Below are 121,896 nucleotides of genomic sequence, written 5' to 3' on the forward strand. Positions count from 1 at the left end.
GTGACTAGTGTGTATTTTCAATAAAAGATTCCCCTTTTGTTTTAAAGAACAATGCTTCTTTAAAAGGTGATTCCAGAGTCTCTCACCAAAAATGTTTCTTATGAGCTGAATTAATTTTTGCTGACCTTAACAAATAGTCATCAGTCACCCAAAACATGTCCCCCAGAGAATCAAACAGCCAGCAAAACTTCACATAGCTCTAGAATTTATGTGTTTGAGGGATGCATTAAGTATTTCAAACAATTTCTGGGATGTTTTAGACCATAAAGTCTGCTTTCAACTGTCATAGATCATTGGCTCTGCTTTACAAGAAACATTGTTTAACAGGTTTATAACTTGCCTATAAAAATGTGCTCCAGGCTAAAGCTTAGTATAAAAAGGTCTCAGCTAAAGGGTAATTTTTTTCATTACAACATTTTCCTACTTTGTTTAGCTTTTAAGATTAGAGCTGCCTCCAAAACCTCCCCTTTCACTGTAGGATTATCACCAATACTGGGGGTTGATTTATGCTCTAAACTGCAGGGAAGGGAAAAGTAACCCAAATTTAGAAAAAACATCACAAAACCATCAGCAAATGAACACCCCCAAAATGCTGGAACTATGAGATTTTACATGGTCAAGGTTTTAGATTTTTAAGGTAATGTGCTTGGAATGGAACACATTTTTAAAAGAGCTGTGACTTAGCGTGCACTTCAGACCATGCAAAAGGACGTGAGGTAATTAATGTATTGCCATTTCAGACTGGGGCATCTGTGACAGAGTACTCCATCACTGCACCTCTGCACTGTTCAAAGTTTGGGGTTCCTCAAGACCTGGAAAAGAGGCAGCTAAAGCTGTTTGGCCTGTTCCTTTCAGCCAATGCAAAGTCTCAGGGTGATCCCAGTGAGTGTGGCTTGAGCAAGCTCAGGAGTAATTTAACATTCTCAGAAGCAGAAAACATTCAGCCAAATGAAAATCAGTGAAGTCAGGTCCAGGGCAAGCAAAGTTCAACAGCCTGAGCTCATTTTTATGTTCAATTATTTGGCTCATAAAAGCCAAAGAGGTGTTAATGCCTAGGGAAGGATAGGAATTATTGATATAAAGTTATATGAAACGACCATAAAGAGAGAGCACTGGGATTTGTTGGGTTTTCCCCTAACAAGGGCAGAAGGGGCATTGCTGGGAAAAGTGGCTTTATGCTTTTTCCCCAGTCTCCAACAGAGTGAGTGAAACTGCTGAGTTTTTGCTGAGTTTCTGGACAAGCTGAAGCAGAAATGGTGAGAACACTCCATGGAGAACTTTTGCATCAGAGACCCTGGGCAGCCCCAGCTCTGCTCTGGCTGTAACGCCCCCATCCATGTCCATTTCCTGGAGAGCCTTCGGGGCCCTCTGTTCTTTCACTGCCTCATTATTCTGGGCATACAGGGTGGAGTTACACTTCCTAGAAACAGCAGACTCATGGCTTCAGCTTTTAAGAGACCCAGAGAAACCTCTCCTATTTCCAATGGTTATGAAAATACTTCAAACCCTGATCAGCTTCCTGCCCTGAAAGCCTCACAAGGTGTTTCATGCTTCTTTCAGGATCGTGTGCTCACAGGTGCTACAGGCACAAGCTGCTTTTCATGTCCCCTACAGCAGGATTTGGATTTCCCTGATGGTCACTGCTGGCCCTGGGAGACTTGGCAGCCCATCCACAGCATGGCCAGGAGCTGGGGGTGTTCAGCCTGGACAAGAAAATGCTCCAGGGAAACCTTGTGCTGCCTTCAGGTACTCAGAGGGGCTACAAGGGAGCAGGAGAGGGACTTTTGGAAAGGGCAGGTGGCGGTAGAGCTGGGAGGGACGGCTTCAAACTGCAAGGGGGCAGGGTTGGGTGGGACATTAGGAAGAAATTCTTCCCTGTGTGGGTGGTGAGACACTGGCACAGGCTGTCCAGAGCAGTGGTGGACGCCCCATCCCTGTTCATGGCCAGTTTGGGTGGGGCAAGTGAACGGGGGCAATGCTGGAACTGGATGACCTTTAAGGTCCCTTCCAACCCCAACCATTCTGTGAAACAACTCTGAGATCCTTTAAGAATTAACTGAAAGTGCAGAACAGCAATATGTTTCATGCATCAGTGACAGAGTGCTCATGCCACCCCAGATCAGCAATGTTATGGGGACCATTGTGTGTGGCCATGATATTTTATGAAAAATTCTATTGCCAGGATCTTTTCTCCTGAGAAGCTGAGAAGCTTCAGCTTCTCCATATTTTGCTGCTTTGGAATGTGATCTGGAGAATTGTTTACCCAGCATGTGAATTGTTTTTACTTGATGACCAATGACAGCCACCGATGTTGAGGCTGTGAGCAGTCACAAGATTTTATTATTCATTCTTTTCTACTCCTTGCTAGCTTTGTGATTAAATCCTTTCTTCTATTCTTTTGTATAGTTTTAATATATCATTTTCTTTTAATATAATATATATAATAAAATAATAAATCAGCCTTCTGAAACATGGAGTCAAGATTCTCATCTCTTCCCTCGTCCTGGTCACCCTGAGAACACCACCACAATTGAGTACATCTTATTTTGCCCAGTAGGCTCCACAAATCCCACAATCAAATCAGAATAATACCACAAAATCCTGTGGGTGGTGTGCAAAGGAAAAAACTTAAAAGCTTTCTGTAGAACCAAGCTATACTAACCTGCAAAACAGCATTGGTGAGGCTCCTTTTACTTGTTATATAATCACCAAGCTTTAATTTGATAATTATTAAAATGAACATATCAACTAAAACAATGCATTTGTTATCCATGAGTTGCTAGCCACACACAAATGACAACAGTGATGCTTTCACAAGTGCTCTGCGCCACACCAGGCAGTTCCTCAGGATTTACATGAGGAGGACAACTTCGGCATCAGGTTTTGAAGAACTACAGAAATAATATTAGAAGTTGAAGGCTGCTGAAGTAGGGAAGAAGTTGGGATTTTCAGTGGCAACCCAACTTCATTGATAAGAGTGCAATTTACTGGTGGTTAAGAAATGACTCATAGGAGAGACTCAAGGAGCTGGGAGAGATTGTAATACTGTGTCTAATTTTGGAAACCCTTCATGATTTGTATCCTCTTTCAATGCCAATGGAAATAATGAATGGCAGTAGCAGGTGCACCAGGAGTCCTGGCAGTTGTGACCTTTAGGAGAGGGAACTGGGATTTACAGATGACAAAATTCACTGCAAGCACACCACACCGAGCTGCTGATTTTCAGGCTCACTAAGATTTACTGGAACACCCCAGCCCATACACCAATAGTCCAGCACCCACAGGAGGGGAAGTTTTACTAACAAATATCCCAGTCTGCAATTTTCACCAGGAATTCCTGAAACCTATCATGTTAACCAGTATGATGTTAACTTATAACATTTTTCCTCATGGGACTCATCAGCATTACACATTGCAAATCTAAGACCAAGGCTTTTTCCTTGCACACAGACATAGCAGAAATATGAACATGGTGCAGAAGTGGACCACCTGATACTGAAGTCCAGTGCAATTACAGGCTTCTGGAAAGCAAAATTAATTGAGGCACTAATGGAAGAAGTTGCTTTTTTGCTGCTTTCCTTTTGAAGGCATTTACCTAACTCACACGCCCACATGTCTTGTAATTCTCCTTTCCTCATAAAAGTAAAAAATAAACCCTGGAGGCATCCCATTTGTGAGTTGAGACATCAGCTTTCACCATGCACCTAAAGTATATTTGTGTACCTGCAGATGTACATAAAAAATAAAACTTTCATTTAGGAATTATTACCTGCACATAGACATACAGGATGCTGATTGATTTCTGCAAGCAACATGAACAATAAGTTAGGTCTGGCCTGGAAAAACAATGCAGCACATTGAGCCAGACTTCTCTGAGGCAGTTTGAGAACTTTATCTGTCCCCATTTCATTTTAAAACTGTTGTTCTACCTCTCCTGGCTTCATCTCTGGCCTTTCTGGGACCTGGAGATGGAGACATGCTTCAATTGCTGGTATTTTTTTTTTTCCCACAAAATGCTGTGTTTGTCTTGACATGTATGGACATGATGTGTGGTAGTATTAGTTGTGGGTTTTTCTGGGTCTGGACTGAAGGCACTTGAGTCAGTAATTCATGTTCAGACTCAGGTGTTTATTATTTCTTATCAGTAAAACAGTCTCACTACTGTGAGTTCAGCAGCTTTTCATTAGAAGGCACAAAATGGCCAACAATCTCTTGGTACAAGGCCTTTTCAGACTAAACTATCCAATGAAGAACTGACACCTGGATTATTTTCCCTTTTCACCCAATAACTGATCCCAGAGAGCTGCAATGGGGACTTTTCTGCCCAATTACAAAATGCCACCCAAACCCATGCAGAAGGAGGAAGAAGCAGCATGAAGAAGAAACCCAGGATGACACCCTGTGCCCTCCATCTTGCTGCCATCCACAACACACTAAAAATCCCAAACCCTCAATTTCTCACCCAGTGATACACCCACACTGCTCTCTATAATCTATTGCACACTTTGGTGGATTCCAGTCTGTCTTGGAGTCTGGGAAACTTTCTCCATGGATGAGGGTCAGAGTCAGTGCTGCCCTGGGGGTCAGGGCACCCCAGAGCAGACAGGGAAATATTCCCTGGGGTGCCCTGGGTTTGCACAAAGCTGGGAAGAAGATAGATCACCAAAGAGAGATGTCCCCTTTCTGCCTGCCCTCAAATCCCCTTTCTGGCTGCTCAATGCAGAGCAGTTGGGCACCTGAGCCAAGCCCTTGTGCTCTGCTCCTCTGTGTGTCCCAGGTGTGGGATGCAGGAAATGCTGGGCACTGGCTCTGGCACCCACAGAGGCTCCCTGAGAACTCTGCCTCGCTTGTGTGTACACAATGTTTCTCCAGCACCTGATAGCCCAGAGAATCCTTTATGGACTGCACTCTGTGATCCAATGGGAAGTTCTTCACACATTTCCTGAGTAGAGACAAAACCCATTTCAATAAAAAATATAAAAAAAGATTATTTAAGTTTCAGTAGTGCAGTGCCACAGCAAAAAGTTTTTCTGACCTCATAATATATCACTGTAATATTTCATTTACAGCAGAATTTGTTCCAGAGACCAGTGACTGAAATATGCTCTAGGCTAAGGTCATAAATTTTCAGATCTCATCCAATGAGTTTTAAGATGTTAAGTACATTAAATTTTTAATTGAAAAGTAACTCAACTGCAATGTCATAACTTGAAAAGTCCAGAAATCTTATGAAGTCCAAGCTTGCATTCACTTATACTAAAAACATAATATATATACTATTTTTATACTAAAAACAGAGCACTAGATATTTGTAAAAATGTCAGAATTTGCCTCCAGTTACCCTCAGACTTCTCTTTTCTTCCCATTAAGTAAATTCCCTCTCACTTTCAAACCTGAAAGAAGTCCCAGAAGAGCAGGCAGCCTCTGGGCCAGAGGCCTCCCTCTGCCTTTAGTACTTTTTGCATCAGATCCTGGAAGAGCCTTGTTGATAGATAACTTCATTTGTCACCAGAGTTGCCCATAGGCTTCTAGAACCAAAATTTTATTAACAAACATAAACCCTCCATTATTTAATTTTCACATTCATAAGGGATATATTTTTTCATATGTTAAGGCCTTTTCAAGATCATTTGTATATATTTTTTAAAATCCAATTTATATCACCTTGAATACTGAGTAAATATACATGTAACAATAACATATGCTGGCTTTTAATCAGCAAAATATTTAATAAGCATGGTCCTAACTTTGTCCAATAAGCCTGAAACTGTTTTAATGAATCAAATCTAGATTTAATCTGAGCCAAACTTTATTCAAGGATTTACAATAATAATAATCTTTGGGTATATAAGAAGCAGAAAAAGCTTTTGTTACCTTTAACTGATATTTGCCTGGTTTTGCTCTGTAAAAATATTCAGTATCATGGCCCCTCAGCTGTAGAATAGTAAGGAAACATTCCTGTAACAATGCTTCCAGAATGGAATGAATAATGCTCAGCATTTGATAATTCCCACTATTTAATAAACAATGGATAACTCTTAATCCTGATTTGAATGCATGACAGAAAAATCTCATGGGAGCCCCAGTCTGATGGCATTCATTAAGGAGCAGAATCTGCTCTCCTTGGAGATGGGTTTGTTCCTTGATGTGTCTCTCTGACTACAGGTGGCCAGGAGCAGCCTCTGCACTGACTGTGCTGTGCTGTTTGCACTCAGACACAAAAATAACACTGCTCAGTCCAAGCCAGCATGCAGCTCATTTATATTTTACCTCAAATCAGCCCCACAAAAACAAAAGAAAGCTGTTCTCCCAACCCATTGCACCTCCCCTTGCCTTGTTCCATGAGATAATTGCCAAGTAGGGGTTGCTACAAATACGGACCACAGCACAACCTTGTTTTCTTCCCTTCATGGTAATTCAAAAAACCAAAAAGCTATGGCCCACAAAGGCCTTATTAATTTCCTTTATTGATTGAAATGTAAGACACAAGGTGCCTCACAGCTCCTGAGTCACACAACAAAACAAGTAATGAAAAACACAGTAATGAAATAAAAGAAATTATGAAAAGTAAAGCTAGAGATCAATATGCTGCTTTTCTGAAAGACTATGCTCAGCTTTAAAAACAGAGTTGTTTGTGCTGAATGTTTGATTAGCTATAGATCACTAAAGAAGGATTCCAGACCATCTGGAGTCTATTCTGTAAGCTGATCTGGAAACCTCTAGCTCAAAAATAGTCCCTGTGTGTGAAGGCACAAACTTACATACCACAACCTCATCAGCAAGTCTCTGGAATATATTTCAGATAAAAATATGTCATCTTCATCTCCTGGGAAACCTGAGATGAAAAAGAAAAGAACCCAAATACCAAAGTACTGAAAACAATTGGAGAAGCAAGGCATTGTTTCTTGAAAGAGCAACAAGAGGAAGGGTAATACCAAAAAGCCTGATGAGCAGCTTTAGCTGCTAAACATTAAAAGATGCAATTATTCAACAATGTCAGATAATCACCCAGATGATAAATATACATCTGCTGAGCTTTAGCAAGGAGCTTAAAATAAAATTTGCAATGTAGCAGAGGAACAGAAGCCTCCATTGCACTGGGAGGATACAGAAATTGGAGCATCACACAAACACTGAACAAAAGCTGTCTTAAAATAGAACTTGGAATGATGCCATAGTTAATAGCTATAAATACAGAACATGCTGGTGTATCAAACATGGTTTTTAAATACAGCTTTAATCAGAACAGAAAAGAAAGGCAAGTCTTGACAAAGATTTTGGTCACCATCAGCAAGGTGAAGAAAACGGAAATAATTCTGGACAGTGACTAGTGAAATACTTTCATTTTTGTATTTAAATCAGGTTGGGTCAGACTAAAAGGCTTTCTCCCTGTTTCTATACCAAGAATAGAACAATTAGCAGGTGTGTCTTGGAAGGAGAAGCCAGTCTGTGTACAACACTTGAATTACAGTCAAGTGGTGCAGCATCTCCAAGGGCAAACAGCAAATAATATCCTGGAGGTGGGAGAAGAAAGAGGCCCTTACCAAGCAGTTGACAATCAGCCTGCATAAGAGATCTTTGCCCCCAAGAATCAGGGGAAACCTTTCCAGAGTGAATTTCCTGGAATCTAATAAAGATGGTATCCTGGGAATCTAAAGAATAGGACTGGAATCAGAATTTGGTTCACTTTTACATCCGGAAGGGTTTCCAGAAAGAAAATTAATTAAAAAGAAAAGCTATAAAATATGAACTGCCTGAGTATTTAAAAAAAACCAAGATGCAGTCTGGAAGTCATAAATGTGTCTCCAACCTGGCCATGAGAGAGCAAGACAATCAGGTAGGGTCTTGCCAGAGGGAGTTCCAGGCAAACTTCCCAGCCTCTCCTTCCCATCTAGCACAGCCTGTGCCCACAGCAGAGCATCCAGATGTGGGGATGCACCTTCCCATTCTGACAGGGACTCTGCACCTGGTGACAAAGAGTATGCCAAGCATGAAACACATTTCCCTATAAGCCAGGTATGTTGTGAAGTACAAATGTGGTATTTGGAGCTCTTCAAGAACTGGGACAACTGCTTCTAGTGAAATCTCAACAAAAATGTCAGGAAAACAAAAGGAAATCAATAGGAAAAAAGGGAGTCTTAAGTCATTGCCTTCTTGACTCAGTTTTGAATCTTGGGAGAAATGGTTTAATGAGTTTAGAATTTATGCATCTATTATCACCATTTTAGAAGCTAAATTGATATAATCATATGGTTTAAAGATAAAGTAACAATGGCAAAACCTGCTAAGAAAGCAAAATAGAAAATACCCGAACATTTATCTCAGAGTGATCCCAGACATTTTCTCCAGCCATATCTTTTTTTTCTATAGATATTTTTTATAGAGTTCCTGTGCTTACAATGGATCTGCATTTGAAAAACCTCAGCCTCTGCAAATATATATTCTACTCCAAAAGAAAGAAAAATGGAGACCACAGCCCATCACTCAAGTAACAGAAATGTGAAATGTAGATGTAAAAGTGTGTGAGATAAACAATATTTGTTTACCCTTGTCTCTCTAGTTTGTTTTCTCATTATACAAACCACAAACAAGCAAAGACACTGTGACAAAACCAGCAACTGGGAACTATTTCCAAACACTCCATGCTCAGGAACAGTCAATCATTTGACAGAGATCAGGCACAGGATATTTACTTTTTATTCCTAACAGATGAAACTGAGCTTCTGCCTAAAACTGTCTGTGCTTAGGAAGCTGGAGTGAAAAGATCCCTGCTTTAAAATGATGAATGAAATTTACTGCTACCACTTGTGCATTTAAATACTTTAAATCATCCATTAAGGCATATTTGAGCACACAAAAACGTCCTTCATTAGGTTCTATGAAATCTTATCTGTTTTTATCTGTTTGCACATGCATCTCTGTGGCTGCTGCAGCCCTGACATGCACTGGAAGGGGCAGCAACACTCCCATGGTCTGAGATAACACTCCCTTTCTCTGTGATAAAAATAATGGACAGGCAGCCAGAAAACGCAGATATTGTCCTCCCATAGCTTCCAGTGATGGAAACCACAATTACAAAGCTCTGGGAACATCCTCACAGCTCAGAGTGTCTTGGTGCTTGTGTGATTAACTCTGGAGCACATCAGCAGTGCTGAACTGCAAGGGGCTCCAGCCTCCTCTGCAGGACAGGCTGGTTGGAACTTCTTACACACAAAGGGAGAGCCTCAAATAAACCAGGTTGCTTGAGTCTGAGCATTAAAAAAGAACATAGAGCTTTTTCAGGAACATGGGCTTTGGAGGGGGAAGCTGCTCCTTTGGAGGGAGTGAGAAGCTGCTCACTTTGGCTGCAAACATCCTGCAAACTAAGGTGTTTTTATAAAAAATGGAATGGCAGCTGTTCTGTGCAATGAGGCCCACACACATCCTCAGCAGATGGTCAAGGCATCTGCACTGATTTAAACCTGCTTCCAGATTCCAACAGGTTCCCTTGATGGATGTGCATCCTTCCCTCTCCTTTGGCACACAGATTTGTCACTCCCAGCAAAGGTTTCTATTGTATTTGCTGGGAATGTCCTGACAAAGGCAGGAATGATCAATCTGACTCCATGTTCTCAGAAGGCTCATTTATTACTTTATGATACTATATTATATTAAAGAATACTATACTAAACTATATGAAAGAATACAGAAAGGATACTTACAGAAGGCTAAAAAGATAATAATGAAAAGTCCTGACTCTTTCCAGAGTCCCAACACAGCTTGGCCCTGATTGGCCAAAGAGTGAAAACAACTCCCAGCAGAATGCAATGGAACAATCACCTGTGGGTAAACAATCTCCAAACACATTCCAGATGAGTACAGCACAGGAGAAGCAAATGAGATAAGAATTGTTTTCCTTTTTCTCTGAGGCTTCTCAGCTTCCCAGGAGAAAAATCCTGGGAGAAGGGGTTTTTTCAGAGAATGTGAATGCCACAGGTTTCACTCAGCACTTACAGATGTGCCACAACTTGACAGCTATACAATTTACCCTCCCTAACAGAAGACAAAAAGCACTTATGTCCCATTATCCTCACCAAATCCTGGCCTGGCCTAAGCTTGTAGGAGCATTGAAATTTCTATTTTGCTGCAAAAAAGCAAACTCAAAACTGACTATTTTTTCCTTCTTTTTAAAAGGATCTTGGTGCTTGATTTAGGGCCCACTTCTCTTCTGTAAAAGAAAAAACAGTTCTTATCTCATTTGCTGCTCCTATTGTTGTGCTCATGTGGAATTGTTGGAAGATTGTTTGTCTGAAGGAGTTTGTCAATTGGATTCTGCTGAGGATTGTTTTGGTTCCTTGGCCAATTCAAAAAAGCTGTGTCCTGACTGTTGAGAGACAGTCACGAGTTTCCTTTAGTATCTTTTAGTATTCTTTGCAGTATAGTATAATAAAGTAATGAATTAGCCTTCTGATATCATGGAGTTCTGCTCATCATTCTTTCCATATGTCAGGGGCTCCTCACATTACAAGAGTTCTGTGTGACAAACAGCCAAAGTCCTGAGTGGGACCTTCACAACCAAACAGCAGCAGCAGAGAAAACCAGACCAAGTTCTTCAGAAAACCAGACCAAGTTCTCTACAGAACGAAGTGCTGTGGCTCCAGGTGCCAGTGGGGCAGCTCTCACTTCCATCAGCAGCAAATGCAATCCTGTGCTTTCAGCCAGAGCACAGGACTGTGTGTTCAATGGGCTAGGTAACTCCAACAGTACTTCTGGTTCATTCTGTACTGAAAAGGACATTCTGGCAGGAGACATCTTCCCAAATCCACTATTCACCTGGATCCCTGAGGCAAAGGTGAATTTCCAGTTACTGTATCACAGCAGGTAATGAATAATCTCCCTCTTCACTCATTAGGCTCACTGTATTTTGAAATAAATTAAAAGGAACTGTGATAATCTATCAGTCTTACAAACAGTTTTTTTCCTGTTTCAATGATAGGTAGATGAAAAGCGCATTTATCCTGGGAAAACTTTTAGTACTCTCATTTAATCTTAGCATTCTCTCAATACACCTTTTTTTCCTTAAGATAAGATCCAAACCCTACTATTCTTAATAGAAGAGGTTTTCATTGACCTCAGCAAGCTTTGAATCAGGCCTGTAAATTAAAGTCTGACCCCTTTCACAGAATTTATGATCTTTACAGCCTATCCCTGCAAAATTAGGACACTGTGGGCTCCATGCTTTACAATTCTTAAAATAACTGCTAACAGATAGTGCAAACTATGCTGTTCATTTCAGGATATCCTTGAACCCTGGTTATTTGTCTAATTTTACTCCAGCAGACCTCTTGACCCTGATCAAGATTCCTTCATCACAGTGGTTCTAGGCCACCTGTCTTGCTGTCAGGTTAGGAAGCTCAGGCATGAGAGAAAAGGAGGAACTACTTGGCCATCTAATCTTATATTCATAATTTAAAGTAGAGTTTCATTAAGTTTTTCTTATAGTATATGAAAGGAAGCATAAGACAAATGGTTAGCAGCCATCATCCTTGACTATTATAATGTGGAGCATGTAGTTAATATTTAGATAATATATACATTCATATGCAGAGAGAATAAACAGTTTGAAGCAGAACTGGTGTCCCCCAGGACAGGGGACACCCTGTGCCCTCAGATGATAGTGACAGCCCTTCAGGGGAAACAACAAAACCAAACCAAACCCCCTGTGAATCACCCGGCTCAGCCTTTTCCACTTTGCACCTTCCTCTGGCAATGAGCAAATTCCTCTTCAGCCTGCACCTCCCAGCCACAGTGCTCAGTGCCAAGAGAAAAGGTGTGTGCCTGAAGAAACATCACGTCCTGTTTACAGCCAGTCAGTGCCAGATGTCTGACCAGACCAGAAGAGAGAATGTTAAAGTCACAGGCAATTCTACTGTGGCTCATCCTCACTGAATCAAAGCATTACAGCCCACTGTCACACCTGTAAAGACACTCAGAAAGAGGTGTTCTGATTTAGCAGCATTTTAAACACTCTGTTTGGAGGCCTAAGTGAGTCCACACACAGGGAGGGAGGCAGTGAAAAGTCAAGAGTAGCAAACTCCTGTTTTTCTGCATTTCTGCAGTTACAGAGACTGGCAGAGCAGCAGGAAGCCTTTATGTCACCCATGTCATCTCCCCAGACAGCTTTGTAGCACTCTCATTCAACCAAACCTTTTACCATTAATGTCATGTAGGTCTTGGGGGAAAATGTAGACAGAGCCAAAAAACTTTTCTAAACTTCTCACAGAAAGAGACAAAGAATAGTTAACTGTTGTTGTTCTATTCCTAGAGTCCCATACTGTTGCTATCAGATTTCTAAAGTCCATACCTCTTTGGTGTGCTCTTATGGCTGCAGATCTTCACAGCACAGACTCCTTCTGCTGCATGCTGTTCTCTCTCAGCTAAGGACTCCTCCAAGGCTTTCCCTGACTGACCAACCCACCCCCTTTTATCCCAGTTATCTTCATTGGTCACAGCTGCAGCCCAATTAAGGACATGGCAGCTGCAGCCCATCAAGGACAATCAGGACCTCCCAGGGCAAAGCCTCTATACAGATATTCAAGTACCATACATTTCCTCTACTATATTTCCCCCTTTTCTTTTACTTACAGAACCAGGTTTTACATTTAATACTTCAAGTACAATATATACATTCCCCCATGACTCAAAGGCCATGTACAACCCACATAGCTCCTTGCTCAAAGGCCATACTCTTTCACAGCTCCTTGACCCAAAGGCTATGTTCTCTCACAGCTCTTGGCTGCCACATCTTCTACCAAATATCCCCACAGCTCTTGGCTGCCACAGCTCTTGGCTGTCTCATCTTCTACCAACTATCACATTGGGGTCACCAATTGTTGTTGTTCTATTTCTGGAGTCCCATACTGTTGTTATCAGATTTCTAACATCCATACCTCCTCAGCGTGTTCTTATGGCTGCAGATCTTCACTGACTCCTTCTGCTGCCTGTTGTTCTCTCTCGGGTCAGGGCTCCTCCAAGGCTCTCCCTCACTGGCCAACCCACCCCCCTTTTATCCCAGTCATCTTCATTGGTCACAGCTGCAGCCCAATTAAGGACATGGCAGCTGCAGCCCATCAAGGACAACCGGGACCTCTGGGGCAAAGCCTCTACACAGATATTCAAGTACAGATATTTAAGTACAATACATTTCCTCTCCTATAGTTAACTATTTGTTTTTTGAGAAGCTATTTGACTGGTATATTTAATCATTCTATAGGATCAATTTCTATCAGGAAAATAAAATGCTTCACTGGACCCCAGGTGACACAATAAGAGAATTCAGGTTTTATTTGTATCTGCTTGCAAGTTACTGACCAGTCAGGGTGACTTTGTTGTTCTTTCCTACTCTGCTTTGCCACAACTGCAGAGATTTTCATTGTTCTGAGCTTCGAAATTTCCAGAGGGTTGCAGTGAGTTTCTCTATTGGAGGCTCCCTCTTGGTGCCTCTAGGCTTTCCACAATGTTTCCTAACAAATAGATCTGATTTTAATTAAGGGAGGTAAGAAAGAGCCCAGATGCTCTGCAGTCACACAGGTCCCTGCTCAAATCTTGTGTCAGAGTAAACCCAGTGGCAGCAAAACATTGGCCTCATGTTGAGCAGCACACAACCAGAATTATTCACCCTAGAGGGAGGGAAACACCCGGGGTTCACTGGGGTTTGGGATGCAGTTTGCTTCCCTGGAAGCTCCTTCAGGTAAAAAAAACACATTTACTAAGAACTCCAGAGATATCCTGGATAGATCTTCTTTCCAAAATGATTTATTTTGCCTACTCTTTTGAAAGGCTCTAGTTAAGACAGTCAAAAGTGACCCAGAAGATGATGCCCCTGTTTAGCCCCTGAATAATTTGTGGTTAATTACAAATATATATGACTAACACAAGCACTGTGATAAACTGATGTACTGTTGGAATTCACACAAAAATCATTACTTACAGCTTTCCTAGAAGTAGAACAACAGCAGGAGAATAATCACATTGAAAATAAATGGAGTCAGGTTTTCTAGGCAGTCCTGACGGCTGTCTACTAGTGGGGATTTACTGCAATGAATGCATGGGATGAATCCAGAACTTAACATTTATGCTGGTTTACATCTGTTTACATGTCCTACTTCCTATTCAATTGAGTAGCACATCAGCCAGGAATATCATATTAACTGATAACAACCTCAATTTTGCAAATTACTTAAATCTAATGGGGCTATATTTCATTACCATACTGGCTGTAATTCCAAGTCAACATTCATTACTGACATAGTTCCATTTTAATGCATACAACTAGGCATTGCTGAGAAGTTATTTATAATATCCTAAATATTTGACTATGAAAGAAATGTGCCCTTTTGGCTAGGAAAAAAGGTAAGGAAAAACTCAACACCATTGTGTAAAGAAATGAAAAGCTGAATTCAGGACTTCCTTGCCTGCAATCATGTAGAACATGCAATTAAAGAGCCATTAAAGTGCCCAGACAAAGTTCTATACAGCAAGGAGGTATTCTTTCCCTTAAATATCAGCTTCCTCAGCATATCAAGAGCATACTTAGCCAAAACCTATTCTTTTCTTCCCACTTTCAAGTCCTAAAGAGGCAATTACTGCAGCAGGTTATTAACTCATTTCCAACCTGTGCCACACAAACATCTGAGTCAGAACTCATTTTTTCCACAGTACCAGGCAACAGGAGCCCAGCACATCCTTCCACAGAGCCTGTCACAAATTCAGTGCTTCTCCAAGTGACACAATACCCTGTGTGAGGAGCAGAAGGACATAGGAATTGTTCTGGCATCTGTAAGGACAGCAGCAGATCCACCCACAACAAACCCAAACTGAACAGCTCTGGGAAGTTCACCATTATTTGCAGCTCCGTTGCATTTGCAGACTAGATGTGCAGCCAGTCTGGACAGCTGCCTTCAGGACTAACTTCCTGAAGAAGTTATATTTCTTCCAGGGATTAAAGTTTGTGCAGAGTCTGAAATGTGTCCAGCTGTTTTCCAAATTGGATTTTTGTCTGTCAGCCTGATTCCAGTCCTAGAACAGATCAATGTTATAGTTCATTGCTTCCATTTTCTTCTCTCCCCTTGTATGGACAGCTCCTGTTTTCTACCTTTAATTGCATCTTTGTGGGTTAATGCTCTCTAGCTCAGACCCTGGTTCCCCTCTCCAGCAGCAAAAGATCAAACCTTATCTGGTTAGTCATTCCCACCTAAGAGAGTTATCTGATAGCAAGAAGGCAGCAAATATAAACACAATGTGCATGATCTCTTTCTAGCAGGCCCTTTCCCAACAATTCTTTTAGATAAGCACAGCAAGTGAAGTTGCAGAAGTTTCTCTTAGATGGGTCTGTGCCCATGAACTGTTAGGAAGCAACCCTGGCAATTTACTTTGAATGAGCCTTGGCAAACAGTCAGGAACACTCAAAAATCTCATGGAATGCCAGAGGCTCTTTTCCATTTCCTGTATTTGGTACATTTCACACCTTCCAGAGGATGCTTATTTAAGCATAAGACATCACCTCAAACTGCTTTATCAGGAGCCAACCATTCAGAGACTGAGACTTTAGTCCCAGAATTCTGCTACCAACAAAATACAAGCCAGGAATTCTGAACTCAGTAATTCACTCAGTAACAATTTTAACTTCAGCAAATGCTCAAATCCACCAGCATCCAGAGGGGAATTGTTTGCAACTCACCATGGTAACAGTGCACCAAGGCCAGCTATAAAAATTCACCCCTCTCCAATAAATGACTTTTGCTGCAGGAATAAACAGAGTATCAAAAACCCCTTCCCCAGCCCCCTTTTGCTTCTAGTACAGATGTCATTACCGTGCTTTGGAAATGGTGTGGAGGTAATTTGTGGTATTTTGTTGTTGGGTTTTTGTTTGGTTTTTTTAGGGTGGTGGATTTTTGTTTGGTTGGTTTTGGTTTTGTGGCTTTTGTTGTTTGTTGGTTTGGGGTTTTTTTAATTTTTTTTCTTTTTAATTTTTAAATTTTTATTTCTGTACCTAACCAAAACACTGAAGAGCTCTTTGTGCAGCCCCTGTACAAGCCAAGCCTGCTCCCATTAATGCCAACATAAGCCTCACAATTGACTTCCAGGGAGAAGAGCAGTTTGTTGTTAAGTACAGTAATATTTGTTTCACCTGCACCCATGCTAACCTCTCAAAAGGTTTATATTTATGGGCAACAGTGTCTGCTCCTCTCAGAGGGGTTTTGCAAATGCATAGCATTAACCTGTCATTTGATTTCCCACTTGATCCTGTGTACACACTGAGGCAAAGAGCAGCACTAAGGTGTGTTGGTAATGACTCCCCTGAATAAATCCATGCATATTTTACATTACAGGGTGACCCTTGCAGGTTAGGCTCCTTTTTTCCCACAAAAGGTGATTTGCATCAGGCTGGCTTCCTTCCAGATGGTGACCAGGAAGGGCACAGGGCGGCTCACACAGGACACCCTCAACATTCCAATGGCCTCAATGTGACTTTTTGAGTCCCATTATGTGAGACAAAGCCATCCTTCAGCAAGGACAGCTGCACAGCATTAGCACTTTGTTCTTATCTGATCCAGAGTATGATTTTTAGTCCATTTAGTTTGAAGTAGGAAGCAAGGAAAACATCTGAGTCCCATCACAGGAGGCACTACACACCTGCTTTGCATTTCTCTGAGTCTTCCTGCTCTGAATGCTCGGGTTATCTCCCAGCTTCACCTTATACTTCTGATGTAGTCATTTATTGCAAGAGCATTTCTAGGCCATCCCATTTCTTTCTAATGGAACACCTCAGACAAAAGCAATAGACAGGCTCAAGAATTGAATCCTTTCCTGCATCTCTACAGAGATTGCTGCAAGCTGCATGTTCAAAATGAATTGCAGTGATGCAGCTCAAGCATGTTTAAAGTAATGATCCATTCATTCTCAGGTATGGGGGTTTGGTAGGTAAGTCAAATAAAACAACTTCTCTGGTTTTCCAGAAAAATGGCTGAGAAATATTTGATTCTTTCCTGCCTATAATCCATGTCTTCTGATGGCACTGAAGGGAGCAACTTTTGTCTCCCTGTGCTCTCTCTCAGGTGGGCTGTGGTGCTGCTTTGCCCTTCCACCACTTGCACAGCAGGGATTCCACACTGATTTCTTCTGTCTGTGCTCTCTCACGCCTCTGTACTCCCACAGGATCCAAGAATTTGATCCAAAACTTCTGACAATGCAGGTTTTAGCTCATGCAACTGCTTCACATATGATGGGCTCTGCCCTTGTGGCTGCTCATCAGTTCCTGGGGTCATGGCTGCCCCTACTCCCTTTATTCCCTGCTGGTGCCCACCACTGGCTCTGACTCACCTAATGGATTGGTGATTTCATGGCTTTCTCTCCCAAATGCATTGCTGCTCTGAATACCCTGTGCACATTTATTTCACATGAGGATGGCCCCTGTGGGCCCTTTCCCTGCTCACCATGACTGCAGTTATCTCCTCACTCTGCCACCAGCCACAGTTTCAGCTCCCTCCCCACGTCTGGCAGCTCTTTAGAGAGGAGCTTGCTAATCCTCACATGCCAGGCACCCCTTCCAGCAGCAATTGCTCTGACTGGGGGTTTGGAACTGAGGCCCTTTTGCTGCTGCAGCACAGGTTCTGCTCAGGCCCCAGGGCTCACAGGGTGGCTGCAGAGGGCCAGAGCAGCGTTGGGATTTCATCTCCTGCATGAGCAAATCCAGCCTTGTGTCCTGTTCAGAGCTTCAGACACTGCTGGTGCCTCCTGTTCATGGTCTCAGCATGCTCCCCAAGCAGGCACAGCTGGACATTAGAAGTGTCTCAGACCATACAATTTGTGATTTTTATGAATGCAATGTATGCAATGAATGCAAAGTATGGAAACAGATATAGAACTGCTGAATGGAGAGCACAAAAAACCATTGCTTTCCCCCATCTCTGCCTAAATTACACTATGCTTGAAGGTAGCAACACTGGTAGAGCTGGTATTGCCCTATCAGTGTTCTGCAATCTCCTATCCAACACTCAAATACCACCTCACACCTCAAAAATTAACTCTGTACTGACACAGACTATTAACAAATTAATAGGACTAGAAGCCATTCATCAACACTCACACAAACTCTGCTTTAATTAATGAGCCATTCTTACCTGTTATGTAATGTTCACTGTCCTTAATGTTCAAACATCTCAATAGAAGCAGATTTCAGAAGTAATTAATATTCAAGTAGCTCAAAGACTTAAATTTGCATATTAATAGTTGCTTTCAAAGTCACATGGAAAGGTATTTGAAAGGCTGGGCTCTGATCCTGTTAAAATAAGTGTTAGAATTATTAGATTTTCAAAACTTTTTGGGCAATGGTTCTAAGATCACAGATCCTCGTTTTGTTTCTCCCATGACAACTCCAGGTCCTTCACTGAGAACTGGGACTTGAAACAGTTTGATTCTGCTCCTGGTGCAGTCCTAGGAACCAGACTGAGGGTGTACAGCCTGGAGTGCCACACAGCAGAGAAATGTCTGAAATGAGTTTGAATGTCTGAAGTTGAGTTTTCAAAGCAAGACTCTAAGCACATTCAGGGCTAAAGCACAATGTTGATTTTGCTGCTTGTGCGATTGTAGCAGAGACATTTCCTAGCAGAATAGGGGTGTAAATGATGGGAGGGGACTGCCTTGGTCACCCTGGAGTCCTAAACGTGTAGTATTTGTTAAATTAAAATAGAGAACAACACCCATTCTATCCATACGTACACACACAGCAGCTGAAATGCCCTCATAGCCTGTAATGTGTATCTTTAACACAAAAGATAAAAACCCCTTCAGACATCCCACAGAAATAAAGAACAAATACATTTAGCAGCACTGGAGGTCTCTCACAGCCAGGGAGCCACAGGGAAGCAGTTGAACTAAGTCCAGGAAGTGAACTTTACCCCATAAAACAGAAGAGCAGGGAAAAATAAAGATCCCAACAGTCTCTGCCAGGGTAAACAAGGATGAGAGGGTGGGAGAGAGGAGAAAATTCCTTACTCCCCTCAAATCTGCCAACTGCACAGCAGATGGCATTGCCAAGCATGGCTGGAAAACATAAACAGGATCATTAAGATTTCCCATAGGAATAACAGTATGGCATGTTCAGACTCCCATCTTTGTTCCTAGCAAAGAAACAAACAAACAAACCCAACAAATGTAATGATGAAAAAAAAAAATGTATAGTGGAAAGACAGGAAAAAAATATTGTTCAATCCTTCAGGAAATTAGTGACAATCATCAACTAAGATAATTGATTAAAACCAAAAGTTTAACAACTCTTCCTAATCCATTAAATATTCAAGAACCTCCTAGGGAATCATATAGCTCCTTCCTTGAATTCATCAAGATCTATTTTCAAATCCTGTGCTCTTTAGCCTTCTGCTCTACTTTAAAGTTAGTTTCGTAACTTCAGTAGTGCTGGTTACAAATTCATTTGCAGTGGTGAACTAGCCATGAAAACACTGGACAGAGCACAGAATCCCAGCTCTGCCATCCTTACTGATGGCTTTGTTTAAGAACATTCAATAGCAGAGAATAGTGGAAATCTATAAACTTGTTATCATCGTTTTTCAAATTAAAAGAGGCATTTCATTACCACCAGGATTTCACCCATGGCTTCAAACACAAGGTGACAGGACTAAAAATGTTATCTGGAAAAAGACTCCAAAAAGGCACCTCAGAAAGCACAGAATGTTACATAGGAAATATGTTAAGAGTTAAACAAAACTCCCCAATTCCTCTTCAAGAACCTCACTGGCTGCCTTTTTCAGATGTCAGTCCAACCCAAATAACCCCAAAGTTTCCCATCATATCTCCTCTACCAGGCCAGCCAGGCACAGCTCTCAGCCTGACTTCTTCCCCTGAAGTGGTCAGTGTTATCTTAGTTTTTCATCCTCATTGTTTTATACTAGCTTTACCTTCAGCTCCAGTGCTGCTTCTCATTTCCTGTTCCCTAAATGAAGAGAAAATTAGGTTCTCAGAGCACATCTCAAATCCTATCTTCTTTCTTTCCTGCCAAAAATAACTCGTTTCAGCGAGCTCTCTGGAATCATCACACTACTCAGATTTAGCAAGGCTGTTTTTATAGCCTGTTTAAACAATATATTTGATGGTGTCCCATCTGCAGCTGGTCTGAACCAAACCAGAAATACTCACACAATATTTGCTAAGCTACTGTCTCCACAGTTAGAAACATAAACTCTGTAGCACACATGACATTTCCTTCAAAACCCCTTCCCTGCTCATTTCAAATGCTTAGCAAATACTCAGCTAAAGTTAAACAACAAGATTTGCAAAAAGCAAGATTTGCTATGAAGGCAGAATGCCTTCAAAATCTTTGAAATAAATTTAAAAGAACTAAGTCAAGTTTTTGGTTCCACCACAGCATTTCTGGTTTCTTTGAAGCTGCATTTCACCTGCAGAGGAACAAATCAGAACACAATCCACTGCCATTGAACAGCACATTTCAGAGCTGAACTAACATGGGAAACACGTGGGATAGATCTTCAGGAGCAATGAATGGTTAAAAACCACCACTCTGTACTCCATACAAATATCAAGTGCCTGTTGTCAGGACCCTGCTAGTAAATCTTAGCTCAGTGTGTTGGCATTAAGACAGAACTTCAGGTTGTAATATTGCAAAAGGCGTTGGGGATTTCCTTGAGCAATCTCTGAGCTAATGCCATCCATACCTTTCACCAATGCATGTTACTCATTCAAGAGAAATCCTAAATGTGCTGCAGCCTTCTTGCACCCAGCCACTTTTTAGCCAGGGATTAGCATGTCACAGAGATTGCTGCAAGCCTGCATTGTGCCATGCACCTAAAGCTCTGCAGCATGAAGGCAATTTATGAGGGGTATCTGGGGGTATCTGCTTACCCCAGGCTGTTACACTGGAAGTTATTTCAGATACTGCATGGTTTGGTTTGGGGAGTTTTTAGTCTTTCAGAAAAACACAATTAAAGGCTTTAGGCTCGCAGCAGCTGTTAGTGCTTGTTTTTAAAACACAGTCAAGGTTTCTGTTTCTCAGTAGATTTTTCTCCCAGTCTTACCCCACATATTCTCCACAAAACCTGGTGCCTGCTAACTTTTGCTGCTGGCAGTGCCATCAATATACATCACTTGTCTCTCTTCCCCTCTGAGACTGGAATTACAAAACTCTTCCTGCATATGTAGCTCTGTGTCTTGCAGAGAAGTTCTCAGAGCCCACATCTCGTTTTGGTTTCAATAATTTTCAATACCATCTGACCTTGCTGAGCTTGCTGTTGGCAGTGGTGGAAATAACACAGCTTTCCATACTCAGCGCAGGACACAAACATCCTTTTCTCTTCTGGCTGCTCCTTCTGCTGCAAACACTTCTGCTTTTCAGCTTTTACTCTTGCACAGGGCTTTCACAAGAAAAGCAAGAAACAACTGCCTCCAGAACATTGAAATGCACATTCTTTTCTCAGCCTACTTACATGAAGTGTTAGGATACTGTCAGGTGTTTTATCTCCATTTTGTTACCTGTGAGAAAATTCCTTACAAGTGTGTTTCGCTGACAGGTATGTTTATAATGCTGGATTTCTGTAACAGCCCAGCCATAGCAATAAACCATTGCATTCAAATGTGCAGCTCCTGTTCCTGCTCCAAGCCTGCTGAGAACCCTCCTGCAGCTCCTCACTGCACAGCTTCCACAGAGGCCTGCAGGCAAATGGAACAAAATAATCTGCTCTTCCCCAGCACTGTGTGGAGTCCTAAACAACCTGGATGGATCAGGGGATCTTAACACTTCTCCCAGGTAAGCTCACATTTTAAAGACTGAAAGCTCCCTACATTTCCAGTCCCATATTCCCATACATTCTGTCCACTCTTTCCATTACTCAGGATTTCTGCAGAAGCTCCTGCCTTCACTCAGCCTTTCTCCTGGCTTCATTTTTATCTGCAAACTACGACTTTTAATTTACCTTTCTTTTTATTCTAAGAGCCTTCAGCTTCTTCTTCAACATCTCCAAACTTACTGCACTTCATAATAATTTCTTTATTTTTACTTTCCTACATCTCCTTCAACTATGCAGTGGAATGCATGCACCTACAATCTTTCACCTGCCAGGCATGATGAACTCTAAATAAATATTTAATATACAATTTTGTATCAAATATCTCACTTGTCACCTTAAAGGATGTCTGTTTTTACAGCTCTGATACAGCAAGGCATGTACCATACAGAAGTTGCTCTGTTAGCAAGGCTTGGAGCTGCTGTACCATGGAACAGCTCACATTTCCTGAAAAGGTCTTCCACAGCCCAAAAACATCTTTTTGCTTCATTTGTTACAAGTTATTCCTGAAGAAGCACCCCAAAGATCTGAGGACCTCCAAAGAGGATTACATATTCCTCTACATTAAGAGCTGAGCATTTTACCTTAATACCACTGCTTTTGGTCTTTATTTAACTCTCCCCCATCTCCCAATGGCAGAATAATACCAAATTTCTTCTTAGCAATATTGTGTAAAGCATAACATTTATGCTTTACACAGTATTGCACAATATGTGTATGCACATATTTATGCACAATAATTTATTGTGCTACTTTCCAGGCAAGCCAATATAATAGACAATGCTTGGGACTAAGCAATATGTATTGTAGTTAGCACACATATTACCCCTCAAAAATTCATATACAGCAAACAGAGCAGACAGTCATCTCAAACATGCCAGTATAACATCTTTGCAAACAATAGCTTGTGTTTTTCTGGTATTTTTTCAGCTTTAAGTTTATTCCACATCTGTTATAGCAGAATGAGAAACTGGAATGTGGCCCAAGGACTACTTCCAACAAATCCTTTCCTTTATTACTAGAAACAATGTTATTCACCATAGAGCATATGTTCCTATAATTATGTTTTTGAGCAAAAGTATTAATGACATTTTGGCCATATGTCTAGTTATTCTTCTCAGAGTAACTCTGGGGATTTTTGGTACATTTGCATTATATAATGGTCAGAAACTTTAATTAAAAGTTTGAGATTTCAGTATCTCTTATTTACAGTAAAATAGAAGCCAAATGCAGACCCATCCAATGATTTTGAGCAGTACTCAGCTACTCAAAATCATTTTTATGATTTTCCAACATTCCAGCATTATGTAGGCTTTTGAAGAATCTATTTTCCAATGGTGCACCTTTATCAGGATATGAACAAATGGAATTTTAAATGTTTACCTCTGTCTATCCTTGTAATTCCAACACAAATCCTTAAAGCATGAGGAAGTAAAATGGGATGAGAGTTTGAAACAGAACATTCCACTGGTTTTGAGGGAGAAGTAAATTTTGTAATCTGGTCATAGTCAACAGTGTCTTTGCAAATTCTTTCATGACTGAAGCAAGGTATTGAAAAAGGAAATACTCCTAATTATTTCTATGTTTCTTCTGAAAAGTCTAGACAATCAACATAGCTTTCAAGAGTCAAGTAACTACCAAGATATTCTATGAAAATTGCACACATGGATTATAATATAAACTTGGATTAGTATTATTCTAGCAATGAAAATAAATAGGCCATACTAAAATCAAGTATGAAGCAAAAAAGTAAATAGGCCACACTAAAATCAAGTATAAAGCAAAAATTCAGCATTTCCTTAAACCATCTGATATCCATATTGTCCTCTTTACCTCCTTTTGTACTGCATCCTCTGAATAACCAGAGAGAATAATGTTACCTGTACTTTCTTTTAGTGCTTTGTACTTAGCATGTGTGGAAAGTACTGACTTTCAAGTCCTTAAAAATGAAATCCATTTGTTTGTGGGTCAGGTAGACACAAATGCTTCTGGAATTAACACACGATAAAAGCTGCATCATGGAAGTTTTGCACTTGTCTTACAAGTGCCACTGTAAAGGTCAGAAACACCTCATTGCCCTGTGTCTTTCTCCAACTAGCCCTGAAAAACACAGTAAAAGCCAAACCCTTTTAAAATGCTTTCTGGAAGAATAAATTGACGTAGACAGGAGCGTTCACACTTCTAGGTTAACAGATAGTGACCCACAAACAGGATCGCTGCTGATTAAACTAGTGAGACCCACTGATAACCAGAATCCTCATCCACTAGGAAGAGGAGAAATTAATTTCATACAGCCTAGTAAAAAAAAAAAAATAGCTTCTGACTTTTACCAGTGTGGGTGGGATGTGAATGTGATCAATAGCGCATCTCACCAATAATGCCAATTATTTCATTTCCTTAAACAATCTCTCAATTTTCTGCTGCAGGCTAGCCCTTGAATTATTTTCCTCTTTAAAGCAGGATGCCTTTCAATTTTCTCTGAAAGCCAAACTTGTCCTGCTGCCAGGATGAGTGAGGGAGGAGGCTCCTGGAGAATATCACAGGCTTTGTGTGAGCAGCAGGTTAGATCCATGCTCTGTCTCTTTTTTAAGCAAGGAGAGGGGGAGTGATGGAGGTGTGCTGACCTGCAGCAGCCAAAACAGCCTCCAGGGTTTGAAGCTGCCTCTCTGAAGCTCTCCCACACTGCTGTCCCTGTGCTGCAGGTCAGTCCTTGCAACACCTCAGAATCTATGCCAGAGTGGAGACACCAGGCTCTACAAATGAAGACATCAGGTTAATTCCTTTTGTTTCCTTACAATCCATGCTGGGTAGGGAGGAGAGAGCAGAATTCAGCAATCATTATCACCCAAGGACCTGACTTTATTCTCCCAATATCATTTATATCCACAGCTTCCTTCCTTCAGCAATTTTAGAAAATGTGTTCAAAGCCACAAAAGTGAACAATGCTGATGGTAAGTTTGTTTTTGGGAGTGAATTGCTGAAGATGAGGAGAACTGCACCAATAAAAATCCCTAGGTACATTAAAGAACAAATTAAAGACTCAGGTCATGCATTCAGTTTGGTAAAGTTTAAACATATGAATTTTGATATCTCTGAACATTAAGTCCAACACCTGGAGCTGTTAGAAAGTTACACTTGCAGACTAAACCTGCCTTAATCCTAGAAGTGCAAAAAAAGTGACTGCCTGTCAGTAAAACCATATCTTAAGCATGGTGGATTTTTAGAAATGGAAAGAAAAGGTAAGAGTTTCCTTTTGTGCTCAGCATAAAAGCCTTCAAGTAAATGAAAATACAAGACTTTAAATATTTTCTTATTTAAGTATTATTGCACACCAGACAATATTTCCTTGAAATAATAACAGTTGCTATCCAGAATAGCAAAGCACATCTTCATTACTATAAAGGAGGCATTTCTCCAGGCCATCATGAGACAAGCTCTCCTGATTTAAAAATGAAAATGGTCTTGTTAGTGGAATATCTGAAGAAAGTTATAAAACAACCATATGAATTGAAAGTATTGTTCTTCAGCTCACAACTCATGCTGTAAAATCAAAATCAAAATGGTAATTAAAAAAAAGCAACAAAAAGTATCTAGAGTCTTGGGAAACTCAACTTCATTCAAAAAACACAGTGAGGATTCCTGTATTTCCAAGCTTTTTATTACTAATGGGTAAGGCCAGATTGGCAGACCTGGTTTTAGAATCAGGAACAAACTTGGTCTAATTCTTTTAGAAGTTGATCAATGCTGCCCTGAAATAAAATAAAGGTGTTGCCCAGAGTTAACTGAAGGTCGATGCTTCTAATGGCTCAAACAGCAGTTCTTCCATCATTCCTGATTATTTATATGGGAGGGAAAAAGTATTAAAAACCCCATTAAAACCCTAAATTTAATGGCCTTTCTTTTCTCCTGTTTTTATGTTCTTACCCTAAAATTCTGACTCAGCTATGGACTTCAGGGAGAGTAGGATCAAACCTTGAATAAATAAAAACACTCAGTGGACATGGAGGGAAATCTCCATGCCAATCTGAACCTAAATTTCTGTGAGATACTTCTGCTTAGTGCATTTGAAACAATCAAATGTTGCTGCTGAAATCTCAGGAATACAGCTACAGTATTAACTAGAGTCACAAAAATAATGACATAGTTTCAGCACAATTCAGCATTTTCATCGTGGACACAGCAGCAAATGAATAAAACCCATCCAGTCCCGTGCCTGATGCTGATCTACAAGTTCAGGTAACACAAATGAGCACAGCTATCAGAGTTTCTTTCACATACCGGATAAAATGGAAATGTTCAAATGTCCAGGGCCTCCTGACTGCTGCGGGTGATGTTATTCCCTGAAGTGATGCTGCCATCTTGTGAGGGAAAGGCTTAAATCCACTTTTATTTTCATTCCTGAGATGTATCCACAGTGACTGGAGACCTGGGACACACAGGTCAGGAACTGCCAGGGATGGGAGCTGGATATTTGCTCTCCCTCCCCAAAACCAGCTCTTTGGACACAGAGTGGAGAGGACAGGCAACCCTGGCCAGGAATTCAGAATTCTTCACAGCAAGTTCACCCTTGGTGGAGCAGAATACTCAATTTGTAGTGGGACATTCAAAGCAAAGAGAACTTACATTTCAGGTGGAAATGAAAGCAGAGGAACCACGGGCAGTTCATGCTAAAAGTTGGTGAACTCCACTTCCTTTCTTCTAAATTCCACTGTGCAGCTGGTACCTTGTGCTGCTAGATTGGGAAACCAAGCAAATTTTAAAAATGCCTTTTGCATGGCCAGATATTCCATCCATCCACCAGTCCTTGACATTAGGGATCAAAGGACAGAGTACAGCTAAAGTGAACAAAGTAATTTCTTGACTTTTTCACCAAATAACACATCATTGTTATTCTAATATAATATCTTACATTCTTCTGCATCTCTGTATTCTAATTCTCCATACTCTCATCCAAATGCACACACATAAGATTTCAAGACAAGAACTAGAAGCACCTACAGTTGGATTGAATTTCACAGCATGGGCTAAGGAAACTGACTGCTATTAAATCTAGAGTGAAGTTTTCCAACAATGCTTCTACAACTGAAAATGTCACTTCAAGTGTTGCATGCACTCAGCATGAATCTGTTTTGGAAAAGAAATAAAGTAGCTTCAGTATGATCAAAATATTCTGACTTCATATTTGTGAATGGAGTATTTAAATCTTCTATTTCCACATTTATAATATGTAATGCAGAAAATACAATTTTGCAACATTTCATTTCTTGAAAGCAACTAGAACATGTATGGTATTCTAGAGGCCATACACCACAGAGTCTATGTACATTCAGTTTTCACATGGGTGTACAGAGAAATGTCCCGAAAATTAATTTTATTAGCACACCTAAAGGTTTACTGTTGCTAGAAAAAAAAATCACCTGCTCCTCCTGGCTGCCAAATCCATGTCTTTCTGCAAGCCCCCCACACCAGAAGCAGCATCCTGCTGTTTGGGCTTAGAGTTGTAGCTACAAGCAGTGACCTCTCTGCTCTCCCAATATGCAAATTTGTTATGTTACAAGAAGTTATTTTAATAATCCCTCACGGGTGTTACTGAAATGAATCTGTTACTTTGCAGTTGGAGCAGCTGGTGAGGAGAGAGTGCCCACCACACTGTTAGATTTTATTCTTGCTTCCTGGAAAAACAAATTGACTTAAACACGAGCGTTAACACTTCTAGGTTAAAAGACAGTGACCCACAAACAGGATCACTGCTGATTAAACCAGTGACACCCACTTATAACCAGAATTCTCATTCACTAGGAAGAGGAGAAATTACAGCTGTTACAGCTCTGGGTCTTCATGTATTCCTTTGGAAAAAGAGTGGAAGCTACCATCGTGCCCTGTCTTTGAACAGCACAGCTATTCACACAGAAGTAAAATGTTTTGGAATCTCTGAAAGAAAGGACTACAGCCTCAATTATTAATCAGACATTTTGGCAGTTACCAGTTGCAAACTATTGTTGTGATGTTGTGAGGGTCCTCAGGACAAGGTGAGAGATGAGAATTTGACTCCAAGTTCTCAGAAGGCTGATTTGTTATTTTATTGTATTATAAGAGATTATATACTAAAACTACACTAAAGAAAGAGAAAGGAGACATGAGAAGGCTGGACAAGAATGAATAATAAAAACCTGTGATTGACCAGAGAGTCTGACACAGCTGGACTGGGATTGGCCATTAATTAAATCAATTCACATGGCACCAATCAAAGATGCACCTGTGGGTGAGCAACCTCCAGACCACATTGCAAGCAATCAGATAATTATTGTTTGCATTTCTCTTCTGAGGCTTCTCAGGAGAAAAATCCAGGTGAAGGGATTTTTCAGGAAATGTCATGGTGACAAACTGTGTGTAACGTATTCATTAGCTTGCAGCACACCCCAGCATGCATGGTGTGAGCCAAGAACACCTTTTTCTCTTTGCCTGCTTCAGGCTTTCCAAAGCACAGTTCTTCACTGGGAAACTGTAAACCAGACAATCTGGCCCTACATATTTATAAAATGTTTTTGTTTCTTGACTTAACAGCAAGATCTGCTCCTTGTAATTACTTGGAAGAGCACTGAATCAAGAGATACATTCTACTGCCTCCTCTGTAAAACACGTGGCCTTTTATTCATGACAACAATGGCCCTGAATTTTATTTTTAATTCAATATGCTTAGTGAGTCTGGAGTCTCTACACTCTATATTCAATTATCTAATCTGAAATCACAGCCTAAAATAAACTGTGTTAATCAGAGATTAGAATATGTTGTACTTCTCCTCCATCTGCAAAACTGTTGTGGACTTTGGGCAACAGCCTCTGAATCCTTTGATGCTCCACATGCCCACGTTAATTCCTGTAAATATGAATGTTTCTGGCCTGAGAGAGGAGCAGGTAAGGGGAAAGGATGATGTGACCCACATTCACAAGCAAAACCCTCTCATTGCATTTCCTGGTACTGACAAATGGAGCCTTTTAATTTGCTAGGGTCTGAGAACTCTTTGAGAAATGGGCTCAGGAGATGTATCTATTTCACTGGGAAAGCAACCTTTCACTGCCAGCATGCAGGTGTCCCTTCAAAGCTAAGGGGCTTTGGTTTTCATGTGATTTATCTCTGTATCTCACCTCAGAATGTTAGTCTGCCCTCAGGTATTTCACCTCTCCTACACACCTGAACTTACTTTGCTGGCTTGAACCTATTAAAATTTAAAAACAAAAAACAACAACAACAAAAACCAACAGATGCATTAGAACTATGGAATACAGAGGACATGTTTGCAAGGATGGTGTGTGGAGGAATAACAGTGTGTACTGTTATTCCTCCAAAACATGAAAAGCCATAAAACCCATCCAGCTGACCAAGCAAGGCCATCTCCAGAGCCAGCAAATGCCCCGGGGGGACTCAGTGACAGAGCCTGGGGGTCACTGTAGGCACTCACAGTCCCTCTGCAGCCCTGCCACCCAGCCAGCCACAGCCAGCAGCCTCCTGCAGGGGCCAGGAGCAGCCCTGGCCACCTGCACAACCCAAATTCTGCTCCAAACAATTCCAGGAGTTTGGGAACCAGAACAAGAACTAAGGGGTCTGAATCTCTGAGCTCCCCTGAGCTGATTTGAGCTCCCTACAAGAATTCTCATGTCAGAAAAACTTTTTCTTGGCCAGCAGTGAATACTCACAGCTCTATTTGAAGTGCAAAGGAGCTGAAAAGACTAAGGTACTTCCAGAGTTGCAAAATCCTACTTCCGTCTTCTTTTCAAAGCCTTTTTTTCCTTTCTTCTTTTGAAGGAGTGTCACTTGTGGCTACAAGTTCATGGGGAAGATCGACAAAAGTATCTCCAGCTGAGCTGAGCCAAGTATCCAACATACCTGCAGGGAGATGATCATTATCGGTACCTGCAACCACCATGAATATTCAGATTTTAACTGCCTGGGTCCCTTAGTCTAAATGGACTTCTTTACAAAAAAGTTCTGTCAGCAAAATGAAAGATCACTTTCTCACACTGGAGGAGTTCTTACCAAAAAAAAAAAAAAAGTTTAGAATGAGAATATTTAGAATGAGAATGTTTCTAAGCGTTTTTCAGTAATGCAATTCAGCAACTTAAAATATCCATATGAGTTAAGATATAGCTCCCTGCTCAGCCAAACCATGACTAAATAGGAGACATCTTGTTCCCTCTGACTCACAAAGTACATCCTGAGAATACTGTGGTGAAAACTTTCTATGCATTTATTATCTGATGAATTATATGTGATGAAACTCTTTTTAGCTGTTTATACAAGTATGGTAAGGGATGCAGAATTCTAAACACTTCCAGGACAGTTTCTGGAAAAAAGGTTATTTCCTGAATCAACAGCTAAGGATTCAGACCTATTCAGGGTACAGCTGGCCCTCCCTCAAAAAATTAAACCAAAATACTGAGTGCTTCACCTTGCAGGTATAATTTAATGTATTGCAAACATCAATTAAAGAATGACTACTTACCTCAACTGAGGCTTTAAGAGAGATATTTTCCTTCATAATGTCCACAATTGTCAATGCTACACACAACCAATATCGCTACTTAAAATATTATTGTCCAAAATGAGATCTAAGAAAAGCAGCAGACATTAAAGAAAACAAAACACAAAGAAAAGCTACCAAAGAAAGACGATTTTATTTTAATCACAAGGCTGCTCAAAATCATTAATTTCTAGAATAAATTACCTTCACCTGAACTATTCATCATACTTAAGCTTGTACTGGTTAAACGACTTTCTTTTTATTAATTTCTTCTTTGGTTATCATTCCTGGCTGCAGTAATTATTTCTGCACAGCAAATAAACACAACAATACACACAGTGAAATAATTACAGAGGAACTAAAAATTAATGAAACCTTTCACCACAGAAGTAAAGGAAAAAGGAGTCCCAAATTACTTGGAATTTTAGGAAATGCAGGGTATCACTTGCAGAACTTCTCTATAACAGCAGGAAGCCTTCAAAAAGTGTAACCCATCCAAAAGAAAGTCCAAAAACCAAAGCAGTGGTGCTGAGGTCCTCCTGTGTTTTCTAGAATATCTGAATAACAAGTTCTTAGATGAAAAGACAGGGCAAGATTAAGAGAAGGGCAGCCTGCCACTGTTCTGTTGGAGCTAGGCCTTAAATATTTAACAAGGTTCCATCTGAAGGTTTAAAAAAGAATGTATGAGTGGTGCAGATTGCTAGATGAAGGAGAAGGGTCATGTTCCCTGCATACAAATTCAATACTGATTTTTACATTAATACTTTCTAGAAAATATACAAGATGCACTAAAGAACTTTATTTAAATAAATGCATTATTTAAATCAAAACCGAGTAGGAATTCTTTTGATGAATAAGAAACTAATTTGCCATAAAAGATTGACAAGACAAGTAAAATATTTTCCTAATACTTATGCTATTTTTGGACTAGTATTTTTGTAAACAGCCAGAACACACAGCATTTCTTTGACATTCTATGAACTCCTTTCAATTTGATAGCTCCAAATCCAACATTCAGTTCAACCTTCTGCCTCTCTTTTTCTTGTTTCCCAACACAACCAACTGCACAGACAGAGATTTGCCAGGTGTTCCTTGCAAATAAACACATTCTTAAAACAGTCTAAATATGACCTACAGTGAGTTATTGCAGGACTTGACAGATACCCAGGATGAACACCTGTCATAGTACCAAGGACAATTCCTACGGTGTCAGAAAAGAACAGCACAAAGGTTGTTCTGTAATGCTGACCTTTCTTTCCAGTTACAGAACCTAACATTAACATTGAAACATACACGGTTGTTGAGCTTGAGTTATTCAGCTAGAACCTAATTAAACTATTCCCAGCTCAGAAATTAGAAAAAAGTATATTCTTCTAAGACACCCTAACTGGCTGATACTGTACAATGGAGCACAGAGGTCTCTGGATGTTATTGTACAGAAGGCTTGGGGAGAACACAGACCTCAATAAGATAAATCAAACATTCTTTATCTCTGCTAGAGGTGTAATAATTTCAATATAAGGGCACACTTCTTTACAATCCACTCACTATGTTCCACTATACTGAAATAAATCAGCCCTAGCAACTGCCACTGAATCCATGTAAATACATTCCTTGTAGTTTGCTCAGCAGTGGAACACAAAGATGTTTTAGTCTTATTAAATTCCTGGTGGGTTTGGGGTTTTTTCACCCTGTTTTCTGGCACTGGATTCATGTCTGGTGTTCTGGAAAACTCAGCATCTGAATCACCTTTAACTGTAAAGAAACAAGATTAATGTAGCAGCATCTGATCATAATATTAAATATTTATTACTTGGTGAAATCACGATTTTCCCTTCCCTGTGAAAATACTACACCTGCAGGAAGATGTTTAATTGGTCCCAATATTTACACATGCTTAGAAAATACGTGGAAATGTTACCAGCAGCTTCTAGTGGGGAAAGCACTCATTATCATCAGAATTATCTTCTGATTCTGCAAGGCAAAGGGAGGTCAGCTGGCTGAGTCAGCCTGCAGGTATTTCCCTACTTCGGGAGGAGGTGCCTGAGGCTGAAGGGCTGCGAATGGTCTCTGTTTGCACTGCTCACTCTCTTGCTGGGGAATTTCTCTTCCCCATCTCACGGTCAGCTTGCAGGGAGAAACCTGACTCTCTTCACCACACATCTCTCTGCTCAAAGAACCTTAAGAAAAAACTGTAAAATACCTCTACATCATCGGGGAAACGGAGGGGTAAAGGGCAGTGGGCAAGGCTTTCAACTTCTACGTGTGTCTATTAAAGTTAGCTTACTGAATAAATAAAAATACTGGCAGAAACAACTTCTGGGTTTAAAAAGCTCAGGTCTCTGCTCCAAAGCACCCCATTTATCCAGTTCCCAAGGGTCTGTGATGTTAGGAAAATGAATCCACAAACACCAGAGGTTTATGTCCAAAAAGGAGACAGAGGAGTCCTGTAACTTTATTCCAATAAAGGCAGAGGCCATGGGGCATTCCCCTGGGATCACTCAGATTTTTGGAGGACGCAGCCTCCTTTTTATCCCAATTTCCCAGCTGCATTTCCCTTCTCTCTTTCTCCACTGGCTGGGGTACTTGAGATGCACAGACTTCCCAAAACACCTGATACCAGAGATTCCCCTCTCATGTATAACCCTCCTTTTAATTTTTAATTCTTACAGAATTTAGGGGTTTTTCTTCCCCATTGCTTCTTTCAATGTCTAATTTCATTCATCAGCAATCCTAAAGTTTATTTGTAAAAGCAAATCTCTTTTTCCATTCAACAATCAGTGGAATCCTTCCCATTGTTTCTTTTATCTCCCAGTGCTAGTTTTACCTACCAGCAGCCCCACAGCCTGTTTGGAAAGACAAATCCGCTATTCCTCTCAGTGACAAGCTCCCTTACCCCCTAGGCTTCCCTGAATGCAGGCCCTGAGCTCCAAGTTTCCATTGCCAGTCCTGTCAGGCTGGGTGACAAAAGGGACACTGTGCTGTGCACAGATGTTTATTCCAGTGCCACTGGCTCCCAGTAAACAACCAACAGAGAGTCCTTATGCAATTTCCTGTTCTCCTCAAATCTCGCTCCAATTCCAGCGCCAAAACAGCTCCCAGCAGAGCCACAGAGCTCCTGGCTGAAGGTGTCCCACACCTACAGCTGCCTCCGTGTCCCATACATTAGGCTCAGCTTTTCAGCAACAAGACTATTGTGAAATAGAAAGGACACAAAGATTGATTTGTTTCACTTGATATTAAAGTTTTAGTGGTTTTATAATAGATTTTGTTAATCAAGCTTTCTCAAATATCACTGTCTAATGCAGTACCAGGAAGTAGCTTTTTTGCTTTTGCTTTCTGTCCTATAAAAGCACCAGGGCAAATGTTTTGGTTCTTCCCAGAATGTCTTTGGGTGCAAAAACAATACAAAAAAAAGCAGCTGACAGTGTCCTGCTTGTTCTTTTGAAGATGCTTATTCCTTCTATGATCACCACCATGGCTATCCATGCATTTTCCCAGGGACACAGATTTCATCTGTAGACATCACATTTCACTTCCTCTTTTCCTCACTTTGTCTCTCATTATTTTCCAAACCTTTTGGATTTGCCTTTCACCTTGCCATGTCCATTTCTGGGAGGTTCTTTATCATCACGTTAACCTTCAAATTTACATAACTTAAGCAAGTTTAGTTCCTTCTTCCAGGTTTAACTGGGAGAGCTTAGGAAAAGAGAGAAGTCTTGAAATTATTGTGAAAAAAAATCTAGTATATACAGCGACTTGCAAAATTTGAAGTGTCATAAGTGGCATCATGCATGGTAAAGACTAATGTTCACATTTGAAATTTCCATCTTCTTTTCACGTGCTCACTGAGCACAAGGAAACATAGCTAAATATGCTGTTAGAGCATACTATTACATTTAAAATGGTCTCCCTGCAGAGCCTAAGAAAGGTGAATCTGCTCACATCAAACCTCTTAGCATAGTGATAGAGGAAGGTCTAATTGTGCTCTCAAGAAAACCTTGCTGGTTGCTGGTTCCTTTAATGAAATCAAGGCACATTACAAATTCAAAGAAGAAAAAAACATCAAGCTGCAGTTAACATTTCACACAAGGATTCTAATATCTAACTTCTTCTAATGTACAGATACATCCAGTTTACAGCAGAAGAGACTGTCTGAGTTACTCTCAGTTTTGAAAACCAGAAATTTCCTCCTCTGGGTAGCAGCACTCATCACTAATCTAATTATCTCAGGATTTGTACACTTGATACAAAACTCTAAGCTCAACTATTCCAGCTGTGACAGTGTGGACTTAGATGTTTGCCAAAATAAATAGGCAAATAAATAATGCAAATAGTCAAAGGGACTTCCCTTGCAGAAATGCAAGAAAAAGCAAAATTGCTAAGGAAATCTAAGTGGATATTCCAAATCATAAACCTCAGCTATTTCCAAGATTCAAAGCTGCAGCAACACGGAACATCTCATGCACCTAAACAATAAATTACAGACTGCTGTGATGTACTGCAGCAAACAGTCAAGGGAACAACAGGACTAAACATAACCTGGTATTCAAAACCAAACTTCTCACCCTCAAGCCTCAAGGCTTTAGACAGAAGAGGTAGAAGAAAGTGCCTTGGGTTTGTATTTCATATCTCTCTCTCTAGTTGTGCCTGTGAATGTCCCCCAGCTGTTACAGTTTTAACCAGATTTCTCCACACTGCATATTAGTACCAGACTAACTCCAGTTGAAACACCACCTTACCTAACTACTGCTTTACAACACAACAGTGCCCAGAAAAAAGGCATTAAGCAATCCAAGTGAACTGAGTGGCACCATTCTCAGTCATATGACTGAATTAAAATAGCCAGAGCAGCACTAGTAACTACTCTGAAATCTCAGTAAATCATCACTTTGATTAAAGATTTTAAAAATTTGCATGTCCACTTTAATTCTTAGTGCTTTCAGTTTTCCCCCTTCCTCAATTAAAAAGAAAAAAACAGTTAAATATTTCATCCTGAGGTAGTGCCATGGTTTAAGCAGCCAAAGGACCAGAATCAGATTAGCAGTGAGGCTTTGAGAATCATTTCTTATGCCATAAATTTATCTCCAAAAATTAAATCACAAAAGCATCTTCAAAACACCTTTGTATGAACATTATTTTTGTTCATTTCAACACAGGAATTCTTGGTTCCATTACCTGTTCACAAAAAGCTGCCCTTCCAGTTTTCAAGAGGCACTACAAAAGTGCTGCTACAGCCAAGGACTGTACAAAAGGACTCCCCTAAAGACCCTGTTAAATCTACTTTGGCTGTACAGAAATGTGGCAATCAAAGAGGATGAAAGTCCTTGGATGTGACAGGAACCACCATCCCCAGGCTGCCAGGAATATGGATGTGACCACCGTGAGGCAGTCAGTTCAAGCTTCATTAACCTCTTCATGTCTGAAATGGGTACTGCATTAGTGCCATCCTGGGTAGATTCAAATACATGAAAGTGAATAGCATGGAGATACAAAAAGCAGATTAACAAAAGACAAACTACAGTTTCAGCCTGTCTCTGAAGGAAGAGGCTAAAGGAACAGAAAAAAGGAAGAACAGACTGAGGAATAATTGGGGTATTAGCAGAAAATCTGCAGTTAGAAAAGTATGTTATCACCATGCTTTCATTTTTCTTAGAATTCAGAGGTCAGAAGAGATAAAACCCCTAAAAGACAAATACATCTGCTTTGATTATCTTTGTTTATAACTTCTTGGGCAGTAGGGACAATAAGCCTCTGACAGTCTGAGGCTTGCATTTTCCCCATTTGAGAAACCCTCCTAGCCCTCAAAAGGACAAACCTGCCATACAGCCCAGGTCTGGGATGCAGAGCAGGATGGGAGCTTTTTTGTGTATGCAAGTTTTCTTGTAGGTAGAAACAAACCTAGAACATCAAACAGCTGATGGGTGACTCTAATCCTAGTAAAGATCACTCTCATCAGCAAGTCTGCAATTTGGTTTCCTCTAAGTATTTGCATTGCTGGTGGTGTCAAAAGCACAGCTTTAGTACCTGTAAGAATTTAAAATCGATCTGGGCTGCTTAACATAAATCTTTTGTCCCCATAAGGAACACAAAGGCAGCATCTATGCAAAGGCACACATTTCCAGCACAAGGAAGGACATAGATTAATTCCATATGTAAAGCACTGTGGTAAATACTGCAGTAGCCAGCCTATGATTATATCTCTGAGCCTGGCACTGAGACCCTGCTGATTCATGCACCCCTGCATTCCATGGATGCACACCACATTAGTAACCAGCCACCCCAAAAGCCCAAGGAGCCCTCTTCCTTTAACAACTGCATAGAAAAGAATGCTCTGCTGAAGACTTAAATCTCAGCAGAGGATTTGGATTCAGTCCAGATCACCTGGAACCTATGTGGTGCTTACATCCAACAGGCCCAATTAAGAAGTCTGGTTTAAATCACAGGTGAGAGGTAAATGCATCTAACTTAAAATAGCCAGCACAATTCACTGCAAAGAACTAACAATATTGAAAGAAATCTCTTTCCCATACTAACAGCCAACACAAGATTCCAATTCTGCAGCCAAGCCTTCTAATCCAAATGTTGAAGAAACAACTGCTCTCCAGACACATCTATTCACAAAGGCAATGATGACAAGCAAGAACAGTAGTTACAACTTTTTTTTATTTATCCCATGTTAATTCAGTTCAATCAACAGATAAATTACAAATTTGAAAGAAAAAGAATCCATTAAAAAGAATTAAAATTCAGATTTATGTGACAAAAATTACCGCTTTCAGAAACTACATTCTCTCAACACTCTTACCACCCATGCTTTGCCCTACTCTTCCAGACAGAAGAGAGACTCCCAGCACCACGGGATTACTTTATCAGTGCACACCCCACACTCTGACAACTACTGACAGCCAGGGCTGAGTACAAACCACAAGACCCAGGAGCATTTCCGCGTGTATGACCAAAGCAACAGCAGTGCCAGCCTGCTGGGAGATTTCAAAGGGCCTTTCACCAACGTCAGGATACTCTGTACACAAGTCCCTGCCCCGGCTGACTCATGCTGTGTCCACACTGGCATTCCCTGCATTGGTCCTGTGACAACATTCCCCCTGCCAGAGCTCCAGTGCTGGCAGCTGCTGTGCTCTGGCAGCTGACATTTTAAATGCTATATAAGACCTCTGGCAGCTCCCTTTGCTGCTGCCAAAGGTAAAGCTACATTAATTAATGCAAGAAAGAGCTCAGCAGGCCCCCCAGCAGAGTGGCCCTTAAAGCCCCAGAAGGCTGCAGATGTTCAGGACACAGCACATTGCAAAACAAGGACAAGGTTGAGCTTGGAGAGCCACGGAGCCAGCAGCCGGTGTCAGAGCAAGCCTCCCACCAGCTATGCAGAGACTGCCTAAAAGCTGCTTTAGAAAGGTCTCAGCACAGCCTGCTCCAAGCCCTGGCATGAGGAATGAGGGCAGACGAAAAGCACCTCCCCTCCCATCAGAGATCCTAAACCAGCTATGGAATAACCAGGTCCAGCCCAGTACTCCTCAAAGTACAAAGCTCCTCCCATCACCAGTAGATTAAAGCTATCTGAGAGCACAGAGCAAAGGAGAGAGTGGTGTCAAGCATGAGAGGAAGCAGCAATCAGGCAGAACTGGGGAGATGGTGACAGTCCCTACCTGCCTTCCAGCCCTGCCCTGTAAAGAGGCTGGCAGGCCTGCACTGCTGGGCACTGCCCAGGCCAAAGGCACATCACACCAAGATCCTGCTGCACCTGCTGTCCTGGTACTCCATGCCATGGCACTTGAGACATTCAAAAGATGCCTTTTCTTCCCTCTTCTCAGTGAGGGGATGGGCTGGAGCCCAGGCAGCTGTGAGCTATCTTTACACTGATTGTCATGACGCCTTACAAAGAAAAGGTGAAGAAAACACTTTTCATCCAGGGGAAGGCCACCTAGGAAGCTAACTCTGGGAGGATGGAATGTTGTCTATGTGCTAGGGCATGCTGAGGATGGGAAACCACTTCCTGCTTGCCCAAAGAGCTGCAAGCAGCATAATTAGCACTCTCTTGGAATATTACACGTCACCAGATGTAATCTGAAGGGTCACTGGGAGCCCCTGGTGCAAACCTGAACTATGAAATTCCCCAGGAGCCAAGGGCAGCTAAAAATACCTTGACTGTCCATACTGAGAGCTCCTGAGTACCGAGGGTACACTGAATCCAGGCTGCCCTGTTCCTTTTGCACATGACAGCCTCTTGTTTACTGCTGCCTTTGTGTCCCAGGCTGACTGTGCAACAGCAATCCTCACATGCAGGAAGTGGGAATTCAGTGCTTTTAAATACACTGGCTATGGCACAGCAAGCTCTTTTTGAACCTCTAAAGTAACTAAACCATGTTGAGGACTTAATTATTGTCATGGTATGAATTCAAGGCAGCTCTCCTTCCTTCTTGCTTTGCCATGGGCAAGCCTTTGCTGTGCTGTGCACAGAGGCTCCTCACCCTGCTGCCACCTCCCAGCCTTGGAGGACTGGATAACACGGGAGCCCACATCCCAGGATGGATTCATGCACTCACCAGGCTGCACATGTAAAAAGACAGCACATTTCCAGGCTGCTGCAGATGCCTTAGATGCAGCAGTGCCAGCCTGGCACCATGACCAAGCCAACTCCACGTGAGATGCCCCTGGAACTCACAAACCCTACCTGATAGCAGCCCACATCCCTTTCCAAACTGTCAGCACACAAAGTGGGAGCTGGCCTGCCACCGCACACATCTTACCCCAGTGACACCAGGAAGGTTTTGACAAGTGCATCGAGAGGTCAAGCACCCTGGAACTGTGTTTTGTTTAGGCACCTAATGCCAGAAACTGCTCTGGAGTCACAGGCACACGATGGTGAACATTTTAAGTCAAGCTGGTAAAAGAATTCAGTGTTAATAAAGCAATACACGGTCCTGCAAAACTCTCTGCAGTATTTCTACTTCTCTTTACAACTGAAATTTGAGTTCCAAACTCTTGTGGGAATTCACACATAAGATTAATGCTATCATAGAAAAGACAACTAACTTCCTGAGCCAGTATCTGAACATTTGGTGTCTTGAAACTAGAGTAATAAGATAATCTTTAACAAAAATGTTAGTGAATCTAGGCTGCTGATTTATAATTAATTAAAATAATCCCCTACTGGTTTTGATCAAAAAGATCTTGGCATGAAATACCATGCCAGAGGAGAGAAAAGCACTTGCCTGCTCATAAAGATTATGGCAGAAAACACTGCTTAAGAACTGCAGAACACAATGTTTAGCACTGAACAGAAACAATTTTTTCCTTAATCTCATGATGTTTCACTTCACAGGGCTGCTTATCTACCTATTACAACCACAAGACCTGCAAGATTGGTCCCTCTAAAGCAAAATAATACTTTTTCCATAGTATATCTCCCATTTAATGTTTTAATTTTCCCCACCATTCTCAACTCTTTCAAATTAATTCTTTACTTTCTAAAATTCTTCATCTTCAGACACAAAAGTCTATATGGAGGTTTTAAAATACATGTAATAGAAAGTAATTTTAAATTTTTTTATCTTTAAATTAGTGTCTTATTCAAGTACTTAACACATTCAAGAAAGAGTCTAAAATACTAACATATAAAAGCATTTTAACAGATACAGAATAATTAAAAATAATTAGTGTTCTTTTTTCAAAGACCTTAATTTGCTCTTTAGCCTTTTATTGATGTGTTTCATACTCAAGGAGCTAAAATCAAAGAGATTATCATCATCTCGTAAAAAGGCCATTTGAAGATGCTGAATTCTAGAACTTTCTCTTTTTTACTTCTACTAATTCTCTTTATTCTTCCTATTAGTTCTTCCCACCATCCACATAAGGGCTGAATTTACTGATTATGTTTTTAACTTTCCTTATTGAAAGGACTGGATGGTACAGGCAGATTTTCAGAGAAACACTCTAAATTTTGCTGTGCACTGGGGGAAAAGTTACTTGAGGCTCAAACAGCAAAGCAATCAGCAGTGCAGTGACCTGCTGGTCTGTGATATCCTGAACTTTCACACATCTCTTCTATCAGCAGATGTGGAATTGCCAAAGATTGAAAAGGGAAGAGGCCTTGAGCTGCATTTTCTGAGTGCTGACAGTGCAGATGAGCTCTGAGTGAACATTGCCACTGCTGGCAAACACACAAGGGCTGGGACATTTGGGGGAAATGGCAGCACCTTGCCAAGGACTGCAAACTTCAGCTTTAGGGGTTTTGAGGGTTTAGAGAGTTTTTGGGTTTTTTTAGTTGGTTGGTGGGAAGGTTTTTTTGTAGTTTTGTTTGGTTGGGTGTTTTTAACAGGACAACACAGAAAAAACCAAGCAAGTTGGCTCTACCTCTGAAACAGGACATGGATGTCCCACTGACAGCCTGTTTGAAAAATCAAAACCAGGACTTTCAGAGAAGACCTCCCAAATCCATGGCATTAATCTACACAGTCCTCTTTCCATAGGCTTTCCATTTCAAAGAGGTAGGCTAACATTGCTTTGGCAAAGACATCAGTTTACAGCATCTAACTGCACATTGGAAAGAGCTAGATGGCAGCACTCAATTTCATTCTTAGAACTTCCTTCAAAACTCTATTAATTATTTGTCAAATCTTGGGACAAGATTCAGTGACTGCTTACCAAGAAGGAGGAATGAGAAGTGCACAATCTTTGAAGAGGCATCCCATTCCTACAGACTAATTTACAAGCTCAGCATCCTTTAAAATAGAGGTTTGCTATTTACTTTAGCACACTGGCAGTGCATAACTGCATTTCCATTATTCCAGTGCATACATTAGACAAGCATTGTACTGACTGAAAACTGCAGCACTTGTGACTCTCATTAATGTGTCTCTGAGCAAGTTTGACAATCAACAGCCCAACAAATTCACCTGTACCTGCAAATCCAGAATCAACTGCAGTCTGAGACATCAGTTTTTCTCCTTCAACATTAATAACAAGTTAAACCTGTGCTGTATTAAATGAGCCTTTATGTAAGGCCAGGATTCGCTTCATGAAACTCAAATACTGAATATTCCTCTTTAAGAAGTCTCACATAAAGAGATTAAATATTGTAGCATCCACAAATTACAAAAGCTCCTGGAGATTTAATTATTAACTAGAGATTATTACTCCATTAAAGATGTTTTATGCACACATGCTACACTGGATGTTTGCACAGTTTGAAAGGTTGACAGGAGGATCTAACAAAGTATTTCTTAAAAAAACAACTCCTGATTCTTATCTAGCAGGCATATATTTGTGGTAGCTACCTCTTTATTCTAATAGAACAATATATTTCAAAAAGTCATTGAGTTGTGCAGCTTTTTCCCTTGTTATGCACAAACGGCAGCAAAAACAAACATGTAAGATCACCACATTTTAGAGGGCCAAAAGAACTTTCCAAAGTAACATCTCTGAAAGCCTCTTGTCCCTGAATTCTGGATTCCTTACACCCCAGAGGAAGAATCCTCCAGGTCTGAGAGGCTTTGTGGGGTGTGTGCCCAGAGTGGAGGGAGAGGGGAATTACAGCAGGCACTCGGACACACACGGTTTTGCTTCAGTGCTTGGATCCCTTGCGCTGGGAGCTTGGCTCAGGTCTGGCTCTTTCAACTCACCTGCTCACTGATCCCCTGGGTCTCTGGGCACCTCTGGACAACTGGAGATCACCAGGCAGCTGTGCTCCTTCAAGCAGCTACAGATTGTGACAGCACTTTCTCACTTCTGCACCTTTTCTCATACCTAGATGCTTACAAAAGTCCCCCTCAAATAAAACCCCAACTAAATCCCAAACCTTTTAATGCACAACACAGCTGATAAGCATGAGTAAAACACCCCTTTTCAGAATTACAGGAGTTCATTCATTTCACACTGCCTTTCCTATTAAAAGCCCTGCTATTTTAGATATTTTTCTTCCTCTTATAGAGGGGCAGCTCTACAAAACCCCGTGCTAACATGGAGTAACATTAACAGCAAGGGACTCGCAGGTTCCTGTCTCAGTACTTGATTTTATCATAATAGAGCTCAAAGGTCTAAGATGAGGGGCTTTCAGGTCCAACATATTTCAAACCCCTGGGGCAAGAACTCCTGTGCCAAAGAACCCTCTGACCTTCACAAGGTAAACAACTTGAACCCATTAAGTTATACAATGCAAAAGAGGTTAGAAACATATTTTAAAACTGCTTTAAGTTTTTCAATGAGAGGATTCCTGCGCTTAACTCAAGGAGCAAAAATTTAAGAAAAAACAAACAAACCACAACAAAGCCAGAAACATAGCATTTCCACGGCATACTTGAAAGATGAAAATATTGATGATATTTTCAGAATATATATATATATATATATCAGAATATATATCAGAAAACTGATGATATTTTCAGAAATTACCATTTTGAAGTCTTTTTTTGAAGCATTAATATACTTTATGAACAGAAACACTAACAACATATCCTAATTCTAAAAGCTGACACTTATCTCTGAGAAAGCAGAGGAACCTGACAAAGTTACACACTTTGAACATGAAAAGGGAGATGAGATCATTCAACTTTATCAAATCTTCAGTAGCCTCCAGTACAATGGGCTTCAAAAATTACCCCAAACTCCAACACTTCATGGACACAAATCAAAACCTATCCTCAGTACTGCATTTTTCCACAAGAGGACACCAAAATAATATGAAAAAACAGTTGTGCAGAAACGTACAGCTACCAAATAACATCGTTCATTAGCCAAGTAGAATGCTTTTCATTTACAAATTATTTTGCAGTGAAGTAGACATCAACTCCTTTCCCCCTAAGTGTGCGTTTTAGTCATTCTAGTATTTTGGCTTTTAGTGTGTTTCAGGTGGCACAAAAAACCAGATATAGTTCAGCTTGTTGTGGACAAAACCCAACAATTAAGCAACGCCACAGAAACAGCCTTGCGCTCCGTTTGAAAACGAGCTATCACCCTCGGATTTACGGCGAGCACATGCTGAACTCCATCGCATGACTTCAAGGAACAACTTCTGGGCACCAGTACGGGCTGGCATGCCAGCGGGAGCGGGCTGTGCCGACGCGTCCACTCCAGCTGGCACCAGCACGGTAACGGAGCGAGGGAATCACACGGAGACAGCCTCCGGTGGCCCTGCACCAAGGGGCTCCGGCAGGGGCGGCTGGGGCAGCGGCTGCTGTGAGGGCACTCGGGTGGCGGGGCCTGGCGCTCCGAGCGCGCCCATGGCCGGGTGCCAACGAGCTCCGAGACTGGCTCCGAGCCCCGCTCCCTGAGCACCCCCGGCCGGCCCGGCCCCGAGCCCCGCTCCCTGAGCACCCCCGGCCGGCCCGGCCCCGAGCCCCGCTCCCAGAGCACCCCCGGCCGGCCCGGCCCCGAGCCGCGCTCCCAGAGCACCCCCGGCCGGCCCGGCCCCGAGCCCCGCTCCCGGAGCACCCCCGGCCGGCCCGGCTCCGAGCACGGCCTCGGCCATGTGCCGACGAGCCCCGAGCCGCAGCTGGGGCAGTGGCCCCGGCGCGCTCTCTCCCCGCTCACCTCCCACTACTGAATTGGTCTCAATTAGCTTAGAAAACAGCTCTGAGGTCATCCAGGCCACCCCATGACCGAACACCACCGCGGCACATGCAATCTTTCCCTAAATACGTCCGCAAACAGCGCCCGTTCCATTTATTGCTTCCCTGCTCCCCCGCAGGCCCGGGCGCCTCATGTCGCTCCCCAGGGCAGGATAACGTGACGGGGCAGCCGCGGCGGCCCGGCGCCATGGATAACCCGTGCGCGGGGCAGCTCTGGCCCGGCCGCCCAGGGAGGTTCCGCGTTGCGGCTCCAACACCGCCGCTCGTGCTCGGTGAACACCGCGCGGCTCGGCCGGGCCAGGCAGCGGCAGCAGCACCGGGACCCGCCGCGGCCGGGCAGGGGGCGATGAGCGCGGCGGAACGCAGCGAGCCCGGGGTGGGGCGGCTCTCGCGAGACCCGCGCCGGCGGCCATTTTGCCATGGATTGGCGGCGGGGCGGGGCCGCGGCGCTGCCCGCGGGAGCGGAGGAGGTGGAAGCGGAGGAAGAGGAGGAGGAGGTGGAAGAGGAAGAAGAAGAAGAGGAGCAGGAGGAGGAGAAGAAGGGGGAGGATGAGCCGCGGGCGTCCCCCCGCCTCCCGCTGCTGCTGACGACGGCGCTTGGTTCAGCCTGCTGCGGGCTCCGCGCCGCGCCGCCGGCCATGGTGCCCAGCGAGGAGAACCAGCTCGTCCCCAAAGAGGTGAGGCGGGAGATGGAGGTGGCGGCCGCGGCGGCGGGCAGGAGGCCCGGGGTACCGGCGCCGCCCGAGGAGGGAGCGGAGGAGGCCCGGCCCGGCCTAGCTCGGCTCCGCTCCGCTCCCTCGGTGCGCGGCCCGGCGGGCGCGGGCCTGTCTTTGTGCGGGGCCGGGGGTGATGGTGGTGCGCGGGTAAAGGGGCTGGCCAGGGCAGGAGGAGGAGGAGGCTGGAGCTGAGCCCGCGCTGCGCAGGGCCCCGGGCGGCCCGGAGGCTGCACCTGTCCGTGCCGCGGCATACGGGGAGCCCGGCCTGCGCGGCGGGGCCGGGCCGGGCCGGGCCGCTCCGGTGTCACGGGGCTGGAGGCAGCGCGGCCGCTCCTGCCGGCCCGCGGGGCTGCGGCTGAGGGCCCGTCCCGAGGGGCAGAGCAGGGAGCCGGCCCCGGCAACCGGGCGGGCCTCGGCCTCGGGGCCGGCTCCAGGAGCGGGGCAGAGCGGGCGGCAGTGCCCGCGGTGTCTGCCGGAGGGAACGGGTCGAGCAGCGGCTTGTTTCCTCGGCTCTGGGCCCCTCATCTCTCCCCTGCTGTAGGGAGAAGGGGAAAGGCTTGGTTTTGGCCATAGGCTAGAGATAAGAGGCCGAGAGAAAGAGGAAGGCGAAGCCTCTGTCCTGCAGCGATAGGCGAATGACACGTGTCAAGTTGGAGCGATACTGTGCAGGGGAAGGAGTTCAAGCGATGGCATAAAATGTTTGGAAACAGCTACTGGTAGAGTAGTATCAGCAGAAACTTTGTTTCCTGAGCAGGTACGCATTTTGCCAACTTTTCTGACAGTTTTGCAGTTCTGATAAATTACTCAGACCCTTCCCGGAGTTTTCGTCAAACGTCAGTGTTTGTGACATTTACCTGTTCCGTCGTGTGTCCTCACGGGAAGGTTTGTCAGGCAAGGGCTCCGTTTTTGTGGAGCTTAGCAAAATGAGGTGCTGATCCTTCAATGGTAATCTTGAATAGAACTGGGAAGCAAAGAACAACACCGAATATTAGAAACAATTTTTTGTGCAGGCAGTTGTGCATGTAAACACAGGGTATATGTAGGAAAAAGGTAACTTTACCTCGTTTTCTTTCTTTAAATACTAAGGTTTAAAAGACTATATTTTGTCTTTTACAGGAAAGTGAAATCTCCAGAAACTTTAAAAAAGAGATGGAATGTAGTAGCTAATATGCTTGAATATTCAACTTTTAACAAAACTCTTCACAAATATAAAACCAGGCCAGAAGACAGGGTAGCTGATATACTTAAAGATTTCATTTTAAAACCAAAGAAACAGATAAGGGATAGTGGCAGGAGAAACATTGTGGCAGCAGCTGTAGTTAAGTGGAATAGACAAGATATTAATAAAAGCAGCTAGCCAAGGCTGTGTCTTTAGTTATATGTATTAATAGTATCCCCCTTGGCTTTAGAGTTGTATTCAGAATATACTTATGATTCAGATGTGTATTTTTAACTGACTCATTGGAGGAGGCTTTTGAATGTACTTTTATCTCTGGGGGGGAAGTCTGGGGAAAGGAAGATGAATATATGTGATTATAGATATGGGTATCTTAAACAAACAGTGAAATCTATAAACTTTGTACATTGATAATGCTAGCGGGAGGAGTTGTTTTTTCTCAGCAAGTTTTGTCAAGCTCTTTGTTGTGTCTCTTTGCATTTTTAAGATAAATGAAACTGAACAGAATATTAGTGAAATCAAATTGAGAAAGAAAAGAGATGAGCTGCTTTTGTTAAGTCCATCTGGTTATATCTATATATGTGTTGTAACAGAAGTTTATCTTCAACTTTTCCAGTGTTTTTCAGTATATCCTCATTTGTTTTTAGTGACAGGGAATTTTAACAAATGCTACACTGCAGCATTCCCATTAAGTCCTTCTGAGATTCATTAATAGTCCCATTGCAGAGAACACTGAGTTATGAGTAAACAGAATTCTCCAAGTCTCTGAGTTCTCAACAGCCTGCTCCTAAATATTCCTATTACGCCCCTAGGAGCAGTTGGAGGCCGAGCAGATCGTTTGGAGTTTCAGCTGTGCCCTGCAGGGATGGATAAAGGAGCACAGTTGATGGTTTTGTCCCTTCCTGGTGGGCTGGGTGGTGTCACTTGTGCAGCTCACTGTCTGTGCTGCTTCAGAGACTTCAGCTGGGCTCTGAACCAGCATCTGCTCATGATGAGCACACAACCAGATTTGCCTTGGCATTCCAGTGTGAAGGAACGAGAAGAGATGTAATGATGTTTGCTTTAGGCTGGTTTAGGGAATGACTAATCATCCAAAGCAGTGGATGGGAAAAGGATTTTGGTTCTTGTCTACAAGTTGGTGATGCCTTGGTAGATAAGTGGTAGGAGGTGTCTCTAACACTGCCAGTCTGCATGTGGTAGAGTGGAAGGATGGGTATTGATTATGAGTCTTCAATTTGTGTTTTTATCCATATTTTTGTATATTAACAGGAGCTCAGGCTACTGCTTGCAAAGTAGAATTGCTAGGATTTTTTCATTAGGTTTTGTAAGTAGTACTGTGTTTTCATGGATACAAAGTGGATACAAAGGTTCATCTTTTATTAGTCTCTTATGAAATGTTTTCTTTTGGATGTTGCATAGCTTCAGCTGCGTCTCTGAAGTCCAAGTAATCAGGGCCTTGTTATTTTCCCTTGCTCATAACTTTGAGACAAAGTTCTTTTTCCTTTGGAAGAGATGTATGAAAGCCGTTTCTAATAGATCAGTGTTGGGATTTCTTTTTGCATAAAGGTTTTTGGCTGGGCTCTGCAGGTACTTGGTGAGTTCATCCTTGCATCCCTGGTGCTGCCTGGTGCTTTCCCAGCTGTTCCTGCAGTAGTGTGAGCAGCAATTCCCTGTGGTGGGGACAGTGAGAATTCACTGCAGCTGGGGTTCAGTGTAAACTGGTCCCTGTTCCTTTGCCTTCCTTCCTTTCCCTCATCCTCAATTACTTTGCTTTCTTCATCTCAAAGATGAAAAGATTCAATTCAGTTTTCTTTTATATCCAATAAAAAGAAGTCACTGAGTAAAAAAAGTGTTCGTTGCTGCACCCTGGTAGCAAAATTTGAGCATATTCTATAAAAATTGCTCTGTTAATAGGTGTGGATTTTTACCCAGTAACCCTGGGAAGGGAGGGTGAATAGTATGAGTTAGATAAATATGAAAATAAGAAAATGATGCTATCAGATGGGAGAACATTTCTATGGCTCTCAGTGTTTCTTACAGGAAAAGTTGACTTGAAACTTATTTTGGGGAATCTACCTCAACTAGAAAATAATAAAATATTCTTGTCAACAGAGTTGGTGAGAAAGGTGCCTATGTGTGTTTACTGGTAGTATAAGTGAACTTTACAAAGATTTATCTTGAAAATCAAGATGTATGAGAACTTAGTGAGTATTGGTCATAATATGAGAAGTGTGTTCTGCTATGAGGTTTCTGAAGTGTTTGTGCTACTGATTAAATAAATGCTGTGCAAATACTTTTTCAACATGTTCTAGCATGACCTATCTAAAGTCCAGCTGTCAGAATGAATAAATATATATATATATATATAAAAATATATACTTGCTGCCATTGAATTGAGCAAGGTGGTGTGAGTTCTCTCAGCTCACTAATGGGAGTCTTTTCATCCCTACACTAATGAGTCCATTTTAATCATCTGCACTGAACAAATCAAATGTGTCTCTTGATGGGTATCATTCTGACTTCCTCATTAGAAGAGCAGGAATCTGATTAAGATATGTTGCAATTCTCTTTAGTAAAGGGATGCTGTTCTTTTCAATGCTGATGACATCCTTGTTTTTTCATTCCCATGTATCAAAAGCTTCTACAAGTGGTTACAGCTTGCATAATTTATTGGTTTTTCCTGCTTTCCTTCTTGTGTGCTCCATTAGAAAACATAAAGGAATGATTGTGACAACTAGAGAAACTGACTAATTCATTGACCGAGAAGGTATTTTGGAAATCAAATTTAGGAAACAAACAGAAAATCCACATGGAAGTTCACCAAATAATGTGTTCCTTGCAAACAGACACTTTGTGAATGGTGTTCATGTAGGTATGGAGTTTGATGAATAAAGCTTGGAGTAGAATTCAATTCCTGCTTTTCTCCAGCCACTGGGCTTCCCAGTTAGCGTCCACTTTCGCTGGCTATCATCTGGGTGTTTAATCTGGGCACGGAAAGATGATCAGGATAATGAAGTACCAGCACCTCTCCATCATCTCATGAAATGCTTTTGCCTAAGAGGTACCAGCTGCCTGATGGGCACCACTTGGTACTGGAGCCTCAGACTGGAAATGCTGCTGCCAGAAGTTGCTACTCAGGAGAATAATCTGACAACTAAATAACTGAATACTTCTCTTTTTTACTGCAGTGATACATTTTGAACGTCATCACAAACAATAAATGCCATTTTATGTCATTACTGTTTTGTGCATCACTGGTGACTAAAATTTCAGATTCAAAAGCATCAGTAGTGAAAATATTTTTTTGTGCCATTTTCTGTTCTTTTTAAAACCTGTGGCTATAATCAAGGCAGCCTTGCATTATAGTTTTAAAATGTTAGTTGTACAATCACATAGTGATTAAAGTTATTATTGTGCTGCCTCTTTTTCTGATAGAATGTAGTGATATCAATATAAGATTAAAACTTGTGGTGATTTACTGAAATAAACCAGTACCTTGAATTTGTGCCACCTTTGAATCACAAGTTTCAGTCTTGTCAGAATTGAATGGGAGTGGGGGAAGTGTTTTGTTCTAAACCTTCCCCACCAGTACATTACAACTGGTACTGTAATGCACTGTATTATGTACAAATGTTCATATATATTCATAAGTGTTCATATGTTCATAAATATTCACAGCTTCATTTTTTGTTGTGTTTGAAAATATGTTGAGTTTGATCTAAGAGAATAAAGGTGAAAGCTACTTTTGTAGAAAATGGAGTGATTGAGTTACATGTACATATTCAACTTTTTTATCCAGTTTGAAAAAGTTTTTTTTTATTCCTTTTTGAATATTTAAAGCTGCTCTTTTACACTTTGCCCTTTAAGATTTAATGTGGTATACCTTTGGGTGGCCTGCCATTTAGCATCTTGTTGTTTTTCTTGTCTTGACTGAAATATTCACAAAACAGTGCCACTAGTTACTAAAGAACTGATAATTGTGAATTCTAATAAGTCACAGAATTTTTTTTGTGGAGCTCTGATAAAATAACAATGAACTTGACCACAGTTTTAGGCACTGTGACATGCTGGGATTTTTATTTTCTTTGGTTTTTGCAATGCTTGGCATGTAGTCAGCTTGCACTGAGCAAATGCTCTTGCACAGCATTGGCAGATGAAATAATTTCTAAAAAGGATGTTGTGCATGTTCTAAAAATACTAAGGGGTGAAATTGGTACAGATCATTTGATTCAATATAATTGTTGAGATTGTGATCACAAGGGTGCTTTAGGTGCTTCTGAAAAATGGCAACAGATTATTTTTAGATTGGCATTTCTGTGAATAGCTTAGAGCTGGGTATCGTGCTGCAGTTCAGGTGTAGCTTCTCAATAAGCACATGTGATGAAAGCTGCCTCAGTAACACGAGCAAGTGTGCCTGAATTCCTGAGGATTGGTGAATGCTCTGGTTTTGGAGCTTCATGGGAAATATGTTTGATATAGTGTGAAAGTTTTCCCAGTAAAATAATGGCTGGACACGTAAATCGCATTTTCTGAAGAAGTTTGGCAGTGTACTACAGGAGCTAAAGGAGTGGAAGGCAGCCATGCTCACTGATTGCATTGAGATCAGCAACAGTGAAGGAAAAGAAAAAAATAGCAGATTCAGAAACTCTTATGTAGTACCTTTTGTTTTGTTCATCAGTTTATTATATGGAAAAATTGTCTAGGTCCTTTCTCACATGCACACTGTCATCCCTGTTCCTCCTGTGGGAACACTGCTCCAGAGTTGTGTGTTGTCCCTGCAGCCCTTGGTGGCCGTGGCAGCAGGCAGAGTTTGTGGCCAGGTGCTTCCATTCTGAGCTGAGTTCCCAGAGAGCTGCACAAAGAATGCCTCCTAACACACCTTGCTGTTCAGTTTCTATCTTTCCTTCCCCAACAGGAGCTGGACAGCTTAAAATTAGAGAGCTGTCAAAGAATTAAAAACTTTGCCTGTAGTCATGTTTTAATGTCTGAAGTGGATTTTAATTTTTTAGCACACATGTTTGTTGGTGATTTTGTAGGGAAGTAAACTTTCATTTCAAAATTCTCCATGAAGAGAAAGCTCTTCTGAGTACTGGTTTTGCTCAGACTCTTAATTTGTTTTTATGCTAATGTTGCATTTGTAATTCAATCCAGCAGAAAGTTCTTCAGAACAGGAGCAACAAAGGAAAATGTTTCCATAAAATTCATACTTGAAGAAATGAAGGGTGAGTTCATCCACTACTTCTGCAGCTCTCAGTAGGAGACAAATATTGGAAGTATTGAGAAATATATGAAAGTGTAGTAAGCGTCTTGGGCATTCTCATATGCCCATTTTTAGCTTTTATGGGTTTTGGTCTTTAAGGAAAACCAAGGAGCATGCTGATTAGGAAGGTGGAGAGAAGTTACAAGCAAAGGAAGCTGTATAAAAATGAGGCTGTTTCAGATCTGAGTGTAAAGGTTACACTGTAATAAATGTAAAGAGTCTGGCAGACAGATTGTGAATGTAGAGAACTTCATTGACATTTAATTCTCACAATTATTTCAGTGTGGTTACAAAACCCTTTGCCAGTTCAGCTTGGGTCAGAGGAAAGAAAATAGGATCAGCTGAAATTTAAACTTTTAAGAGTAAGAGAGTGAAATACAGTGTCTAGTGGTTAAGAGATAGCTATAGATATATAAACTATTCTTTGTTACCCCTGAAGAAAACTTTGTTTGTTCTTGTGTGATCTGCAGGTATGACCAGGAAATATTTGCACGCTTTTTTTTATTGACAGCGGCTTTGTTTCACCTTTTTTAGGGGAAGTAATTTATCTTGAATCACCTTAATTTACTATATTTAAAAGACCATAAGGAGATAAGTGTAAGAAGACTGGTTCTTCAGGATGTCCTTAGTGAGACATATTTAAAGTCTTACTTTAAATATGAAAAATACCTTCTGTAAAACTGAAAAGTGGATCTTTTGGTCTCTAGTTCAGCTCTCCCAAGACATGTGTCCCCTTACACTATATCTTTTTTCTATAGTCTTTGGAGCAACCTCCAGGCTTGCACTTACTTCTGGCCCCATCCCAACTTTTTTTGTCATTCCTGTTCTTTTGTTAGTGTTTTTTACAAATGACCCAGTAATACACAGCAGTGGGTGCAAACTCTGAAAGGGAAACACTAGCCTCATAACACACTATTTCTGAGGCATAGTGTTATTTTGGACCTGTTCAGAAAGTTGGAAAGAGTAGACTTTGAAGTGTATATGTATTATAAAAATAATTTGTCCCTGTGCATTTTCCAGGAGGGACAGTTGACAGCTGGCATGCAGCTGATTCAGTGAGGTGGCACTTCCAATTCTTTTTAGCTAAAATTTTGTTAATAAGGATGTGTTTCTGAGAAGGTGCCTTTGAAAACAATAATAATGTACACAAGACAGAGAAGAGACTAAAACACACACCCCATTTTGCAAAGGGAACAGGATCACAGAGGCTCTGTTACGGAACTGATGTTGTACCTCCTCCCTGAATCGGATCATGGCCCGTAGGGAGAGCATTTGTAGGGTTCCCTTAGCATGGGTGTCAGCGTGGCCCAGCTGCCCCTGGCACCTGCAGCAGTTACCCTGTACCCACAGCAGCTGGCAGACACTGAGCATGGCAGGCAGGTGAGAGCAATGGCATTGCCACAGCCGTGGCACTTTGTGCTCTTCTAGGCCTTTCCAAAGAGAAGGGGCAGTTACTGCTCTTGTCCTGTGGGCAGCACTGCTGTTTACAGGCTCACACCCTACCTAAGGATGGAGGGAGGGTCTCATTGCAGTCTCTTAGGATACCACAGAAAGTTGCAGTTATGTCCAGGTGGTGTTGGTATTAGTGATGTAAGCACTATTGCATGCATTTAAAATACTGCTACTACTCCTCTGCTGGTACTGTTGACTCCCCTGAAAGCCCCCAGCAAACCAGGAAGGGGGTAAAGGTCCAATTATTAGGAAAATGGTCACAGTCAGGATATAAATTCTTGAGTTTTGTTGTGTTTTAGGCTTGTCATGAAGCAATTTTTTTCCTTACTTGTAAAGAGACAGAAGACTCTGTTTAGTTTCACTAGCTTCAAAACATTGTCCTTGGATTTTGCCTGAAGTCTCCCCAGGTATAATGAAGAATTCAAAGGTGAGGATAAAGTATGTTGTTGAGGTACTCACAAACCTGATACTTCAAAATCAGTCAGATTCAAGATAAAATGATTGTGTCTAAAGGTTGTTCAGAATTTCTTTTTGCTTCAGGAAACATTCCAACACACAATACATCAAGTTAACAGCTCAAAATGACTCTGTTTAAGACCTCCTGGGATCTGTGTTTTAAGAAGTGTGTTCAATTTGCCACAAGTGTGCTGCTAAATACGTCTTTTAAAGTGTTTTGGTTCAGGCATTTGTAACAGGATTCTAAGTGCACCGTTCTCTCATGAAAGACTGGGCTGTGGCAAAGCACCTGTGTTGGGTAACAAACACCTCAGTGCTCTGACAGGATTAGTTTAGTAACCTGGATTTCAGAAAGAAGGTGCTTCTTCCCTCTGAAATAAGGCCTGATGTGAGTCTGAGACCACCTGCTCAATGCCTCCTTCATTCTGAGGACCTTTATCACCCTGTGTTCACCTCCCAGGGGAGAGACCCTTCTTACCTGGCTGTACCAGGGAAGTTGGCCTCTGACAAGAGCTTCCTTGGGCTTGGGAACAAACATGGAGCATGAGTAGCTCTGCTGGGGAAAATGGGGCTGATGGGTTGTAGGGACTCTCTGGAGCCCGTGGTTCAAAAGCACAGGGTAGAAAGAGGGGGAGTGGTACCCCAGTGCTCACTGACTGTTCTCCCCTTATTTGCTGTCTATGGGAAAGATCTTTGATCTTTGCATTTTCTGCAGGAAGCACTGCTATCAGCATGTATCCAGTGTGGCATTTAATGGATTGGACCTCTTGAAATAGGTGGGAAAATTCCTAAATTATGGTTGTGGGTTCGCAAGAAGCTGATTTGATGGTATTTGGTCATTGCTGAGAGAGAAAGGAACATTCAGATACTAGCAATGGTTCAGCTGAACAGAAGCTTGTTTCAACTGTGATTATACTTCAGAAGTAAAAAGTACAGATGCACACTACTTGTGTATCATGGAAGGTCCCAGATTTCACTTATCCTTGTAATTGCTGGCAATGTGCATCCAGTCGTGTACACGACTGAAATGTGCAGCCCAGAGTTTGCCCAGCAGTGATGTGACTGGCAGTAGTCACTTGTGTGCACTTCATATGGGAGTCTGAGGCTGCTGAAGCTACATTAGGTTTGAGAATTGCTGTCTTAGGCTTAATCATCCAAGTAATTCTCTGAACGTGAGCTTGATGTCTGCTGCTTCCTGCTGATCTCTTTGTCTTTCCTCTGTACTGCAGTGATTTGTGAGAATTATTTACGGGGTGTGGACGTGTAGAGTCTTCTCTAGTGGTGATCCTTTTAAGTCTCAATAGGCCACTAAATTTACTTGGCAGTAAAACTTTACACATCTATTGGTTCAACTCTTGACCTGGGATTTGGAAATATTGGGTAGAATCTGTATGAAGTTTAACCTTAGCTTTAGGACTTGCTTTCAATCTCTAAAAGTAATTTTATAAAAATGAAGCTGGAGTTAAAATATTGAAATGCTGCTCTAGAATTTTAATTAACTCAGTGATTCAAGGCTGAAAAATAGCAAGCCACATCTAAATGCAGTGTTAAAACCACTGCAGTTGTACATTTGAAAATTGTTGTGACAGATCTAGTAACACTCTATTTTTATTGTTCCTTTATTTTCAACAAATACAGAACCTATGTGGTCTAAGCAAATGTCTGTCTTGCAGATGGCACTAATAACAATGCTGCCTTTGTATATACAGAAATACAGCTTGAATTGCTTCAGTGCAACAACATGCTTTATGCTCTGCAACTTGCAGGTGCAGATCTTTCATGGAAGAAAGATGAAATATGTTTTAGAAAGGTACGTGGGCTGTGAATTCTTGTGTAGCATGGCCCTCTAGAATGTCCACCCAGGTCAGACCTGTGTGTTGATTGCATGTTCCTATTGTAAAGATTCTTTTTTAAGTCTGGTCTAATAGTCAGAAATCTTGTACCTGCAGGTTCATCATCATCACCTTTCTAGAAATGGAGCAGTGTAAAGGGCCATAGAATGGTGTGGGCTGGGAGGGACCTTTAATATCATAACTAATATCATCATAGCTCCACTCCCCTGCCATGGGCAGGAGCTCCTTCCCCTAGAGCTGGTCACTCAGGGCCCCATCTAGCCTGGCTGTGAACGCTTCCAGGGAGGGGGCATTCCACAGCTTCCCTGGGTAAACTGTGCCAGTGCCTCACCACCCTCATGTAAACGATTTCTTCCATATATCCCGTCTAAATTTGCCCTTTCAATGTGAGCCCATTATCCTTGTCTTACCACTCACTACAGTTCCTGATGAACAGTTGCTCTGGTTTCCATGTGTGCCCTTCAGATACTGCTGTTATGGGGTCTTTGTGCAACTTTCTCTTCTCCAGGCTGAACAGCCCCAGCTCTGTCAGCCTGTCTTTGTAGGGGAGGCACCTGAGTCCTCCTGTCATCTTCATGTCCTGCTCGGGACTTGCTTCAACAGCTCCATGTGCTCCTTATGCTGTGGGCACCAGCAATGTCCCCAGCCCTCAGGAGGGCAGAGTGGAGGAGGAGGATCCCCTCCCCTGACCCACTGGCCGCACTCCATTTGATGCAGCCCAGGATATTTTTGGCTTTCTGGCCTGCTAGCTTGCACTGCTGGCTCACAGTAAGTTTTTCATCAGCCATCACCCCCGAGTCCTTCTCCTCAGGGCTGCTCTCAGTCACTTTTCTGCACAGCCTCTAGGTGTATTTGGCATAGTCCCAACTCAGGTGTAGGACCTTGCACTTTGCTTTGTTGAAATTCATCAGGGTCACACAGCCCCCCTCTCAAGCTGTCAGTGTCTCTCAGGATGGCATCTTTTCCATCCAGCATGTTGACAGCACCACACAGCTTGTTGTCAACAGCAGACTTGCTGAGGATGCTCTCCATCCCACAGGATTCCCAGCCTCAGCAGGATGGAGTGACTTGGGATGAAAGTGTCACTGTTTCAATATTTTTTTTAAATCACAATTAACAGTTGAAATTACACTTTCAAATATTTGTTGACCAAAATATTAGCCTGAGAAGACTTCTGTGCTAAAATAGTAGTGGGATGGTTTTGTGAATTATAGCCTTAATTAACAGTCTGCATTTGCCCCCTTTAGGTCCTTATGCAGTTGAGGGTCTGCAACTTGTTTTCCTAAGCCACTGGTGTACTATGTCACACTTTGGCAAAGTAGCAGCATGGAACTTTGAGCATGGAGCTTTGAGCACTTCTCCCAAGTACTGGGTAGATGTGCTTGCTACCTGGGCAGTTGCTCTTACTTCTTAGGAGGAAAAGGCAGTAAGGTGTTTCTGCATTTGCCTGTGAATAGTGTGTATGTGAATTTGAAAGCCTTGAACTGTGTAGTTAATTGCCTGTTGATTTTGTGAGGTCTAATAAGTAACCTTTACCGGGGGTGCATTCCAGAATAACTTTTATCAGGGTAAAAAGTTCTATAGAAGACCTTTGATCTCTTAATTGTACCTTAAATTGTTTCCATGCTGAGAGGAGCTTTTTTGTAAAATGTAGAATCGCACTAGTGGTTATTATAAAGTTTATTTGGAGTGTGAGTGAACACTTTAATTGAAAAGCAGAGAATGCTGTATTTGAGAGATGGACACATCCTTGTGATTTCAGCAAGGCCAGGTGCTGTGTCCTGCACTTAGGTCACAACCCCGTGCTTTGCTACAGGCTTCGGGGAGACCGGCTGGAATGGGACCCAGTGGAAAAGGACCTGGGGGTGCTGATTGCCAGCAGCTGGAAGTGGCCAAGGAGGCCCATGCCACCCTGGCCTGTATCAGCAATAGTGTCCCCAGCAGGACAGGGCAGTGGCTGTCCCCCTGTGCTGGGCACTGCTGAGGCCACACCTCGAGCGCTGTGTCCAGGCCTGGCCCCTCAGCTCTGGAAGGGCACGGAGGGGCTGGAGTGGATCCAGAGAAGGGCAGTGGCGCTGGGAGGGCCTGGAGGGTAAAAGCCCTGTGAGAAGCAGTTGAGGGAGCTGGGGGTGCTCAGCCTGGAGCAAAGGAGGCTCAGGGGTGCCTTTATCACTCTCTAGAGCTGCCTGACAGGAGGGTGCAGCCAGGTGGGGATCGGCCTCTCCTCACAGGCAGCCGTGACAGGATGAGAGGACACGGCCTCCAGCTGCATCAGGGGAGGTTCAGGTGGGACATCAGCAGGAATTGCTGCACAGAAAGGATGATTAGACTGTGGAAGAGGCTGCCCAGGGAGGTGCTGGAGTCCCCATCCCTGGAGGTGGTCATGAAACAACTGGATGTGGTGCTTGGTGTCCTGGTCTAGTTGACATGGTAAGGGTCAGTTCAAGGTTGGACTCAGTGATCTTGGAAGTCTTTTCCAACCTAAATGGTTTTGTGATTCTGTGACTTGTGATTTGTCTTGTCAGAGAAGCTCTCAGTTACTTCTAATATTTCTGAACATCATATAAACAATATAATTTATAAATCTGATTTGTTTGATCTGTGACATGGAATTTGTTTAGTGAAGTAGCTCTTGAAAATCTTCCAGCTGACCTTAACTGCAAAACCAAGAGCTGATAACCCAGCACAGGAATGTTTTTATAAAATAAGCAACCTGTAGATGGTTCTGTGCAGGTGATAGCTGGAGCCTGTCCTCCCCTTGCACCCTCTACTGTGTGCACCAAGTCAAATAGCACACTATAGAATTACATGTGCCCCTGTGTGTACCAGACTTAGATTGCCTGTCTCTGGAGAGAATGAATTCAGGCTGAAGCCAGGAGTCTTTGGAGTCCCTGATTAGGAGGAAAATTTTTTGTCTTAATTAAGTCCTTGGCACAGGGCAATGCATTTGATAACAATGATAATATTACAAATCAGCAGTTTCAGATTGGTGGTTCTGGGACTCCATTAACCTTTGGGTCATTTTAACAAAATGTATATGGCTTTTGATTAAGAGCAGGTAAAACCAGTAGGCAGCAAAACATTTAAATTGTGTGAATTAAATGTGAAATCTCTCAAATCTGAAATTACAGACTGGTGTGTAAAGGAAACTGCTAGACACACTCTTGTCATATTAAGACTTCCAAACTGGACCTTCAGTTCAGTATGTGAAGAAAAAAAATTATGCTTTGTGTGTCATCCTGCTGGGAAATTAAATGCAGGGGTCTAATTTGGGCTATTTTATTTTTGTAGGTCAGTTGGTGGGGCAAACAGGGCATGTCAGTAAAGATCTTGTCAGGGCTTTTTGTTTTGGTAATCTTTACCGAGGGCACAGTTGAAGGAATTTGGAGAAGATCAGTGATGTTATGAGCATCTTCATTGTCACTTCCTGTTTTTCCTTTCTGGAGAAATATAAAGTGCACCACTTGAGATTCAGAAACTGGTTAATTTGATGTTTAGTCAGAAAACAATTTTGTGCAGTTAATGTTTGTTGTTGAATTTTTGATGATCCGTCAGAGATACCAGGGCAAGCTTTCTGTAAGAGTGGTAGGAATAAAATCAATAACTTCATCTCTTTGCTACCTTCAGCTGCATACTTAAAAATGGGCTCATAATAATAAACCTTCCCCACAGGAAATAATTTAGGCAGGAAAGAATAGTTTCATATGAAACTGGACAGCTTCATAATTTATAAATACATTAATAAACCGAACTACGGGGTTATATGCTAATCCTACCCTTGAATCATTTGAGGTAAAATATTTACCTATGTCTGTGGCATATTTTAAAGATAATCAAGGAAAGTGTTAATATGAATTTGTATCTTGAATTGTTATTTACATTTTCTTATCCATTCACTTCTTTCTTTAGGAGATGTAGTCTTTGTATTACAACTTAACTGACATTGTAACATTGCTCCTATAATAATTTAAATATTAAAATAGGCTATTCCTTCTTGAGTTACTCTGTGAATGGTGTTTCCAAACTCAGTAATGATTTTTTGATAGTATAAAATAAAAGTCAATTTACACCTTTCAGTTATTATGACTTGTTAATTTTGTTTTTATATACTGTAGGATATGTTTTGGAGTTGCAGACAGAGTATCTTTGCTGAAATGAAGAAGAAGTTTTCACAGGTAGACAGATGAAATCAGCTTTATGAAATGATAACCAAGAAATATAGCAGCAGCATGATGCTGTAGCTTCTATTTATTTTAACATGAGCATGAGTTACATGACACTAAACTCTGTGCATGTTCTTGAATCCAAAGATGATGTACATATGCAATTCAGTCTAAATGGAGCTTCAAACTGAGCATGTGTTGATATGCTTTTACACTGCTCTGTGAGGCTTTGGCTGTCTCTGTCTCTGTGTTTAAAAAAGGAATTGTTTTGCTCTCATAATGTATCAGATTATGTAATGGTTTAAAAGAATTTCTGTGTTCCTGTTGTGGATTTGGTTTGATAACAGCCTGTCAGAATAGCTGAGGGATCTATCACTGGCCAGTCTTGCTTTTCACACTATTTCTGTAGTAAAGTAGCCCCACACAAGGTGTTGCATTGTTGTCTCCTAGTTCAGCTGGTGTGTGAATGCTCTTGGTGAGTAGAGTTGGGCTGAGGTTATTTTTGCTTTATCTATTTACTACTAACAACTTGAAGTGGTGACAGTGTGAATGAATGACAGCTTAATAGCCTTTGCTATACTGACCCTGAGTTAAAGCAGTTCAGTCTGTCAGAATTACATCTGTGAAGAAGAAAGAGAGGATTTGTGTGACGTGCTACATCCAGCAAATCTTCTGTAATCGTTTGTAATTTGTTCCCCTAATGTTATTTCCATCCCTCAGATACTGTGTGCCTAATTATTTTCTGTAGCAGCTCTAATGCAAGTCACAGCTGATTCCCCACCCAGGGTAGCAGGGAAAGTGGGAGTGGGAGGAGTTCCCTTCCCAGGGAGCTCCTGCATGAGGAGGGGAGTCAGTGCTGGTTATGTAAAGGAAGCAGCACAAGGAACTGAGTCTCCAGTGGAGAACTGCTCATGACGTGATTATACACAGTTACATCAAGTTACAGCATCCATACAAAATCAGCATGGGGATAATTAAATCCAAATTAACTCAAGCTTTACCTTCTCTTCCTACCCCCACAGTGAATGAGAGAATTTGCTTTTTCAGCAAAAAAGAAAAAAAAAAAAACCACCAAAAAACCACCAACAAAATAAAAAAGATGCTGTGCTGGGAAATTTCAAGGAAAGAGCCCAGGAGAAGAAATCACTGGTGAAATTTAATTTTAGTCTACTTAAATACAGCCCTGTGTGTCTCTGTGGGTGCAGTAGATGAAAGTGAGGCTATACTATGTCAAAATTACTTTGACTTCCAAACTCCGTTTTCTTCTTAATGTGTGGTTAATGTTTCAGGAATAGTTTTCTGTGTCTTCTTGGAAAGTAGTTCATAAATGTAAAATTCTCCCATAAAGATGAAATGTATGAAGTGTTACAGATTTGGTGCAAATAACACTTTGAATCTTTTTCAACATGCAGTTAATGAAGGCTTCCACGCAGGATATTTCACTTAATAAACCTAAAGAAATGGGACTCCAAAGTCTTTAAAAAAAATCCCAATCAAAAGCAAACTAATGTCATACAGATTGGATCGAAGGTGGTTTTATTTGCCTTCCTCTATCAACTTTTTGTGATGCTGATAGGAATAGATGCTGCAGTCAGCTAAAATTTTATTCTGTCCCTGTGTGAACACTGCCAGCAGATCTTGCCATGCCCTGGAATGAAGGCATCAGCTCGAATGTCCGTGTTCCTTTTCCAAGGGTTTTGTCATGTAGGAGCTCTCACAAGGGGCTGTACCACTTTGGTGGTGCTCATCTGTGTTGAGAGGCTGGTTGTGTAGAAATACAGGGGGTTCTGAAGATGTTCAAATCTGCCTTGTAGTTCTCTATTCTCTAGAAGCTGCTTGTGATGTTTGGCTGAGAGTTTGGGCATGAATGGAATTACTGCCATTTGTTATTCTTATCCACTGAGAATCGCGATAGTACCGCACGTGGTTTTTTGCCTTTTTGGATGCTGTGGCCTTTAGCCATGATCTGAGATTTGGGCACTTTGACAATGCATTACTAATGCTTCTGTGTGTTACAGCTTGAAAAGGCTGAATCCCTGAAGGACTAATTCCTTTTACTTACCTGATCCTTTCCTATGAGATGTGTATTTAAATATCAGTTATTCTCGTTCTACAGTTTTGGATAATTAAGATAATTAATTGATTGTGCTTAGATTTATGACTTCCTTGGTTGGAAAAATGCTGTTTTTCTTGACTTACTGGGTCCAGAAACTTTTATTATTATTCCATTACCACTTTCATCCAAGATTATTATTGTTCTGATTTCAGATACATTGAAGTTTCTATTTAAACTCTCTTTACTTTGTTCAATTATTCCATTACCACTTTCATTCAAGATCATGATTGCTCTGATTTCAGATACATTGAAGTTTCTATTTAAACTCTCTTTACTTTGTTCAGTAGCCATTTGTCAGTGCCAATTTTCTTACTTTGTTCAGGCAGAATATCTCCTGCAACTCAGACAGCTGTGGAGTTAGTAGGAAGTTGGTGGCTCGATTATGAAACTTTTTGTTTAGTGGTCAGCTTCCAAGGTTGCTTGGAAGCTTGTAAATTTTCAGGGTTGCATTCCTGAAAGTCACAAAAGGTATATTCTGCCTCAGCAGGATTTATGATTGTGTCAAAGCTGGAAGTGATGACTTGGAAGTCTGTTCCTGATTTTGAAGGAGTCTCCTATCCGCTCACTAGCTGGAATTCTGTGTGGAACCTGAGCGGTTTCTCTGTCCCCACACCAGAACAAATTCCTTCTTGTTCTATAAAAATGAAGTTTGTTTTTATAGATTTTTCAAAACTGGAAGGTTCTTCATTTTCTCATGCTCACAATAAAGACAGTTTTAGGAACCTGAGTTTTTAAAAGTACACTACATTTTATCGGTGAAGTCCTGTTTGGATTTTCCAGTTAAGCTCCTAGCCGTTCCTGCCTTTGCTCCTGACCTGTTGTGTGCTGTCATTGCAGGCAGAGTGTGCTGCCGAGGAGCCCAGGGTGCTGTGTATAATCCAGGACACCACGAACTGCAGGACGGTGAGCGAGCGCGTCACCCTGAACCTGCCCGCCTCCACCCCGCTGCGGCGGCTCTTCGCGGACGTGGCTGCCAAAGTGGGCTACGTGAACGGCTCCTTTGACTTGGTGTGGGGCAACGGAGACTCTGCCACGGACACGGTACGGGGCTGAGCTTGCTGCTCCCTCTGCGCAGCACGCGCTTCCCAGCACAGAAAAGCTCCTGCTCTGCTGCTATTGAATTCCTGTAACGTTTTGTGCTGGGGGCTCCACGGCACGCTGATGCTGCTGGGTTGATTTGGCTGAGTTGTAGTCTCAAAGTGTGCTCTTTAAGGATATAGCTGTTTAATCATTAAACAAAAACTAATATGATCCTTCAGATGCAATATTAGTTTTTGTTATCAGTATGTATTTTTAATAATAATGCCATGATAAATAGTCTCAATTTCCTGTAGTCTTGTTTGAGAAATGTTTTTTTCTCAGCAGCAGCATATTGTGTAGTGAGTCCTGATGTTTCTTAGACCTATTCGAATATATTACATTAAAAAAAATTATTTATATCACCCCTATGCTTTATTGTAAGTCAGTGTTGATTTTAGTTAATATTATTTCTATAGATGCACCTAGAAAACTTTCTAAGGTTTGTTAAGAAATAGACAAAAGTTTATTTCAGGTCACATTTATGCCTGCTGAAAGTAATTATTTTTTTTTCTTTTAAAGAAAAGAAAGTGTCTGCATGCTTATGGAGGACACTGGATAATGTGATGTTCACAAGAAACTTACAGACTGGCTCCTGAATAGATTAACCAGCTGTTAAGATTAACTAACTGCATTAGACTGTAATGTTTCTTAAGCTGTTCCCAAGTTATTTCAGTGCTGATGATGTGTGTTTTGTTTACTGGATAATTATTTATTTTCATGTGGTCTTACTGTGTCAGCAACCACATCAAGCAATGTACTTGGATGGAATCTGTTAATTGCATATAGATCTGTTTCTAAAAAGTGTTGTTTCTGTTTACTCTTTTTTAGCAGACTCCAATAGATCAGAACAGTGACAAAACCATTCTTGATGCTGGTTTTGAGCCAGGGAAGAAGAACTTTTTGCATTTGACAGACAAGGATGGTGAGCAGCCTCACGTAATGCAGGTAAAATCTTCACTCAGCTACATAAGCCAGTGTTGTGGGAGAGGTGTGTATTCTTTGTAGTGCTTGTGTAAGATCAGAACATGAAATAAAACTGGGCTGAATATTTCATCCTAAGCTTCTTTGGGAGCCTTCTCAACAACTTTGACTATATTTACATCTAGGTTCACATTTCTCCTGAGTGGGACCAATTCCATTAGTAATGATTTGCTGTCATTCTGTTCATGCTTGTCAATATTTATGTGATGTTTGCTGCAAGCAATTTTCTAAGGTTATATAATTAATTAATCTTTGACACATTCAGAGATAAGTCTTAACAATACATATTTAATCATATATCCAGTCCCTTTCCTCTGGGTATTTGAAAGCAATGTTTGGCCTTTCCAGCAGAATTCTCAGAAATGGCAACCCTGCATTGACAGCAGTGAGCTGCTTCCACATTTATCTTTAGGAAAGATGAATAAATAAATAATTATAAAAGAAGAGTTGGCAGTGTTGCTAGAAGCCACTGTTTGCCATAACAAATACTTTGAAATTTTCTGTTTCTCAAATACATGATGCACATAGCTGCAATATCCTCAAATCAAGGATTGGATAGACTAGTCATATATTAAGATTTATTACTTAGCTCTTGTATCAGCAAAATGCTGGCTTACTTAGCCTTTTTTGTGGAGTTTGATAACCTGAAAAAGGGGAAAAAAACCCATGTGTAAATAATTGTGCTCAAGGTCAGAATTTAAGAATGGTTCTGGAAAAGTAATGGAGTGAAATTTGTATGTCTGGAAAAAAAATCTTATTCTGTATTGCAGTGCAGAAAGCTTGAGGCACAGGAGATGCTAAATTGCCAGCTTGCTTGTTGTGTACATTGTAATAGTATAGCTGGCTGTGCAGTGTTCCAAAGGGCCTGTCTTTCTGCCAGTGCTAAAGAACAATGTGTCAAGGGCTTGAGAATTTGGAAGGCAGAACTAAAGTTACGCTGTGTATCTGCAATGTTGAAAAAATTGTGTGATGTGCCTAAGCAAAAGTGGTTTCTCAGCCACGAGAGAAAAGCAGATCTCATAGGTACTGCAGTAAAAATGTTTTGTCTGACTTGTGCATGCCATGGGTGTGTTTGTGTTTCAGGAGGAGTCAGGTACAACAGAGGATGGTGCACAGGAGAGATTTATAGGCCCCCTTCCCAGAGAAGGCTCCATTGGATGTACCCATGACTATGTCAGTCAAAGCTATTCTTACTCTTCAGTCCTGAGCAAATCAGAGACAGGTATTTTGTTCTCTCTTGTAAAGGCAATGCTAGTTTGTCATTATTTTAGCACATTTTCAAATAGCAGCACTTCAAGTTTTTGTTTTTTTTTAAATAAATTGCAATTTATTTTAAAAATACCGACATCACTGCTACATTTTTTATTCATGTTTTTTATGATATTCTCCCATCCCTTTAGAAATGGAAGAAGTGTGTTCCATCCTTTCCTTACCTGGGACAGGGTGATTCAGACTCTGTCAGGGTGCTCCTTTGCAGTGCGGGTGTGCTGCTCGTCCCTAGTTCATAGTCAGGGTTGGCTCAGCAGTGCCCAGCTCCAGCTGTGCTCACTCTCAGCTGAAGGAGGACTGGGTACCCCGTTCCTGGAGGGGCTCCTGCCCCGTCTCTGCTTGGCCTGCAGGTTTCTCTGCCTCCAGGGAGAGGAGGCTTCCTCTCTTGGAGAGGCTCCTCCTGCATCCCCCAGCCAGCAGGCCCTCCTGGGCTTCTGGGAGGCTGCTCAGCAGGGCAGGAGGAGACAGCCAGTTACAGCTGGGGGGAAAGGTGCTCAGCAGCCACTAAGCTGACACTCTGGTGCACTACTTCTTACCTCTTCAAGGCTTTTTGGCAAATAACAACGTTTATCTGCCTTTTTTTTCATTTAATAAAACTGAAAAGATGATTTATGTAGTGTAGAGTAATAAATAAAGTACAAACGTTCTGATTCAGTTTCTTCACAGAAAATGCCCGTGTGTGAAATAGCTGCCTTTTCATTACTAGTATGGTACTGAGATTATTTTTTTTCAAGAATTTTCAGAGTATAAATAAGCATTTTTAATTCCTTTATTATATGATGCTTCAGTATATGCTCCTTGCTTATCAGTTGTTGCTGATATTGCATATTTTGGAGAAAATCTTAACATTACAGCTTAGATTAATATAAATAAATAATATCATTTTCAGCTAGTAAAACTGACAGTGTTTTAGTAGTTCAGTTAGTTTTTTTAACTAGTTATTTAAGGGAGAAGGGTTTAGAATAGTAGTGTTGTGTGGGCACTTGAGATTTATTTTTTTTTATTTCTGATTTGGAAACAATAATAAAACCAGTGCAGATACAAATTATAATAACATTATTACTAGGATACTTTTAGCAGACATAAAGCAAGCTGATACACAATTGATTCTTAGAAAATTCTAGTTTATTCTGTAAAATATTTAAATCTGCTATTATTTATAGTTACCTACATCCCCATTAGTGTAGGATTCAGCATTAAATATTGCTTTTTAATGTGATCAAAAAACAGCTTCATGTCATTCAGGAGAACTATTATTTTCTGTTGCTTTCAGAAGTTATAACATTCCCTTCATTTATAGTGTAAATAACAGTAAATAACAACAGATGAATGCAGTTCTTAAACACTATCACTGACAGAATTGTTTTCTTACCAAGTGTTTTAAGTCTTGAATTGATGTGCCATCTTTTTTCATTATTTCCATCTCATTATTCTCATATTTTTAGGTTATGTGGGGCTGGTAAATCAAGCAATGACTTGCTACTTGAACAGCCTTCTGCAAACACTTTTCATGACTCCTGAATTTAGAAATGCATTGTATAAGTGAGTATATAGAATCAACAACTTCTTAAATTTGTGCTGGTTCATATTGGTTGGAGACCCTTTGGAATTTCACCTGTCAAAATTTCCTTGTTTGGATACTGGAAATCATAATGAAAGTCAAGCTGAATAGATTTATAAATTATATCTGCTTAAAAGCTTCAGCTTTTAAGTGAAATATAAGTTACTTTTTGTGGCATGGACGCTTTTTAAAGAATCCTGAAAACATTAAACTGAAAGTTAAATTTGATGCTAAGTGCAGTTCATGTCTGTACAGTGAATGTCTTCAAAATGTTTGGTTTTATGTTTATACATTTGAAGAGTATCATTGCCACTTACTGCAGAAATGGAAAGAACTGCATTTGCCTTCTCCCAAGAAAGAGAGCTGCAGTTAACCTGTGACATGGCAGACCTGAAATGTAGTAAATGTTGATTTAATGCTTTTTTGAGCAATGTTTTCAAAGCAGTTTTATTTGTCAAATATCTTGTTTTCCAAATAGGTGGGAATTTGAGGAATCTGAAGAGGATCCTGAGAGGAGTATCCCCTACCAGCTACAAAGACTGTTTGTTTTACTGCAGACCAGCAAAAAACGGGCAATTGAAACAACAGATGTTACACGGAGTTTTGGATGGGACAGTAGTGAAGGTAATGTGCAGCTGTTAATCTGCTGTGGTTTGCTTCAGCTGCTGCCTGCTAGGGGCTGAACTGCTGTTCATGGGGGAAAATTTCAGAATAATTAAGAGTAATTAATAGAATTGACTTTTTCAGTGGAGACAAAATAGCCTACATGGATACTTGGTTGTGCAGTGTGTTTGATTGTTAAAGAAATGGCATCTGTGAGTTTTAGGCTGTTAAAGTAAAAAGCATTATTTTTTTGTAATTAAACTGTCATTACACATGTAAATGGTTTCTAAAAAAGTAATTCTTTATAGGAAACTTGCTTCTGTTTTGAATCACAGATGTTAGATGCCCATGTTGCATTTATGGAGTTACCCATTTTATGGTCTACTTAAATCAAGCACTGTGTGTGTCTTTTTTACACTTGTGTGGAGTAATTCTGCCCCATCACCTGTTGATTTTTCCATTAGCACATGATGATGAGAAGTGGGAAGCTGGGTTTTGGAGAATCGGTGCAAAGTGGGACAGAAATCAGAAGCAGTTTGTTTTATACCAGAGTGCATTAGCAGTTCTGTATTTTTCACATATTCTTGCTTGTGTACACAGTTCTTGTTTATGTATAAACATAGTGAGCAAGCTGGTTGCTTATTTTTCTGGCTTACATTGAGAGGCAGCTGCCTGTGGGATTGAACACTGGCCCAGTAGTGAATAGGTAGTGGTGTAGGTACACACTTGAACTTATGAGTAGCTTTTTAGGAAGCATTCTTAGGCTACACTCAATACTGGGACCAACAACATCTCCTGTTTTAACTAATAATAACTTCCATTTTTAACAGCGTGGCAGCAGCATGATGTGCAGGAGCTTTGTAGAGTCATGTTTGATGCTTTGGAGCAGAAATGGAAGCAAACGGAGCAGGTAAGCTTGGAAAAACTATCTTCATTCAGTGGTATAGTATTGTGGGCATTTGTTGGGTTTTCTAATGATTGTAAAAATCATTTACTAAATTTTAAATACCAGCTTATTGAAAATCTGTGGTAGTTTCCAGTTTTCTGGTTTCTTACGATAAGCTACTGTGATGTATGACTTTCAAGAGTGTGTTGCATCTGTTTTCCTCCCCCAGTTAAAAGTGGAATATTCTGCATTCTGGAATATTATACTCAGTCTTTATTTGAAGCACAGAAAGGGACTGTGTAACTCCTACAATTACTTCCTTGCTGTCAGTATTTATTAGGCTTTGTTGTGGCCTCTAGAAGCTCAAGCTCTCCCTTCTTAATGCAGGAGAAAGTTAGGAATACATTCCTGGCACAGGATACATTCTGATAAATGGCCACCTTCTTGCAGGCCAGCTTTGGTAAATAGGAGTAATTGGTAAATTGTCTCTGGAAACACAGGAAAGGACTGCAGGGTCAGTATGTTAACAATGTCTGCAAGATCAGGCTCTTTTTAAAATTCAGTTTGGTGCTTTTGTAGTCACTTAAGGCATGACTATTAAGGACACTGGAACTTATGTAACATCATTTGAGAAGCTTGTTTGATACATGTTTTGGGCAGGGCAAAGTCAGAATTTAGGAGATGGATGTCCTGCTGGGGAATAGTGTTTTAAGTGTGTAGCCATGCAATTAAGACTGAATTGACAAGAAGGTATTTTCTTGTAAAACCAAAGAAATAGGGTATTGGTCATTTTTTTAAGTCCCTGTTGCTGCATCTGTTTGTTTCAGGCTGATCTTATAAATCAACTGTACCAGGGCAAACTGAAGGACTATGTGAGGTGCCTAGAGTGTGGCTATGAAGGCTGGAGAATCGACACGTACCTGGATATCCCTCTGGTCATCCGGCCCTATGGCTCCAGCCAGGCGTTTGCTAGCGTGGTGTGTACTATTATGGTCCTAATAGTGCATCCATACACACATAGAATACATAATGCCCCAGTGGTAGAATTGGTTCCCTGGTAAGTATCATCCTAGATACTCCATCTTGGGGTGTTCGTCTTTGTGCAGTGAACCAGCTAGCAAGTTCTAGAAGATTTTTCTTTTTTTTTTGGCTTTTTGGTTTATTTTTTGTTTTGGTTTTTTTTTCTTTTGCCCTTCGATGAGTCCTACTGGTGCATGTATAAGGGGAGGGGAAATGCAACTTTATTGCCTTAAGGCTGCAGTAATCAGTTATTTTCTTCCTGATAAAATCTTCAGCATTTACTTGAGAGATTTTTATGAGATCACAAAGTTTTATTTGGGTTGGTTTTTTTACTGGCACATCTGCTAAATTTTCATAGCTTTATTGAAAGTGTTAGTGAAAGAACAGAACATTGACATAAAATTTTTACTTTAATTGCCATGTTGTTGCTGTGCTTTTTAAAGGTCACTTCTTAGATACCATATCCTTTAATAAGCAATTTGATGATGATTCAAAACTCTTGTTCTGCATCAATGTTTGTAGTCTCTTTTGCTCCAGCTTTACTGATGCTGGCAAGCATAACTATTGCTTAGTAAGTCTGCGGAAGTTCTTTTGTTTGAGTTTTTCCACCCTGAAAAAAAAGTATTACAAACTGTGAAATTCCACAGTGTAGTATGGATGGAGTTGTGAGAAAGAATAAGAATAAATAAAACAAGTCTTTCAGTAAAGGTTGTTTTAAACAAACACTTGTGTAATTGGCTTGTTTATTAAACATAAAGTATTTTGCCTTCTGTATTTAGTGTGCTGGCAATATTTTTAAAGCACTAATAGTCCATAATTCTTAACGGTAATTCTGTTAAGAATTGTTAGAATTAATTTAAACTATAGTATAGCTTCAAAGTACTTCATACTTTGAAACTTTAAATATCAATCTTGAGAAGTAGTAAAGGTGAGGGATATTGATCTTGTGAAAAGAATTCAAGTAAGTAACGTCCTTCGAATTTTTCTTAAGATCAAAATTTTCTGGAACTGTCCAGCTAATGGAAGCTGTCTTAATACAGATTGATATTTTATACAGATGGCTTCCCTTTTCATCTTTTAACCCTAATTTCTAGCAGTATTCCCTGAACTAAATTTGATTTGTTGTAATTTTTATTCAGTAATTAGATTTTTATGATCTATTAAAAATAATGAAAACTATTCATTTCATATAGTTTAATTCTGCATTTAACAATGCATTGTTTGTATGTCTTAAATGGAAAGGTTTTTTTCTTCAATGGACAAGTCTGTAATGCAATGCTAAAAAAAGACTTTGTCTATTTGTAAAAACAAAACTTGAATGAAAAAGTACTTAAAGTTCAGATTAGTTTTAATAGTACATGATATTTTTCCTTTCAGTCAGCATTTACTGGGTTTACTACATTGAGGAACGTAGTTTTAAGATTTTTGTTACACAAACTACATGGTTGCAACTTGTATTGATGCTTCAATTTTTGAGCTTTTTCAATTCCTATTCTGATTACATTCAGTTGATTCTCCTCCCTGCATATGTATGAACAATAGCAGATGTAATTTTTAGTTCTGTAGTCTTCAGCAGTGGGGAGATATGGAGGATACTTGCTTTTGGAGAAGGGAAAAATCGCCTGTTTCTAAATGGAATTCTCTGAAGGTAGTATCCTCCATTGATCCATAGATGATGTGATTCAGTAGGTGTAGGTAAAAGGGTCTGAGAGATCAAAAACTTCACACATGCGCTAATAGGGCTTATGGAAGGGAATGTAAAACTTTTTAGACCTTGCTAGTCAGCTCCTGAGGGAACTTGCAGCAGGCGACACAACCCAAGATAGGGGATCTAAGGAGGATACTACCTTCAAAGAACTCTAGTTAGAGGTAAGTGATTTTCCATTACTTTCCAATAAGAGAGAATGGATGGATGAGCCTTGAATAAGGTTAATCCGTAGAATGCCATTTAAAGAGCATTATCCCACTGTTTGACATTGTGTATTACCAAAGAAATGCAGATACTTGAAATGTTGCATTCATTTATATGTATATTACTTCTCAATGCATGGGAACACTGAAGAACTGGGAAGGATAATGTCATGCTTTCTTTATTTCCTACTGTGAACTAATTCTGAAATTCTTCAGTGTGGTCTTAAGGTTTGCATTTAGAATTGTTCTGATTTCCCACTCTATCCCACAACTCCATGTAGCATAGCTGCAAACTCACTAGGGCAGCTCTGGGGCATTGAGATGTTGGCAGTGTGTGACTCAAGATGGGTTCTGAACAAACACTTACGTAATCTGCAATTGTTCAAGGGTATGGTGTCCAAAAACCCCTGAATCAGGCTTTTCTCGAGGTCAGTAGAAATCCAGACATAAAAACATTTGGCTTATTTCAGGGAGGTAAACAGGAGCAACAATTCGCCTTCTGATTTCGTAGGTACTAGTGTCTTTTTGAATTTAACAACACTAGGCATAAGCTGAAATGTTTTGCAGTAAAAAAAAAATATTTTGCAGGATGAACAGTGGAGAGAAAGACGCAACTGGGAGCTAGCAGTGATGCTGAAATTATGATACTAAAACAGTGAGAGTTGATTTGCAATACCAGAAAACTAGTAATGATCCAAGTAATTCTGGATGTGTGGATGTGTAGCCAATGCAGTTGTGTTTTGTTAAGTATTGTTAGTTTTCAAGATCTTTTGTACCATAGCTTTTCTTTTGAGAATGTAAGTATGTGTACAAGTAGTCCTTCTTAGGGCAGAAATTACTTTGAACTTGATGTGAACTTACTTTGTGGTGTCTTTGCCAAGCTGTTGAAGGCAGAGTATGGATGATGTGATAATTCCTTTTTTGTTTTTAAGGCTAGATCAGTAACAAGGAGGTCTTGTATTTTTCATTGAACATACTCTTTGAGCACAGGAAAACTGATGAACTCTGAAAACCTGAGATGGCAGTTAGTTTCTAGCTTTTTCCAACAGCAGTTTTGCCTAAATGCCATTTGTTGTGTAAGGCTTCATAAAGGTCCTACTGCTCCTATTCACAGGTTTTACAAATTAACACATTGATGAAGACTTGCAGTATGGCACTTGTCAAACTACTGACTAGATCATAACGCATTTTCATGGAGGGGAAAGTTCTCTGCAGTGCCTCTCTTAAGCCAGACAATAATTAGGTTGAATTGTTACAGCATTTTAGTGTGCTAAGTGATAGAAATCTCAGAATATTAAAAACTGGATACACTCAGAACTTGGCTGGACAAGACTGAGCAATATGCCTAAAGTTTGACCTGATTTGAGCAAGGGATTAGGATCAGATGATCTCCAGAAATTTCTTTCAGCCTGTACTGTTCTTTTGATTCTTTGAACTAGAAAGAAGTTTAGATAGCTTTTGTCACCCTAATCTGTAGCTTGATCACTTAAGCTTCCCTTTGAAGTGTGTGTGTAGGGGATTTTGGAAATGCTCAGTGACTCCAAAGGTAGATAAGAGCTGCCACGTTGAAGGTGACTCCTGAGGTAACACTGGCTTCTGGTGGCACCGCAGGGCAGGGCATGTGTGCTGTGAAAGGCTGTGCAGCTTGGCAGCTCTGCCCCTGGTGTTGCTGAGTAACCTGTCAGAGCAGAGGGCAGTGAACTACACTAGAGTAGGAAGTGTATCAAGAAACCTCCTAAGCAGCAGAAGTAACCTTGGTGTAAAGATTATGTAAGAGGGAAGAGAGTCAGCCTGGAGAGCAGCAGTGGTGATTATCCAAGGATTGAAAAATACATGGCTATATATATATAGCTCAAAACTAATGGAGGTCCCAGGAGCTTCAATCAGGCCTTTCACAGCACAGCTCACTATGAGTGCTAAGCACTGAAACCTCAAGAGTGATGTAATAATGCTTCATTGCCTTCTCAGGGGTCTAAAGCATCATCACTTCTTGCCTTATGTAAAAATTTGTAGGGTGTTTCCTTGTTAAATTGCACATCACATGAGTCTACATAAGCATTACACAATAATTTATGTCCCATCCTCCATATATTCCCATTTGTATTCATGTTGATACATAAGCTGCAACTTTTTTCTTACACTTGAAATATATTTTTCTTGCCTTAACTGGCATTTGGCTCACAAGACAATTCTGTCACTGATTATGATGTCATCATGTGATGTTTTCTGATTCATGTTTTCTGTGTTGGCCATTAACTTTTTTGCTTTTCCTGAAATAGTTGTGCATAATAATCAAAATACAGCAATTCATTTCTTCTGCTTTCTTTTTAAGCAGGTTCTAACTTGTTTAGTCTTTTCTCTTACATTTTAAAGTGAGATTCCTCACAATTCAGTACATAATCTTACTAAATACTAGCTGTCTGTGGCCCTGGAGTAAAAAGCAACTCAGCTTCTGTAGCATTTAGGAAGTAAAGACATAGACAGCAGTTCAATTCAGACTCTAAAATGTTTTCATATGTCTGGAGAGTCTCTGCCCAAGAGCTGTGATTTCAGGCTGTTCAAAAGCCTTTCTGGCTGGCTCAAAAAATGGGAAACTGAGATGACTGCCTTCACTGTACAGTTGTTTTATGGAGTTTGGTAGGTCCTTCATTTGTGAAGAGTAGTCACCTGGAATAGAGTCCATTTTTTAAAAGTCCTTTCTCCTAGAATAGCAGCAGAGCTTTTGGAAAATACTTGCTTTGTTGTTCTTGCTGATTGCCTCCATTCTTTGAAAGAAAGAAGGGAGGAGAGAAGAACTGAGGGCTTTTGTGAGGAACTTGGCATATCCTTGATTGGTTCCCAAAGTGGGATTTGCCAAACAACACGATTTAGATACCAGTCGTAGGTTCTGTGCCAGCCATGTGATGACTGCTGAGTTTACTCTGCCCAGTTAAGCCCCTTCTTACTTACTCAAAACTTCAGGGGAACAGCCACAGATGATGATTTTAAAAATGATGTTGCAAATTGTATTTGCTTTCACCTCCATGGCTGAAGAGAGAACTTCTGCCTTCCACTTGGAGTTCAGAAACACGGAGCCTATTGGCTTGCAAGCTGACTGGGCTATAGGTTTTAACTTTGAACATCTCTGGGTAAAATTCTTCAGTGAACCCATCTCAGTACTCCTAGTAAATTCTGTTTGAACAAGTTGGTTCTCAAGTATTTACACCTTAATGTGCAGTGTCATTGCTGCAAATGGTGTCAATTTGGTTGTATTTTGAATATTGATTACTGTAGTGAGGAGCAAAATAGAAATCATTGAAGTCCTGGGTGTAAGCATTAGTGACAGAACTTGTGGGGTTTTTTGAACTACCCCAAACTAGGCAGCTGTCAGAAGACAAAATTCCAGTTACTGCTTAGTTGCCTCATAAGGTTTAGCTAGGAAACTACTTCTGTCTTTATAGGAGATGACCTTATCTGATTCTCACTTCTTTGGGAGCAAAACTCAGATACTCTTCCCTCTGTCCTTTCCCCAGCTTTCACTTAAAAATAGGATCTTCAAGTGTAGTTTCCTGACCCTTGGTAGAACCAGGACTAAGGCTATCTTTATGCAGGGCACTGAGAAACTGAGTAACATTTTTTTCTGCTGCTTCCTCTTTCCCCCTCTAAATACTGAATTGGCTTTTTTGAGAAAAACTCCTTTAGAAATGCAGAAGAATCAACTCAAAATTCTGGGAGAACAAGGGCAAGGCAGGGTTTAAAAATAAGCTTGTTTTCACAGCAGATGACTTTACAGACACGACTAAATGTGATGTGCAAGGTAACAGGAGTAAATGTAACTATTGAACCAAAGACAGTTGGGATTCATCAAATACTGAACGAGATACAATTAACAGTACTGTGGTTTTGCTGGGTAGAAATGTTGATTTCTGGTCACGTTTACCTAAATGTTGTGTCTGTACCAAAGTTTGTCAATCAAATTTTGGTGGTAGATTTAAATGAATTATTTGTATGTGTTTGCAGTCTCATTGTAAATTTATACCTGCATAGTAAACACTCTTTAAAAATGGGGTAACGTGTTTTTATTCTTAGGAAGAAGCACTGCATGCTTTCATTCAGCCTGAGATCCTTGATGGCCCAAATCAGTACTTTTGTGAGCGATGTAAGAAGAAATGTGATGCAAGAAAGGTAAAGACTAGTCAAATGATTTGCACAAATTACTTCTAATAAATACCAATCCTGATAACAGGGACATAACCTTGTCCTTGTTTCACTTAGGGCCTGCGGTTCTTGCACTTTCCATACCTGCTGACATTACAGCTGAAGAGATTTGACTTTGATTATACCACAATGCACAGAATTAAACTCAATGATCGCATGACTTTTCCAGAGGAGCTGGACATGAGTGTCTTTATTGATGTTGAAGATGAGGTAAGGTATTTGGTTTCAGAGAAAAGCCTTTAACTTCCTTCAAGTTTCTCATTCAGAAAATCAAAATTCTAGTCTTATAAACCCATTTTAAAAATATTATTCATCTACATATAATGATCTTTAGCCATGCTAGTGCTATGATTTGAAGATTTTAAGTCTGTCCATATGGATTTTTCTTTTTAATATTGCAAACAAACCTGTTCTCTGTAGTTGAGGTTCCTGCTTCCATAAGGAAGCTCTTTCAGATTTCTTACATCTTCAGTCGACAGATTTAAAGACATGAGTCTCAGGGCTTCTATATATACTGCAATTCCAGAAGGGAAGATTTATCTGAAACTTGTGTCTGAATTGTGTTGGTCAGAAGAGGTGATGTAAAGTTTCAAAACTTTGAATATTGAAGTTAGTCCAGAAATCATTAATAATTAATTTCTTCCCTCTGAATCATCATGTAGTTAGTGTATACTGTAAAAATAAGATTTTAAAAATTTTATTTTTTCCCATCAGTCTTCTGGCTTTTTACTTTTTGGGTTTTACCAAAATTCATGTTGTGCACTTACATTCACCAAGAAGTATTTCCTGTGTGTTTTGCATTGAAGACCAAAGTAATTTCTCTAATTTCATCCCTGAAAACATTTGTTGGCTTGCACTGGTATAAGAGGAGTACTGCCTGGATGTGCACATGGAGAGGCTTTTCTGGCTCTCTACAAACCCTTGTCTTAGGAAGGATCCCATGTAGACAATTTGATACCTCTCAGAGTGAGTGGGATAAGTAACAGTGAAGATTGATCTGGGAGAACAGAACTCAGATAAAATTAAGGACTGTCAGAAAATCAAAACAATATCCAGAGGCAGGAAGATCAGGTAAGAGATGAGTATACTGAGTGAGCTGCATTCACAGTGTTGGTGACACCATGCTGTTAAGCTAGCAGAACACTAAGCAGTCTTACTGTAATACTGTGGCTTGGTCCAGTGAGTTGAAATGGAAAAAAAAGTCTTTGGTTGTGACTGAAAATATTTTCAGTCAGTTCTGATTAACAGGGCCACATTACAACAGATTGTTTTTTGGTATCAGACTTCCAGGTACTGAATTGGGATAGCTAGTGAATGGAATAGGCTAGTAACAAATACAACTTTGGCAAGTCTGAAAACTCCTAATTACTGTTCAGTTGCACACAAACCCCAGGAATACTGAAAGAGGTGGACTGAAGACACCAACAGAAACAAGTCTGTTCTTGGTGCTGAATTACAGAGGTCTCTAGTTTTTGAGGAATTTGATTGCTTCATAGAGTGGATTTTTTCATTTCACAAACACTGTTATTTCCTGTTCCATGTAACTTTTAATGTTGTATAATGTTAGTGTGTGTCTTATTTTTAAGAAGTCTCCTCAGACTGAGAGTTGCACCGATAGTGGAGCTGAAAATGAAGGCAGTTGTCACAGTGATCAGATGAGCAATGATTTTTCTAATGATGATGGAGTTGATGAAGGAATCTGCCTTGAAAGCAATAGTGCAGCAGAGAGGATCTCTAAAGCTGGCAGTGAGAAGGTAAGGTAACACTGGCTGTTGGAGGGATGGGCAGGAGGCTGGGAGGGGGGACACAGCAGCACAGGCTGACCTGCCTTCACCACCAGGATATTCCATGCCAGGTTCCCTCTGGGCACCATCATGCTCTGCAGGAAACTGGGGGCTCTCCAAGGTTGCTGTTGTTCAGAGTCTGGCTGGGCATTGGTCTGCTGGGGGGAAGGGGGTGGGGGTATGCTGAGTAATGCCTTTGCATCACTGCACTATTAATTTTTTGTATGTTTCCTTTATCTATTAAACTGTCATTATCTCCAACCACAAGTGTTCCCAGTTTTGCTCTTCTGATTTTCTCCACCATCCCACTTGAGAGGAGTAGTGACTGACTGGCTGGAGGGATGCTTTGTTCTTGGCTAGGGTCTACCCACCACAAACGTAAATGATAAAAATATAATTGATTCTGACATTGAAGGTGAGGTGAGAGGTTGGAAGCGTGTGAGTTTATTTGAATTTTCAAAAATTGACATTACAACAAAGGAAAAAATTCAACTGATTTGGAGGTCACCTGAGATACATAAGAGTCTGCCCAGCTTGTCAGACTCAGAATTTCCAATAACTTGTTTTACCCTTAAACTGAAGACCTGTTTTGCCTTGTGAGCAGTGGTTTTACTTGTGGCCAGCTGCAAAAGCATCTTGCAGAATAGTAGAAGAAGGTTGGGAAGTTTTGATCAATTGTATAGATGAAGCCAAGGGTCTAAATGTTAAATATTCCTTCAGTCATCTTAATATAAAGGAATTGAATAGCAAGTCAGTGCAGGATAGCTGCAATCCTGCTGTGGGACATCAGGGTTGGTAGAGATTGCTGATGACCTTGTTGAGTTTTCATGGAAAATGTTGAACTTTATGGTAATGTCTACAATATGTACTTAATGTATTGTTGTTCAGTGAACTCATCTGAAGTTAGGCCACTAGCTTTCATTCAGTCTTGGTAGAAGGCTGTTTGGCTTCATCTGGTACTTTTGTAAAGTAACAGTTTTAAAGGCTGACTTGCATGTTAATCTTCCCATCTGGCCCTGTTTGTATTTACCTTGAACCATTTGACAGGGTGGTTTTGGTATGTGTTCTGAATACTGTCAGTCTTAGTTGGAAATGTTGAAAAAATTAATTCTAGTCACTTGACTGGAACAAGACCAGAATATTTGATGTGTCTGTAATGCAAGTGGGATGTCCAAGTATTGGCCAGTTGTTTCATACCACTTGTTCTCAAGGCAAACAAGCTGCCAAGCCAAGCTTTTTGGTTTGGATATCTTAATAATGGATGTGGGATATGCTGAGAACATACAGTGTTTCTTCTACATAGTCGAAAAATATCCTTGTAACACTTGTGAATCAGTGTGGTTCAGTTTTATTTTTTAATTTATATGCAGCACTGAAGGCATGTGCTCAGTGCCCTCTATTTCTATCCATTTATCTATGGAAAAAAAAAAAGGGTGTATAACATCAAGTGTGGAGAGGGGTGCTAGCAAACAGACCTAAGCTTTGTAGCTACAAACTGCTGAGTAAAGTTTAGCATAGCAGAGCTCTGGTTTTGTTCAGTGCCTATTGCATTAATTAATTTCTATTACACAAATCCACTCTTTGCATCCAGCTATTTACGTACCTGGGTTTGTGTCCTTATTTTAAAATCTTTTTAAATTGCCATTTGCTTAGCTTTTCTTCACTGGGTATGTTTCACACCTCTTTCTTCTCTCCACAGAGTTCTTTGCTGTATGAGCTCTTTTCTGTCATGGTTCATTCTGGAAGTGCTGCTGGTGGCCATTATTATGCCTGTATAAAATCTTTTAGTGATGATCAGTGGTACAGCTTTAATGATCAGCATGTTAGCAAGGTAAAAATAGTAATTTTTGTTATGTTTTCCACTCATAAATGGACCAATAAGTTTCTGTTTTGTGGTTTTCCTCTTAGCTGCCCATAAAACCAGTTTCATTATGCATATTTCCAGTATTTCCTTGATTTCATCATCTCCTCCTAATGTCCTGCCATATGCATATGTTTCACTCATCAGCTTAACTGATTTCTAGGGGTTTGGAGAGTTGTTATTTATGTATCTATGTATTTTAACATGTGGTGGGGAAAGGAGTGTTTCTCCTTGGCAGTAATGGTGGGATGGTTCCTAAAGAAGCCTTCATTCATGTACAGACCAGGCTGTATTTCAAATTTTGTCTTCTGTACATTTGAAGAGCATTTCTTGCTTAGAGAAGTGTTTGTAGGTCTGTTACAGTCCAGACTGTGCTTTTAAACCTGTCCAGCTGATGGAGGTGTTCCAGCTGTCATCCATAGGTACTATTGCAATCAGGAAACCTGGGTCTCTTTCTCTAAGAAGTTCCCACTTTAAAAACTAAAAGAGTATGTTTGCATTCATTGTAAAATGGAGAGCCACATCACTTTGAAATTGTTTTTGGAAATCAGCAAATGAGCAAAAATATGTTTATAATTGGAATTATTAATATAGTGTGTTGTATAATGCCATGTTTCCTTGTGAGAATAAATGCATCTCGATGAGTGCAAGTTCCTCAAATAATCATTACATTGATTTTCTGTTAGATAACTCAGGAAGATATTAAGAAAACCTATGGAGGATCTTCTGGAAGCAGAGGATATTATTCCAGTGCTTTTGCTAGGTTAGTATTACTGTAATGATACTTTTCTTTCTGGTAGTGATTTAGTGTAATGATATGAATGGCCAAGGTGCATATACCTCACATGTTACATAAAAATTAGTAGCAGATGCTGCAGGTAGTTGTAAGAACTACCCTGACTGCTGTTTCAGATCATTAAAATAATGTGATGTTTATTTTTTAAAATCATTCTTGGTTAGTGTATAACTTAGATATGATATGACAGCTCCTTACTGAAAGATAAAGAAACCAGAGCAGCTTCTGAAGCCAATATTGTCTCCTGAGTGATAAATTCACCTGCCTCTTCTCTTCCCCCAGCTCCACAAATGCTTACATGCTGATATACAGACTGAAAGATCCATCAAGAAATGCAAGTAAGTTCAACAGCTGTATTTGCAAAAGTTGTTTTTTGGTTTTTTTTAACTTAAGTGTTGCATGCTGTGGTTTTGTTTGTTGTTATAAAACGATATCATAAAGTACACTAACCTGCATGAAGTGCAGAATTTATTTTATCATAATATAGATGACACCTTGAGACTTTTATTTTCAACTAATTCACTTTCTGGAAGAGTATTTGCATTTACTGTAAAAATGGATTAAGTGCAGTCATCAGCTTTAGTGTATTTCTTTACTACAGAAAAGCTTCACTGGTACCAGAATCTTTTGCTACTATTGCTTTCTTGTGTTGCTGATAACATGAGCAAGGGGAATAAAAGGCTGACTTCAGTTTAATTTAAATAATAAAAAAGAGAACAGGGCATGGTGTAGTGGGAAATTTATGTGGAAAAAGAGTGGGGTGAAAAGGCAAGAAAGATAACTCAAATATATCTGTAATGCCTAAAGGTGGAAATGTAATGCTTGCTATGGAAAAACTGTATTTTTAAAAAACGATTGCTTTGTTTTTACTGGCAGAGTTTCTTGAGGCACATGAATATCCAGAGCACATTAAACAATTGGTACAGAAAGAGAGAGAATTAGAAGAACAAGAGAAGAGGCAACGTGAAATTGAACGCAACACATGCAAGGTTAGAATTTCTGCTGGACTGATAGCAATACATTGCTAGTGGGAAATGTTTCTACAGTAAACAGTGAATTTTTTACTACAATACAAGGGCTCCTTTGTGATAAATGTTTGCACTAACAATTCTTTTAAATGAATTGCACACCTGTTGGAAAGCTGTACATAGTGCAGGCATCCATTAGAGGTATTCACCAGACATTTCTGTTGAATTAATGTATTGCATGTGGATTTGAATTGGTATTAAAACCAAAACAACTTAGCACTTATTTTAAGCAAAATTACTTCCAAAGAATGTGTAATGCTGCACATTGTGTTTTGTACGTTAAATCTTTTCATATTGTGACCCTTGACTTCGTGCAGTGGTGTTTCTTAAACAAATTCTAAATAGTTGCTTGGCAGAAAGAGCAGAACTTTTTCAAACCCTAGATTTAATGGCAAAGAAAATTGGATCTCAGTGCCTTACAAGCATGGCAGTCAGCTGCTCTATCTATGAATTAAGTGATTGTTTATAAGGAAGTTCTCTCATTGCAAAATGTGTAACTCTCTATGTGGAAAAGGAATTTCACATTCATTGTTCACATGTGCATTTGGCTTTGGAGCGTTTGCTCACTGCCTGTGGCTACAAGATGTTCTGGTTATAGCAGCTGTACCCTAGCTGGGAGAAAGATTCAGGTGCACACCAATACCTCATGTGCCTTTGACATACTCTGTCTGCAGGTGAAAGGAAACCACCCCACAGCTGAAGCAGAGCTAAAGGTGTATTTCATATTAGATTGCCTGGATATGGTGTTTTCGACTTCATTGGAAAGACATTTGAAATGCCCTCATGATAATTTTTCTTCCTTTTGTATTTCATAGATTAAATTATTCTGCATGCATCCTACAAAGCAAATAATGATGGAGAACAAATTGGAAGTTCATAAGGACAGAACGCTGAAGGAAGCTGTGGAAATAGCTTACAAGGTATGCCATGTGTAACAGGATAGTTAAATTGTTTGTATTGATTTCTGCTTTGTGTCTTCAGATTTTTAATTTGTAATACTGTGGGAGTGTTTGAGAGGGCTTGGCTGTGGGGATTTTTTGAGGGGTTGGTTTTGGAGGCTGCTTCTTGGGAAGTTCTGTATGATGGGTTTTTTTGTTGTGTTTTTTTTTAAAGGTGTTCTAGTTTGCCATTATTGACTTAAGTTTTCTGCCAGTAGCCATCACCTGATTGCTGATTGGAGTGATGCAGCCTGCCCTTGTAAAAGGCAGTATGATCTGGCATACCCTTATTTTAAAATCAGACAGTGAGAGTTGCTGTAAACTCACTATGGCCTCAGCAAATTGAAAGAATTCTGAACACTTTTATTGGCATTGCAGTAAAAACTTTGCATTAGATACATAATAACAGAGTTTTTGAGAATCTTCCTGGGTAGCTAATTTCAGTAACAGGAGTGAACACCAAGGCCTGTTGATCTCTGCCTTCCTCAAACAGGTGGGAGCTGAAGACATCAATTTTTGCTCACCTACTTGTACTCTTTGCTTCTTGCTGTGTATGTTTTTGACTAGGAGAGCACCAGCAAGGCACTTACATATTTGGGATGTGCTAACATCATCTTGAGATGTACAATTAGTGCATGTGACTCCCTCTGGCCTCTAAGATGCCATCTGGTAGAAGTGATAGGCAGTGTATTCCTCTGAAAATACTTCTGGGAAATGGCTTCAAGTGCCTCTCTACATACTTTTCAAAATTCCCTCTTTTCTGCATTTTCATGCAGGCTTCTATTTGAATTTGGAAACACGTATATATATTGCATGTATATATGCATATATAACATGTATCTATATTGCAAAATATCTGTGATGTGTTTTCTAAAACCAGAGTGGCTGTTGTGAACTCAAGGGGTTCCTGGATGTGTGCACAGTGAGGTGTCTCTAGCTTGCAGGTTCAGAACTGAACTCCCAGCTGAGCTGTTACTGATGTTTGGGGGTTCTGTGTGTGCCCGTTGCAGCTGATGGATTTAGAAGAGGCTGTTCCCCTGAGCTGCTGCCGCCTTGTCAAATACGATGAGTTCCATGACTACCTGGAGCGCTCGTACGAAGGAGAGGAGGATACCCCAATGGGTTTGTTGCTTGGAGGGGTCAAGTCAACCTACATGTTTGACTTACTGTTGGAAACAAGAAGGCCTGACCAAGTTTTCCAGTGCTATAAACCTGGTGGTAAGATATATAATTACAATATATGCTTCTAGTCTATCCTTATCTGTATTGTGTGATGGCACAAGCACAGAGCTGTAAAACAGCTTCAGTATAAGGTGTTGCAAGAAAAAACCCTAGATTTTACAGTCAATATTCAGAACTACATAATGTGCTGTGCTGCTGACTTTGCTTCTAGTTGAAGCAGGTCTAAAGTATACTAAAATTTTTCAAACTGGAAGGTTTTTTCTTTTTTGGCATTAAATTTGATCAAAAAACGTAATTCTGAAATTGGACTGCTTTTTGAGTTCTTACTGTTTGTATTTAATGCAGCCCTTAATTATTACCTCAGACAAGCATACATGTGTTTTCTTTGTTGAATTTTCTCTGTGTATACATGTGACTTTGTTGTCTTTTTTCTCCTTCCCGCAGAGGTCATGGTAAAGGTTCACGTAGTCGACCTGAAGACTGAATCTGTTGCTCCTCCAATAAGTGTGCGAGCTTATTTGAATCAAACGGTGTCAGAGTTTAAACAGCTAATTTCAAAGGTAATTTACAGTCCTTATGGACTTTTGTTACAGAGTTTTCATTTGTTGTGACTGTGAAGTGTGTCATAATTTCCATACCTCAGATGAGAGCCTGCACCTTTTGCAGATCATGCTGCGAGTCCTGTCCAGCAGGGTTCAGTTAGGTGCTACAGCTGAGTTTGTCCACCTGCTCACTCCTGCTGAAAGCAGCAGGCTGCTCCTTGCTTCCATGCAGAGTTAGTACCTTTAACAACCTCACTGAGAGTCCAAGTGTAACTTCCCCCCAGCTTCAGTATTCGACACCTAACATCCAAAGCTGTCCACGTCCTTCATAGAATCCTTTTCTTCCCAGTAGCCCCGTGTTACCAAGATGCAAATTGATTTTTACATGGTTTGAAACTAAGGGACATTACTGCTTCCATTGCATTGGAAGACAGAGATTGCATCTGCACATTTCTGTGTAAAATAATTCAGTAGTTGGTGTAAGTTCATAATATTTGTTATAAAATATGATACCAGGAATTTGAGTTCAGTCTAAGAATTACATGAATACTATGCAAAACCTGTTGTTCAAGAATATTTTTAATTTTCAGTTGGTTCATACGTTAAAGATAAGACCATTGTCATAAATGATTTTCCAGTTCTCTGCAAAGCCAGGCCATTTAATGCTTCTGACCCTTTGGGAAAACTGACACTTGCTACATATTAAAGGGTGGAGGAAAGGCACTGTGACTGAACAGATTTGGGAGGTTCCCCCTGGTGTTGTCTTTTGCAATTTCAAAGTTGATGAACAAACCTGCTCCTTTCCCAGTGAATAATCCCAGAAATGAAGCAGCTTTTTCAGTTTTGAAGGTGTGTGTGATGCCCATGTTCTCTCCCTGTCCATGTCCTGGTTTAGGCCACACACCTGCCTGCTGAAACCATGCGGGTGGTGCTGGAGCGCTGCTACAATGACCTGCGGCTGCTGAACGTCTCCAGCAAAACACTGAAAGCTGAAGGCTTCTTTAGAAGCAACAAGGTACATGCTCTGGCTTTTGATTTGTTCATTCCTTGTGTTTGTGGTTACCTGTTGTGTTACAAAAGGCATGGACGTACACACGGAATTGATAATGGATAACTGGATGTTGCTCTGTAGTGTGTGCGTTTCTGTGCCTGGTACAGTGGTGCTGGTGAATACTCTAGGCTGTGTATGAAACCAAGTGTACATAGGAGAGGGTGGACTGAGAATCAGACAAGTGGCTGTTCCTCTGGGTCAGATGATGCTGAGCTTAACAGCCTTGTGAAGAAGACTGTTAAAAGTCAAGCATTCTTAGGGAGCAAAGATTGATACATTGCTATGAAATCTGCTGTTGGATGTGTTTGCTAAAAACACCTGCACAACTGTACCTGCTCTTAGTATTACTAAACTTATTAAAAAACAAATATCAAAACTAAAAGCAAGCTTTTGGTGGGTTTCTATCTTAAATTCATTAGTTTTCACTGTGAAGATTGCCCCTGGACAATTTACATTATTTTTTAAAAAAATACTTTTAATAAATATTTCCAGTAATAATAGTATAATGCATTCAGAAGGGTAACTTAGCACTCAAATAACTTTAACATTTTAAATGCATACATTCCCCTTTTTTACTGCAGTAGAAATAGCCCATCTTTTATCACATTTTGCACATCCTCTGTCTCTGATGTTGAAGCTCAATGTTAAATCATCTTGATGAAGAAAGATGAAGGAAGGCTTTGATGGCTCACAGCTGAGCAGAACAGTGGCACTGAGTTGCTGTTCAGTTACTTAGAGGCCTTTCTCAATTGATGTTCTACAACATGGAGCCCTTTGACAAAGGGAAGAGAGACATTTAATTTGCACTATTGTTGAACATGTCTACATTTAAAACTTCTTATGACACTGTACTAGAAATAAAGACACAGTCTGCTGCAGTGGTGGTTCTCATTGCTGCCATAACATGCTGTGCACAGGTGAAGGGTGCACGTGGAGTGATCCATGAATCCACTTCTGGAGGTGTTTCCTGCAGCTCGTCACTCTGCTTACAGTTCACTCCAGTCTTAAACATGGCTATGAAACCAAGGAGAAGTGAAATCATTATTATACTGCAGACTCCTTGGTCTGTCATTTTCTAATTGTGTATTTTAACGTTTTGATGAAAGGTGATGTTTCATTGATGGCATTATTTCTAATGTGTGCTCAACCCCGTGTTTGCTGTTGCTGCATTTCTTTAGAATAACACTGCATGGTACACCACTTCTTTCCTGTTCAGGTGTTCATTGAAAGCTCAGAGTCCTTGGATCGCCATGTGACGTACACAGACTCTCAGCTGTGGAAGCTTCTGGATCGCCATGCAAACACCATCAGACTGTACGTTTCATTGCCAGAGCAAGCTCCTGGCTCTCAGCTCCGGCGGGCCCTTTATCAGAAGTCTGCTGGGGCTGCAGGCAACTTGGAGGAACCTTGTGAAAGAGTAAAAGGACCTGTAGGTAATATGAAATCTGTAGAGGCAATTTTGGAGGAAAGCACTGAAAAACTGAAAAGCTTGTCCCTGCAGCAACAGCAGCAGCAGGAGGGAGATAATGGAGACAGCAGCAAAAGCACAGAAGCCAGTGATTTTGAAAACATTGAGTCACCTTTAAATGAAATAGACTCTTCAGCATCAGCAGAAAACAGAGAACTTGACAACCAAATTCAGATTTCTGACGCAGAGAATCTGCAGTCCGAGGAACGGTCGGACTCGGATGTCAATAACGACAGGAGTACGAGTTCAGTGGACAGTGACATCCTCAGCTCCAGCCACAGCAGTGACACTCTGTGCAACGTGGACAATGCCCCCCTGCCCCTGGCTAACGGGCTGGATTCCCACAGCATCACCAGCAGCAGGCGATCAAAGGCCCATCAGGGCAAGAAGGAGACCTGGGACACAGCAGAGGAGGATTCTGGAACAGACAGTGAATATGATGAAAGCGGCAAGAGCAGAGGAGAAGCACAGTATATGTACTTTAAATCAGAACCCTACACTGCAGAGGAGGGTTCAGGAGAAGGGCAAAAATGTATGTATTCTTTTTTAAGTGTCTTAAAATTCTGTGGGTTTTACTACTTAATTCATATGCTGTGTTAAAGAAGTCTAATGGCAGTATTGAAAAACTTGATTATAATGTCAAATTAAAGCTAATTGAAGCGCAGACAGGATGTGATGTTCAGCAAAAATCTATTTTGATCTTATAATAAGTGATTACATATTTGAAAAGTGTCTTGCTCTTTTGTTTCTAAAATGAACCTCTGCTTAAGTGTGTTGATGGTGTTCCTGAAGAGCAAGCTGAGTTGTCTTCTAGTGAAAGGATCTTAGTTGCATCTGCTGCTGCTGATTCACGTGTTTCAGAATGCACTTATTTAATGTGGTTAAAACAGCATATTTCTGTTACCATTTAGACTAACAAACCTGAAAAGCCTTAGTCATTTGACTGTAAAGAAAATTCAAATATACTCGATATTGATGATTTAATTCACTAACTGAAATACAGTGGGTACAGTGAGGCACATGGCTGACATGAAAGTGTCCAAACAAGTTCAGTATAACAGCCTAAGTGGTATATAATTGCCATAAAAAATAATTAATTTCAACAACACTCTCTACCTGCATTTGCTTTATAACTAACAGAATAATAATAAAAGAATAATAGGATGTAAGATTAATATTTTCAAAGGCAAAGGCTTTCGTCTCAATCCGGAAATCTCATGGTAATAATAATAGATAAAGAAGAGTTTCTCACAGAGAAACTGATTTGCATCTACTAAAGCTTTGATAAAATGACTCCTTTAGCGTAGAATGGTCTTTCTTTAGGGCTAATTCTGAACTGCTTTCATTTTTCCCTGTTTTGTTTTGGTTGGTCTAGTTGGATTCAGGAGCTACTTGTTTGCAGTAATTTTGATGTTATCATAGTACACATAAACGATTATCCTGAAGGGAAAGCTTTCTTTTATTTTTAGTATAATTCAAATAATTTATTTGTTCACTTCAATATTCTGAATATTTTATTCTGAATATTGAAATTCAGATAATAAAATTAATTAATTAATTAATATATAAATAAATAAAATATAATAAATTCTGAATCATTTATTCTAGAGTGTTGTGAAGTTACATAATGATGATATAGTTTGTAGTGTAGTACAAATTGCATGTATTAAGAAACACAATTTCTAAAGGTGAACTATTCCCTTTACGTTCCAGAATTTAATGTTACTACAACATTAAATGTTTCCTTAATTACAACGTTATTCCATGAAAAAGTCCCTTAATCTGGATTTGAGCTTGTCTTGTGATAGCCTGTGGCCTTCCAGAACACAGAATTTACCTTTTGAATGCTGAAAGCCAGGAAGGAATATAGAAGAGGTTGGGTGGCCTGTCCCAGCCCCAAAGCAGTTCCCTGTCCTTTGAGGCAGAGAAAGCTGGAGGAGGGTTTAGCAGCTGCTCCATGGAATTCTGTTTGTTTTCTTTCTGAAGAGACAAGGCACTGCTTTGCTGAATGCAAACCAGGGCACTTTGGAACTGCTGTGTCCCCCAGAAATATCTGCCCATAACCACTTTAAATATAGAAACGTTTTTAAAGGTTATGATAACATCTTTAGATAAAGTGTAAATGTAGCCAGTAACCATAATTCAGGCTTTTCAGTACTCTTTTGCTGCAAGTTTTTGCTAACTCTGAATATATGGAAATTGTATGTGAGAGTGCTTTTTTTTGGTAGCAAGGTGTTTCATACCATGTTTATCTTTATTTTTGCTTAGGGCTGATGGTGCATGTTGATAAAAGAATTACACTGTCTGCCTTCAAGCAACACTTGGAGCCTTTTGTTGGAGTTCCATCTTCTCACTTCAAAGTCTTTAGAGTCTATGCCAGCAATCAAGAGTTTGAGAGTGTTCGACTGAATGAGACCCTTTCATCATTTTCTGATGACAATAAGGTTATTTAGAAGTTATTTTGAATCATTGAAAGTATATTGGTACAATATAGATAAAGTTAATTTGCAACAGGTGAAATAATTCTTTTGGTCTTGGTAGCATGTTACAAAACACAATTCTGATTTTGATACCAGTTCTAACAGATATTCCTTTTGCATTCTAGATAACTATTAGACTTGGAAGAGCCCTTAAGAAGGGTGAATACAGAGTTAAAGTCTATCAACTCTTGGTAAATGAGCCTGAGGTAAGGCATTGAATGGTTCAAGGCTGATTCATGAAAATATTGGTGTGTGCCTTGGCCGAGGTTTTGCTTTGAAATCTTGGAAAAAAATGAAACTCCTTTTCTTCATATTTCTCCGCAAGGGATATAGAAAGGATTTAGAGAGGAAGTTAGAGATTGTTTCTGTCCCAAGTAAGCAGTTGGAATGTGATTTACACTGTCTCTCGAGTGTCTCTATTTCTGTAGTGTAAATGGAGGACAAGTGAATTGTTTCTTTGTTTCCCCTAAATGTGTGACAGTCATGTAGCGTTCTCTCCAAAGAAGAAACTGTGTTTGCTTGTGGCTGTGGTTTTCAGTGATGCTGAGCTGATGTAATTCATCCCATTCATGTGCTGCACAGTGCTTGTCAGGAGGGTTATCTGGGTAATGGTCCCCTCTGCATAAGGCAAGGCTGAAACAAAAGTGCCTCTCTTGCAGTAAAGCAGCTCGTAAGCTTGTTACATCTTCTGGGACATGAAAAATACAGAAGTGGTTACATAGACTGTGGACTGGATAGATTGCAGGCTTTAGAAGTTGACTTTGTATGCACTTCAATTTTATTTTTTGGACAAAACTGCAGAAGATGTATTGATAATGGATAAGAGACTAAGCTGAGCTGCTAAAGCAGGGAATAAGATAAATTTAAAAGCAACTTCCATGGATGGAGCTGTGTCTGATCATGAAAGCCGAGAAAGTGGCTTTTTTATGATGCTGTGGCTTATTTAATTTGAAAGCTCCTTTGCCATTGTGAGGGATGTGAATGTAATGGTAGCAGTCAGCAGCACAGCACAGGCAGTCAGAGGGCTGGAGTGCCCTGCCAAAGGGCTGCTGCCTCACTAATTAGTTACACCCCATATTAGTGAATTCATTGCCTACCTGGTTAACGAGAAACCTGCTGATCTTATTGCCAGGTGGATGGCACTGGTCACAAGGCATAAACAGTGGTACACAAGGCATAAACAGTTTTCTGTTTGAAAGAATTCTGTCTTTATCTCTTTTTCTTTGTGTTCACAGCCATGCAAGTTTCTTCTAGATGCAGTTTTTGCTAAAGGAATGACTGTCCGACAGTCCAAAGAGGAGCTGCTTCCTCAGCTTCGAGAACAATGTGGCCTAGACTTGACAATTGACAGGTAAACCTGATGAAATATCATTTTAAAATGTGTTTGGGGATTTCTTTCCTCTTGTGGAGAAAGAAAATAATGAAAGAAGCAGAAATAAATTGCTGTGGTCTTTGAATCAGTTTGTGAATACAAACACTAATTCAGCAATTCTTGACTTTCATCTCATGCAGAATGAATTCTGTAGGGGATAATATTTACATAGAATTGCCTGTGTGCAACAAGTCTGCAGCTTTAGATCTCTCTTATGATGATTTCCTTCAGAAAGGGGAACATTAAGTAAAGCAGTCCTTAAAAGAGCCACCTGCTCTCTAAATGCAAGCCCAGCATGGATCACTGCAGCAAACTGCTTGTGCAGCATCATCATGTGTGTGTACAGCACTGATCTGGGCTGTCTGCCCTTTACCATAATTGGGTAATCCCTAATTAGGAAATGGTTTTCTTCCTTTAAATCCCTACATATTTCCTGCATTGAGCAAGTGCAATACAGACTTGTTTCCCTTGTGTTTATGAATGATTCAGCACTAAGCCAGCAGTGATGCCCTGCTGTCAGGACTTTCTCTGAACATTAAATTGTTCCTGTTAAACTTCACCAAGCCTTGAATCAATGAGTTGTAGTATTTCAGTTTTGTCAGGAAATACTCGGTTTTGATCTCTGCCAGTGCTAAGTGTTCATGAGCAGATAGAAGCTCACTGGGGTTTTTTGTGATGTATTTATAGGTTTCGCCTACGAAAGAAAACCTGGAAGAATCCAGGCACTGTGTTTCTGGATTATCATATCTATGAAGAAGATATCAATATTTCCAGCAACTGGGAGGTCTTCTTAGAAATACTTGATGGTAATGATTTGTTTTTAAGTTAGTATTAGTGATGACTAGGTAGCTGAAATATGTGCATACAGATACATAATGCATTTGTATAATTTAAGTTGGCACAGCAGTTCAGTCATCTAGTAATTTTCAGACAGGATTGAAAACACTTCTGTCATGAAGGAATTTGGAACCAAAGCTTCTGTTCATCAAAACAATTTTGGAATCAATTATTAGAGAGTAGAATATTTCTGAAATTCTGCTTAAACATAATTTAAATTATGCCATTTCTTAAGCATTCCTTTGCATATACACTTAAAATTTTGATTCTGAATTTAAAAGTGTAATTTAAGGGTAAGAAAAGTGGACCATGCTCTTTGGCCTCTAGATTAACAGATACTGCAGTTAATGCATTGATGAAGAATGTGAATTCCATTCACTCAGGAATTTTCTTCCTAGGCATACCTGGTTTAAGAAGTCTCACTTAGCTATAAGTCAAGTATTTTGGGAGCTGTGTTCAATTCTGGTATTTTCAATTTTAATAGAATTATGCCAATGAAAGTATTAAAATTTGAAATGAACCTGGAGATTCAGGAAACCTGCAGATCCCTATGGATATATGTATCAGCTCCTGCTGTAGTTCAGACTTTACAGTTCAAAATTTTTATTACATTTAGACAACTGCTGTACTGTTTCTGTAGTGAGTAGAGATAGAGCTCTAGACACTGGAGCCCACCTAACTCACAGACAGATTGTAGATTACAGGGCTTCCAGGTGTTCTGCAACAGTTTCCACCAAAACAAGCACATAATGTTAGACATAAATGTCTAAGCCTCATGTTCTGCATGCTAGATGATAAAATTATAGGCTAATTAAAAAGAAAAAATAAATCAGCCCTTGGATATAATTTCTGCTTATCTAATTGTAATATAAACAGTATTGTTCCATCAGCCAGAGACAGCTCTGAAACCTGGAACAAGGTATAAAAAGGCTGGAGGCAGCAAATACTAAAACTGTTGAAGGTGGTGGGTGAAAAGAAGATTTCAATAACAAGTGTAGAACTGGTGAGGGAAATCTAGAAGTTAAAAGGGAAAAGCTTATTTTGGTAAAGGAGGTGAAGCACATGAATAAATAGCAGATAGCTGAGGAAGGTCTTGTGCAGATGCCAGATCTGGAGTCAGCCTCTGGTTAGGGGGATGGATCTGCCATGGATAACTGAGCTGGGCTTTATGGCAAACTGCCCTATGGCTTCCAGCAGATTGTGCCCATGGAAAATTCATTTATAGGAGCTGGTAACAGAAAACTTCAGCTAAATCCTAGTCCTTTCATCTTCCCCTTTTTTACAAGTGAACTGCTTGCAGTACCCTGGGTTACTTAATTTGTGCATGTATCTCTAGGGCAGTCTTCCATATTAGAGTATCTTTGAGCTATGGACAAACTCTCATTTAAATAGGATATTTTGCAATGTTAACACAAAAAATTTCTCTTTCTTTGTTAGGAGTAGAAAAGATGAAATCCATGTCACAACTTGCTGTTTTATCAAGGCGATGGAGGCCGTCAGAGATGAAATTAGATTCTTTCCAGGAAGTAGTACTGGAAAGCAGCAGTGTTGAAGAATTAAAAGAGAAGGTAAAATGTGTAATATGATGCAAGTTCCTTGTGATGACCAAGAGCCTTATTGATGTTCTCTGGTGGGAAGTACAAGGATGTCATTGAAGCTCCAAAGATCTTGTTGCGTGCTGATTATTGTTCCCTGGGAACTGATAACCTATCCCATCCCATTACCAAACCACATGAATTATCAACTTGACTTCTTAGTTTCACATAATGGTCTGGTCTGGAACTATTTGAGTGGATACATGCAAAAAAAGAAGTCACATCTTGAAGTTTAAGCAGCTTAATAGTATCTTTGTCCTTTATCATCAGAAAACACACATGAAAGAAAAGCTGAGCTCCTGCCTCTTGGTGTTTTTTCAAGCTAATGTTTTGTTATTCCAAAATACCAAACCTTTCAGCCTCCTCATATTTGAATTTGACAACTGTTGCTGTATCGAGTAGGCTGAACTATGTTTTGGTTGGAAAGAAGTGTGGCTGTGGTATGGTTTGGTTTTACTCAAGGTCAGGATGCTCTAACAGGTAAGCAGACCTGTCACAGCAGGCCTGTGTCAGGCCAGCAGAAATCTGAAACTGTTCTGATAATTCAATGTATCACAGGGTTCCACACTTGTTGAGGCCAGTAAAAATGCTGGTGTCAGTGACCCTGAGGATTCATTAAATTAGGGGTGGTAGTTCACAGGCTGGGTTTGTGTTGTACAGGTTAAGCTATGGGCTGCTTTCTTGCATTCCTCAGGCAGAAATGAAGTCATAACTACAGGTTCTTGCATGCAGTCAAGAATTCCTTCTCACTTGTGTCTGAAGAAAGAGTTGGCTGCCCTTGTTTTCTTGCCTTAAGAACTGATGTGCAGGGAGCAATTTTCCTTCTTAAAGTTCTGGTAGGAAGTGCAGGCATGTGGAGTGGAGGTGGGTCTTAGTCATGCATATTTCCAGCTGTGCCTGCTCCAGATTGACTGGATAACACCTTCCATGTGACACAGAGTTCAACGTGAGGCACTTGGTCTCTTTGTATCTTGGAGCTTGAATGTTATTCATTAATTGTTTCTGTGAACTTTCTTTGTCTCCCCTTCAGTATTAAGAGAAGTGTGGTGAAATGCTGTCACAGCAAGCGTCACTTGTGACACACACTGGTAACTCCAGAAATGTTAAGAATTGTCACTTGTCACTTCAGCTTTGTACACTGGAGGACTTGCAGATAATTCGACTTCTAGATTTGGCAGCTGTTCACTTTATGTAGACACTGTGTAATGTTGCTTTGAAATAGTATTAAATCCACTATTTCTCTTCACAGCTAAGTGAAATAAGTGGAATACCCTTAGAAAACATTGAATTTGCAAAGGTAAGTGAAATTTTATGGTTTTTTACCCTTTAATAGCACAGATGTGTAATTATAAGTTTTATTGTATTCACTAAGTAATTGCTTTTTTCAGGGTAGAGGAACCTTTCCCTGTGACATTTCCATACTAGAGATTCATCAAGACTTGGACTGGAATCCAAAAGTATCTACATTGAATGTCTGGCCCCTGTACATTTGTGATGATGGTGCAGTAATATTTTATAGGTATGTATTTCATTACAGTATAATAAACAATGCAAAAAAACCCCTGTGGTTAACATTTGTGGAGTGATGTAATGGACAGGAACATAAAATACTCTTTGTTACCTTAAAGAAAAGGTTTGAAACATTCAGCTGAAATATTTGTGCTCCTCAGCTTCCTAAAAGCCTGAATATTAATTAAGGTTAAGAAAATGAGAACTGTGTCTTTTTACTCAATCCTCCCTGCTGAACCACTGAAATTAAAGCTAGTTGCTATGCTTGAGTGTGTATCTGGATTTAATTTCTTAAAATAGAACCATATCCCATGTGGAGTTAGTGAGAGTCTTGCTGTAGGTTTTGGAGAGCAAGGAATTTATTGTCTGAGTTTATTCCTTTGAGAAATTAGTATGGATTCTTTTTAAAAAGCCTGTTATGCTAAAAATTTTGTTAATGTGGGAAATGTTGATCAGCTGAGGGCAGGAGTTGAGGACTGAGAGCTTGAATATTGTCATTTCTCCTAAACCTGGTGGGGCAGCCTCATGGACACATTGCAAATTGTGGCAATTTGCATGATTGCGTGTGAGCTGGGGAAGAGCAGCTGGTTAATAATGTGCTGGTCCTGATGAAAATGGCTCGGGAGAACATCTGGTAGGGGCTGGCTGACACACTGCTTCCAGCTGTTGGCACTGGGACCAAAAGCAAGGCAGAGCTGTGGTTGTCTAGAAAGAACAGGAGTAAGAGAGATGGAGGAGCATGGGCCTGTTTCTTGCCCTGCTTTGTAGTCAGGCAGAGCACTGAGTGTTTCTGCTGGAAAAGCAGGTTTAGACACATTGCCTGCTCCTGCAGAATAAAGCAATCCCTGAGGAATATTATGCTTAGTTATGGTTTTTACGAAGGTGCTCCAAGCCGAAAAAACCCCACAAGTCTACTTGTGGTTACTGTATTGATCTGAATTTGAACATATGTTTACATTTTAGGGATAAAACTGAAGAATTAATGGAATTAACAGATGAGCAAAGAAATGAACTGATGAAAAAAGAAAGCAGCAGACTCCAGAAAACTGGACACCGGGTAACCTACTCTCCCCGTAAAGAAAAAGCACTAAAAATTTATCTGGATGGAGCACCAAATAAAGATTTGACTCAAGACTGATACTCGCTATAGCATTTTCCCTGGGGAATTTTTTTTGTTTCCAATCAAAAGGTTCACTACTACTGTGTAGTGCCATTACGGCAGGACATTCATTAGGTGTAAAGCGCTGACACCAGCACAGCCGGGCGGGGCCGGCCGCAGGCAGCGCCCGCGGGCCACCGTGGGACTTGGAATCATGTTGTGCACTAGAGTCACATGTACTGTAAAGCTAAAAGGGATGTGCAAATAAAAGATTAGAACTCAAAAGTGGGCGGGGAGGGAAACCAGTGGAAATTGTTGAGGACAGTGTGCACATAGTAGCTAGTGAAACTAGCCTCCAACAGGATACTCATAGCTTAATAATAAAAGCTGTGCAAAGGCCATGAAAGAATTCTTTTCTCTGTTTGTTTCACCGATACACGCATTACCTCATCGAGAGTCTGGAGTAAATGTTAACACGTCGGTTATAGGACAGCGGCGGGGAAGGGCCGGGCGTGGTGGGAGTGCTGCAAGTGTCAGGGTTTAGAATATTCTTCCATTACACAGGGGTCAGAGAGGTGTCTGCAGGAAGCTGCTGGCAGGCCTTGGTTGTTTGCAGAAGTGCTGTTGTAAGGTAAAGTGGTTTTTAATAGGTTACCGATGAGCAGCTCTAGTGTATTGCGTTCAATGTGTAAATAAAATCTGCCCTATCCATTTACCAGAACTGCAGTTCAGCTATTTACCATGCTATTCTTTACACATATCAACATTCATTGTGTACATTTGGAACTATAGTTGCCTATTTAAATTTGTATTCATTTTATGTTTGACAATGCTGGGTACTTTAGGGTTGTACTTCCCCTTGTTAATGAAGATTTGTTCTGTTCTGCTACTTTTTGTACATTTTGTTTTTAAGACTATTACAAGTTTGCATCTTCTCCACCTGCTGAAAGTCAGTTTGTTTTTTCCCAGAGTTGATTCCATAGCTACATGTAGTCAAATATTGGGGCAACCTCTTAACAACTCAACGTACAAACTCGGTAGTTCAGGCTGTGGTGCAAAGACTGATGCAGTCAACATGATTTCATTGCAAAGCCTAGGAACAGCAATTTTTTGCTTTGGTCCATAAAGATCAGTAGAGAACAATTCTCCATAGTTTTTGGAAAAACCACCTAATTTATAACAATCAAAAGATTTTGGTAAACTTTTTCATGCCAGATGCTGTTTACAACAATGAACATGCCAATAAAACATTTGTTCATTCTGTTGTGTTATTTTAATCATTAAATGCTGTGTTTTTTATTTTAAAAATTATGGGATTGTTTCATGGAAATGCAACTTCCCCAAGGCAGTGCTGGAATAGCAAGGCTGTGTGTTTGTGTGTATGTGCACACCCCCCTCCGTGTACAGAGTGTTGCAGGAACTGGTTCATAGCCTGGCTGCTGCTGATCCTCTTTACATTCACGCCACATTTTTCTTCAACTGTGAGTTTCCTTTTCCAGAACTCAGTTTCTCACCAGTGGAACCTCCAAGTTCCAAATATGATTGGCAGCTAAACCTGCTCCAGAGGGAAAGGGGTGTTCAATAACAGAATCTTCAGTTCTTCCTTGCATGCTGGCCCACAGCAACCTAAAAATGCTGAGGAATGCGGCAGCTTGGGAAGCAGGCATTGCTCAGAGGCATTCCCTCATTATTCCCCTTTGGACTGGGCTGTGCTGCCTCTTGGCCACATGGGTGAGGTTGGCAGTGGGGGCAAAGGGAGCAGAGAGGGAAATTCCACCCCCTGGGTAGGGTACTTCAGTGAACTACCATTTACCACAGGTAGAGACTGCTAAAGCATCCTTAGAGCTTTTGGAAGAGGGAAATGGATCAGGCATGTTCCTCAAACTCGGGTATTTGGAAAGGCAAAAGTGTAGAGATGAAATCCGGGGATGGCAGCACCCAGAACCTGAAAGAATACTGTCCTCAAGAGGGCAGTACTTACAGAGAGTTACTGCTCTCAGGGATGTGGTTTTAAACAGGAAAATAAAAGTGGCATTTAATTCCTTCTCTTTGGGGAGAAGGGGCTGTCTAAAGCACAGTAATTTTATTAGGGGTAGAAAGGGAGGGTAGACTCAGTGAACTCTCAGAGATGATGTCTGTGTGTGTGTGTTGGTGTGAGAATGGGTTGTAGAAACCTTATACCACAACTGAAATAGTTACAATGAAATATTACCCTCCCTGTTTCTGATGATAATGGCTATTAATTATTAATTTAGGTACCCAAGGAATTTATTGAAAAGCCTTCTTACAGCAGAAGTGGGGAAAGATGTGCAGATTGGTAGCACAGACTCACACCTGCTCTTGTTACTGGTGGTCTGCTGTTCCAAACTAGACACGAGCAGTTGGGATTATCTGGGAAGAAGCACCATGGAAAGTTACTTGGCTGGAACCTCACATCTTGTCTGACCATGTGCAACAGCAGATGGAGAAATCTAGCAAAAAACCATTAATAGTAGAGGAGCTATGGTAGCAAACTGGTGAGACAGCTGGGGAGTTTGGGGGATCAGGTTTTACTCTTAGCTTGCTATTGATTTTTTAAATCAATGACCTTTTAAGATGGTAAAAATAATCACATTTTGTAACATGCACAGATTTGTGCCTTTGAAGTGTATTAAAAACACAAAACAATTCTAAAGAAAAAAACTAAAATTCCTTCAAAAATTCCTTAAAATTTGTGACTGCGACAGTGTCAGAGTAGATGGTTCTTTCCCCAGAGAAACAAAACAACTCTGAACATCCATGCTCAAAGATCACTTGTGTCGTTTCTAGTAACTTGAAATGATTTATGCTTGTGTGTATTTTTTAATGAGTACAAGTACAAAGAGGTTTATTTCTGACATACAAGAGGAAAGTACAAATCCAGAGCTCCTATGGTTCCCATTTGGCAGAAGGTTTGAAGGCAGGCACTGCATGAATTCCACAGCAGCATGAACTCCACAGGGACATGCAGGTTTGGTGCACACAGAAGGATGCTCCTTGAAGGCCTTGTTTATTGCACTTCTATCCAGTAGTGTGTGTTCAGGGTTCATACAAGCAAGATACTAAACAAAAATAAAATCTAGAAATAGCTAACTAAACTGGTGCTTTGGGCTTTAGATTTCATCTCCCAAAACCAGCTCCTGAGCTGCCTCAGGCTCAGGCTTCCAACCTGCTTGGTCCTCCAGGCTTTCTAATTCTCTCTGCACTTCCTGGATGACACTGCTTTCCTCATAGGCAGAGAGGAGATCCTGAGGGATCAAGCTGAGAAAGGGCATCTCATCCATGATCAAGGGATCTTCTTTTTCAGTGTGCTGTGTTTCATTGGCAGACAGCTGGCACACAGATGTGGTGCTGTGGCTGTTGGGAAAAGGCACATCTGGTCACACAGTACATCATTTTGTGTTCTTCTGCTGCCTGTGAAATTCTCCATTCCTGCCCCATAAAAACATGTTAAATGCACAATGAATCTACCCTAGCTGACTTCACAAGCACCTGGTTCTTACATGCTTGACAGCTGGTCAGTTATAAATGTGATTTCCACATCCAGAGATCCTAACAGCATAAATAGTTTGATCCTGGTAAACAAGAGCAGTGTTTACAAACAGCTAACAAACAAACAGGTAACAAAAAAAAAGTCACTTGAATCTTCAAATTCAGATAGAAACTTCTGGACAGTTCAGCTCTATTCCCACCCCAATTAATTTCTGTTTCTGTATCCTCATCTGAAACATTGTTCTTGCTAGAGCTGACATTTGCTGACAGACCTTCCCTGAGGTTAATGGCACATTAACAACAGTTCTGGTGCTGATAGGATGGGATGGGATCAGCTCTGCCTGCTTCCTTAGAAGACATTTATGAAACAAAATGTTACCCAATTCCTTTCCAAGCATGATAAAACATAGAGTTGGACACAGAAGAGAGAAATATTAATCTGCATCTCTATCCCAGCTATGATGCCTTGTTAGAAGTTAATATGATGCTGGAAAGTGTAGGAGAAAACTTGGAGTGTTTATTTCATAGAAAACATTGGTTTTGTAAAAATGCTTTTAGCAAAACTGAAATGATCTCACTTTCTGCCAATGAAATTGCTGACAATAGAAATAACGCCTTTAAAAGAAATATTAAAAGCATGACCTATGAAAAGTTTGTATTAAAATTCCTTTAACATATCTTACATTCTAAAACAAGCAAAAATCTGAGAGAAACCCAGTCTCACATAGAGTTGGTGGACAGGGACCGTATGCAGAGAATGAAATTGGAATGATGCATTTCAACAGCTGCTGGCACTGACTGATTAAAAAGCAGTACCAGCCTCGTTAATTCACACACTGAATTTACACAGGATTCATGTGTTGCCAAACTCAATTGGGCACATCTGTGTGGGACAAAGCAAAAGGTGCCAATGCTGCCCATGGGAAGAACTGTCAAAACCTTTTCTGGCGAGGCAGAACGTGAGGGCTGTGTAGCTATGAGCACAGCATCAGAGCCCTCCCAAGCTCCAGGCACGTGTCTCCAGGCCCAGCTTTGGTGCTCACCTGTGGGGCTGGCAGCTCAGGCCCCCTGCACAGGGACACAGCTCCAGCACTCCATCGGGCTCCAGGTCCCAGGTGATGAGGTTGAGGAGTCTGTTGGAAGGGTCGTGGCAGGGCTCACCCTCCTCAGGCAAGGGTGTGCACACAGGAAACAACAGCTCTGCAGGCCAAGGGAAAGGCGTTTTAGGAGAAGTCTTCAGCTGTCTGCTAAACTGGGGTGAGCCCATGTTTAATTCTGCATGCAAGATATAAAAAGAGGCTCGACCTCTTTTCAAGCTCCCTTATGTGTGTGACAGGGAGCCATGAGCATGGTTTTTCCACTAGGTGGGAGTAAGACATTTGAAGTTCATCCTTGATGAGCAAGATCAGCCTGACTCAGAGACTGCTCTCAAGGCAGCACAGCATCCCCTGGAGATCCCAAACTCTTCTAATCCCAAGAAAACGAACATTACAGGGAATCCTCTGCAATGAGTAGCATTAATGGTTTGCAATCTGAACAGACACATACCTCTCTATCTTAAACCCTGTTACTTTTTTCTATTGCTTTGCAGAGGCTGCAAATACAGAGCAATTGTTCAGAAACTAATGAGCTTACAAGAACTACAACTCAGATATTTAATTTATTTTATCAATTCTGCTGTGGGCAAAGCTGTCTGATGGCATCTGTGGCTTGGCACCCTCATTTCTACACAGGGCTGAATTTCAGCCAGTGTAAGACATTATTTAAAAAGGCTGTGTCCTTTGGGTTTCCTCATGTCAGTAACTCCCAGTCTCAGTCTGGAATTCAGCTCTTCCAGATGTTCCTAGAAAAGCTCCCTTCTTCCTCTTGTCTTCAGTCACTTCATATGGCAGGATGAAATATGAGAAGAATTCAAACTCCAACTTTTTAAATCAGGTTTGGTCAAAAAACACATATATGTGTGTGCATGCATAGACACATGTGCTTTAATGTATATGACCTATCAGTTCCCAGGTTCAAAACATTATATACTGAGCAGCTAATACTCCACAGTTTACTACAGTTTTATATAAAAAATACACATCTTCAGTAGGACAATCATTTGCAACTCTCCAGTGATGGAGAAAGGCCTCGAGGTTAGGCCTGACCTGACAAACCCTAAAGCAGAGAGCCATAGAGAATAAAAATTCATTGGTATTAATCAATAGCACTATTTTATGTTCTAACAAGAGTATTCTATCATTATTTATCAATGTTCTTACCTACTGAGATATATATATATATATCTCAGTGTATATATAAAATTTTCTTAATGACTATATATCTTGCTCCTTCCTAACCAAACTTACTTAGCATTGAAGGTGTAGTGCTCAAACATCAACGTGGGGAAGCTGAGCAGATCCTCTTCACTTTTAAATGATGCTGGAGCTTTCTGCTTTGTTTTCCTGGAATGCCCTGCAGCCTGATCTACCAGCAGCAGGCTGAGAGTGGGACAGACCCAGCCATCAGTACAAGGTCTGCCCTGGCTCACAGCAAAGGAAAAAGCTAGGGAATTCTGGGAATTATGTACCTGGTGTAGGGAGCTGGCTGGAACTGTGTCCTGTCACTACTAAAGGAAGGTGAACTGTCACAAACGCAGTGAGGAGCTGGTGGGTATAAAACAGCAGAAGAAACTGGACCCCAACCAAAGAGGATTGGAGATTGATTTCAGGCCCAAGAGCTTCTCCTCTGTGCTCCCTTCTGTAAATCAACTTTCACATTCCCACATGGACTGACAGCATGACCTGGAACATCATTCCTGTGTGTCCCTTGGCTGCCTGGTGCCCACTGCATGGTGTGATGCCCTGGAAGGCTCACATGAAACTCGGGGTATGAAATGTGTCTGCAGCCTGATTCTGATGGGCTGCTTGCTGAGAGGAAAGAGAAGCCACTTTCAGCCAGCTCATTAATTCCTTCTGCACATTTGTAATCCTATCATTTTTGCTAATTGTGTGTAAATCTGACACAGAACTCCCCCTTAGAAATGTACATTTTTGTGCTTCTGCTGCTGGTTTCATCTCTAGTGTGCAACAGGCTTTGCTTTCACCAGCATGCACCCCACCAGGCTGTTTCTCACTCCTGATTCTATCAAGGTTTCTAATGGAGTTAACCCAGTGCATTCCACAGGCCAAGGGAGAACAGCCTGCTGATTCTGTGGAGATTTAACCCATAGGGAAAAGCAAGGCACAATTCTTCCCAAGAATATTTCTAGGTTTCACATTCTCTGAACCTCAGAGAAAAGAAAAACAATTCTTATCACTTGCTGTGCCCGTGTTTGTGCCACAGTAGAATGCAACATGGAGATTGTTCACCCACAGTGATGGTGTTCTGTTCCCTTGGCCTGTCAGGGCCAGGTGTGAGTGTGTGTGTCTGGGGACTGTGGGTGACAGCCATGAGATTCTGGGCAGTGTGAGCAGGGTGAGTGCTTGGCATATCAGTTTAGATGTAATATAATGTAATACAGTATAGAATAATAGAGTATAATAAAGTAATGAATTAACCTTCTGATATCAATGGAGTCAGATGCATCATTCCCTCTCCCCCTTGTCGGGGTTGCCTGCAAATTCAATACCCCTGGGCTCAGAAGAGCCAAATACCAACACTCCTGCACTCTGAGCTGCGCAGGACAAAGCCCTGGGTACCTTTGTGGAAAGCACAGCAGGTGCCAGGGCTGCAGTCGTGCTGGCTCTCACAGATGGTGCCGTTCTCCCCTCTGGAAATGGATCTCCTGCACTGGCCCCACACGCAGAGCTGCTCCCCACAGCACTCCACATCCCGAGAGCAGGGCTGCAAGGGAAGGGCAGGGCACACAGCTGGCACTGCAGCACCCAGAGCAGGGCACCAGAGACACAGCTGGCCACAGAAATGGCACTGCAGCACCCAGAGCAGGGCACCAGAGACACAACTGGGCACAGAAATGGCACTGCAGCACCCAGAGCAGGGCACCAGAGACACAACTGGCACTGCAGTACCCAGAGCAGGGCACCACACACAGCCACACTCAGAACTGGGCCCTGGGCCTGAGCACAACAATGTCTACTTTAAATAAATGTCACATTCCCACTGTTTAGGTAGAACTGCTTCATTTCTCAACTGAAGCACACATGGAATTGGTGCCAGACAGGAACCTCCACAGCAGAGCAGCAGCACTCCATCCAGCCCAGCCTTGGGCACTGCCAGGGATCCAGGGGCAGCCCCAGCTGCTCTGGGCACCTGTGCCAGGGCCTGCCCACGCTGCCAGGGAACAATTCCTGCCCAAAATCCCATCTAGCCCTGCTCTCTTTCAATGTAAAGCCATTGTCCCTTATTCTGTCACTATATGCACTTGCAGGATGTCCCTCTCCAGCTCTCCTGCAGCCCCTTTAGGCACTGAAATGCTGCCCTAAGCCCTCCCTGCTCTCCTCTCTCCTGCAATCAAGGGAAACAAAAAATTAACAAATGAAATGTTATCAGTGGAGAACATTACTGATTTTTTTCCATTGTCAAATGCAGTCAGGAACTAAACAAAATCTTCAGAAGAATTGTTCTCAAAGAGCAAAGCAAAAAACAAGCCTTACTAAAATCTGTTTTTTAGTTGTAATAAGAACCAGACCTCATTGGTAACCAATAGTCTTTGAAAAAACTCCCAGAAAAAAAATCTCTTTGTGAATTTCCAGCTAAAGGTTGTTTTGTATGACCATTGCCCAAGTGTTTGAACTACACCTACCTAAGGAATCAACCCAGTAAAAGCCGTGTGTGTCACTTTGTTTCCTTTTTTAGGTACTTTGGTTAACAATCTTCAATAGTCCTAGCAGGTCAGCACTTGAGCAGCTTTTTCCTGTCTGTGTACAGCCCTGTGTGGCAGCCATACAAAACCTGTGTTTCGTTTCCAGTGGATCCCACAGGCAGTGCTGAGCACAGGGCAAGGAGCAGGACTGCACTGGCACTACTGACACCTGATCATTGAAGAGGAAAATGCTCTGTAGCTCCTGGGGCAGGGAACTGATCCCACCTCCTCCAGCTGAGCTCTACAACACAAGATCCAGTGTTAACTTTCTTTAGCCTACAAGTGCTCTGCTGAGAGCTGAAAAGAAAAGGTGGGGACGGGGTGGGTGCTGGGCCATCGCAATCTTGATTTTTAATTACTCCCTGTTAACGTGAAAATTTATTTTACCCTCATGCAGAAAGCTTTGCAGCTTCTTTTCTATCAGTTTTGACTGGCTGACATTAGCAACAATAACTTACTGAGTTTCTAAAGATCACATGAAATCCCATCTCAGTCAGCACTTACTGTGTGCTGGGGCTTGCAGAGCTGGCATTTGTATTCCAAGGTGGAGAACTGGCAATATTTCCCTGGTTCACAGTCTTCATCAATGATACACTCCTGGAGGAAAGGATAAAAGAGTGATTTACCAAAATTCATTCTCCTTGAAAAACCAAAAATTCTTCACTGATTATATTTCTTATTTGGGAACCAAGACAAAAAGCTTGCTGGGGTTCTTTGTTCAATCACAGCTCTGCAACAGAGCAGTGCCCTCTCCCTGGCTCATCTAAGTCCTCTGGCCTCAAATTTCACCTCCTGAGCCCGTGGCAGTGAGGAGAACACAGTGAGAGTGATAGATTTTTGCACCCTCGTGTCTGGTTCACAGGGACGGGGTGTTTTCCCATCTAATGGTTACCTCTTAAAAATTGTGTGATTAACCCTCTTCTCTAAATATTTTTTTTCCTCCAGGCTGGAAACAATTTAGTCAACAGAAGAATAACTCATAGCACTGTTCTGAGTCACCTGTTTGTGACCTGCCCAGCACTGGTTTGTACCATTGTTAGTGGAAAGGAAAAAGGAAAAAAGGAAAAGGAAAAGGGATTACACAAAAATGCCTGAATTCTCTGAATTAAGCACTTGACTGCTCTTTGGCAGACACTAATCTCACTTGCTGGAGCAAATCACCTGTGCAGCCTCTGCTGAAAGCCCCCAGTGAGCTCTCCCTTTCCTCAGATCTCCTGCAGATTCAGCCTTTTGGGGGTTCTTGCCCTGGGTGAGGCAAGGCTGCTCTGCAGGAACCAGCCTTGTCTGAGTTACCCATTCTGGCCACCTCAGATGGTTTCCAATAGTTTGCTGTGTTCATTTTGTGCAAATTCACAGAATCACTGGGTTGGGAGAGACCTTCAAGATCACCCAGTCCAACCCAGCCCCGAGAGCTCAGCTGAACCCTGGCACCCAGTGCCACATCCAGGCTTTGTTAAGCACACCCAGGGATGGGGACTGCACCACCTCCCCGGGCAGCCATTCCAGAACTTCATCACCCTTTCTGCAAAAACTTTATCCTGATATCCAGCCTGTATTTCCCTTGGTGCAGCTTGAGGCTGTTTGATTACTCAGAACACAGAACAGAAGCTAAACACAGTCTGGGGCCTGATTCTTTTCAAGTCCACAACTCAGCATTTAAGTTTATGTGTTTATAATTCAGAAGAAGTCATTTTGGCTGTTTTAAGGAATTAGTATCACCAGGCCTAGGCTGCTATAAATTATTGCACTGTTTTTCTGCTTCATTATCCCAGTACTGTGTGTGAGGTTTTTTTTTTCTTTTTTTTCTTTTCTTTTCTGTTGCTACATAATCAGATGGCTCAAAATCCAAATATCCAAATGCCATGCAGTGTGTTGGAGGTTTTGTGCTCCAAGTGAGCAGCCAGCCTCCTCTCTTCAGCAGCTATGCTCTTCTAGGCCAACTTTGTGGCTTTGTCAGCTGCTTTTATGAATGCCCTGTATAACCCATACCCAGAACAGACTATTTCACTCCTGTTCCATCCCCTTCAGGCAAACAGCCAGGTCTTGCTGCAGTCAGGTTTTCCAGCTGTCCTTCTCCACAAAGGAGAAACCTTGTCATGATTGCTCTAAGCTCATGGAATAACTCTAGCTCTAAAACCACCTCACACCAAAGCTGCAATTCTCCGGTTGCTGCTTCCTCCTGAATTAATGAGTCCCACACCAAAAAACTTTTTCCTCTTACTGAATTGTGTCCCACCAGTTCAGACACTCAGTTTTATGAGAGTTTCCAGTCAGGGAAGAAAAAAAAATCCCTTTGTGTTTTTCTTTCCTGGCATGGCAAAGGCTTCCCTTCATATGAGCTCTGTGGAATTGTGTGCCACACTCCACACCAACTTACCTCCCCCAGACACCCACAGCTAATGCAGAACTCAGTACATGCAGATGTGTAACAATGTATTTTTAAAATTATTTATTTTTCCTTATTTAATCAGGCAACAGACCTCTTCTGACTCAGCTACCTTTAGACAGAATAATTGCTGGACAAGGAGCAAATCTGAGCACCTTCATCAGCTGCAGCAGATCCTGAACAATCCATTTTTTTCCTGGAACTTCAAAACTAAATTATTTCTCAGAATATTTGGTCATTGCAGGAGCTTGGGTAAACTGAGGAGAAGGAGTGCTGGCCTCTGATGCACAGCAGAGCACACAGGCTGGGCAGATAACTTACAGACAGGATTAGGCACACTGACAGTGATGTACACCTCTCTGAAATCCCTTTTGGTGCAGTAGCAGTCAATGCTGTGGCAAAGGAAGAGGCTGTTTGGGAGTAATACAGAGTGAAAGCAGCACTGCCTATTTATTAATGGGTGTACTGGGACCCACCAACAACAGAGGCCAGGATGGAGAATCCCATGCCATGTACCTGCAAGGACACACTCAGCATCCTGTGGACTCTTATTATAATACTGTGCTCTGCAATGAATATCCTGCAGCACCTGGAAGCTATTTGGGCATTAGGATCAGTTCCAAAAAAAACAGGGGAAAGAAAACCCCAACAGAAAAATTGAAAATAATTGAAAAGGTTCCTAAGTCTGCTGAAACAACTGCTGCTGAAAGAAATGTCAGGTTTCTTGTCTTTGGTAGATTATGTCAAAGATTATTGCATTCCTGAAGAACGATTAGTGTCCATTTTATTTGAAAGCACAGCAGTGAGTGATGCTGGTGACAGCTGAACGTGGCAGCTCCCAGACACAGGAGCAGCTGGGGCAGGTCTGACTGTGCAGGCCAGAGCTGGGGGCACAAGCTTGGACAGGAGCACTTCCCCCAGGCCTTTGCACCCCCTGGAAAGGCACAGAAGAGGAGTTTCCTCTCTGTGTGATGTGCCAGCCTGCAGCCCACAGCATGCACTGGGCTGGAAGGGGCTGCAGGCAGCTCTGCACAATGGGCTCTGTGGAAAACACCAATCAATTGTTTTTAAAAGTTTAATAGTAATGAAATGGTTATAAAAATAGCAATATAATTAGACTAATACTAATTTGGACAATTTGGATTAGGACAATATGAGACAATAGAGACAAAGAGTTATGGACAGTCCAGGTACCTTTTCTGGGCAAAATAAGCCCAAAAAAGGACCCACGTTAACAGAGGATTAACCCTTAAAAGCAACAGCCTGTTGTATATTCATACAGCTCATCCATGATGCATAAATTCCATTCAAACACAGGATTCTGTCTGGGCACTATCAGCTGCTTCCTCTCAATCCTGACAGCACCGTCCTGCCCGAGTGAGGCAGGAAGAAGTTCATTTCTCCTGATAATGGGGCAATAAATTCCCTTTCTCTGAAAGATTCAGGTGTCCTGTGGCTGCTATCCTATCTCACTGCCAGTCCTTTCTTTAGAAAGAGTATCTTACATAGCATAGATTCTATTTTAACATTATGTCATAACCTAAAACTATATTTAGCACACTACTTAAGAGAATTAATACAGCATCACTTTCTAACACAACACATATACTATTCATTTCAATATTTGCCAAAAGCCAATCACAAAACAGGCATATTTCACAGGCTGGAAGGGGCTGTAGGCAGCTCTGCAGAATGGGCTGGCTGCTGCACTGCACCCAGCCCAGCCCAGGGTGGGCCACGTCACCTCTGCCCATACCAGGGAGGACAAACAGGGACAAGCCAAGAATTTCTCATTTCAAGTCATGAAAGCAGAACAACAAGCCAGAGTTAACCAGCTCTCATAGAGAAACCCACTGTCTTTGGCAGTGCTCATCTGGTTTCTGTGCCTCACTGTGGCAACACTTTTAATGCTGTTTTGCTGGTGATACAGTATGTCCTGAAATAACACTCATTTTGCTTTCATCTTTTTCCCCTTAATCCTCAATTAAAACCCTAATTGTAGACTAAAAAATATTCTGATGATGACTAACCTTCAAGATGGACTCATTGATTTTAAATTCACAACTGGCATTGGATTTATCCATTCCCTCTCCCCACTCACACTCACCCTGCCTCCACATTCTCAGAAAGTTCTTCAAAGGTAACTTTAAACAAAACTCTTCACTACTCATATCTTCAGCCAATGTTTGTCTGGGAGTGAGTCCTTCTCTCCTGGGATCTTTACTCTTGTGTTTAGAACCCAAGGAAGCAGAGGAAGGCACAGCCATGACAATATACAACATTTCTGTGGTTCTCTGGCCCAGGAATGGTGAGATTCAAGCAAGAGAACCCCTTTTCCCCTCCCTGTGTAATCTGCATGGCTCAGTTTGCTGGCTTACTGTGATCCAGGTATGGTTTGTGCCTATGAACTCCTGCAGGAGCTGAGGGGAGAGGGAGGACTGTTCTCTGCACAGCTGGTAAGCCAAAACAGCCCTTCCAAAGTGGTCATTCCTAAACCTCTGTGCACTTCAGAGGCTCAAGCCATGAAGTGTGGAGGCAAAAATCAATGATTTTGTAGAGGTGAGGAAGTTCTGCCAGCAGAAACACAGCACAGGAAAGAGTTCCACTAGAGCAACAGGTGTGACAATCAGAAAATGAGTTTTAGTAACAACCTTGGAAATGCATGGGAGAACCTCTCACTGTATTTTGGGACAACTGCCCTCCAAAAGCTTCTCTGAACAAAAGCCCCTTTACATGTTCATTAAAAACTCCTCATACAAAGCAATTCCCCTCCCAAGAACCTGTAACTCTGGTAAAACTCAGTGTTAGCCTCCATAAACCACAGGCAGAGACCCTTCCCAAACAGTGCCAGAGCTCACCCAGCTGCACCCGTGAGACAGCAGCAGCTCCAGCCATGCTCACTCTGGAACTGACCTCTCGCAGCAGTGAGTGCTTCTAAGAGTTAACATTTCTGTGTTTACCAATCCCCTTCTAGGTTTTGTTTCAATTTCTGCAAGTTGTTTCACGCAGGGCTGCTCTCCATTACTGCAGCAGATGGCAAAAACTGCTGAGTAGTAGGGAAAAAAAAGAAGCATAAAACCTGTTTTATATCCTACATGTATTTACAAAAAAAAAAAAAAAAAAAAAGGCAGAATTACATAGAATGGAATATTGTTTTATGGAAACTACTACCTAAATTTGAAATGCAGTAGCATTCCAGTTCCTAATCTCTCCGTTGTCTAGACAGGGCATGCAATGCATTTGGTCTTTATTGAGATATGGATTAATTTGCCTTGAAATACCTCAAAACCTCTGTAATACTTTCCAGCAGCACAAGCCTCTCACTGCTGTCCTGCCAAGCACACAACACTCGTAAAATCAGGAACTTCTGTTAAAAAGAGACGTCCTGAAAAGAGCAGACATGGGCTGAGAGCTGTGCTGGGGGTCAGTGCTGCGGGGAACGCCAGCTCTTTGGGTGGCTGCTCAACAGGAATGTGGCTGCTGAGCTCAGAACCAATAAACAACACAAAACAAGTCCCCAGGCCTTGTCTTGAACTTCTCCATAGAGCTAATCCCATCCCATTCCTTCTCCCCCATTTCCCAGAAACATTTTACTTGGGAAAACTTCATTTCTGGTCCTCCACAAGGCACAATATAAATGGAGGTAAAATATGTCTACATGACAAACCTGAAAGTGGCCTGAGCTTGGCTTTAGGTACCCAAAGCAACACAGGTGTGTTAGCCTTAACATGGTGTCAAAAAGGGAATTATTGAGGCAGGCTGTGATCCCCTGTGATAAACTGCTCACCACCAGTGCAAGAACTGCATCCCTCCCTACACCACCTGCTCATTCCCCCCACACAAACAGTGATCTTGGCACTGGTCAGACCCTTGTGCAGTTAATGCTCTATGTCAAAAGAGGAAATAAATAAAATATAATCTTATCCATGGCTTCAAGGAACCAACTCCAATGAAAGAAGAAACTACACCCAAAAAACCCCCAAATAAACAAAACCAAAAAAAATCCTGTCAAATGCGCCAGAATAGTGAGAAAAATGGTGCCTAGGTGTTCTCTCAGACCATGCCCTGTTCACTCTTGGTCAAAATCTCTCTGTATGCTTTGTTATAATTTAATAGCAGGTCACTCTGCAGAAGCAGCCACTTCATTTTCTTCCCTCATCCTTCTTTTTCCTCAGTAAAAATAATCTGATCTTGTCAGGATTACAGCTTCTGCAAATGCTCCTGTGTGGGAAACACAGTGCCAAGTACTCATTTCAATCTGATTTGCAGTGGTATCAAAGAGGGCACATGAGAACTATTTTAATTTAGTAGAAAGCCCCATAAATTATATATCTGTCAGGTAATTAACTTAATCTGGAAACGAAGAGCTATCTAACTAGGAAAGGAGAAAAGGACTGTGTCTGTGTGTGTATATACATATTTATGTATATGTGAGGTCAAAATACTGATGCACATTTATAAATAAAGCTTTCCTAATGAGTTTGCAATTAATAGTCCTACCTGAGAAATGCATCTACCTGTGGATCTGTTGATGGGAGAACAACTCTTTGATCTTGGATAACCAGGAGAAATGTGTAAGCACTCATGCTCTGACAGACCCTGGGTTTTACTCCAAATGTCCTGAGCTCCAGCAGCAGCTGTGGAGCCACTGTAGGGCTGTGCCACAAACCTGTCAAGTGCCAATTATTTGTGAGCAGCAGAGATCACACAGACACAGCCTGGAGGCAGTGATGCTCCCCAGGAGCTGGGTCTGACTGCAGGCTGCTCTTGTCTCTGCAGCTGGCAGCTAAAAAGTTCCTGTGATTCACCACTCAACTATGGCAGTTTTGCAAATCTGTAAATGCAAAACAAGGCAGAGTAGCTGTACACAGCGAGGATGTGAAACAGCTGGAGGAAAATAAAAGCCTTTGGAAACAAGATTTCTGTACTTAATAGCCACTGGCTAATCTTCACCACCAAATGAACAGCAGCACTCTGAGAGTAAGATGTTGACCTGTGCCCCATCCCTCACTGAACTGATTTCAAACCCTGAATCTTATGGGCTTTGTTCCTTTATAAGATGCTTTCTTTGGTAGTCTACGGTTTCAACAGACTTATTAATGCTGTTAAAGGTGCCAGCCAAAGATAATAATACTGAACAGAAGTACATTGGTGAGGATCCACATTCAGTGGATTTTGCCCATGGCAGAGCTGACAGTGTAGGAGACTGCTTTTACTGTAGGAGAAATTGAATAGTTTATTTTCCATGAGCTCTAGATGGAAGCGGAAGAGGTTTGAATTACAGCAACAGCATTGAAATAAATCATCTCCAGCATGCAAGGATTTTGGGAACATGAGATCCATGTCTGCCTAAGGATGAAATAGGTATTTGGGTCATAGGTGTGGACTCTTTGAAGCTTTGTCAAGACCTCCTCTTTGGGGCATTTGTTGGGATTACAAAAGAGCCTCTTTTATTTTATTATTCCCTTAATTTAATTTTCCATCTGAAATCATGTGCCTAGAGGATAATGACAACATGAGATGATGACTGTTCATGAATATTCACCCCATTTCCTAAACAAACACAAATGAGAAAGAAATGAAAAAGGGTCTTCAGCACACTCTTTTTGTCCTTCTAAAAGGAACATAAGAATATGAATGTACTGCAGATTTCCACCATGTATGAAGTCCAAGACAAACACCTACCAGGGGACCAAAACCTTCCCCTGCTGACAGATATCAGGTCTCTTGGAGAGGTTTTCCTCTCCCAGGAAAACCACTAGGGCTCCCCTTTGCCTGACACCACCATGTCCTAAGATACTGCTCCTCCCCCAGGCTTTCTAAGGGAAGAATTTTGAGGGATTCCTCATATGATAGAAATTCAGGAGCAGGCTCTGAGTCATTTCCACACAGAATAACAAATAAACAGACCCAGAATTCCCACCCCACCCTGTGTACCTTTAGTACAACCATGCTGCATTACAGTATGTGTGACTGGAAGGGAGAAGGGGATTTGTTCTGAGGGTGAGGATCAGGATCAGGGAGGGGGGCTCTCTGTGCAGGCCGCAGAGGTGAAGAACCACAATCTGCACAAGTTTGTGAAGAATCACAAACTGCAATCACCAGTGCAGTGTCCCTCAGTGCTATCAGTGACTCAGCCTCTCGCAGGCCGGCCAGACACCCACTCCACAAGAGAAGCCAAAATGCTCTTTGTGAATTACACGGGAGGAAGGACAAAGTTGAGACTCACTCAGCTGGCACAGAAATGCATTTCTCGAGGCATTGCATTTCAAACCACCATTCTACAGAGCTTCCTTCCTTCCTTCCTTCCTTCCTTCCTTCCTTCCTTCCTTCCTTCCTTCCTTCCTTCCTTCCGCCACTTCCGCCACTTCCGCCACTTCCGCCACTTCCGCCACTTCTTTCCTTCCTTCCATGAAACAGTACTAAACAGACACAACTTCAATTCACCATTTTCCTTCAATTTCCATGGCTTAGCTTAATAAACCACAGTGCAAAACACCATCAAGCTGGACTGGTAACGTCTCACACCTCTTCCTGACTCTACACAAATGGAAATGCTGAGCAATCACTGATCACATTCATTCTCTCTCCTCCTACTCACTGGTATAAAACCAGTATCGTTCTACAGATTCTGTAGGATCTAACCCTCCTCAAGTCCAGGCAAAGATTACTTTAGGCTCATCAGATATGGAACAATGTGTTATTGGGCCAACCTCCCAGCCACAGCAAATTCTGCCACCTTACCTATGACAACACAGATGTAAGCAGCTTTAACCCATTTATCTGCAACCTCTGCATCTATCTCAACCATTCCAAGATTATAACAGATGCAAATAAAAGATTAAAAAAGAAAACAACCTCTGCAATACATCCAGTGCTGTAGCCTATATTTCCTAAAGCCTTAGCTACTGTTGTTACCCTTCCAGCTAAGGCTTGCTCCTTAATTAGATAACATGGTTTCAGCTAAAATCTCAAATAAGCAGCTGCTGGAGCCAATGGATTAAGTTACATAATCAAAACCAGTGGGAAAAAATTTCTCATTTGCCTTAAAGCTTTTCCTCTCATGGGTAATTTGCTACATGTGTATGGCAAGAGGAAAGAAAAACAACCTTCAATGAAGAAAATCCATACTATGATCTCTTATCAGATGTCCCTAGATCACAAAATTGCCACCAGCACACATAAAAGATTCACTCTTCTGGGTGGATGTTACCAGAAAGAGAAGAGAACCCCAAACATTTCTCTTAGAATAAACAGGTTGATCTAGGAGAGGCAGAAAACAAAATCATTCATGGTGATTTGTTTTTATATCTCCCTACGACTTGGGCATGATCTATAAAATACAATTGCACAGCCTTGGATCCCCAAACTCAGCGTGCTGTGAGTGGGAAAACTGAACCAAGCCCAGGGAAAAGGCAAACAGGCTCCCTTTGACTCATGGCTTGCTGGCAGAGGAGTTGTGGCAACCAGCGTGCAAACAAGGGAGAAGCAGGAACCTGCATCCCTCCCTGGACATGGAAAGCTCCAGACAAGGCAGGATTTGTTCCCACAACCAACAGGAATGCTGAGAGCTTTAGAAGTGCATGGACACTGCTGGAGCACTGGCTGGATGAGAGTTTTGTACCCTTCAGGAGAACTCACTGGTTTACCAATCTTCTCTCACTAACCGTGCGCAGAACATTGAATCAGCTCTAGGCACTGCCACTCTACTACAGTGACAGGTGACTTGGTGAGGAGACATTTATCACAGGAAGAGCTTTCTCTCCTCAGTATTTAGCTACTCAAAGGGTAACAGCCCAGGAAGGGAAAACACTGAGGTGACTCTTCAAACAACTTAATAAAAATATTCTTTTTCTTTGGGGTTTAGCTGGAATAGAAATACCACATTACAGCACATGAGGATCTGGAAAATTTCTTAACAATTCTAAATACAGGCATAGACTGGAATTGCTAATGAAGACTTTTGGAATATCTGTTAGTACTACATAGTTGTGTTTCCCTAACTCGACAGAAAACAAACAATTTAAACTAAACTAGACTAGCAGGAAATATGAGAGAAATCCTAGTCACTCTTTTACTATTTTTTTTCATTACTAATCAAGTAAATTTACTAAAGTTATCTAAACTGCTTCAGACTCCCACTGATACAAACAAGAGCAGGATTTGATACCTTTAATTAGGAGTAACCCTTCAGACTCCCACTGATACAAACAAGAGCAGGATTTGATACCTTTAATTAGGAGTAACCCTTTTGCTGTTCCATCTGTTTGCTTGTCTGGAAATCTAAGCCACCATTTAAGAGGGGGGAAAAAAACCCCCAAAAAGATACTGCTCTGTGTTCTCTGACATGGCTGGTTGTGTTTTCAGCCAGAACACCTGCCTGGCTTGCCCCTCAGCAAAAGGCACCTTGTTTCTCCTGCCCCTGGTAAGGTCTGGCAGCTGCTCCCACTTTTTGCTTTTTTGCTGACGGCCAGTGAGTCCCAGAGCTGAACTGAGCCTCCCTGCTCACACTGTGGCCACTGCACCCTGCAGGGCTGCACAAGCCCCTGATGTCTGTGCCCTCTGTGCACTCTGTGTGCACCCACAGCTTCCCACACAGCCCTCTCAGGGAGAAAACCAGCTCAGGGTGCACCAAGCTCAGCAAACAAGGATGGGGACGCTGGGGAGTGTGTTGGGCAGCTGGTAATTACAGGGATTTCCCACCTTCCTCCTCAGAGAAGTTTCTTTGTGCAGGATCAGACCTGACACTTGTATTTCAAACTCCTCCTAGCAGCTCTTTCCAGTCACTGAGGCTAACATTCAGGCTGGTTTCTGGCCACAGCCCAATGAACATCAGATAACTGTGAAAACCACTTGGTTTAGATACTCTGTGACTGGCAATAAGGCCATCCTCTCATCCATGACCTAAATTAAATCCCTTAATAGCTTTTGCATCACTAAGGAGCATTTGCTGCTTATGGAGTTACCTATGAAGTCTCAGAGATATGCACACAGTCCATCACCCCCTTCATACAAGAATAAGTCCCTCTCTACAACAAGATTCACAGCCTGAAAACACTCCAGATTAATAAGAGCAACTCAGAGTGTTAATTGAACAATTCTTCTCATCTTTAGCTAAATCCACTTTCCCTTTGCACCCTTCTGCACATCATTTTCCTCTCTAACAAACACAGGCTACTTGTCCCCATGAACTATTCCCACTTGCCCCAAAGCTTCATATTCTACACTGCTGAGACCAAAACTGAAAAGGGAACCAGAAAAGGGGGTTCAGTAAAACATGAAGAATTGGCTGAGGATGTCTAACCATGCCTGTCTGAGGAGCCATGGCTCTCCTGTCAAACAAGTCCAATTTGCCTTATCTGCTCCTCCTCCAAGGATCCCCTAAAGGGTGGGTGCTGTGCAGAACAGACCTGCACTGCCCAATGATTAATGGAGCAGAGCAGGCTGGACAGCTAACAGAACAGCAGACTCAGAGTACCAGGGAATCAAATTATTAAATATACAAAACCTACCAGATTTAGATATTACGTGATTTTTGGCCAGACAGAGACCTGGATTCCAACCCAGGAATGCACTCACAGTGTCTATTGATAGTTTAAGGTTGTTGAGTGCAAGTCACCAGGGGCTAAAAGTTCTGTGAAAAAAAGCAACAAAAAAATTGGACCCAAATATAAGATTGCCCAAAACAAGTGTCCTCCCTGAGATATTAGGGAGCAGAAGTCAACACCAAAATGCTGCATTTTTAAGCTTCTGCCATGACTCCTCTCCTGCAGTGCTGCTGATTGCATGGAAATAATTGCAATTTCCACTCCATTGAGTCTTCCTTCTCAATTTCCAAAGCGTCCTTTCTACAGAGCACTGGAAGGAACTCCTCTCCCTGGAGCAGGATGAGCCTCGAAGAGAGCAGCTCCAGTACATGTGGCTGAGAACATGGTTGGTGAAATCATAGACAAGGTGCCCAAAGAGGAACCAAGTGGTTACTTTGGCAGTTCTGGATATGGCAGGGAACTGGGAGCTTGAAGAGCTGCAGCTCAACCATGTAAAGCACTCTTTTTCTCTAGAAAAGGGGGAAATTGAACTGTTTTCTTTCTTTTTAGTACTTTCCTGCTAGAGTAAAGGTAAGGGCTGACAAAGGGTTTAAATGAGGCTGTTATAGAAGGGATGCCATCCTTTCTGTCTGCACAGATGAACCAGAACCTGCCAGGTCAGCCTGGAAAAGCTGTTCCACAGTGACACCTCCCTGCCCAGAGCTCCAGGGGTGCCTTCACATGGCAATGGAGGCCTGGGCATCCCAGGGTCTCCTCCTAAGGACAGGCTGGTGTTTGAAATCCCTGAGAGAGCAGCTGCTCTCTGTGTTTGCAGAAGGCGTGGCCCACAAGGAAACTCTGACCTGTGCTGTGTAACCAAAGAGGAGGCACAGCCCTGCCCTCAGCAGCCTCTGCCACCAGGGGCAAGCAAAAGGCAGGAATCTGTTCCACAGTGCCAAAGTGAAATGAGAAATGTGTTACATTCTTCCAGCTCCCTACTTCACTCTCCCTAGACACCAGCATCATTAAAAATCTCTTTCAAAAGAGAGAATTGAAAGCTAACAGATATACTTCTACTAAAATTTGAAAAAAAACCCCAAAAAACAACTGCAAACAAACCCACAAACACAACCTAGCTAAAAAGAGGCATTGCTTTTTTTTATTATTTATCATATTACTAGAGAGAAGAAAAAAGCTTAGGTACACTAGCTTTGAATTACAAGAGAGAGCTTATAATAGAAGAGAGAGTAAATTACTGCTCTGAATGGAAGTGAGAAGAAATGCAACTAATCTTTGTGTAGCAAACCTTACCAGTACCAGTTTTGCTTCCTTTTATTTTTCATCCTTGCTTTTCCTTGGTTAGGCTAATATATCACACCTGACACAGGCCTAGCCAACAAGCTAGAAAAGATTTTGATTTTCATAGGATAATGAGGAATGCTGTTATTTTTTGCTGTGCTCTGTGCTTGAACTTTTGACTGAAAATACTTTATTGATTTGCAAGCTTCCCAATGCTCCCTGAAGAAAAAATATTACAGAGTATATGAGCCTTAAATCCAGGAACAAATGGATGTGAAGCCCTCCACAGACTTTATGCCCATCCAGCTACCTCTTGCCTGTGTTTGGCCTCTATAAAGACACAAGAGGGCTGGATTGAAGCCTGACATCCACAGGGGCGACTGCCAGCCCTCAGTGACATCTGAGAAAGTGAATGTGAGTCTGGGAATGCACTTGGGGCCTCCCAGAAATGCAGTGCTTCTGAGGAACTGGAGTGCACTGCCAGAAATGGCAACGAGCCCAACCCCACTTGTGGAGACTCCAAACAGCCCCGGCCACAAAAGCCCTGCCAGAGGAGCCACCACTAACAGAGAGCAGCCTGAGGGGAATGCTGCTGGGATGCAGAGCCAGGAAGAAACAGTCTGAAAGGAAAAGTCTGTGTGGGGAGGATTCTCCCTTGTGTTTCTGTCATATCTGGCCTTTATGTTTGGGTGCATGCTTATGTACATTTATTTATATGCTCTGTTTGTGTGTGTGTATTGGTACCTGCTTCAGGAGGACAAGCACTGGGATTTAAAATGCAGGCACAATCTGTTTTCCATGGAGCTGCTTCTCCAGTGCTGGATTTCTCATTCCAGCCAGTAAGTGGATGTATTATTGCAATGCAGACACTTCTTTGCCTTCGTGTGAGGCTCTTGTGTCATCTCTCAAAGCCCAAAAATGTCACATGAAAAGCTTTCAGTGATTTCAGAGGCTTATAACTCAGCACAGAAAATAAATGTAAACTGGGGAGGGGTAGGGTTCCAGTTATCACAAATTACTGCAGTAATGAATGGCACTGAGATTAAATTTCAGAGCATGTGGTTTGTGACAGTGCTTGGAAAATTCTTCTTTCTACCAAGCAAATTTGTAAAGAGCAGGAGCTGTGGGAATCCCTAACTTGTACAAGTTAAGGCTACAAACTGAGCCTGTGGAACCAGTGGAATGACTCTTCCACCACCTGTGCTCTGTGGAGCCTGTGGCCTGGAGAGTGACCAGGACATGTCACAGTGTCTCACAAAACTTCAAGGATGAAAATCTGTGTACATAAAAGTGACCTAAGGGCCAAGTGCAATGTTTTCTGCAACTTATTTCCCAATACTTTTACCTTAAGTTTACAGACCTAAGCGACAGTGCCTTTTCATTTGGACAAAATCTTTCTTCTGCTTCACAGATCTCTCCACAGCACCACTCCTTTCCTTGCTGTAACCCAAATCTTCCAATTCTTAATTGCATTACTGCTACAATATTTCTTTGTGCTTGTAATAGCAAAAGTGATTCATATTCCCCCTTCATGTCTAAAGTTTGCAAGCATTTTCAGATTTGCTCCTTTTAGGCACCTCTTAGTCACATTAATTTCACTCTCTCCTTAAACAAGGACCAAGCACATCTGGAGGCTGCTTTTCCTCCAAGCTGGCAACCTCTAAATAAGGTGTTTGTAGCCTGGGCATGCTGAAAGTTCAGAATGAGTGTGAGGGGGGAAATGAGCACGAGCAGCTGTGCTCCAGCAGCCTGCAGGGGGGTGCTGGGGAACAGGGGGTGCAGGATGGCGGCGAGGAGGAGCTGGCAGCACCAGCTCTGCGCCGAGGCTGCCACCACCAAATCAGACAAAAATCTGCATTCAGCCCTCACAGCCTTCAGCTGGAGCTCTGAGAGCACTGGGAGAGCTCTGGATGCAGCACTGGCTTGGTCAGTGAGGCAAACTTCCCAGATGGAAAATGCAGCTGTACCTTGATATATGAAGCTTATAAGGAACTGTGTATGAAACCTGGAGAAAGTTCATTTAGAAATAATTTTTACAGCTGTGAGAATGATTAGCCACCACAGGCAAGCCAAATACATGATGAAAATCACTAGTGTTGTGTTGCAGTGCTAAGAAGGTTAAAAAGTTTGCCTTTGAACACTGGGTCTGAAGATGATGATCACATTTACTTGGAAAAAAAACTTGGATTGTCTCCATTACTTATTAAAAAGCACTGTGTAGGATGTTAACACTTTGTATAGAATCAGCTGCAGTTTGGAATAGTTAAAATTTATTTAATACCTTGAGTTTTCACTTAAGCTACAAGCTTTGCAAAATAGTGAAAAGAAAAAAAAGTAGAGTTGCTTGTGTGTGCTATATTTTGCTACTTGCCATTTTCAAGCTTAAATAGCAGTATAAAAACATGAGCCTGAAGGAGGGAAAACTTTAGAAAAGTTTTTAGTGACTCTTTTAGAAAAGAGTCACTAATTTCAGGTTCTATATCCATTAAAAATCAGAAGTAATGACATAATTTTTCCATAATTATATTTATATAATGATTTCCATAATTATATTTATAAAATAGTTACAGAGCTGCTTCTGTGAAAGAACTGGAAGTAAGTTCTTCTAAAAAAAGCCAGGGTATGTTGAAGTAAATCAAATCACAAACTATTAGTTAGATGAAGCCAGCTCTCAGAGGAAACCTGGCAAGCCCAATCTTAGTAAGAGCACAAAAAATAATCCATTTTGATAAGACTATAACCAAAGAAAACCCAATTTTTTAAAGCAGTGCTATGTGCTGAATTGCTCATGTGACTACTGATGTTTAAGAAATGTACCTGTGCTTGCAAGACTCATGTAAAGAATATTGATCTTTTAAACTCCTTTGAGAGTCCTTAAACAACCATATTTTGAGGGGAGGGGGATTTATTGTCCCATGTCTCTCCTTTCTCTTCAAAGTGGCATTTCAGAACCAGTTGTCCATCACTTGTTAGGCTTGAAAAGCAAAAAGAGCCATATCTTTGTTGTTCCAAAGATTCCTCATAAATGATTGATTTGGGGTTATTTATTTTCAACTGTTTAAATCTATGAAGCATTTCTTTAATGGAAGACAAGATCCCTGTTATACTAAGGATTTATCCACACTCACTGGAAAGGGCAGTGTAACTACCTTTGCTATTTAACATTTACATTTGACAGACAAATAGTCAAACATGTCTATCAACCACAACACTGGAACTCTGTTTCCAAGTCATAATAGTCTTAAGTTAAACTAATTAAAAAACACAGACGTTTTTGACTGCTTACCCCAATGGTTTTGTGTTTCAAAACATTCCAAAATTTTGTTAGGTGAACTCTGTCACAGTCTTCTGAACAAGGAACCCAAAGTTTTTGTTTGATTTTCAGAAAGAAAGGAACGTGCTCACTTACATGATTCCTTTTGTTTTCTCCATCTCTTATGGATGTAATAACTGTCTCAGAAAAAACTGTTGATCCAGTTTTGTTATCTGTAACCTGATACCGGAAAAGAACAAAATATCAAACTACAGTTTTTATTGATCCTTTGTTACTCTCAGCCCTGCATCCTGCAATCATTAACCCACTCCCACCCCCTCTTTTTTTCCCATTTTGCTGTCACTCTTAATAAACCATAATCAGAAGGGAAAAGTAGATGACAGAGCTACCTCCCTGTCTATTTAAAATGATGCTGTAAAAGAGCAAACTGAGCAGGAGATGGTTGTGTGTTCATTCCCCATGTAATAGTTGTAGCTGTGTCCTATTTTTAGCAGGCCCTTTTTCAAAATAAATTGTTATTTCACACTAACCTTTTGTGACAGGTGTCCTTAACACCGTGACTAGTCAAGCACAGAAGATACAATCAAACCCCAAAGTAATTATCATCAGGAAAATTGACACTCCAAATTATTTTGTGAATAAATGTGTAAAACTGGGCTGGAGGAGGAGGGAGGTTTGAAGAAAACCTGCTTAAGAATGGAGAGCTCACCATACACAAGTTTTCTCATACCTTATCAATTTCTTGATGGGTCTGAACAGTTCTGTTGCCCACTCTGGTTTCCGTGTTGGACTCGTTGTGGTAGTTGGGAGGCAAGTCCTCAAAGCTGACTTCTGACAGCTTTTTTGCCCCTTCCTCTTCAGCTTCCATCTGCCAAATTAAAAAAACATAACAAAACAACTGAAAATCAGCAAAAATGTCACAAAAGAGGCCGAGCCATGCTTCCCGTGCAGGCCCCAGGGACAGACACTACCTGCTCCAGACACTGCCTGCAGCTGCTCTTTTCAGGGGCCAGAAAAACAGGGCTGAGCTAAACCCTTCAGCTCTGGGCTGCTGAAGCCAAAGTCAGTCCCTGTGGGGGGAAAAAAGTGTGCAGGCCACTGGCAATTTGGTACCTGCACAGGCTGGTGTCAGTGGAGAGCCCAGCTTTCTGCTCTTCACAGAAAACTGCTGAAAACTCCAAGCAGACTTTCCATTCTGACAAAGAAGAGAAAATAAGAGAGAGAAACAAAAGCCCCTTGAAGTCAACCCTGTAGATGAGGGTGCACACATCCAGGATTTAATTCTCTGTTTCAGTTCCTACTGTCTTTGTGGGGTGAAGGGCGTGAATCTTGTAAACACACAAGAATAAATCTCTCCTTTTATTTGCAACCGCTGTAACAGAGCTAGGAGGCCAAAAGTTCAACCAGGATGAACAACAGGATTTTCCCCAAGACAAAATCTCTCCTTTTGGTGTGTCTGTTTATTTTAAATAACAGCTGCAAATCTTTCTAAGTGCAAACCATTTATCTCCTAAGACTCTGCTCAAACAATTCACACTTTGCACTGCATCCAGGCAGCAATCCAGAGCTGACCACAGAGAAACAGGCAGAAATTCTGATTACACCCTTAAGCATCTTCACAGCATTGTAAAGAATGGTTTGTCTCAATGTATTTGCAGTCTAAATGAGGTGGATAACAGTGATAGATTTCAGAAACTGTCCAGAGGACAGCAAAAGACCCGAAATTAATTTAATTATAGTAAACCAAGGTCTGTTTCTGCAGCAGGTTTTCAGTTACAGGTTTTTGCAGACTAGGTATTTTTGAATGAGAGGAAGAGAGAACTTGAAAGGAAGATTCTTAACAGGTAGGGGAATAGAAAGCCCACAGGAAAGGTGAGTGCAGGGACAAGGTGTTTTGACAACCATATGAGACACTGGTTTGGGGTCTGGTCTCAATTTCTGGCTCTGAAACAGATCCTGGGCAATTCTGGGCCAGCAATTTCAGATCAAGACATGCAATTACACCACAGGCAAGCTGCTCCTCCACACATTTCCAGGACACTTACAGCCCTGAATGCTGGCTGGGGATACCCTGGTGCTCCTTAGCTCCCGCGGCACAAAGACCATCCCGTAACTCTTCCCTCCGCTCCTCCCCTCCGTCACTTCGGCTCCGGGGGGACCATGGCCCGCACCTCTGCCCGGCCCATCGCATCCCATCGCATCCCATTACCCCATCCCACCCCATCCCATCATGAGGGATGGGACCGGGCGAGCCCCGAGGGCCGGCGGGCACCGGGCCGGGGAGCCCGCGCTGCCCGCAGCCGCTCCCTCAGGGCCGCTCCGGGGATGCTGCCCGGCCGGGGAGCTGCGGGAGGAGGGAGCCCCCGGCGCCCCTCACCTCCTGCACGGCGTTGCGCAGCTTGTGCTGCGTGTCCTCCATCAGGGCCTCCACCTCCCGCAGCATCTCGCCCAGGCTGGCCGCCCGCCGCCGCCCGCCGCCCGCCGCGGGCCCGCACAGCGCGGCCACCAGCGCGGCCACCAGCGCGGCCAGCAGCGCCCAGCGCCGCATCGCAATGGCCCTCAGCTCCCCGCTAGCCCTGATGGCCCTCCGCTGGCCCTCGGCTGCCCCTCGGCTCCCCCCGCTATCCCTCGGCTCTCCCCGCTGTCCCTCGGCTCTCCCCGCTGTCCCTCGGCTCTCCCCGCTGTCCCTCAGCTCCCCACGCTGTCCCTCGGCTCCCCACGCTGTCCCTCGGCTCCCCCCGCTGTCCCTCGGCTCTCTCCGCTGTCCTTCGGCTCCCCCCGCTGTCCTTCGGCTCCCCCCGCTGTCCCTCGGCTCCCCCCGCTGTCCCTCGGCTCTCTCCGCTGTCCCTCGGCTCTCCCCTCAGTCCCTCGGCTCTCCCCTCAGTCCCTCGGCTTCC

At 41.5% G+C, this 121,896-nt stretch overlaps 2 protein-coding genes and 2 long non-coding RNA genes across 6 annotated transcripts; 1 reads left to right on the forward strand and 3 right to left on the reverse strand.

The window, feature by feature from the left end:
* Positions 1–14,606: 14,606 nt before the first annotated feature.
* LOC143694204 (uncharacterized) lies at positions 14,607–29,116 on the reverse strand. Its single transcript, XR_013182557.1, has 4 exons — positions 29,001–29,116; positions 26,478–26,586; positions 18,162–18,319; positions 14,607–15,057 (listed from the first exon to the last, which is right to left on the reverse strand). It is a non-coding gene; the product is annotated as an uncharacterized LOC143694204 (long non-coding RNA).
* A 1,392-nt stretch (positions 29,117–30,508) lies between these two features.
* Positions 30,509–43,674, reverse strand: LOC143694283 (uncharacterized). Its single transcript, XR_013182637.1, has 2 exons — positions 42,013–43,674; positions 30,509–30,930 (listed from the first exon to the last, which is right to left on the reverse strand). It is a non-coding gene; the product is annotated as an uncharacterized LOC143694283 (long non-coding RNA).
* Positions 43,675–44,380: 706 nt separating this feature from the next.
* Positions 44,381–95,476, forward strand: USP47 (ubiquitin specific peptidase 47). Of its 3 annotated transcripts, none has more exons than XM_054633995.2 (28): positions 44,381–44,633; positions 61,987–62,190; positions 63,058–63,174; positions 64,294–64,432; positions 65,925–66,021; positions 66,519–66,664; positions 67,474–67,553; positions 68,357–68,506; positions 74,529–74,624; positions 74,715–74,867; positions 76,247–76,411; positions 78,141–78,272; positions 78,989–79,065; positions 79,381–79,436; positions 79,975–80,087; positions 80,942–81,046; positions 82,075–82,282; positions 82,691–82,806; positions 83,684–83,803; positions 85,056–85,839; positions 87,576–87,751; positions 87,913–87,993; positions 89,023–89,138; positions 89,847–89,965; positions 91,434–91,564; positions 92,841–92,888; positions 92,980–93,110; positions 94,064–95,476. In XM_054633995.2, the coding sequence occupies exons 1-28, from the start codon at positions 44,595–44,597 to the stop codon at positions 94,236–94,238; spliced, it is 4,074 nt and encodes a 1,357-aa protein (XP_054489970.2). In that variant the 5' UTR covers positions 44,381–44,594; the 3' UTR covers positions 94,239–95,476. The 3 variants fall into 3 exon arrangements, with proteins under 3 accessions (XP_054489970.2, XP_054489968.2, XP_054489969.2); XM_054633993.2 differs by having other exon boundaries at positions 44,382–44,633; positions 76,244–76,411; XM_054633994.2 differs by having other exon boundaries at positions 44,382–44,633; positions 63,061–63,174; positions 76,244–76,411.
* A 1,524-nt stretch (positions 95,477–97,000) lies between these two features.
* On the reverse strand, positions 97,001–121,630 carry DKK3 (dickkopf Wnt signaling pathway inhibitor 3). The gene is made up of 7 exons (XM_054635204.2): positions 121,377–121,630; positions 119,730–119,867; positions 119,135–119,218; positions 103,018–103,110; positions 101,390–101,534; positions 98,753–98,909; positions 97,001–97,574 (listed from the first exon to the last, which is right to left on the reverse strand). The coding sequence occupies exons 1-7, from the start codon at positions 121,545–121,547 to the stop codon at positions 97,331–97,333; spliced, it is 1,032 nt and encodes a 343-aa protein (XP_054491179.2). The 5' UTR covers positions 121,548–121,630; the 3' UTR covers positions 97,001–97,330.
* Positions 121,631–121,896: the final 266 nt, after the last annotated feature.

Source organism: Agelaius phoeniceus, chromosome 6 (genome assembly GCF_051311805.1).
Source record: "Agelaius phoeniceus isolate bAgePho1 chromosome 6, bAgePho1.hap1, whole genome shotgun sequence".
In the NCBI taxonomy this organism is placed as follows: Eukaryota; Metazoa; Chordata; class Aves; order Passeriformes; family Icteridae; genus Agelaius; species Agelaius phoeniceus.

What these genes read in the sequence shown, in the direction of transcription:
- USP47 (XM_054633993.2), top strand. Translation starts at nt 44,595, where the DNA reads ATGGTGCCCAGCGAGGAGAACCAGCTCGTCCCCAAAGAG. An exon ending in CTGTGGAAATAGCTTACAAG is followed by an intron (nt 81,047 to 82,074) that starts GTATGCCATGTG and finishes TGCCCGTTGCAG; the next exon opens with CTGATGGATTTAGAAGAGGC. An exon ending in TTGAAGAATTAAAAGAGAAG is followed by an intron (nt 91,565 to 92,840) that starts GTAAAATGTGTA and finishes TTCTCTTCACAG; the next exon opens with CTAAGTGAAATAAGTGGAAT.
- DKK3 (XM_054635204.2), bottom strand. Translation starts at nt 121,547, where the DNA reads ATGCGGCGCTGGGCGCTGCTGGCCGCGCTGGTGGCCGCGCTGGTGGCC. An exon ending in TGCGCAACGCCGTGCAGGAG is followed by an intron (nt 119,868 to 121,376) that starts GTGAGGGGCGCC and finishes TTAATTTGGCAG; the next exon opens with ATGGAAGCTGAAGAGGAAGG. An exon ending in CTGAGCTGCCAGCCCCACAG is followed by an intron (nt 97,575 to 98,752) that starts GTGAGCACCAAA and finishes TTTTCCCAACAG; the next exon opens with CCACAGCACCACATCTGTGT.